The sequence below is a fragment of the Chionomys nivalis genome, chromosome 2 (genome assembly GCF_950005125.1).
Source record: "Chionomys nivalis chromosome 2, mChiNiv1.1, whole genome shotgun sequence".
NCBI classification, from domain to species: Eukaryota; Metazoa; Chordata; class Mammalia; order Rodentia; family Cricetidae; genus Chionomys; species Chionomys nivalis.
The window spans coordinates 70,311,798-70,450,578 of NC_080087.1; the positions used below are offsets into that span (position 1 = coordinate 70,311,798).

Consider the following 138,781-nt stretch of genomic DNA (forward strand, 5'->3'; position numbering starts at 1 on the left):
CTTCTGAGAGAGCCTGATGCCCCAGTGGGTAGTGAGGCACAGAGATTGCCCATATGCAAACACACAGAGCTAGGAAGCAGGTGAGAGGCGGCAAGGGGTGGGGGGAGGAGGAGAAATGTATAACTGAGTAGTGGGTTTGAGGTTTCCTTTGGAAGTGACAGGAATGCTTTAGCACTAGAGGTGAGAGTCATATTGTCACTGAACGGTATATTTATTGCTCGGTTTATTGTTTAGAGACAGAGGCTCCTGTACCCTATGTCCACTTTGGTTAGCAATGGAAAGGAAAAAGAAAATAAGAAGAAAATGACCCCACCTTCATTTTTTTGTTTTGTGTTTATTCCATGTTGTGTGTATGTGCGCGTGCAAACGCTTTTATCTGTGTATGTGTGTGAACACGCTAGGTGTGCATATGGAGGCCACATTTGTGCATATGTGCGCGTGCAAACGCTTTTATCTGTGTAATGTGTGTGAACACGCTGGGATCACGGCATGCATATGGAGACCAGAAGAACAGCTGCCTGCCTATGAATAACAGGTTTTTTTTGTTTTGTTTTTTGGTTTTTCGAGATAGGGTTTCACTGTTGCTATCAAGCCTGTCCTGGAACCAGCTCTTGTAGACCAGGCTGGTCTCGAACTCACAGGGATCTGCCTGCCTCTGCCTCCTGAGTGCTGGGATTAAAGGCGTGTGCCACCACCGCCCGGTTTAACAGTTTTCTTTTAACCTATATTTTTTCCCTTATTTCATTTTCTTTTAATTTTCAAATTTTATTTTATGTGCATTGGTGTTTTGCCTGCATGTATGTCTGTGTGAGGGTATTGGGTCCCCTAGAACTAGAGTTACAGACAGTCATGAGCTGCCATGTGGGTGTTAGGAATTGAACCTGGATCCTCTGGAAGAAAAGTTAGTGCTCTTAACCTCTGAGCCATCTCTCCAGCCCACTCCCTTGTTTCTTATGTGGTTGATATTACTTATTACTACATCCTTCAGCAAATCTCTAAAAGAAAACTTTATGCTTATTTATTTTATGTGTGTGTGTCAGACTTGGCTGCAAATGCCTTTACCTGGTGAGCCATCTTACCAGCCCCGGCAAATCTTTATCAAAGGACGATGATGGACACCTGTGATCCCAGCACTAGGGAGGAAGGGGTAAGAGGGCCACTTCAAGGACAGCTGTGTACAAATTAGAGGATAATCCCTGTGACAGGAGACACTATCTCAAACAAACAAACCAAAAAAACAAGCCAGATTCAACATTTCTCAGGGAGGTTGACCAGATTGTTACACACTGAACTGATGAGGGAATAGATATGGATGAGGTCTCAAAAATCATGGAAGACAAACAACTTCAAAGACTGGAGTGGCTGGTGGGGGTGTGTGTGCCTTGTTAGAAAGTCAGATTTTAATCTAGGAATGTATTAACTAGAGCAACATCAGACCAAGAAGTACTTAGCATAGCCCAAATTTCTGCATTTTTTTTTCTTTTTAAGACAGGGTTTCTCTGTGTAACCACTCTGGCTGTCCTAAAACTCGCTTTGTAGACCAGGCTGGCCTCGAACTCCCAGACATCTGACTGTCTCTGCCTCCTGAGAGTGCAGGGATTAAATGTGCGTGCCACCACCGCCTGGCCCACATTTTTGCATTTAAGAGGGGACTTGCTACATTGTCCTGACTTCATTGTGAGTTATTGGTGTGTGCACTGGTGTTCGGTCTGCACGAATGTCCGTAAGAGGGTGTCAGATCCCCTAGAACTAGACAATTTTGAGCTTCTTTGTGTGCTGGGAATCAAACCTCTGGAAGAGCAGTCAGTGCTCTTAATCATGGAGCCATTTTTTGCAGTCCCCGGAAAGTCTTTATTAGCCTGTCAGAGACTACACTGTGTGGCTGGGATTCCAGTATAGCACTGAGCTTTTCTCAGGATGAACTTTTAAGCACAAAAACCCTATCCTGGGTTGACATACTTCAGTTAACAATAACAGTTCCCCAGAAGCAGAACTACAGAAGCCGAAAAGCAAGGTTAGTACATTTAGAGACTTTCCCCTAACTGTGAACTTCAGTGGATTTTGGAGCTTTGTTCTCATTTTGGCAGGTGTTGTTACCTATGTGCTAGGTTCTAAAGCCTGAATGGTACTTTCTATCATGGCACAGGTTGTGCTAAGGTCTGGGGGCCTGCGACAGCCTACTTCTGCTTCTGGGGTGACAGTCAGCATGGACACGAAGGTCAGGCGCAGTGGGACAAGCCTGTAATCCCAGCACTCTGGAGTCTGAGGCAGAAGCATCTCCTGGATTTAAGGACAAACTGAGCTGTATAGTGACATCCTGGCCGGCTGGAGCTATAAGAAACCTTCTCTCGAAATCCCAAAAAGTGCCAGGGACAGGGGTGGGAAAGGAGGAGGGTAGGTGGTGCACTCATTTGATCCCAGCACTGTAGAGGCAGAGGCAGGTGGGTCTCTAATTTTGAGGCCAGCCTGGTCTACGGAGTGAGTTTCAGGACAGCCAGGGATACACAGAGAAAGCAAACAAACAAAAACGCTGAGATATAATTGGGTTGGTAGAGCTCTTCCTAACCCATATGAATCCCTGGGTTTAACCCAGCACCAAGTAAAATGGGTGCGGTGAGGGCAGTGATACCCACACTATGAAGGAGGTCGCTGGTCAGGAATTCAGGGTCGTAGAGACCAGCTTTGGACACGTGAGATCCTGTCCCAACTTCTTCTCAAGGGAGTGAACCTGGGCTCTTCCTCTCCCACTGATGGCACAAGGCCTCAGTTGTTTGCCATGCACACCAAAGATCAACCACAAGCCTCACCCTTGGTGTCTGTTCTGTAACCACAAGCTACACCCTTATCCTGGAATCTGCTTCAACAACATTCTGGAAGTGACTTTGTGCTATTTTTCCTTTTTTTTCTTAAATGTATTCTTAGCAGTTATTTGGAAAATCCCCTACAATGATTTCTTTAAATTATTTCTTTTTCTTTCTTTTTTTTTTTTTTGAGACAGAGTTTCTCTGTGTAACAGCCTTGGCTGTCCTGAAACTTCCTTTGTCCATCAAGCTGGTCTCTAACTCACTGAGTTCCACTTGCCTCTGCTCCCAAGTGCTGGGCTAAAGGTGTATGCCACCACCACCCAGCAAGTTATTTCTACTTTTATTTTAAACGTATACGTGTTTTGGCTACATGTTTGTATGAGTATCGTTTGCATACTTGGTGCCTGTATTGGTGCCTGTGGAGGCCAGAAGAAGGCATTGGAATACCTGGAGCTAGAGTTACAGACCATTGTGAACTGCCATGTGGATTCTGGGATTTGAACCTGGGTCCTGAGATCATTAGGGCTTTTGTTTGTTTGTTTTATGTTCATTGGTATTTTGCCTGCTACAGACAGTTGTGAGCTGTCATGTGGGCCCTGAAAATTGAACCCAGATCCTCTGGAAGAGCAGCCAGTGCTCTTAACTGCTGAACCATCTCTCCAGCCACTGAGTCACCGTCATTGTTGTCTTCTTCTTCTTCTTCTTCTTCTTCTTCTTCTTCTTCTTCTTCTTCTTCTTCTTCTTCTTCTTCTTCTTCTTCTTCTTCTTCTTCTTCTTCTCCTTCTTCTTCTTCTCTTCCTTCTCCTCCTTCTTCTTCTTCTTATTCTCAGAACTAGGGATTGAACCTAGGACCTTGTGTATTCTAGCTTCTAGCATTGAGCTATATCCTTAGTCTGCTATCTGATATTGTATGCGTGAGTATATTTGAGTGAGGGTCTCATGTAGCCAGGACTGGCCTTACATTTGCTATGTGACCCAAGCTGGCCTCAGACTGAAGGACCACAATCCTTCCGCTTTAGCACCCAGGGTTACTGGTTTGTTTGTTTGTTTTTTTTTTTTTTTGGTTTTTCGAGACAGGGTTTCTCTGTGGCTTTGGAGCCTGTCCTGGAACTAGCTCTGTAGACCAGGCTGGTCTCGAACTCACAGAGATCCGCCTGCCTCTGCCTCCCGAGTGCTGGGATTAAAGGCGTGCACCACCATCGCCCAGCTTCCCAGGGTTACTGTTATGAGCCACTATATGTGACTTTTTTCGACTGTTTATCTGTTTGTTTTTTCTGAGACAAAACCACGTGTAGTAGCATAGACTGGCTTCACAATCACGTAGCCCAGGCTGGCCTTGAACTGAAGGTAATTTCCTGTCTTAACACCAAGTGTTCTGGGATTCTACAAGTCACCACGCATGACCTTTCTTTTTTTAAAATACACTTTTATTACATTTATTTATTTAGGTGGGGAGGGAATAGGTGTGGAAATGACAAGACAGTTTTCAGGACTGGGTTCTCTCCTTCCATCCTGTGAGTCTGAGGGATCCAACTAGGTCCTCAGGCTTAGAAGCAAGCACCTTTACCATGAGACCATTTCTCACTCCCTGAATCTAATCCCATTCGTTTTCTTGTGTAAATCAAGTCTTTCCCAACACAATTCATTGGAGATGCTGTCTCTTCTCCAATGTAAGCTTATGTACTTTTGTCAAAAATTAGATCTCCAAGGACAGTAAAACACCTTGATCCTGCCTTGATCCGAAGAGCTGTGTCTCTAGTCCTCTCCACCTTGTTTTTTTTTTTTTTTTTTTTTTTAAATATTTATTTATTTATTATGTATACAACATTCTGTCTGTGTGTATGCCTGCAGGCCAGAAGAGGGCACCAGACCCCATTACAGATGGTTGTGAGCCACCATGTGGTTGCTGGGAATTGAACTCAGGACCTTTGGAAGAGCAGGCAATGCTCTTAACCTCTGAGCCATCTCTCCAGCCCCCTCTCCACCTTGTTTATCAAGGCAAGGTTTTCCACTTGAGCCTGGAGCTTGTGGATTTGAAGACTAGCTAGCCAGCTTGCTTGGAAATCCCGTCTTCACTTCCTGAGTCCTGGGATTTGCCCATATGGCAGGTTCTATCTGTGGTCTTCATTCTTGCAGTGTGAATGCTCAGCCTCAGAATTGTTTCATGAGTTTGGAACTGTTAGGAGCCAGCCAGGATAAGCTAAATATGAACAGATCACCCAAAGGACGTTCTTTACTTCCAAACATTGCCACCTGCCAGAGTAGGACTCAGCCGTTGATAAGTCTCAGTAGTTTACCCTGAAGTTTACCTGGTTGCAGGAAGAACCACAAACTGAGATTACCTGAGCACCACCCAAGAACAGACCATCCAAAGGAAATGCCTAACGTTCCAACCTTGTAGATAGGATCACCTGCCAGTTCATACACTCACCAGGACACCCCTAGACAAATATCAGCCAATCAGGGGTCCTGAACCTCAGAAACCCCTCACCCCCACCTTTACTATTAAAAACCCAACTCTAACTGAGATGGGGCTCTCCATTTATTCCAATATGTTGGACATGCAGAGATACCGAGTTTGCAAACTTGCATTAAATAAAAGCTCTTTGCTTTTACATATGGGACTCAGTCTCTTTGTTGGCTTTTGGGGGACTTCGTGGATTTGGGCATAACAGGAACATTTGTGAGTGGCATTGAACTACATAGATCTCAGGACAGGTTGTGCTATAGGTCTTCATTTGGATAAATGCTCCTTCACTCACCTGTTTCCACTGTCTGGTGGTGCTGTTTTGTGGGAGTGTACGACGGCCCATCTGTCTGCTCTTCAAGTGATAGACATGGGGGACAATTCAGGTTTTCAGTTGTTGTAGCAAGTATTCTCCCATTCATATCTTTGGACCACGTGACCATTTCTCTAGGGTATTGATACCGTATGTGAGAGCTGTACTTTGAAGAGCCCCACTCTTTTTGTTGTTGTTTTGTCTTTGGTTTTTCTGAGACAAGTTTTATCTGTGTAGTCCTGGTTGTCACAGAACTTATTCTGGCCAGGCAGTGGTGGTGCATGCCTTTAATCCCAGCACTCAGGAGTCAGAGGCAGGCGGATCTCTGTGAGTTTGAAGCCAGCCTGGTCTACAATATAAGAGCTAGTTCCAGGACAGGCTCTAAAGTGACAGAGAAACTCTGTCTTGAAAAACCAAAAAAAAAAAAAAAAAGAACTTATTCTGTAGATCAGGCTGGCCTCAAACTCAAAGATTCATCTGCCTCTGACTCCTGAGCACTGGGATTAAAGGTGAGCACCTCCACCTCTGGCAAGTTACACTTTTGTTGTTGTTTTGTTTTGTTTTGTTTTTCAAGACAGGGTTTCTCTGTGTAGCTTTGGAGCCTGTAGCCCACGCTGGCCTCCAACTCTGACTCTTGAGTGCTGGTCTACACAGTGAGTTCCAGGACAACCAGGGCTGCATACTGTCTCTAACAAGAAGTACTATATCTTAATTAGTTTACTTTGTGTGTATGTGCATGTGTGAGGATGCACAGGCCCCGACATGCACATGGAGGTCAGAGGACAACCTGTGGGAGTCTCTGTTTTCTTTCCATGGACCCTGGTTGTCAGGACTGGGGGCCTTTACCCGCTGAGCCATCTCACGGTCCCAGCCTCACTTCAGTCGGCTGTTCCTTCAGCCTGCATTAATGAATCGTTCTGTGCCATAGGCATTGTTCTAATCCACCAAAAAGATAACTCATGGAAAACAAAGACTGCCTGCTCCATGCATGGAACTTATTTATTTGGACGTAATTATAATACGCTAATTATATTTGCAGGATTGAAGAGGTGGGTGATCCTAATTACAGGGATTTCCCCACGGGAGCGCCCCATGAGTCAGAGCTTGTCTCCAAAATCTCAACTTCTCAGCGTCCCTTCTTTCCGATCTGTTCATAGGTAGGGCAAGAAAACTTTACAGACAGTAAAGTGCTTATATAGGTACAATTTCCAAAACGATAAGGGAGAGAGGAGAGAGAGAGAGAGGAGGAGGAGAGAGAGAGAGAGGAGAGAGAGAGAGAGAGAGAGAGAGAGAGAGAGAGAGAGAGAGAGAGAGAGAGAGAGAGAGAGAGAGAGAGAGAGAGAGAAGGCCTCTTGTCAAGCAGGGCTGGCAATGAAGTTTTGTTGCCATGGCAACCAATGATCTCCCGGGGCCGAGGGCAGTGGAGGCGCGCGCGCAGTCACCTCTTTCCTTCCTAGTTAGCTTTGAGATTTTGCCCCCCTGAAGCTGAAAGAAAGAGAATAGCGCTCGGGACTCTACGGTGATGGACGGAGGCCTTAGCTAATGGAAGCATAGGCTTTCCCAAATCAACCAATAATATACGAAGTTTGGATCTGGCAGATCCCGCCCTCCTTCTACTTGGACCTGAATAACCTGACCCAGACAGAGTTTCGCTCGGAGCGACGGCGCTTTAAGCCAATGAAAGCATTGATTTGGGGCCGTGCAGGAGGAGGGGGCGGGACATATCGCTATGGCAACAGCTGAATGACAGTGACGTGAGCCATTAGTTGTAGTCCGCTAGGTTTATTGACAGCGCGGGCGTGGCGGGGGTTTTGTCAGGGCACCGGCTGGGGCCAGAAGAGGCGGGAAAAAAGGAAGCAATGAGAGCCAGCCAATAAGAGCCACGCGGGTTTCATAGCAACGGAGGAGTGACGGCGAACTGGGCCAATAGAAGGATGGGCCGGCCGTCAACTCGGCCGAGGGGCGGCGCGGCGGCAGTGTCTGACGAGAGCCGGACCAGGCGGTGGGAGGTGGTGGCGGCGGCAGCGCGGGCGCCTGAGGAGGAGGAGGAGAAGCGGGTGAGGGGCGGCGCGGCGCCCGACCTCTGAGCCCCCTCTCGGCCCCCGCCCCGCGTCGCCCGGCCTCCCAGTCACCCCTTGACCCGGCTGTCCCCGGGCTCGTCCTCGAGCCTTGCCGCCCAAGTCTCCAGCCCCGCGGGTCCTCGCGCTCCTCACTCGTAGCCTTCCCTGCACCCTCGCAGCCCATGCAGACTCCTCTCTCACTCCCAGGTCTTTCCTTGCCCTTTAGGGGCGGCTCTCTGCACCACCAGGGCCTGTCCCTGACACCTTTTCCCTGCACCGTAACCTCCCGTGTCACTCTCAGGTCACTTCCTGACTCCTGTCTCACTGTCGTGGCCTCTGAGGCCCTCGCCTCGACTCTTACTGCTTCCCCACCCCCTTCTACAACCTTCCCAGGCTTTACTGCGCTTCCTCAGTTCCCTCCTCGAACCCTTAGTGCTTCTTATGTTCTCGTCACTTCAGATCCCCAGGACTTCCCCTCAAACCCTACTTGGGACCGCTAGGCCCTTCCTTAGACCCTAAGTCTACCTACCCTTTGGATTTCGTGGGCTCCTCCCTTGCACCCGTAGGTGCCGCCCCCCCCCCCCGCGTCCTTTTGACTTCCCTCCATGTTTGCAGCCTTCACTTCCTACCCCCTGTACCTTGCTTTATTTGTCTTTTCCCATAAGGTCCTCCCCAGCTTCCAGGCTTTTTCTTAGCACCCTCTTCATCTAACCCAGACTTATTGTTTTGTTTTGTTTTCCAGATCTTTCTCCCAGTTCTTGTAGCTTCTCTTCGTGTCTCAGCCACTCTTCCTCCTTTCTTGTTCTCACATTGCTCTTTCCCAAGGTGCAGATCTGCCAGACCCCATGATGAGGGCAGTGGGTAAACTGTCCCTCCGTTTCGCTTGATTTGGTTTTTTGAATCTATTTTTTTCCCCCTTTGCTCTCGCTTCCTTCCCTTTGTTTTGACTTGTTTCTGCTCTTCATTCCCTTCCGTTCCTTCCTTCTTACTGTATTGTTGTTGTTGTTCCCTTGAGGGCCTCCCTTTTGCTGGAATTCTCAGTCAGGGAGCAGGTACTTGATTCTCCCCCCCCCCCTTCCCCTCTAGGGTGCCTGGGTCCCACCCACAGCCATTTGACCACTCCCTGAGTAGGGTGACCTTGGAGGGAGGTGGTGAAGACAGACCCAGCCTAGCGAGGGTCAGCAAAGGCAGGCTAGAAGCTAAGAAACATTGAGTTCATTTTCACCTTCTCCCTTGATGAGGCCCAGCTATCCCAACTCCCTCCTGGCATGCCAAGGCTTTGAAGTTATCTCAGATTGCCAATGCCAATTAATCTACCGTCCCTGGGCACACGGGGACTTGTTTCCTACATGTGCGTTTGGCGAGGTGGTTTGTGTGTGTGCTGACATCCATGAAAGCGCACGTGTCCTGAGGAGGTTGTGTGTGGGACTGGGGGACCGGGGTCTGTTTTGCAGGGAGGGGAGGGAAGTGCTTAATGCACAAGAGACAGTGTTTCTCCTGGGGTTTCCTCACTGTCCGAAGTAGCTTTTGGGTGTCATTCTTGCATAGAGGCCTGTGAAGTTAGTTTTGCTCCCCACCCACCCCATGCTCTCCTACAGATAAGCAGGCTGTGGGACCCACAGACAGCTTCTGAGTGGCACAGAGCACATCCCTGTGCCCCGCTGGTGCCAGAAGCAGCATGATCTTCAGCGCACCATGGGGCCTGACAGAGTGACAGCCCGAGAACTGTGCGAGAACGATGACCTGGCCACCAGCCTTGTTCTTGACCCCTACCTCGGCTTCCGCACCCATAAGATGAATGTCAGGTGAGAGGTTTCTGGGGGTAATGGCAGGCCTGGACCTTTTCTCTTGTATTTTTATAACTCTCAGCCTGACCTCCCTGAAGCTTCAGGTGGGGGTCAGCGTTCTGGAAGTCCCTGGAACTCAGGCATATCCTTTCTCCCAGCCCTGTGCCCACTCTGCGACGACAGCACTACCTTCGCTCAGCACTGGAAGCTTTCCTAAGACAGCGGGACCTGGAGGCTGCATACCGGGCCCTGACAGTGGGAGGCTGGATGGCCCAATACTTCCAGAACCGGGCCCCTCGGCAGGAGGCTGCCCTCAAGACCCACGTGAGGGAGCCCATGCCCTGCTCTGACCTGCACTGTGCTCCCCATTTAGCCGACAGATTCTGGAGCTCTTAGGAGAGCAGCCCCCAGGTCCCAGCTGCCTTGCCCCTGAAGACACCCTGCAAGGCTCAGAATCCTAGAAGAAAATAATTGGGGGCTGGTGAGCTTTGAGGGTCCAACCTCTTCTTCCTTTAACAGATGAGGACACCTAGACCCAGAGAGGATCTAGGCCATATAGTCAATGACAAAGTAGACCTGGTCCAAGAGAAAGGGGCCCCTTGTGGTTGACCCTCCTCACTATCCCACCCTCCCCTACTCTCCTCTCAGATTTTTTGCTACCTCCGCGCCTTCTTGCCTGAGAGTGGCTTCACCATTCTGCCCTGCACCCGCTACTCCATGGAGACCAATGGGGCCAAGATCGTGTCTACCCGTGCTTGGTAAGGGAGCTGCTGGGAGCCAAGACTCAGTCCCTGTGGATGAGGTAGGACCCAGAGGAGGTGGGGCTAGTGAGACATGAGGACCTGGTGGATGTGAGAGGATGGAGAATGCAATGGCTCACCTGCCCCTTGGTGCCCCTGCTCCCTGGGGGATTCTGCATGAGAGGTCCTCAACCCCAGTAAGGATTGGGAGGCCTTGCTCAGAGCCATACAGCGTAGACTCTCGGCAGGAAGAAGAACGAGAAACTGGAGCTGCTGGTAGGCTGCATTGCAGAGCTGCGTGAAGAGGATGAGAACCTGCTTAGGGCCGGAGAGAACGACTTCAGCATCATGTACTCCACCCGGAAAAGGAGTGCCCAGTTGTGGCTAGGCCCAGCTGCCTTCATCAACCATGGTGAGGGCAAGGCTGGGGGAAGATGCTGCAGGGCAGGCATGTGGATGAGACAGGGAAAGGGGCTGCCTTCACTTGCTCACTCTCTTCTCTCTCTTCTCTCATGTCCATCCAACTGCGACAGACTGCAAACCCAACTGCAAGGTGAGCCCTGCAGAGTGTGAGAGGAGTGGGCATGTGGGGAATGAAGGTGCAAGGTGCAGGAGAGGTAGTTTTGGACTCTCCTGATAAAGCGGTGTCCATCCCTTGTAGTTGGTGGGAGCCCCTGGAGTGGGCATCATGGGGAGGCATGTGTCCCCAAGGGTGTCAGAGGGAGAAGAGGCGACAGTGTATTTGCACTGTTGTTACCAGAGCCTGGGTTACTGACTAAAATGGGGCCTAAGGTGTAATGGAGAGACAAACTAGCAGGTGGCTAATCTCACCTGGGCAGCATTGATGGCAGGGGAGGGGAGAAGCTCACCTGGGCATTGATGGCAGGGGAAGGGAGAATCTCACCTGGGCAGCATGGATGGCAGGGGAGGGGAGAATCTCACCTGGGCAGCATGGATGGCAGGGGAGGGGAGAATCTCACCTGGACATTGATGGCAGGGGAGGGGAGAATCTCACCTGGGCAGCATGGATGGCAGGGGAGGGGAGAATCTCACCTGGGCAGCATGGATGGCAGGGGAGGGGAGAAGCCGAGAAAATCCGGGAGACCAAGCACCTCTGCTAAGAAACTGGGTAGCTGGGCGGTGGTGGCGCACGCCTTTAATCCCAGCACTCGGGAGGCAGAGGCAGGCGGATCTCTGGGAGTTCGAGTCCAGCCTGGTCTACAAAAGCTAGTTCCAGGACAGGAACCAAAAGCTACGGAGAAACCCTGTCTCGAAAATCCAAAAAAAAAAAAAAAAAACAAAAACAAAAAAAAAACTGGGTAGAAGGGCGGAGTAAGGGAGGAGGAGATAACTGGCCAGAACATGTGCTGGTGTTGTCCTGTCATCCCAGTGTCTTGGGAGAGTGAGGCAGGAAATTCTAAATTCTAGGCCAATCTGGGCAACTTCAGTGAAACTATATTTCAAAAAGGTCAGGGATATAGCTCAGGGTGGCGTGCAAGACCACAGAAAGAACAAGCCGAGCTAGGGATGTAGCTCAGGGTAGAGTGATTGTGTAGCATATGAGTGCTGTCAGTTCAAACCATGGGACCAACAGGAGCAAGAGCAGAGGTTTAGTTAGACACTCTGACTTGTACCTGTGAAATCAGTGTTTGGGAGATAGAGACAGGAGGATTGCTGCAAGTCGGAAGCCAGCTTGGTCTACATAGTGAGTTTCAGGTCACTTAGGATGATATAATAATAAGATCCTGTCTTCAAAAAAAAAAACTAAAAAGAAACCAAGTAATAATAATAAGGTAAGGGGCATCCTATTGGGGCACAGACCTCTGACCCACTGTGGGAGGCTCCAAGGCATAAATAAGGGCCAAAGCTCAGCTTCCTGACTCAGAACTGGGACAAGTTATGGCTGTCCTGCCTGGCCTCAAGTTTCTCCTGTCAACACCCCTAAGACAGCTGTTCTGTGTTCCAGAGGCTCTCAGGGTAATGACACACAGCCTTCACCAGGCCAGAAAGCAAAGGGCAGCATGCACACCATCAACAGCTTGCTTAGTGATCTGGAACCAGCAGGCTTTGGAGGACCAGAGTTTTTCTAAGTGTTGAAAGAAACTAGGGGCACAAGTGGGCAAGATATTTCACATCATATGGAAGGGGCCCTGAGGCACAGATGGTGACAGCCAGTGCCCAAGGATGGTAACAGTCAGACCAGTGAGCTTAGTTGACTCTCCTGGCTGCATAGTGGGAGATTGGTTTCTAGAAGGCTATAGCGGCAGTTTGCAGGATGCTTCGTGGGAGGGAAAGAGGTGTATAGAGTGAGGGTGGCCGTGAGGAGATTGGCAGGTGATGGGCCTTGAGGTGATGAAGGACTAGCTGAAGGTAGAGGGGCAAGAGGAGAGGAGGACAAGGGTACAGGAGGTGGCACACCCAAGAGGGCACTGGCCATTTGGCCTGGAGGCCATGAGCCAAGGAGGCATCTTTGGGTGTCAGGTTTAAGTGGCTGGCTGGCTAGATAGCTAGGATGACCATGTCTGCTCGCAGATAGGGAGTACAGAGACAGATGCAGATACGGGAGGGAGACAAGAATGAGGAGCCTTTAGGGTAGGTAACCTTGGGGTGAGTGATCCCAGAGGCAGAGCTGGAAGACATGGGAATTGGGCTACAGAGTGGACAGAAGCCTTGGGAGAAGGGAGGTGGCCACAGACACAGAATGGCAAGGAGTAAGTGAATCTTGAGGGGCTGTGCGATGGGCTAGGCAGGTCTGAGGTGTGGAGCTTGGCGCTGACCCCAAGTCGGGGGAAGAACATGCTGGGAGGCTTGCAGGGAAAGGTAGATACAAGGCAGACTTTTTGTTGTTGTTTTTATTGAGCTATACATTTTTCTCTGCTTCCCTCCCTTTCTACCCTCTCCCATGACCCCCATCTTCCCATTTTACTCAGGAGATCTTGTCTTTTTCTCCTTTCTCTGTAGATCCATGTGTGTATCTCTTAGGGTCCAGAAGGCAAACTCTTAAGGGGCCATGCAGAGGACAGGCTCTAGCCAGGGCTGCTGCCAATAAATGATGTGGTGGGGCAGGAGTTTCTCAGCTGTGGCCTGCCTAACCCATTACAGAACCCTTAGACCAGGGTGCCTGCCAGGTTGAAAAGTTGGACAGCTCCCGCCCTGTGACTCAGGCGGGGGTACTGAGTGGGTATGGCTTCAGTTTGTACCCTCAGATGGGAATACTGCCTGTGTGAAGGTGCTCCGGGACATTGAGCCAGGGGACGAAGTGACATGCTTCTATGGTGAGGGCTTCTTTGGTGAGAAGAATGAGCACTGCGAATGCTACACCTGTGAGAGGTAGGCGTGCCTGAGCGTGGTGGAGTGAGCCAGCTACCCTGGGAGGTCGAGGGTCCTGGGACTGGGGAACATCCTCAGGATTCACTCGAAAATGAAGATTCCAGCCCAGCATCTCTTTTTGCCCTTTTCTGTTCCCACAGGAAAGGTGAGGGAGCTTTCAGACTTCAGCCCAGGGAACTGGAGCTGCGGTCACAACCCCTGGACAAGTATCAACTCCGAGAGACAAAGCGGCGTCTGCAGCAGGGCCTGGACAACAGCCAGCAGAGCCTTCTGGGCCTGCGGGCCTGCTCCCACCTGTCCCCACTGCGCCGTGACCCATTCTGTGGTGAGCACAACCCTGTTCTCTAGCCTTTTGGTCACTGCTTTTCTGAACTGCTCAGGCCCTGCTTACCGGTTTCCCCCTTTATTTCTCTCTTCCCTGTCTACCACAGCTGCCTGCCAGCCCCCATGCCTGCTGCCTGCTAGCCCCCACTTGGACTACTTGCCCCTCTGGCTCCAGTGGATGCCTCAGCCCCAGCCCAGAGTTCGCCCCCGGAAGCGTCGCCGTCCCAGGATCCGCCCGACCTCATTGTCCCCTGTCCTCCATGCTGCCTATGTTTCCCTACACCGATGGGGAGGCTGTGGTCCCCACTGTCAACTACGGGGTGAGGCCACAGTGGCCCTGCACCTGCTCCCCAAGACCCGCTGGACCCCACAACAGGACTGGTACTGGGCCCGGCGCTATGGGCTGCCTTCTGTGGTGCGTGTGGACCTTACCCGCCTAGCCCCAGCCCTACCAGCTGCTCCTGCTCCTACTGGGAGCCCAGCCCCTGTCCCCACCCCTGACCTTATCCCTAAACAGGCCCTTGCCTTTGCTCCTTTCTGCCCACCTAAGCGCCTCCGGCTGGTGGTCAGTCATGGTTCCATTGATCTGGACATCAACAGTGGTGAGCCATGATGGACTGCCTGCAGGGAGCCCAGACTGGAGTATAGTCTCTGTCTTGGACTGCTCCAGAAGGGAAGGAAGGAAGATGACCCTTGACCCAGGTCTGATCCTGGGAGTGTGTTTTTTAGGATATACCTAGGGAGTTGATCCTCATTGCTCTATGATTGCTGACCCCTGAGCCAACCCCACTCAAGCAAGGGAGCCCTGGCCATTTGATGTCCCCCTCCCCATCCCTGTCCCCACTGCAGACTTCAGGAGCCATCCCCCTCCCCTCAGCCTCTTCCTCCCCAGGGAGCAAAGCCATAAGGGGTGGGGGCCACTCCATGGCGACTCTCTAGAAGCTCTCAGGAGGTGCAACTGACTTGGGGGTTTGCCCTCCCAAACTGCCCCCACAGTAGGGAGTAAGTTGGCTCTCAGTTCTGCAGTTGTTGGAGGCAGGGGCAGTCAGATGGGGTGGGTGGTACCCAGGGGCACATCCTTGGCCCTGCCCCATGGGTCTCAGGGAGGCCAGGTGTGACCTCATCTTTATCACGGTGCTATCCCTGGTGCTACTGGGGTGTAGGGGAGGCTCCCTCTCTTCCCCACACCAGAATGGGGTATGATGGGGGATTGGAAGAACTTGAACTTTTTATTAAAACCTTCTAAGCCCTTAGGAGTTTTTGTGTTTTAGGGGGAGGATGAGATCTCAGCCTCACTGGGGAGATGAGGTGGCATTCTTTGACACTGATAGCTACCCTGACAAGCCTTAAGAAGGGAGGGGCAGTGGGTTCTGGGGACTGCGATACTAAGGTAAAGCCCTGTGTCCACAAAAAAAAAAAAAAAAAAAAAAAAAAAAAAAAAAAAAAAAAAAAAAAAAAAAAAACGGTGCTTAGAGGAGATGACCAAGAGTGTTCTCTGTTGGGGGAAAGTGAGGCGATAAATGGGTGACTGATTACAGGGAAGCAGAGTGACTTGCCTGAGGCCATGTGAAGACTTGTCCTTTCCCTTCTCAGGTGCCCTCACCTCTAGTGTAGGGCCTAGTGTGGTGGCATCCCTTTAATCCCAGCACTCAAGATGCAGAGGCAGGTTGATGTCTGTGAGTTCAAGGCTAAGCTGGTCTACACAGGGAGTACCAGGCCAGCCAAGGCCTTGTAGACTCTGTTTAAAGAAAAAATCTTTGAGGGCAGGGAGTTGGTGAGCCTGTGCAAAATCTGGTTCTGGGGAGATTACATAGCTCGGGCCCAGGAAGTCTCATGTAGCCCAGTTGGCCTCAAATTCCCTGTTGTACTCGAGGAGTTAAAAAAGAAGCAGAGCTTCAGGATGTAGCTCAGTGGTAGAGGGCTTGGTTGGTAAATACCAAATTTAATCCTCTGTACCAGAAAAGAAATAACCAAGAAATAAAGAGAGCCAGTGTGGAAACTGGTGCTGCCTCTGTGGAGCTATCCCTGCTTCTCCCCTTGAACCTTGGAGGTTGATCAGATGACCCCAGAAGCCATAAGATCTGGTCGGGAGAGCCAGTGTCTAGAAATGGAGGGGCCCTTGAGGAGCTGTAGAACAAAGCCTGAGAGCAGAGATGTCCTGACCTCTGACCGCAGTCCCAGGAAGGAACTACAGAGTGAGACAAAGACCTGAGTGTAGCCCTGGGATCTTGGGAATTTACCCCAGTGGATGGGGGTGGATGTAGGTGTAGAGAGAGCTAGAGGAAAGGGTGGTTTGGACCTTTAATTCCAGCACTCGGGAAGCTGAGGCAGGAGGATCTCTGTGGATTCGAGACCAGCCTGATCTACAGAGTGAGTTTCAGGGTTTTGTTTTGTTTTGTTTTTGTATAATGTATTTCCTTTTACTTTATATGCATTGGTATTTTGTCTGCATGTATCTCTGTGTGAGGGTGTCAGAGCCCCTGAAGGTAGAGTCACTGACAGTTGTGAGCTGCTATGCTGGGAATTGAACCCAGGTCCTCTGGAAAAAGCCTTCTCTGAGCCATCTCTCTGGAAGAAGCCTTCTTCTGAGCCATCTCTCCAGCCTCGTGAGTTTTAGTTTTAAAAGTGTTGGAAAGAGACAGGAGATAGTCAAGTGACCATGGCAGGGAGTATTATGGACCTGAAAAGGAGAAGAGGTGGAGGAAAGCTGGACATTGGGAGAAAACGGACTCAGGTCTCTGGGCAGGACAAAGGTGGCTGCACAGCTAATGGTCCTGTGCTCTAGCCACTTAACTCAGTGATGTCATTAAGTCCTCTGGTTATCAGCAGTATTGCCTATGGGGATGGCGAGTGACCAGAATCTTCCTGTAGCCTTGTCCTCACCCTGTACTTCCTTGTCCGTCTCTGGTTGTGGTCAGACATTGAGGCTAAGGTCTAGATGTAATCATCCTAGGCCATCTGGGGTGTGTCCTTGGTGAGTGGTAAGCAGCCTCTGGGGCAGGTGATAAACAGGTCATCCAAGGGTGGGACCAGCCAGTCCTTAGAGCTGAGCCATACCTCCTATGGGGCAGGTGGTAGACAGACTGTTCATCCAAGGGTGGGACCAGCCAGTCCACCCAGCCAGAACCCCCATCCTGCCTCTGATAACGGGACTCTGAGCCGTCTGGTTTACAACTAGGGAAACTGGGGTTGGTCATTCAGGAAGGTGACAAAGAGGTAAATGTCGCATGAGGCCTTCTAAGACAGAGTTTGACGATTACTTCAGGTCTAGCCAGGAGGCTGGTAGCTGTGGGCTGGTGCCAGCACAGCCGACCTGGAGGCCTCTGGCTCTGTTAAAGATTACTGGTGCTAGGCTTGGTGGCTGTGGGAAGTAGAGGCAGGAGGATTAAGAGTTCACGGCTATCCTTGCTACAGGAGACTTAAAACTATAATAAAGAAGCAAATGGCTGGGCGGTGGGGGCGCACGCCTTTAATCCCAGCACTCGGGAGGCAGAGGCAGGCGGATCTCTGTGAGTTCGAGACCAGCCTGGTCTACAAGAGCTAGTTCCAGGACAGGCTCCAAAACCACAGAGAAGAAAAAAAAAAAAAAAAGAAGCAAATGATGACTTATAATCTCCATCTAGGAACTACTGCTCGAGGACGTCTGATGCCATCTTCCGGCCACCTCTCACCAGCACCCACCCACCTACTCAAAAAGGGAGTCAGCCGGGCAGGGTGGTGGTGCCCTTTTTAACCCCAGTGCACAGGAGGCAGATGAGTAGATGGCTCTCCATGGGTTCAAGGCTAGCCAGGGCTACACAAACCTGTCCACAGAAAGAGGGTCTCACTCCTTATGTTTGGAAGATAGGCCAAGGAGCAACTAGAACTGGAACCAGAGTAATTTGGTTGATGACTTGAAAAGATGGGCGGATCAAAGAAAGATTAAGTGCTGTGTGCTGAAGAGATCGGTGGGAGAACTGGAGTGTCACCTGTAAAGGGGTAGATGGCCCCATATGAGCACAGGGGTAGACCTGCACTAGAAACCAAAGCGGGTAGGGTGCTGGAGATGGCACAGTGGTTAAGAACATTGGCTGCTCTAAGTTCCAGAAGATCGGAGGCCCACTTCTAGCCCCCATGTGCACTAGGCACTTAAGGGATGTATGTACATACATGTATTTTATTCATACACTTTTTCTTCTTTGAATCAGGATTCTGTTGTGCTGGACTGTAGGGCTGCTATAGGATGGAAAATGCTCTGGGCTCCTGTTGGGACAAGGGAGCTCTTGTGGTGGAGACAGGATGTTTTTGGAGGGAATGGGACCAGTGGAGGTAGGGCAGCTGATAGTGTCAGTGCAGAGTGGTTAGGGAATAGTGGATCAGCACTGGATCATGGAATAGATTCCTCAGGACCAGGGACTGGATGGTGGGTATGATAGCCAAGATGGCCCAGGTAGGAGAAGAGGAGGTTGAGATGTGGACATTTGAAGAAGGGTAGCAGGAAGGTATGGCTATTGACAGACAGGACATGCTGTAGGTGGAAGAGACTTTGTTATAGTTGTGACTTTTTTTTTGGGGGGGGGGAGTCAGGGTTTCATTGTGTATTGTAGCCTTGATTGGCCTTGAACTCACTATGTAGACCAGGCTAGCTTCAAATTCAGAGATTCACGTGCTCCTGCCTCTGAAGTGCTGGACAAAAGGCAGGGGCTACCATAAATGTTGAGATCTTGACTTCATGACCACAGACAGAACCCAATAGCCTCTAAGCTTGTTTCTCTCTACCTGCTTTTGACTGCCTTAACTATGGAGCAGCAATCCTCCTCCTTGCCCCCATGATCAAAAGGTGTTAGGGGGCTCAGCGAGTAAGCACTTGCCATGCGTGTATGACGACCTGAGTCTGGATCCCCAACGTGCACATAAAAAGCCTAGTTCAGCCGGGCAGTGGTGGCGCACGCCTTTAATCCCAGCACTCAGGAGGCAGAGGCAGGCGGATCTCTGTGAGTTCGAGACCAGCCTGGTCTACAAGAGCTAGTTCCAGTCTCGAAAAACCAAAAAAAAAAAAAAAAAAAAAAAAAGCCTAGTTCAGCGCCCATGGACTGTAGCTAGTCGAGCACATCAGTGAGTTCCAGGGCTCGTGAGAGAGGCTCTGTCTCAAAAACACAAAACCGAAAAGAAACAAGCAAACAATAGCAGCATCATAACTTTATTTGTGGCGTACAGACAGTGGAGAAGAGACAGAGTGGAGATAGGTAACCCAGGCTGGGGCTTGGTGAGGACAGTGGTTACTGGGGGATGATGCCTCAAGGGGAGCAGCGCTCAAGTGCACAGTCAGATTTTGCCCGGGAAAGTCCCCTGCTTGATCTGCTCATTCCAGCGCTGCACCTGGGAGAAGCAGAGGGGCCCCCCCAGCATCTGGCTCAGCCTGAGTCTGAGCTCACCACCCTCTCCACCAGCCTCGCTCCGCCCTCTCACCCAGCTGACGGGACACAGTGAATGGAACACGCGGAATAGTACTCGCAGGGCTGTGTGTTTTTCCCGCGACGGTTCATGGTCTTCAGGCACCGGTGATAGTCTGCAGAGTGCCTCGGGGTGGGGGTGGGAGTGTCATGAGACAAGCCACGCCCCTCTAGGCATTGGCCCCATCCTACCCATCCTAGGACTCAGTCTTACTCTCTTATTCTTCCAACCAATCGGGTTCCTCCTCCCACTGTAGACTTCCCCCTTACTCCAAATTTCCATCTAGACTGAGCTCCACCACCTGACAAGGTCCAGTCCCTTTTGGTTGTCTGCTTCACCTTGCCCCTCCAGGACCAGTTCCAGCCAGCTCCACATCAGGTGCCTCCCTTGACCTCAGACCCCGCTCCTCTTCTCTCGACCTAACCTCCTCACTCCTGGTCTTGCCTTTACTGACAAGGTTCCATCTCTCCTGGCTCAGTTCATTTCACTCTAGGGTGGCAATCTTATGGCCTCCAGACAGGCGGCCTCTTCCACTCCAGGACCCGCCCCTTCACGGCTCAGCCCCACCCACTTCGGTGCAGGCCCCGCCCCTTGAGGCCACGATCCAGCCTCCCATTTCAACGGTCTCCAGGTGGGGGCCTCCCCTCTAATCGGGCCCAACCGGTCTCACCCAGAAAAATTCTGGTAGCAGTTACGCGTCTGGTTCTGGTTAGGGAAGCGCGGGTCGAAGGGGGGCGTTTTCCATTCGCCCGAAGAGGGCATCTGGGCTTCAACATCCAACATCCACGGAAGGGTCAGCTCCTGCAGAAAGGGGTGCGGGGCTCCGTGGGTCCTAAGGGGCGCCCCTCGCTCCGACCTTTCCCAGATCCTGACCCACTCTAAACCCCACCCACCTTGGCCTCACCACACTGAGGTGGGCAAACTGAACGTAGCTGGAATAACAGGGCTGCGGGGGGGGTCCACCGGTGCCTTTAGCTCGAGAGTGAGGGCTGGTCTCAAGAGCACAGGAGCAATACGACCCTCAGGTCGGATTGGCTGGCCCCCAAGGAGTCCCAGCCAATTGGATCCTTCTGTAATGTGGAGGTGGGGTTAGTGGAGGCCCCGCCCCCTACTTCTTGCCGGATGCCCCCTTGGGGGTCCCGTGCACCCGAGCGCGCACACATTAACAGGCACCAAGGCTGGGCTTTTGGGTCTCAGACTAAGACTTTTAATCTCTGCAAAGCTGAGCTTCTCCCTGACATCTGTCCCGCCCCACCCTCCCCGGTATATAAACGTCTATCTAGCTCTGGTCTCTACTGGAGGGGGAGGCTTCCCCCACCACCACACTGGTGTTCTCAGTCGTCTGTGTCTTACAGTCGGGGTGCACAGCACCCAGCGGGCCAGTGAGGGAAGGAGGAAAGGGAAGATGATTTCTGGATCCTGAGACCCATTCCTCCAGGTCCAGATCTTCCGGGTCTCAGGGATACCTGGTCCCACTGGGCTTCTGGACAATTTGTTGATAGAGTCTCCTGAATTATGTTATCTTAAATCCTTGGGTCGCTGCTTACTGTGGGGAAAGAAAGGCAGAGAATGTTTTAGGGGACTGGCAAAGAGATAGGTTCCCAAGAGTATAGAAGTTTTACACACACACACACACACAAGGCAGAGTCAGGCAGATCTCTGAGTTGGAGGCCAGCCTGGTCTACATAAGGAGTTCCAGGACAGGCTCCAAAGCTACACAAAGAAACGCTCTCTCAAAAAACATATATATTTCACAGCTGTTATTTACACCTTAAAAGTTGGTCAATATGTTTATCACTCCTTTCTAGTTCCAAATGTTTTGATCACCCTTCACCCCACTCCCAGCACATTAGAAGTCATTCCCCATTCCTACCTCTCTAAGCACTTTTTAAAATTTATTTATTTTATTTATTTATTTATTTTTGGTTTCAGATAAAGTTTCTCTGTGTGGCCCTAGCTGTCCTGGAACTCACTCTGTAGACCAGGCTGATCTTGAACTCACAGAGATCCTCCTGCCTCTGCCTCCTGAGTACTAGGATTAAAGGCATACACCACCACTGCCTGGCTTCTAAGCATTTTTGTTTTGTTTTGTTTTTTGTTTTTTTTGAGACAGGGTTTCTCTGTAGCTTTGGGACCTGTCCTGGAACTCGCTCTGTAGACCAGACTGGCCTCAAACTCACAGAGATTCGCCTGCCTCTGCCTCCTGAGTGCTGGAATTGAAGGTGTGCGCCGGCTTTCTAAGTACTTTAAAATCACCATCTTTCTGTCTCCATGGGTAGAAATATAATCTTATTTGGTTGGCTTTTGGGGTGTTTCTTTCACTTGGTATATGATTATTTTTATTTTTACTTTTCTTTTTCTTCTTGAGACAAGGTCTCACCATGGCCTAGAAATTGGCTGGCTTGCAACTGGTTCTGTAGATCAGGATGGTCTCTAACTTACAGAGATCCACCTGATTCTGCTTTCTGAGTGCTGTGATTAAAGGGGAGGGGTGACATGTCATGGGGGCTTGCTTACATAGATCAGAGGACAGTTTGTGGAAGTTCGTTCTCAACTTCCACCCTATGGGTCCCAAGGATGGAACGTGGGTGGCTGTGTCATGCTTGCTGACAAGCCCTCTTACCCACACTGAGCCATCACAAGGGCTCCTATTTTCTTTGTTTGAGACAGGGTCACTTCATAGTACAGGCTGGTCTGGATATTGATACAGAGCCAAAGGGAAACCTGGGCTCCTCCTCCTATGCCTCTGCCTCCCAAGTGCTAGGTCTGGACTACCACACCCACTTTTATTTGGTGCCAGGGTCAAATCCAGGGGCCTCCTGCCTGAATGCTAGGCAAGCAAGCAGTCTACCCCATGTGTTATATCCCCTACTCACTTTGTCTCTGCTGGTGACCTCCCATCTCACAATCCTCACAGGCTGATAACTTCCCCCAAGTCACTTCCCCTGAATTCTAGACTTCCACACCCCATTACCTGTTTGTTTCACATCTTCCCCCATCACCTCAATCACCTCCCTGACTCCTCCATTTGCTGTCTTGCCCCCACTGCTACCTGTGGCTTTTGCATTCTGCAGCTCTCCGAAGCTACAAACATCCCAGGCATCCTCAACATCGGGAATGGTTAATATTGTCAACCTGATGCAACCGAGGATCACCCAGGAGACAAACTTCTGGGTACATCTGAGAGGGTCTGATGGAAGGAGGAAGACCCACTCGCAGGGTAGATGACGCCATTCTGCAGTCTGGAGTGTCAGACTGAATGAAGATGAGAAAATGAGACTGAGGAGGGTCTGTGGGTAAACCGCCTGTTGTAAGAGCATGAGGGCCTGACTCTGGGACCCTAGAACCTACGGAAAGTACACTCCTGTAACCCAGCAAGCATGGGTAGACACAGCTGGATGTCCAGGGCTCACTGACCAGCCATTCTAGCCCAAAATGACAAGCTCTAAATTCAGTGAGAAGCACTAAATTCAGTGTCTCAAAAAAAGAAAAGGGAAAGTCACCAAGGAAGACACCCGACATTGTCTTATACATTTGCATGCACAAGCAAGCACACACACACACACACAGAGAGAGAGAGAGAGAGAGAGAGAGAGAGAGAGAGAGAGAGAAAGAAGTAACTTCCCACCATGATTGGGGCTGGACCCTTAACTCAACCTGTGCACCAGAATAAAGCACTCCTTCATTTTGTCTGGTATTTTTTCTTAGTATGGAGAAAAGTGACGCATGGCTCCTTAAGCGTCACATGTCACCTTACCCTTGACAGCCTCTGCGGACTCCTAGGCTTCTCAACACTCTCTTGTCCTAGTCAGCATCACCTCCTGGGTGGCCTTCGACATAAACACACTCCCCATTTGTCGCCTCTACATTCCATTCTGGAGCCCACATTAATCAGTTCCAATTATTCTGACCCCAAACCTCCAACTTGCTCATAGTCAAAGCCAACATCCTTAAACTTGTCTACAGTTCTTGTAGGCTCTCAGGCATGCCCCCCCAACACCCAGTGGCTCATGCGACAGCATTTCCTATGTTAGGACTCTGTGTAGGGTACACTCAACAAAGGAACAGTGAGCATGCATCCTTCTGCCTCAAGGACTTTGTTCCTTCTACCTGGTGGTTTTCAACATGAGGGTCGTGACTGCTTTGGGGGTCTCATATTAGATAGCCTGCATATGGGATATTTACATTATGATTCTTGGCAGTAGCAAAATTGCAGTTATGAAGTAGCAATGGAAGAATTTGTTAGTTCGGGGTCACCACAACATGAGGAACTGTATTAAAGGTAAGTATTGGGAAGGTTGAGAACCACTGCTCTACGTGAACTCTCCTCCCCTTAGATGCTCTTGCTGCTTCCATTTTCCCCACAGGTCTTTTTGTTTTGTCTGGAGACTAGGTCTCACGTAGTCCAGACTGGTTTCCAACTCACTATGTATAGCCAAGGCTGGTCTTGGACTCCCGCTCCATTTGCCTTCACCTCCTGATGGCCAGGAGTACAGGCGTGTTGGGCCACTACACCTTGTTTCCTTCAGGGTCGGGTGGTTCCAACTCAGGGCTCTGTACATGCTCCGGAAGTACCCTGCCATCTGAGCTACATCTCCAGCCTCCTCTTTCATGTCTTTACACAAATGACTCCAGCCCTGAGGCTGAGCCACCTTAGGCTGTTGTGCTGTGGTAGGGTCTGTCCTCTGCATTACAAATATTTAGCAACATGCCTTATCCCTAACCACTAGGTGCGAAGTGGTATAATCTGCTTCTGCCACCCTTATCATTGGGTTCTGTATCCCCACTGCTTAGGGCAATGCCCACCACACAGTCAACACTTCATATCTACTCCCTGTCTAGTGATGGCAGTCGTGGATTGGCTCAATGGTAAAGTTTGCACTTAGCATACACAATGGAATGAATTCAATCTTGAGAACCTGCTCTCCTCCCCCCTCTTTCTTTCTCTCTCTCTCTCTCTCTCTCTCTCTCTCTCTCTCTCTCTCTCTCTCTCTCTCTCTCCCTCTTCCTCTCTGTATGCATATGTATATTAGAGTTGATAGTGGATGCCAGCTGCTAGTGTCAAATACCTGAGCATGAGGGGTGCCAAATTCCTTCACCAGAATCTCCTCTTTCATGGACATTTTTCTCTTATTCTCCATTTCCAAGACAATGGGCAAGAGAACTTCTGAGGTTGATCCCACGACAGCCAGAGGCTGCTGCTGTGTTTGTGCTTGTTTGAGCCCTTGATGTTTCACTCCAGGCTTTTGGGGCACCCTGACTGAGGACTCTGTCTTGGTGATAGGAGACATCAGGGATGTCAGGGGTGTCATTGGCCGAGAAGTGTTCTCCAAACCTGAGGCGGTCATGGTGGTGGGAAACTGAACAGTTTTACCCACCTTTGGGCTGTCAGTCTTTGGCAACTCAATTATAGGTTCCTTGGAAGTCCTCAGCGAATCCTCAGGTGGCTTCTCCTCCACCTGGTGCTGTGTGTTCTCTTTCACCTTAGTAGGGGACCTGACCACTCCCTGTGTATCTTCTGGTAAGGCCATCTGGCTGGCATTAAAGGGCAAATCAGTCAGCACAGACATGGCAGACCCCCTGGAAGTCATGGAGAACCAGGAGGGCAGAGATATGGTATCTGGCTTCAGGTGCTGCTGTTTGGATTTGGCCATGATCATCATCTTGGCCAAGGCGAGCCCCTCCACAGAGAAGGCCCTGTTGTTCTCTGTGCGGAGGCCCTCAACAGCTATCTCTTGGGTCAAGACCCATTTCTTCTGCTTCTCTATCTCCTTGGACTTCAGATCAGGCAAGTTCACAGTTGTCTCTTCCCTCATCTTGTGGGCCCTGTCCTCCGATTTGCTCCTGCACATCAAGGCCTCCAGAGTGACCTCCTGGGTTTTGCTAATCAAGATCTCCTTGGATTGCTTCTTGGTGGTGGCAGAGGGCAACTGCAGGGCTGTGGCCTGGGCCCTCATATCTACCACTTTTGTCTTCTGCCCTCTCACCAACACAACAGGTTCCTGTTTCCCTTCAGACTTTCTCTCAAACATGTCTCCTGCCGGTAACACGCTAGTATCCTCAGGGGCCTTTGCCCTTGATTCGGGAGTTTTCTGGTACCGGGCAGTTGGAGCCTTCTGAGATTGAGTATTTAGGACTAGAATTTCCTTCTTTGGGGGTGTGGCCTTTTGAGGACCTGCAGGTACTTGTAGAAGCTTTGGAATTGGGGGTAAAGTTTTCTGGGGTGGAGCAACTAGAACTGGGGCCTTCCGCGGCGGTGCAGGGATGGATGGGGGCTTCTGGGAAACAGAAGGTGGAACCTTATAGAAGAGGCTAGGTTTGGCTGGAGACTTCTGGGTTGACCATGGTGCAGCTGGGGTCTTCCGAGCTGGAGCAGGGAGGGCTGGGGCCTTCTGAACTGGAGCTGGTTCAGCTGGTACCTTAGTAGACTGGTCCAAAATGAATGGTGCTTTCCCTGGTGGGATGGGGGCAGATGTAGCCTTCTGGGAGGACAGTGGCCCCATGTACTTCACTGAGCCTATGGGCATGGCCTTGTCATTGGACTTCGGAAAGATGTATAAGGCAGGAGGGTAAGGAGACGTGTACAAGGAAGAAGACAACGAGGTGGATTCAGTGTCCATGAGCTCATCAAGGTCTTGTGTCCACAGGAAGGTATCCATGTGATCACAGGAGTCGATGATGGGTAAACCAGGGCTTTCATGAGCAACACACTGTGTGGGAGTCTCGATAAGACCGCCCCGGCCTGTGGTTCCCTCAGAATCAGATCTGTAGGTCTGTAGACGGATGGGATGAGCATGCTAAGGACCAGGGGAGACACAAAGCTTGGGAATCTTGTCTTTCAGCCTGTCTTCTTTCCACCCTTCTCCCTTGGACCCCGGACCCTGGAGTCCACATCCCAAACCTCCTCCCTTGGACCCTGGAGTCCAGGCCCAGCCCTCCTCCCTTGGACACCGGAGTCTAGACCCTAGCTCCTAATGAATAGCTGGCCTTTGAATTGGAGTGCTCCTGGTTCATCGTGCTGGAGATGATGCTAAAGATGGTTCGGATGGTGATGCTGGCCTTCTCTGTAGGGCAGAAAGAAGTGTGAGCCCTCTGGGAAAGGGATCAAATTCACAAGCAGGTTCATGCAGGTGGCAGAGGATGGGCATTGGTCATACCAGAAACGCGGATGAGAGTTTTGGATCTGTCATGGCAGGCATCTAGGTAGGATCTACAGAAGTAATGTGACAGGATATTAGCAATGTGTGAGCCAGGGTCCTAAATATAAACAGCCCAAAATGCTCATTGCCTACTTCTTTTCTGTGACTTTCATCTGATCCTCAGGAGGTTTCAGTGGTGACCAGATGAGAGGCAGAGAGTCACCCACAGCCTGAGACCTGAGTGTGTGCTTGACTGTCTGTCCGTGGGCAGAGAGGAGAGAGAGTCAGAATCAGGGGAGGGCCAGCCCCACCCCACACACACGCGCATGGCACACACACACACACAGAACCCTGGCTGCCTCACCTTGGTCTTCCTTTGTTTTTGAGAAGAGAATATCTTGTAAGGGAAGGTACGCTGAGCCACTTCAACTGGAAAGAGAGAGAGAGAGAGATAGAGAGAGAGAGAGTCAAGGACTTCAGGGGGCAGTGACACGGAGCAAGCTCCTAGGACAAGGTGAGAGGTGAGCTCAGCCAGGGTGTGCAGGAGAAACTGCCAAAGAGTTTACACTCCACCCATGCTTTGAGGGAGAGGGTTCCTAACATGCAGAGGAAGGTGGCCTAACCTTTGACAGAGATGGCTCACCTGTAAGTCTGCTTCCAGATTGATCCTGTGGACAGAAGAGGCAGTTTGTTGAGGTCTTTTACTGGTCCCCCCTTCTTATTTTTATTCTATTTTAGTTTAAGATTTGCTTATTTAGCCATTTTTTCAATTTCACATGCATTTTGTGTTTTGCCCACATGTATGTCTGTGTGAAGGTGACAGATCTCCTGAAACGGGAGTTACAGGCAGTTATGAGCTGCCATGTGGGTACTGGAAATTGAACCCAGGTCCTCTGGAAGAGTAGCCAGTGATCTTAACCCTGAGCCATCTCTCCAGCCCCTATTTATTCATTTTATGTGTATGTATGAGTGCCTACATGTATGTATACCATGTCATGTTAATGTGGGAGCCAATGTCGGGCAGAGCCATTGGCTAACACTCAAGTTGGAGTTACAGGCGGTTAGCGCCACTCTGAGTTCTCAGCACACATGGGTCCTCTACAAGAGCAGATTGTGTTTATTTGTTTGTTTCTCCAGACAGGGTTTCTCTGTGTAATCGCTGTGGCTGTCCTGGGATTTGCTTTGTAGACCAGGCTGGTCTTGAACTCCCAGAGGTCCTCCTGCCTCTTCCTCCCAAGAGTTGTAATTAAAGGCATGTGCCACCCTCCCCCCACAGTATGTGCTCTTAACCACTGAACCTCCTTTCCCTTTCCCTTTCTAGGCCCTTAATATTTGGGGTTGTTTGTTTGTTTGTTTTGGGTGTTTTGTGTTTCTCTCTCTCAATCTTTCTCTCTCTCTTTTTAGTTTTTTGAGACAGTGTTTCTGCCCGCCTCTGCCTCCCAATTCAGGGATTAAAGGCATGCCACCACTGCCCGGTTTTTTTTTGGTTTTGTTTTGTGATTTTTAAGACAGGGTTTGTCTTGTGTAACAGTACTAGCTGTTCTGGAACTTGCTTTGTAGATCAGGCTGGACTCAAACTCACAGAGATTGGCCTGCCTCAACCTCCCAAGTGCTGGGATTAAAGGTGTGCGCCACCACCACCCTTATGCTGCCCTTAGCATTTTTATTGCGTTTATTTTTATTTTGGGGCAGTGCACATGCCATGGTACCTCTTTGGAGGTCAAAGGACAGCTTTTAGGAGTTGCCTCTCTCCTCCTTCCACCATGTGGGACAGGGGATCCAACCCAGGTTGACAGACTTGGAGGCAGGTGCGCTCTTACCCACTGAGCCTTCTTACTGGCTCACACCAAGCATTTGTACATGAATTTTGGAGACAGGGTACAACTTAGATTCTTGAACTTGCAAGGTAAGCCCCTTATGGGCTCACCTGCCTCTCCAGCTCTTCCTTTGGCTTTTGTTTCTGTTTTAACACAGGGTCTCACCTATGATGACCTGAAACTCACTACGTAGCTAGACTGGCCTCAAATTCATTACAATCCTCCTGCTTCAGCCTCCCACGTCTTGGAAACTACAAGCATGAGCCACCAAACCTCTTTTTTTTTTTTCTGAAAAAAAAAAAAAAAGAATGGAAATTGGTGGGCGGTGGTGGTGTGCACCTTAGCACCTTTAATCCCAGCACTCTGGAGGTAGAGGCAGGCAGATCTCTGTGATTTGGAGTCCAGCCTGGTCTACAAAGTGAGTTCTAGGACAGCCAAGTCTACACAAAGAAAAAAAAAAACTGTGTCTCAGAAAAAAAAAAATAGAAATTGTTCCCAAGAATGGGAAGTAGGGCCAAGGACTGCTAAGAAACACAGCAGGTAAAGGCACCTGCTGCTGCGTCTGATGACCTGAGTGTTCTCCCCAGGATCCACATGGTAGACGAGAAGCCCCAGTGTGTATCCATGCTCACACACATACACGAAAAAGAGTGGAAAGAGGCTAATGAGTTGAGGGTATAAACCAGACCAGCCTCAAATTTGTATTTTGTGTGTGTGTTGTTGTTTTGTTTTGGTATTGGTTTTCTAAGACAGGGTTTCTCTGTATAACAGCCCTGGCTGTCCTGGAACTCTCTTTGTAAACCAGATTGACCTCAAATGCATAGAGATCCACCTGCCCCTGCCTCCCTCATGCTGGGCTTAAAAAGCACATGCGGTCATACCTGGCTAGAGCCTCCTGCTCCTGCCTTCATCTCTCAAACATTGGAGATTACAGGTAATGCCTGGGTGCCTGGCCACTTTTTCTGGTGTGTGTGTGTACAGGTGTGTGCATGTGGAGGTCAGAGGACACCCTCAGGTGTCATTGCTCAGAAACTGTCTACCTTTTATAGTTTCTTTCTTCCGAGACAGGTTTTCCTCACTGGCTGGAATCAAAGTAGGTTCAAAGTAGGTTCAAGCAAAGCCAGGAATCTATCTACCTCTCTCTGCCTCCCCAACACTGGGATTACAAGCATGTACCGCTACATCTAGCCTTTTTATGTAGGTTCTGAGGACTTGAACTCAGGTCCTGATACTCCGAAGGCAATTTCTTTATTAACCGCGTTATTTTCCCTGCCCTATGGTTTCTGATTGCTACCTATCCAGCCAGCAACTTCATCCCTAACTTTCCTTCCTTGGTCCCATGAGTTTAGACCCTCCTTTCAGACCCAGCATTCTAGGAACCCAGCTCCTTTTCCTGTCCACCCCACACCTCAAGCTTTGGGCAATGGGTCCTCTGTTCTCTGTGGAATCAGGACAGTGGTCTTCAATCCCATCTCATTGAATCCCACCTGAAGGCGCCAGGTGGAGGCCGGCGCTCCGTCTAGGGGCGCATCCAGGGGGGGCGTGTTCATGGTCCTGGGTGCCCAAGATATGGTAGGTTCATGAAGCAAGTTGATGAGGCGAATCCAGCGGTCAAACAGGAAGCCTAGCTCATGATCAGGGGCATCCAGTTCCAGGTAGTAGTAGCGGCCGGTGATCAGACGAAGCTTCAGGCGCCAGGAGGGCAGATCGTGGACATAGAGGTGGGCAAGGTCTAGCGGGATCATCCTGCGGGAGGTGGGAGACCTCCCGGGTAGCTAGTGCCAAGGTAATGTAGAGAGTGGAGTGAGCTTGGGGTAGAGCTCGAGGAACGAGGAGAAACATACCTGGTCAGGTTGAGATTGGAGCAATCCTTGCCCTCCGGGGGCCGAGCAAGCAAGAGAATGTCAGGCAGCACTAGACCAGGCAAGGATGCCGCTACACCCATAGTCAGCTTGTTGGTTCTGTGGTGCACGAATGCAGGAGCCCCATGATTGGTCACCTGGGGCAGCCAGGGAGCAGGGCTGGGACCAGTCCTCTCTCCAACATGCCTCCAGCATGCCCTCACCTGAGAGTCTCCTTTCTTTCCAAACCCACTTCCTACCTACAGAAGTTCAAATTCCAAATCCCCCTTTAAACCCACTCAGTCTGGGGGGGGGGGTGGTCCCCTCTCTCTTCCTGTGTTTCAACCCTCCTCCCCCATTTCCCGGGGCGCAGGGAGCCGGGGACCTGGACAAAGTTACTCTCGAACATGGGCAGCGGGCGGAGGGGCAGGTACTCGCCCTTCTGGAGGGTCTTCTGCAGCTCCCCAAGAATGGGAACCCACTTCTGGGGGTCCTGGGGAGGCTGGGTTCGCCGAATGTTCAACAGCCGTTTCATGACGGCTGTCAGAACAGCAGGGAGAGGTGTATAGATTCAGGGACCCAGGACCCACCCCAGCCCACCAGCCTTGGACCCCTGGGCTTCAAGGATGTCAAGAGCTCGGCAGTGACAGAAAGTGGAGTGTCCCCAGGGCTGAGAGACTCTGGTATGGCCATGGCCCTGCAGAGAGGTAGTCAGCTCTAGGCCGTGGGAGGAACCTTTGATAGGGGCTTTGTGACCTCACTAGACACCAAGAGGCTGCTTCCTGGGAACTGTCCAGGGACCACATCCTTCCAGAATATGGAGGCTTCAAAGTTGGGATAGGCTGACTCCATCAGTGCATCCCCTCTCTAGACCCAAATTAGTGGTGATACAGACACCATCACTGTAGGGGTCTGTGTTAGTACCTATACAGGGACCATTAGCCCAAAGACTTGAATCACAGGCCAAGCTCTGCCAGTGTCCCTCCTCCTCAGCAAGACCCAGCGCCATGCTGAGCCTCAGTTTCCCAATGATGTGTGTATGTGTGTGTATGTGTGTTTGCTTGCATGATCTCACATCAACTGAACAGTGAACTGTAAAGAAAGGGCCAACATGACTGAGAATGGTGGACTACAACTGTATTCCCAACACTAGGGATACAGAGTGAGGAAAATTATAAGTCTGAGGCCAGCCTAGGCTTTATAGCGATATCCCGCCTCAAAATAAGTGAATGAATAAAACCAAGGGCATGGGGTTGTAGTTAAGTAGTAAAATACTTGTCTGGCATGCACAAGGCCCTGGGTTCAATCCCAGCACCATAACAACATAGGTCAACTACCTATGTGATCATAACAGCAACAAGCTGGGCATGGTGACACACATCTTTAATCCCAGCATTCAGTAGGCAGAGGCAGGCAGATCTCTGCAAGGTCCAGGCCAGCCAGAACCTCATGATAAGACTCAAAAACAAACTCCCTGCAGAAACCAACTCCTCCCATTGGAGCCTCAATTTCTCTCTTTTATAAAACAAGACCTGTTTTGAGGATCTGGGACAATTGTCTAAATTCAAAAAAAAAAAAAAAAAAAAATCCAGGCTCAGCATGGCCCAGAACGTGAGCTCCAGTAACCATATTTCTTGTTCCATTCTGAGGCCCTTTTCTTCTTGTGGCACATGTACGATGGGGTGAGACAGGGAGTGATATTCTCTCATTCTAAAAATAGTGTTTATTATTGTTTTTAAATGTGTCATGCAAAATACAATCACAATAAAAACTCTGGAAAATACAAGCACAAAAAAATAAGTCACCCCACAGTCCCATCTCGTGTTTTCAACCCTGAGACAGTCATTGTCAACGTTTTGGTGTTTCCATTTTGAAAAATAAATCCATACTTATGTATAGAAAGAGTGGTTCTACCATCTGCAGCTCTTCAGCCTTTGCCTGGATGTTTTAAGACTGGCTAGTTAGTATTCCATCACGTGGATATATCTTTTCACTCGTGCATCCCCCACTCGTGAATCTCCATTGGTTCCCATTGCCCGGCATGAATGTCGCCGAAAACAACCTTGCACTTTGCATCTCTGTACCATGCAGGTGCTATTAGTTCTAAGGTGATGTTCTGGAACCTTCTGTTAAATATCCGTTGAGGAGCTTTGACGTGCTAGGCACCAGGTCAGACTCAGATCATTTTAGCTTCCCCCTGCTAATTACCTCTAAATGGATATGTATTTAAATCACCCCCTTTCTGTCTTACCAAAACTTCTCACATTTTGGTATAAAGCCCCAGGCTTCCTTCTCCCCCTTAATATAAAAAGTAATTGTTTAATAAATAATGGAGAAAGCAAGGAAGACACTGTGGATAGATTTCATAGAGACCCCAGAATCTAGGATCTCAGATCCTCCCACCCCCACCCACCCCGAACCCTTAAATAAATAAGTATAAATAAGCCACACAAGTGATCCCCCCCACCCACATCTCCTGGAAATGTATTTAGCTGGGTGTCGGCTTGTGTGGGGTGTGGCATGCCCCTGATGATCAGCCCCCCCCAGTAACAAAATAAATAAATAAATAAAATGTGGCTTTAAAAGATGATATCGGTGGTGGCTTTCAGTCTTGAGTCACAGCCGAGTCTTTAGCAACAGCAGACCTCGCACAGCCCAGTCCAAGGTCAGGTGCAAGCCTCCCAAGATGGCATGAGCCGCCCGGATGCTTCCCCAGGCTGAAGCAGGAGGGCCCAAGGGGACCGTGGGTTGGTCTGGGGTTGCCTGGGGCAAAGCCAAGCGAGATGTCTGTCAAAGAGGGAGAAACAAGGTTAGCAAAAGGCAAGGGGTTTTGGTCTAAGATCTCTTCAGGGTCTGGGGTTCAGAGAACTGAAGCCGGATTGGATGTAGTGGTTCACATCTGTAATTACAGCACTCCAGAGGTAGAGGTTCAAGGCTACATAGAAAAAGCAGTTTGGGTTCAAGAAACCCTGCTCATTAAAAAAAGAATATGAAAAAAAAGCAGAACATGATCAATTGAGGAAGATGACCATGTTGATTTCTGCCTCCAGGCTTACACACACACACCCCAAGGTTACTGTCCTAAAGGCCAAGTAGTTAGGGGCTAGGGAATGAGGGCTGTGATTCTGGTGCTTGTCAGGTGTTCTCAAGTTCTCAAGAGAGGTCAGGGCTAGAGTTTTAGAGCTTGGAGTCTAGGGACCATGTCTAAGGCCTGGGACTAGGAACAAGAATTTGAGATCTGGGACTGGAGAGATGGCTCAGAGGTTAAGAGTACTGGCTGCTCTTCCGAGGTCCTGAGTTCAAGTCTCAGCAACCACAGGGTGGCTCAAACCATCTGTAATAAGATCTGGCCTGCAGGCATACATGGAGACAGAATGTTGTCTACATAATAAATAAATAACTATTAAAAATGAAAAAAAAAGAATTTGAGATCTATGGGTCTTTGCAGTCAGGCACTAAAGTCTGAAGACTTCATGAGGTTTTAAAATTTAGAGTTTGATAGTTTTTAACCTCATAATATTTGAAATGAGACATAGGACTGGGGTATTTATTCTGCGACAAGATTTCATATAGCCCAGCTGGCCTCAACTCGCTAGCAGCTGAGGATGACCTTGAACTCTCCTTCTTCTGTGGTCACCTTGCAAATAACGGGAGTACCATCAGGTGCTGCCTCCCATACCTGGATGTGGTTTTTTTGAGACAGGGTTTTGCTATGTAGCCATAGCTAGCCTGGAATTCACTACGTAGACCAGGCTGGCCTGAAACTTGTGACAGTCCCCTATGTCTTGCCTATGAGTGCTGAGACTATAGGCAACAGCCTATACCACGCTCAGCTAGGGGCTAGACTTGAGGTTTTGGCTTCGTGGAGTGAGTCGCAAGGCTGGTTGAGTCAGGATCCTGAATCTTAGGGGCCAGGACTGGGCCCTTGAGATATGAGGCTCTCGGGGCTGGGATCTGAGACTTCAGGAATCAAAGGTTTACAGCTTCAGGCATCTTAGGGCCTACACCTCTAATTCTCATCCAAAAACTTGGATTCGAAGGACTTAGGGTAGGTTTCATGGGCCTCAGGTTCTGGGATTCAGGGTTTAGGGTCTAGACTTTCAGACAGGTTGTCAGGATTGGGGGGTTCACATTGCCATGGTCAGAGATTTGGGGGATACAGGTCATGGACTGTGACAGTTTGGAGCCTTGGGGGTCAGTTAAGAGTTGTTCTGAAGGATTCTGGGGGTCTTGGGACCTCAAAGTTTCATGCTTATGGGATCATGGGTGTCTCATTTTCACGGATCAGATGTGGGGGGAGCTGGGTTTTCAAAGTCAGTCTGGGATCCTGAAATGTTGAGAATCAAAGTCTCAGACCACTGTTTCTTGGGGGTCAGAGGTTTCAAAACGGAGGCAAAGGGTCACAGAGTTAAAGCATACCAAGAGCTGTAGACGACGGAGTAGCCGGTCCAGCCGGGCTTGCAGGGCACCCAGCTCTGGCTCCAGAATCTTCAGGGATGGACCACCTGCCCTGCGCAGCCATTGCACATGCCGGAGGTAGGACATCAAGTCTACTCGAAGCCTTGTCAGCACACCTGGCAGCTGAGGACCAGGGATGGAAATTAGGGAAGAGCTAGCACATGGTCCCCTCTGCCACCGGTCATTCAGTCCTCCCTGTCAAGCAGCTCCCACCTGCAAGGATCCCAGTGTCCCAGCGCTCATGGCCAAGGTAGGCAGGGAGTCCAGATTGTGGTCTCCGTCCGCTGGGAATTTGTCTCTCTGGTGAGAAAAAAACTGTGAGGGAAACCCCAGGCTCTCCTGGTCTTTGGGTGCCCAAGAGAGAAAGAAGTGACTCTCATTCTTAACAGCCCCAGTCCTGTCTCTCCAGTAACCTACCATCTGTGCGGCTAGTTGCCGAGTGTCTGCCAGAAGGGATCGGGTCAGGAGGACAGCGCTGTCCAGATCTGCTCGAGGGTCTGAAGAGACTCGAGGGGAGCCAGATGGTGGCCCAGGGGCAATGGCTCTATTTGGCCAGAGGCTCAGCACCACCAGGACCAGGTGACAAACACCTGGGTACAGAAAAAGGGAGAAATCAGGCCCAACTCTGGGTCTGAGGGAGTGAAGTGGAGTCTAGATTCCTTCCTCTGAGGAAGGGCTAGAATACAGAACCTGGATCTGAGTGAGGTAGGCTGGGGTCCAGAATTTTGGTTTTGAAGGAGCAAGACTGAAGTTTGGACTTTACGGTTTGTAGAAGGAAGGATGGAGGCTGGATTCTGAGTCTGAGGGAGAAAGGCTGGGATCCAGAAACTTTAAATAAGGAGGTATGGGGTCTGGACTGTTAAGGACTGAGGGAGGAAGACTGGAGCCTGAACTCCAGGTTCCGAGGGAGGAGAACTGAGGTTTGGACTCCCGGGTCTGAGGGAGGAGGGTTGGAGCCTGAACGCCTGGATCTGAGGGAGGAGGACCTGGAGGTCTTGAGTCTCAGGGTGGGGCGCCCCGGGGCAGGTCGCAAAGCCCGAGCCCAGGCGGGCTTCCCTCTCCCTCCCTGGCTCTGGCTGCCCCGCCCGTCGGAGCAGACGCGGCCCGGGGCGGGTAGACGGGCCGGGCGTCTCCCGTCCGCCCCCGGACGCCGGAATCTGGGCCCCGGGGCGGGGCATGAGGGGGGAGCACAGGCCAGAACCTGCCCCCTCCCCTGCCCAGGGAGCCTGAGCCGGCCTGGGAACAGAGGAAGGAGCCAGAGACTGGAGCTGACGTCCGAACACACCGATTCCTCTCCGGGGAGACGCCCGGGACTCCCTCCCATATGTCCACAAAGGTGGCCGCGGAAGGCTGGGCCGCTGAGTCGGGGAGGACCTGGGCGCACCTGGCCTGAGAGGCGCTCAGGGACGCAGGCAGCTGGAGACCCGGCTGACCGCGTTGGGGCTCAGGGGCTAGGGACAGCTCCTTTGCCGGCTGCCCATCCCCCCAGCTGCTCCGCCCACCTCCGAGCCAGACAGCCAATCAGAGCCCCCCGAGCCTCCAAGCTCCTGTATCACACCCCCAGCCCGCCCCCTTGGTCCCCTCTGGCTGCAGCCAGTCCTTCGCAGCCCCTCCTTGGCCGGCCGTCTGTCGGTGCACCCGTCCCCGGCCGGTGCGCATCTGTCTGGCTCTTTAAGCTCTCTGTCCACACCCCTCTCTCGTCTGCCTCCCCTGCCTGGTCCCTGTCCTCTGGGGCTTGCTGTCATCATCTGGGACTTTCTGCCTCAGTTTCCCTCCCAGAGCTTCGCAGTCGGAGTTCATGGTTGTCTCTGTCCCTCGCTTCCCGCTGTCTCCCCGGGATACCCGGACCCTTCAGTATCATCTCCCAGGATCTGACCCTGATAGTGTCTGTCTGTATCTTCTCTCTTTTACTTGCGTTTTATCTATGTCTCTCTCTGTCCATCTCTTCTCTCAAACTCCCACTTTTCTGACTATTCCTTCTCGCTTCATCTGACTCCCCATGACTCCTCTCTTCGGCCGTCTGTCCCTACTTTGCTTCCCACCCTCCCCACCCCCCTCAATCCTTTCCTCCTTCCCCCCCACCCTGTCCCCTCACCCCATGAACTGGAACCAACTTACAGTTCATGTCCCCACAGGCCAGAGGTTCCCCAGGGCAGGGGGCAGGGAGCCGGGGGGGCCTTTAACCCTTCCCTGTCCGCTGCCGGGGGATCCCAGGGGGTCAGCTGGGCCTCGGCCTGGGGAGGGGAGGTATGTGAGTGTGAGCAGCAAGGGCCAGGCAGTGAGGGAGTGTGTACGCCTGGGGGGTTATATAGGGGGCCGGGGCGGGCGGGCGGGGGGCAGGCAGCAGGGGAGGGCGGCCTGACACATCCTGACTCACCCTCCCTCCTGCCTTTTCCATTCAGACTAGCCGGCTGCCTAGCAGGGCTCACACCGCCTTGCTCGGAGGAGGGCACGGAAGGAAAAGTTGGAAAAGTTGAAAAGTGAAGGGGGGGTGGTCTGAGGGGCCGGTGAGGTCATTGGCGTCCCCTCCCTCCACCTCCACGGGCTGGGATACACACACAAGGCTCAAGAGCTCCATAGAACCTGGGTTGTGGGTGGGGGTCTGGATGGACCCGCACTAGCCCTTCTGGAGAGATGGAGAGACAGGAGGAGAGGCCAGTCAGGGGCCTGGGAAGATGGAGATGAGAGGGAAAGTCTAAGTGACAAGGAGGGGTGAGAACACTGGGACTGAGGTAGCGACTCCGAAAGAGGGCGACTGACAGATGCCCAGAGGTGGGGACCGTAGGCAGAGAGGTCCGCAGTCTCTGACATGCAGACACGGGGAAACTGAGGCGCTGAGGGGTGTGGCTCTGTTCAGAGTGCTTGTTTAGCATGCACAAAGGCCTTGCCTGGTTTTACTCCCAGCACTGGTTGTGATGGTACACACCTTGTGGTCTCAGCACTTGGGAGGTAGAGGCAGGATGTTCAGGAGTTCAAGGTCATCTGTAGCTATATAGTGAGCCTGAAGCCAGCCTGGGCTACCTGAGACCCTATTTTTAAAAAGAACCAGAGGGACATGGCCCTGGAGAGAAGAAGCCGGCTGCAGAAGAATGTACAAAGCCTATGGAGATAGCAAAGCAGGGTGACCAAAGATGGGGTCACCTGAGAGACAGAAGTCAGATGATATGCTGAGGAGACAAGATGGGAGGGCCAAAAGAAAGAGGCATGGAGGTCCTCCACAGCGCTCTGGCCGTGTTGCCACACCACCAACCACCACCCTCATCTGTAGACAGGGCTGAGGAGATGGCCAGTGGGTAAAAGTGTCTGGGGCACAAACCTGAGGACCCGAGTTGAATCCCCCACCGAGACGTGAATCTGCAGCACCGTGACTGCGCAGGTGGAGACAGCAGGCTCCCTGGGGCTTGTTGTCTTCCAGCCTAGCTCCCAGTTCAGTGGGAGATCCTCTCTCCAGGGCATAAAGTTGAGAATTGAACAGAGCACCCATTGTCCCCCCCACCCTGCCCGGCCTCTGTGCACTTGCACACAGGTACAACTACCCACCCCCACATACACACACACACACCTTCCTCTCGCTAATGCTACTGTGAGAGTGATATGCAGTGACTACCAGGGAGCCATTGCTGGTCTCAGGGTTACAGTTATCAGTCTTCCAGGGACACGGGGAGCCCCTGGGGAAGATGGCAGAAGCAAGTGGGCAGGTACTTGGAAGAAAGCTGCATCCAGAGAAGGGGGGCATGATATTTGTCTATCCAGGTAAGAGCAGAGCATGCAGACTGCAGCAATGCCCACACGAAAATGTTCAATGGATGACTGACTACCATTGGCTCAGAATTCACAGCCCTTCAAGGGACAGGGCAGAGGAACTCATGCCCATCTCCAGAAGCCTCCTCCTCAGGAGGAGAATGCCATAGCTCTGAGCACAGGTCAGTGACTTGGACTTCAAAAAATAAAAATCTCTGTGCAGACCACCCATGCCTGCCTTTGGGACTAATGCATTGACTGGAGATTGGGGGGTGGGGGGAAGCTGGCTCTGGGACTGACTGGCAGCCAAAGGTGTCCCCTCCCCACCTTCCACCACTAGAGGGGGAAGAACTGCTCAGATCCCCCAGGAGGTGAGGTCACAGCCCCCCATGGTGGGACATGACCTCATCGCCTCAGGTAAGAGCTCTTTCTCTCCCTTTCATGGTGTGTCACACCACCCCTTGAGGGGCCCCCCAGGGGCCCTCCTCAGCCCCTGCTCCTGCTGGGACCCAGGCTTCTGACCACTGGGTCTCCGCCCCTCAGGGGGCCTGTTTCCGGCTGAGTCAGCGTGGGGGGCCCAAGGCTGCGTCAGTGAGGGGAGAGCTGACGTAGCCCCCCCCTCAGACCATGTGGGCTAGCCAAGGTGACTCAGGCCACCAGCCTGGGGAATGGACTGGCCTGAGGGGATAGGGGACTGGGCTTGCAGCCAGACCTGGACCAATACCAGGGACTGCAAATGCCTGCCCCTTCCCCCAACTGAGATTCAAGAACTCATACCATCACCTCTCCATCTCCCCTATTCCTCAAACCCTGGGCACACATCCCAGCCTTTTCCCTCAGGCCCAGGGTCTCAGGGGTTTAACCCTCCTGAGAGGGTTAAGTTCAAACACAGGGTACAGACCCTGTCCCTCCCTTAGATCCAGGGCTCCAGACCCCAGCCCTCCTCCATCAGACCCAGGGTCATAGGTACCCAAGCCTCCTCCCTCAGACCCAGAGGGCAAACACTAGCTCTCTTCTCTCAGACCCAGGGCTCTAGCCCAGTCCTCCTCCATCAGACCTGGTGTACAGATCCTAACCTTCCTCCCTCAGATCCAGTGTACAGACCCCAGCCCTCCTCCATCAGACCCAGGGTCATAGGTACCCAAGCATCCTCTATCAGACCCAGTATACAGACCCTAACCTCCTCCATCATACCCAGGAGCACAGACCCCAGCCTCCTCCCTCAGATCCAGTGTATAGACCCCAGCCTCCTCCCTCAGACCCAGTGTACAGATCCCAGCCTCCTCCTTCAGATCCAGTGTACAGACCCCAGCCTCCTCCCTCAGATCCAAGGTACAGACCCCAGCCTCCTCCCTCAGATCCAGTGTACAGACCCCAGCCTCCTCCCTCAGATCCAGTGTACAGACCCCAGCCTCCTCCCTCAGATCCAGTGTACAGATCCCAGCCTCCTCCCTCAGACCCAGGGTACAGACCCCAGCCTCCTCCCTCAGATCCAGTGTACAGACCCCAGCCTCCTCCCTCAGATCCAGTGTACAGACCCCAGCCCTCCTCCATCAGACCCAGGGTACTAAATCCTCATTTTTATACAAGTGGAAGAAAACTGTAATGTGCAACAATTGGGGGACTTGCGTGTCTGAGGAAGTTCATGGGTCTGGGTCGTGGGCTGGGGCTAGTTTTTAGTCCTGCCTTACTCTTCACCCTGAGGGTTGTGGGGAAAGACTCATCGTCCCCAGGGTGACCACAAAGGACAGAGTGGACTTGGGACTCCTGGGTATTCCTTTGGTGAGGGTAGGAATAGCAAATCTCTGGAAATAAGACAAAGACAGAGACAGACGGGATGGGAGACTCTGGGAATCCCCCCAAATGACAGAAGGTAGCAGAGACAAACAAACACAAACAGAATCTCAAAGTCCTGTGACAAGAAGACAGATGCAAGGAAAGATGAGTGCTGCGGAGACCAGCTTGAGTACTCAAAAACAGAGAGAGGTGGAGAGCAGAAGGCCTTGGAGGGTCCCTAGGATGTGGGGGTCCAGCCACGGGCGCCTTGATGTTGTGCTCACCCCTGGGTGAGCTGGTGCTGGCTGGGTGTGATGTCAGCACATCCCAGGCTGTGTGTGTCCGTCTGTCTGTCCCTGGGGGGTCCTGTCTGGCCTCTGGGGGGTGACGGGGCAGGTCAGCCACAGAGGCAGCCCAAACCTGTCATTAGTGGTGAGGGCCTTGACGGTGCCCCCCCTCAATCCCAATCCGCAGTCCAGCGCCAAGCAGCCCCACCCCCACCCCCTCCTTGATCCCTGAGGAATCCAGGGAATTGGGAAGTGGGTCCAGATGGTGTTGACACAGGAAACGGTCAGCAGCTGCCCGGCCTCAGCCCCACAACCCCTCTGACCCCCACCCCCATACCCCCTGCCGAGCCCCCTCGGACCTGTGTCATCTCTGACGGAGTCAGCCTAGGGCCCACTCAGCACCCTCTAGGATGTTTACTGACGGCCCTGGGGATGAAAGGGATACAGCCTCCTCCTAGGCTTCTTGGGAAACAGGATCTGAACTCAGACCCCTCCCTCCCACAGAATGGACAACAGCCCTCTTCCCTCAGATCTGGAGTCCTGGAGGCCCTAGACTTAGAATCAAGGGTGCAGACCCCAACTCCTCCCTCAGACTTTGGGAACCCTCCTTGAAATCCTGGAGTCTAGGATCTAGCCTCCTCCCCTACTTAGACTCATGGGTTCATATCCGAGCTTTAGGGCTCCCTGCTCAGACCCACTTAGGGTCCTACACCCACTTCTCCTCCCTCAGATAAAGATCAGATAAAGGAGGACCTAGTCCTCCTTTCCTTCTTAGCCCCAGGGACCCAGACTCCAGCTTTGCTTCTTCCCTTCAATCCATGGTTCCCATCACCAGCTCTCCCGCTTCCTCAGATCCAAGGGTTCAATTCCCCAGACCTTGCCACTACCCCAGATCCAGGGATCCCATCTCCCAGCCCTCCTCCCTCCCTCATAGCAGGGGTCCAGGGCCAATTGCAGACTGTCAGTCTGTCAGGAACTGAGGTCCCCTTCTCATCCCCTTCTCACTATGCCAAGTGGATATTGACTCAGGTGAACTAGAAACCATAGAGACACTGCCTCCCATGCCAGTCTGGCTTCCTGTAAGCCTGGTCCCTCGGCAAACTTGGATAGACCAAACACAAAGAAAACAACCTGAGATGCTCTGGTTTGTGCTCCCTCATGGGGAACTGAGTCTCTGTGGGGACCTGGAACTTTTGGCATGAGACACCATCACAACCACTAACAGTGTCTACACCTCAAGCTCAGCTGGGCCAGGCATGGTTAATCCTGTCCCTGGCATGTGAGGCCTGGTGCAGCCTGGGACTCCCAGGGCCACCTCCATCAGCCAGCACTATCCCTTCCTCCTCCTGATTTGGTTGCTGGGGAAACCTTCTCTAACAATGGGCTCAATGAGACCTGAATGTCTTAGGACCATTTTTCCTGGTTGCTAAAGCGGATTCCCTAGCAATGAGGCTTTCTGAACTTGGACCACTCGAGGACAGTGGGTTAGGAAAGAAAGGAATTCTGCAGCTCAGAGATCTCTCCTGTCCCAGATCTGTACCTTGTCAGGTACCCCATGGAAAAGGAGAAACATCTCCAAACCCTGGTTTCTGGTTCCCTTGTCCTTTGCTAAGAAGGCTCTAAATCTGAAATCGCCCATGCCCACCCTAAATCTGAAATCGCCCATGCCCACCCACCTCTTCTCCATAGATGCTAAGGGAAGCTACTTCCTAGATAGAAATGATGAGTCCAGGGCACCCCTCCTTGTGAACCCCTTGCTAAGGGAACTCCCTGGCAACAGAACTAAGAATTCTGGGGCTGAGGTTTTGGGGCGGGGCCAAGTTGTTGCTAGGGTGATGTCCTTCAAGGTTTCTCTCCATAGAGGGCCCAGAGGTCTGGGGAGGTAACATGGTGGGGTCTGGGATCCCAGCTTTGGGCCTTCTCCTGCTGATGCTGGGATCAGTAGGTGAGGGTACTGATAAGGACATTAGGGGGCTGTGGACAGGGCCACCTTGGCTGCCATACAATCTCCCAACACCACCCCTTTTCTCCCACAGCTGCGAATGGAATCCAGGGATTTTTCTATCCATGGAGTAAGCAGGAGACAGAATCCTGGGGCTCCAGGGAGAGGATCCCAAATTAAGACTGCAGGGTCTGAGGGAGAAAGGCTGGGGTGTGGACTCCTGGGTCTAGGAACATAACCTCTGGGTCTCAAGGGCTGAAGCCTTGACTTTGGGGTCTGAGGGAGGAAAAGTGGAGCCTGATCCCTGGGTCTGAAAGAAAGGCTAAGGCTTAGACCCCTCAGATCAGAAGAAAGAGTTCCAAGAATTCAACCCTGGGTAGAGAGGGGTGCTAAGGCCTGGACCCCTAGATCTGAGGTAGATCAAGGGACTCAACCCCTAAGTCTGAAGGTGATGAAGAGCCTGCAAACTGCTAGAGCTTTGATTCCTGTGTCTGAAGAAGGACTGGGGCCTAGAACCCTGGGTCTGAGGTCTCAGTAAGGAGAGCTGGGCCTTGACTCCCAGGTTTGAGGGAGGAGGGCTGTGGTATGGACCCTCTCAAGGAAGGGGTCTGGGATCTGGAGTCCAGGTCTGAGGGAGGAGGAACGAAGCATGAGCCCCTAGGTCTGAGGAAGGAGGGATGAGTCTGGACTTGTGGGTCCTATATAGAATAGTGTCCAAATCACAGCACCCTAGCCCCACAGCCTGGCCTTGGCACCCTTGTGTCTGTAGCCTTCAGGGCCAGTTCTGTTACTGTCTATTGTGGTGGCCCTCAGGTTGTGAGGGAGATGTGTGGGACCGAGAGAGCTGTGGGGGTCAGGCTGCCATTGAGAACCCCAACCTCTGCCTCCGCCTGCGATGCTGCTACCGGGACGGTGTGTGCTATCATCAACGGCCAGACGGTGAGTGGCCTGGTCCAAAACTGGATGATTGAGAGAGTGAGGGGTACAACCACTGGACCCCTGGACCTTCCTCCTCCCCCTTTTCTAGAAAATATGCGCAGGAAGCACATGTGGGCGCTGGGCTGGACCTGCGGAAGCCTGCTCTTCCTGATCGCCAGTATCTGTCTCTTCTGGTGAGTGCAATAGGCGAGGCTGCAGGCTTGGCTCCCCACACAAGGTGCAGGCAGTTCTGGCTGAAATATGCTCTCCCCACCAGGTGGGCCAAGCGCCAAGACATGCTGCACCTGCCACAGTTTCTCCTGGGGAAATGTGACCTGTCACGAACAGTCTCCCTACTGTCTAAGGACCGACCATCGGTCAGTAAGAAGTCAACCACAGTTGGCACACCTGTCTCGGTGCCCACGGAGGTGCTCGAACACTCAGGAGGAGGCACCGAACCGGAAGCTACAGAAGCCGCGGAGGATACAGAGGGAGATGATGATTAGGGGCAGCCCTATAGGACCCCTCAATATAGATATGGCATATAAATGTGTGTCTTGTTTGGAGATCCGTGGGGAGCAGGTGGCTTTATGGGAACCACCATGCTCCATGTGAATTTTGAGAAAGCTTACGGGGCAAGGGACTGAGTGGGCACACTGGGTTGTTATGATTGGGGGCCATGAATTAAGTGTATGTGAGGGTCTGGTCTGAGTGAGTTCTGGGGACAGGTAGCGTGTGCCTGAATTATGGAAGGGGACCAGAGGTCGTTCTGGGTGAGGGAGCTTATGGTGAGCTACGAGGAAGTGCAGTAGGACAGCTTGGGGTATTAAGAACACACACATCCACGGGGAAGTGTCCTAGGTTGTCCTGTTTCAGGGAGCACTGCTGACAAGCCCCTGCTCTCACACTTCTCCTGCCCCGTAGCACCAATGCCTGAGTGGATACAGAACAGTATGGGCTTGGGACTGGAGACAGGCTCAATGGTTAAGAGCTCTGACGGTACTTCCAGGGGGCCTGAGTTCAATCCCCAGCAACCCACATAACAGCTCACAACTGTCTGTACGTCCAGTTCCAGGAGACTCAACACCCATGGCAAAACACCAATGCACATTTAAAAAAAGAAGAAGAAGAAGAGTATGGGCACCATCCAGCAAGGACTTCGGTTGTCCTGGAGTCCCCACTGGCCAAGTCTTTTCTTGGAAGTGTGTTGTCTGCATTCAGACTCAGCCTGCCAATTAGCTCTCTCTCCTAGTCTTGGAGGCATCCTGAATCAATGCCACCCTCAATAAGGACCACCCTCCCGCAGTAAATAGCTTGCAAGTATGCCCCTGTTTCTGTTCTTGGAAGACCCAAACTACCCTAATGGATGTCTGGGCTGGATGCATGGGTATCCTCGAGATCCTCTCACCTCCCCAGTGCCCCTAATGGAGGGCCAGTGAAAGTCTAGGGCATCCTAGATAAAAGGTGGCTTGGCCTGGCCACTCTCCTTCACCAGTTCAGGCCCTTAACCAGATAGGCAAACAGTGCTCCAAAACCGAGACATTTATCCAAGTGAGGGAACAGGCGGGTATCCTGGTGGCTGCGTGATGTCCAGGGCAGCTGCGCATCTGTAGGTCCTGGGGGATGAGGCTCTGTGGGAAGGAAAGGTGGGGTTAGTGACTAACTAGGATTGCTCCTCTTCTGAGGTTCCTTGCCATGAGCTGGGGAGCCCCTTACTCACTGATGGACACTTGCTGCAGAGCCCCAAGAGTGTGTGCACACAAATGTGTGTGCTTTTAGCTCACCAGAATCCACAGATACAGGTGAGAATGTAACAGGAAAAAAGGCAAGAGAGGCACAGGAACAGACCTGGGGAGTCACAAAGGCAGGGAGACGATCAGAGATGGAGAAAACAGGCGAAGATAAAAAGAGAAACAGCTGGGGGAATCCCAACACCTGGAAGGATGTGAAAGAGGATTTTCAAGGCCAGTGTGCAAGGCGTGGCTTGGTGGCCAGCCTGGGTCACAGACAGTGAGATTCTGACTGAAAACAAAACAAAACAACAAGTGGCTGGAGAGATAGGTAAGGTTGCTTGCTACCAAGCCTGAAAACCTGTTTGCTGCCCTGGACCTGCATGGTGAACACGCCTGCTGGTTCTCCTCCGACACCTCTGTGCACTCCAGATACACAGATACACACATACCCCCAAGACATAAATGTAATTAAAAACAAAATGAAAAGCAAACCAAAAAAGAACCAAGTCAGATGACGTGGCTCACACCTGTAACCTCAGCATTTAAGAGGCAGGAGAGTACCAGGCATTAAAATCCAGCCTCACCTATATGGAAGTTCAAGGCCACCCTATGTTAGGAAAGGGGAGCCAGGAGGACGAGGAGAAAGAAGAGGAGGAAAGGAAAGAGGAGGGGGAGGAGGAAAAGATTTGCCCAAGCTTGGCGGTGGTGGCCCATGCCTTTAATCCCAACACTCGGGAGGCAAAGACTGGCGGATCTCTGTGAGTTCAACGCCAGCCTGGTCTACAGAGTGAGTTTCAGGACAGGTTCCAAAGCTACAGAGAAACCCTGTCTCGAAAAACAAAAAACCAACCAAACAAAAAACAAAAAAAGAAGAGAATGCCCTTGTGTCAAAATTCAAGTTCTTTAAGGTCTATCCAAACGCACACTTCTGAGTAATGTCAAGGATCAACAAGAATCAGTTTAACTACAGATGGTTATTTTGGCATATGTCAAATGTTGTAATCCAACATTTCTTCATGCTTCACATATACATGACTGTTGAGTCTTTAAATATTGTCTTTAAATATTTGAGACAGAGTTCAGGGTTTCTCTGTGTAGCCCTGGCTGTCCTAGAACTTGCTCTGTAGAACAGGCTGGCCTGGAACTCACAGAAATCCACCTGTCTCTGCCTCCTTAGTGCTGGGATTAAAGGTGTGAGCCACCACAATGTATGTTTTAAGATTTATTTTTTATTTTATGTGTGTGAATGTTTTGCCTGCTTGTAAGTCTGTGTACCACATGTGTGTCTTATGCCTTTGGAGGCCAGAAGAGTGCATGAGATTACCTGGAATTGGAATTACAGACACTTGTGAGCCAACATGTGGGTGCTAGGAATGGAATTCAGGCCCTCTGCAAGAGCAGCCAGTGTTCCTAACCTCTGAGCCGTCTCTCCAGCCCCTCTTCTGGTGTTTTGAAACAGTCTCACTAGTACAGTCCTGGCTAGCCTAGAACCCACTATGTACATTAGGCTGGTCTTGAACATCCTGAGTGCTGGAACTATAGGATTACCAACTGTGTCTGGTTTTATGTGGTGCTTAGAATTGAACCCAGGGTTCATACATTCTAGGTAAGCTCTATACAGCTGAACTACACCCCCAGTTCATTTTTTTTCCCTTTGGTTTATCGAGATACGGTTTGTGTGGATCAGCTCTGGCTGTCCTGAAACTTGCTTTATAGACCAGGCTGGCCTTGAACTCACATAGATCCGCCTGCCCCTGCCTCCTGAGTGCTGGATTAAAGGTGCATGCCCTTACAGCCCAGCTTTGCTGTTCATTTATTTGAACTATAGAACATAGAATCCGATCCTTAGCTCTCACAAAGTACAGAACCGAATTCATATTACTCTGGATGCCCAGGAGAAAAGTAAGAGTGTCATAGACTGGTGTGATGACTCATGGGTAAAAGCACTTGGCATGTAATCCTGACAATCTAAACTCTATGGTGGAAGAAAAGAACCCATTCATGAAAGTTGTCCTCTGACTTTCACAGACGCACCATGGTACGAGTGTGCGTGCATGCACATGCATGCGCACACAGACACACACCCAGAAGGTTTTAGAATTTAATTCTTGTACAGAAATCCCACCGAGGAAATCATTCTTCATTCCAATCCACCCACACATCCATCCACTTAGTCACATATCTACCTGCCCAAACTATCCATCCAACCACTCACGAGCTTCTATCCATCCAATCCTATTTATTCACACACCCATTCACATATTACATCTACCTATTATCTAATCTGATGCTGAAGCAGGAAGACCCCACACTGTGAACCTGGGGTACACAGCAAGACCCTGTCTCAAAAACAAAACCATCTATTCACCATTTTACCCATCCATCAACAAATCCATTCACCAATTCTGTCTGCTCCCATGCACCCAATTCATCAATCAACTCTTCTATAAACCATTCATCAATCCACCCCATCCATCAGCCAACTCATCCATTATCCATCCACTCATCTATCAACTAAAATGCATCCATCCATTCAGCCATCTACCAACCCTCCATTCATCAATCTGTAACACATTTATCCATCCTCCATCCGCCACCTACTTCTTGATCCATCCTTCCACTTGCCTATCCATCATCAACCTTTCCTGAGATCACAGTTTTTGCTAGGTAGTGTTAGGAACAAAGACACCAAAGATCTGGCTGGAATTTACCTGTCAGCTGCGGGAACCAGCTCCCAGAGACAGACTCTATGGCTATCCGAGCAGCAACAGGAGTGGCTCAGACAATAGAAATACTCAAAGGAGGGCAAAGGAGTGAGCTGGTGCCTAAAGAACATGCAGGAAGCTTCCTGGTTGGAGTGTGGACAGCAAGGATCCTTCTAGTTAGAAGGACATCTGTCTATCTGTTTGTCTGTGGTCTGAGAGATGGAAGTGCAAATAAAGTGTGGAAGGAGCTAGCCGGGCAGTGGCCTTTAATCCCAGCACTCGAGAGGAGCTCTGAGTTTGAGAACAGCCTTGTCTACTGGGGGAGTTCCAGGATAGTCAGAGCTACACAGAGAAACTCTTGTCTTGAAAAACAAACACAAACGAGCCGGATGGTGGGGGCGCACGCCTTTAATCCCAGCACTCAGGAGGCAGAGGCAGGCGGATCTCTGTGAGTTTGAGGCCAACCTGGTCTATAGAGCTAGTTCCAGGACAGGCTCCAAAACTACAGAGAAACCCTGTTTCAAAAAGAAAGAAAGAAAGAAAGAAAGAAAGAAAGAAAGAAAGAAAGAAAGAAAGAAAGAAAGAAAGAAAGAAAAAAAGGCTATATGAAAAAAGGAAACACAAACGAACAAACAAAAGCACGTGAAAGAAGCAGAACTAAAAGGAAGCGGTTCCACACATTGGCAAGTGGCCTGGGTTTAATAAGAGGGCAAGAGATGGAGTCCTAGCTAGTTTTTGAACAGAAGCAGGAAAGCTGAAGAAGTGTGTTTAAGGCTGGAGAGATGGTTTGATGGTTAAAGGCGCTGGCTGCTCTTCCAAAGGACTTGAGTTTAATTCCCAGGGACACCAGGCAAGGCAGGTTCATTGGGTAAAGGTGCTTACCAATTAGGCCTGATGACCTGAGTTTGATGTCCAGGACCCACATGGTGGCAGGAGAGAACAGATGCCCACAAAATCATTGTGCCATAAATGTACACAAATAGATAAGCGTAATCAAAAAATAAATTTGGGCCGGGCGGTGGTGGCGCACGCCTTTAATCCCAGCACTTGGGAGGCAGAGGCAGGCGGATCTTTGTGAGTTCGAGACCAGCCTGGTCTACAAGAGCTAGTTCCAGGACAGGCTCCAAAACCACAGAGAAACCCTGTCTCGAAAAACCAAAAATTAAATAAATAAATAAATAAATAAATTTGGGGGGCTGGAGAGATAGATGCATGGTTAAGAGTTCTTTCTGAGAGAGAGAGAGAGAGAGAGAGAGAGAGAGAGAGAGAGAGAGAAGAGGGAATGGGGTAAAGGGAGAGAGAGGGAGGGAGAAAGAAACTGCCTATAACTCCAGTAGTGGTGGAGAACGCCTTTAATCCCAGCGCTAGGGAGGCAGAGGCAAGCCGACCTCTCTGAATTCAAGGGCAAGGGCAGTCTGGTCTACAAATCAAGTTCCAGGACAGCCAGTTACATCGTGAGAACTTTTCTTAAAAAAAAAAAAAAAAAAAAAAAAAAAAAAAAAAAAAACAGCAGAGGAAGGGAAGGGAATGAGGGTGATTTCCCTCACCATGTGCCCACTGTTTCTTGGCCTCTGCCTTCTCATTAGGGCAGCATGTCTGGACAAATGGCGCTCTTCCACCTGCACACTGTGTGGTCCAGACAAGAGTGGTACCTCCCTTCGGGTCTTATTGTACAGTAAAAGTAATGAACTCAGAGAACTGAGTACAGAGAGCGGATAAAATGAGGCCTGTTGCACGAGGAGCAAAGGGAGGGTGCGCTGGGATGGCTAACCTTGTCCACCCATCCTTCAGCGTCTCTGCTATCTCTGACTCACTCCTCTCCAGCCTCCCCTTTCGGCGACGTGTCAGTCTCCCCACCATCACCTCTCACTCTTTCTACGTGTCCTCACCTGGGGCTCACTCGCTACCCGCGCCCGCCGCTCCAGGCCCCGCCTCGAGCGTGGCGAGCTGCAGACGCACCCGGCGGGAGCCGGAGGCGGACGTCTGGGGCGTGCGGGCGGCTCTGCGCGCTGCGCGGAGACCCGGTGATGCCCGGGGACCGGCGGTGGCGGGCGCCGACCAGCGGCGGGACAGCTTGCGCGCAAGGCGGGCGATCGCCGAGGGCCTCAGGCCGTAGTCGCGCTCGAGCTCCTGGCGCGAGATCTCGATGTTGCCGGTGTACCAGAGGATCCAGCCCAGCAGGCTCAAGAAGACCAGCAGCGCCCCAGAGTAGATGAGCAGGTCCCCGAAGTCGCGGCCACGCACCTGCAGCTGCGCGAACACGCCGGTCAGAAGCGCCGCCATACCCGCCACGTCCAAGGCTACCGCCAGCAGCAGCGCCATGCGGCAGCGGCCCAGGCCGGTGGCCGGAGCCGGTGCGGGCGCCGGTGGGGACGAGGCGCCGATCGGTGACGCCTGTGAGCCGCACACCGGTGACACCGCCGCCATGGCGCTCGGTGGCCCACCGCCGCCTGCTCCCCGAGAGCGTCCCGGGGTGCGGCTGCCCGGGGCGGGGTCAGGGCCCTGCGCCAGGTGTGCCCAATGCCTGCTTGGTCACCTGAGCCAGACTGGAGCTCACAGCCAGGTGGCTCTAGTCTGGGAGGGAGCAGCAGCCGGCGCACGACCCTGCCCTGGCGCCTGGTGACTAGGGCCAAACTTGAAGAAGGCGAAATGGAGTTAGCTAGATGTTGTTGTTGTTGTTTTTAATAATTTTTATTAGATATATTCATTTTATCTTATGTGTGTTTCGCCTACATATGTGTGTGTATGTACACCATGTGCATGCACACTTGGTGCCTACGGAAGTCAGAAGAGGTTATTGGATCCACTGGAACTGAGGTTATGGATGATTGTGAACCACCATGTCGGTGCTAAGAATCAGCTCCTCTGTAAGAGTAACAGGTGTTCTTAAACGCTGAGCCATCTCTGCAGCCTTAGATGTTGTGATTATTTAGCGCCTGCCTCCTGCGGCCTCCACCTGTCCCATGGTGTACCCAAATGAGGATTTGAACAATCGCTGGGCAGGCTGGGAATGTAGCTCCCCTGGTAAAGCTTAATGCACTTGCCAAGCACAGCAAAAAAACATTCTCTGGGGCACAAGATCAGCAGCCAGAACCCCGAAACTCTTGCTCTTTGGGGATCTCCTGTGTTCACAGCAGGGCCGTGTGAACTCAAGGCGGGAAAATGAACCCATCAGTACACTAAGGTCAGGACTGCGGGCTGCGTCAGTCAGATGTGACCCTGACAAACCCCTACCCTCATGTAGTTCCTAGCCACACAATTCCCGAACTTCCCAGGAATGGTGTCCCAAAGGAGGTGGCATGGAAACTGTGGCTTTTTGTTTGTTTTGTTTTTTGTTTTTCAAGATAGGGTTTTTCTATGTATCTTCCCTAGAATTCGCTTTGTAGACCAGGCTGGCCTCGAACTCAGAGATCCGCCTGCTTCTGCCTCCCAAGTGCTGGGAATGAATGCTTGTGCCATTACTACCTGGCGGAAACTGTGGCTTTTTTATTGATAGATGCGTCTAGAAAACATCCTTTCCTGCTGTGGAAGCTGATCCCTGAAGATGGCTTTGACTTAGTGGATATGGCCAGGGCACTCTGAGGTGGGGGGCCATGTGGAATACTAAGGGATCCAACAGCAGTTACAGGAAACCCCTGATCACCCACACATCTGCTCCCCTGGAGTGAAGGAAACATCGGGACAGTTCTGTCTAGGTTCTCCCAAGACTGTCTAGTTTCAGAGTTGAAGAAGATTCAGGATGATGGATGGAGGAGGAAGTTAGATGTTCCTTAGTGATGTAGCCACTGTAAAGTATATTTGCTCCTGTAAACAGACTCCCACCCATGAGCCTGTAAACAATACGAAGGACACTCCCTGGGACACACACACACACACATACACCACACACATATACAAATTAACTGCCACGGGAGAAGGGGCAAGAGTGTGGGTGTGGGTATGTCTGACTATGACCAAAATACATTATATACAAATGAAAATATATAAACCCACTTTATGCATAATTAATAAATGCTAACGAAACATTAAAAAGACTGTGGAGCAGATTGCTGTGAGCTGCCAGAATTGGCCAGATATTGCTGAGGACAGACATGGAGTATTTCTGCATAGACTGAGCCAGGCATGAGATAATAAAGTTGGGGCTTTTTGTTGTTGTTGTTTTTGTTTTTTTGTTTTTTTTTTTTTGAGACAAGGTTTCTCTGTATAACAGTCCTAGCTGTCCTGGAACTATCTTTTGTAGACTAGGCTGGCCTCGAACTTACAGAGATCCACTTGCCCGGTGAGAGAAGAGGTCTGACAGTAGCCTGCTGGGCACTGGTGCTCTCCTGGGAGACAGTCCTGTGATCATGAAGAAGAGCAGAACCCTCCTGAAGTCTCTATGCCACATCAGTGCTTAAAACAGCCTATGCGTCCATTTATCATGACATCCTGTCATGAGGACGGAAGTACAGCTCAGAGCCTCAGATCACTTGCTTTTCTTGCAGAGGACCATGGTTTGGTTCCCAGCACCCACTCACGTGGCAGCTAACAACTGCCTGTAACTCTAGCTCCAGGAGATCAGATTTCTTTTGGACTGAGGGTTCTTTTTTTTTTTTTTTTTTTCCCAAGACAGGGTTTCTCTGTGGTTTTGGAGCCTGTCCTGGAACTAGCTCTTGTAGACCAGGCTGGTCTCGAACTCACAGAGATCCACCTGCCTCTGCCTCCCAAGTGCTGGGATTAAAGGCGTGCGCCACCACCGCCCGGCTAACAGAGTTTCGCTGTAGTTTTAGAGCCTGTCCTGGAACTAGCTCTTGTAGACCAGGCTGGCCTCGAACTCACAGAGATCGGCCTGCCTCTGCCTTCCAAGTGCTGGGATTAAAGGCGTGCCCCACCACCACCCTGGACTGAGGGTTCTTGCACGTCATATGTGATCACAATACCCCCATACATCATAACTAAAAATAAATAAATCTGGGGCTGGAGAGATGACTCAGTTAAGAGTACTGGCTGTCCTTCCAGAGGACCCAGCGTTTTTTTGTTTTGTTTTGTTTTTCGAGGCAGGGTTTTTCTGTAGCTTTGGAGCCTGTCCTGGAACTTGCTCTGTAGACCAGGTTGGACTCGAACTCGTGGAGATCCACCTGAAGGACCCAGATTTTATTCCCAGCACCCACGTGATGATCCACAGCTGTAACTCTTGCCTGGTTCCCTCCTCTGGCCTCTGCAGGCACCAGGCAAACAGCCCCCAAACATATATCCAGGCAAAAACAATAAAACACACACACACACATGAACCCAAATCATAAAAACTTATACACGTTACGTAAAAAGAAATAAGTAGGGGCTACAGAAATGGCTCAGTTGTCTGTAATTTTAGTTCTAGGGTATCTATCACCCTCACACAGACATACAAGCAGATAAAAAAAAAACACCAATGCACATAAAATAAAAAAGAAATAGGCTTTAAAAAATAAATAAATCTCTTTTTCTTTATAACAGGGAGGGCAACTCAGTAAATACTTAATACTGAATTCTCCCACTTTTTTTTTCATACGCTTTTATATCCCAATACAAAAGGGCAGGAGAGAAGGCAAAAGACTGCTTTAACATGACACAAAAGACAACTGGAACAGTTACTTGCTTCAGTACTTGAGACATCATGTATTTCCTGAGTAAAGAAAGCAATTGATGTTTTGGGCAGGATATGCAGGGAATACACCCTAGACTAAGTATCCTGTATCAACCCACTCCCTATGTCAAACCATTTATTTTTTAAATAAATAAATCTTAAAATCAAGTATTAAGCCTGGTGTGATGACGCACTCCTGGTATTCACAAGGGAGGATCAGCTAGACAAGAGAGCAATAGCCTTTTTCAAAATGTTTATTTAGTGACCACCATGTGCTAAGTGCTAATTGAACAGACCAGAGGGATGGTGTGAGCCTCTACTTTTTGGAACCTCTCGGAAAGCCAGTCACTGACTCCCGAAAACTTCCCAACCGCCCACGGCGGGGCAATGTTCCACCGCGAGAAAGCCTCCGGATCTCCAGCCGAAGATTTCCGAAGGTTTCCGAGCGATACGCGAAGGCGACAACCAAAGCGATTGGAAGGTGGAACCCAAGAACCGGAGGAAGCTGGATGGCCGGCTTCAGGAGCGCCGGGGAGGAAGCGGAAATGCGTTACCACTTTAAAGGCGTCGACCCGCCCCTAGCGCTCCTCTTTCCGTCTCCGTCCGCCATAGGAGAGGAGGTGAGAGTGAGTCGTCTCCGTCCCTCGTGGCCGCCATCTCGCGCCCACCGCCTCGGTCTCCAGCCTATTTTCTCTTCTTGTGTCAAGTGCTATTAGCGGCACTCATCGCCGCCGGAAGTGGAGCCTTAGTTTCCCTTCCCCCCCACCTTTCAGTCTCAGCCGCCTTAGTTCGGCTTGCCTCCTTTGGTCGCCCGTTCCGGCCTGAAGGAGCTCTTCATCGTGGTTGTTTCCCGGCGCTCCCGGTTATCTAGGCGACATAGCCTAGCTTGCTTCTTTGCTTCACATCTTTCACGTGCCCCGTTTCCCCGTAGACGCCGCCATGTCTGCGCATCTGCAATGGATGGTCGTTCGGAACTGCTCCAGTTTCCTGATCAAGAGGAATAAGCAGACGTACAGCACCGTAAGTGGGGCCGGTGTGGGAGAGGCATTCTGGGGTCCTTGGTTGTGGGCCCTTCGCGTGTCTCCCGGCCAGAATTTATCTCCTGTATCTCCAGGAACCCAATAATCTGAAAGCCCGCAACTCCTTCCGCTACAACGGGCTGATTCACCGCAAGACAGTGGGAGTGGAGCCCGCGGCCGACGGCAAAGGGGTCGTGGTGGTCATGAAACGCAGATCCGGTGAGCCTTTGCAGACAGGAGGTCTCTTTTCCAGGGCCCAGAGTATCCCTAGTGTTGCCTGGGGAATCTCCTGCCTTGGCAGCCGTGTAAGTCAGAAGTGGAGAAATTAAAGTGCTTCACAGAGGGAACTAGCTCTACGTAGAATAGTGTGGCTTTTAAGAACAGCGCTCTAGACCTCGCTGTCCTGGAACTCTGTAGGCTGGCTTCGAACTCAAGGAGCTCGACCTGCCTCCTGAGTGCTGGATTAGTAGCTTGTGCTACTATATCCCTGCTGTGTCCGATGTTTAAAGAGTTAAGACTGACCTGTGTGGTCCCCTAGTGAGTGTTCTGAATGGGCAGTCATTTGGGTAAGGGTGAGGAGGTTCTGTGTTCCTATCTGGGAGATACACAGACGGACTGACTCCTGTGCTCTCCATATCAGGTCAGCGCAAACCAGCTACTTCTTATGTAAGGACCACCATCAACAAGAATGCACGGGCCACCCTGAGCAGCATCAGGCACATGATCCGAAAGAACAAGTACCGCCCTGATCTGCGCATGGTGAGTGATGAAATTTTTTTTTTTGTTTTTGTTTTTCGAGATAGGGTTTCTCTGTAGCTTTGGTGCCTGTCCCGGCCCGGAACTAGCTCTTGTAGACCAGGCTGGCCTCGAACTCCCAGAGATCCGCCTGCCTTTGCCTCCCAAGTGCTGGGATTAAAGGCGTGCGCCACCACCGCCCGGCGAGTGATGAAATCCTTAGGGCAGGAAGGTAGCTGATACTGTGCCTGCTGGAGGGACTGGATGTAGGCCTGGCTGGCTACTTGACTATGCTTAGCGGGAACTAGCCTGAAGAATCTTGATTTTGGGGCTGGAGAGATGGCTCAGAGGTTAAGAGCACTGACTGCTCTTCCAGAGGTCCTGAGTTCAATTCCCAGCAACCACATGGTAGCTTATAACCATCTGTAATGAGATCTGATGCCCTCTTCTGGTACGCAGGCAGAATCTGCATACATGATAAATACTTTAAAAAAAATTATCTTGATTTCCCCAGCCCTTGGAAGCAGGCAGCAGTGAGTGGGGGTTGGGGGCTTTGTCTTTGAGTTAATGAGCTAAGTTTTCTATCCCGTCCTCAGGCGGCCATCCGCAGGGCCAGTGCCATCCTACGAAGCCAGAAGCCTGTGGTGGTGAAGAGGAAACGGACCCGTCCCACCAAGAGCTCCTGAGCCCTACACCTCAGAAGCAATAAAGAGTCTACTGACTTTTTTTCAACCGTCTCCATTGGGCTTCCATTTTGTGACTTATTGAGCTGTTCATCAAAAGGGCTAGCTAGACACATGGGGAATAGAGCGTTGGGTGATGGCTCTCTCTGACTTCAGGTCTAAATGTTTCCTCTGTGTTTAAAAGAGATTGTCTTCTGCCTGAAAGAATTCCAGGTTAAAGGGTGTTCGCAGGGCCGTCTGAACACCAGCAGGAGCGAAGCGTTACTGGACTGGGCTGGAGGCTGTAGAGAAGTCCAGTTCATTCCCTGAGGGAGGAGAGTCAGGGCAAATGATGCAGAAGTGTCTGGTGTCCTGAGACTGTCTAACCCACACTCCCCTGCTCTTTAGTTGACATGTGTTGTCAGAATGAAGTGGGCTAATGGAAAGGCTGAGTGTGGGGCCTATAAACTTCCGTCGGTGTGTTCCGTCCATCTGACCTGTGAGATGGTGATAGCCTCTACCGCGTTGGCATTCTAGCTGTCAGCTGGGCGTCCTGCTGCTGTATCAAGTTTTTATTTTTTATTTTTTTTTAAAGATTTATTAAGTATACAACATTCCTTCCCATGTATGCTTATATGCCAGAAGAGGGCACCAGATCTCATTATAGATGGCTGTGAGCCACCATGTGGTTGCTGGGAATTGAACTCAGGACCTCTGGAAGAGCAGTCAGTGCTCTTAACCTCTGAGCCATCTCTCCAGCCCCCCAGTATCAAGTTTTGAGTGAGCATTGCTGACTCAGGAAAAGATGGACAATGTGTTTACCAAATACATGTCATTTATATGTGTAATCTCAGCATTCTGGCAGGCTGAGGCAGGAGAATCGATATTAATGCCATCCTATCTAAGGAAATAAAAAAGCACATTTCTTTAACCCCAGGACTGGTTTGGGTCGGGGGCAGAAGCAGATGGATATTTAAGACCAGCGTGGTCCCTATGGCATCTCTGCAGACAACCAGGGTTATATGGACCCTGTTTGAAAAATAAACTGAGCAAGTACAGCGCGCCAAGGCACTTGAGTGGCCGTTTCTCATCTAACTGCTGTGAATCCAATGTTCACATGGAGAGCTTGAGGCTCACATGGAAGAACTACTTATGTGCTGTCCCTGCTATGCAATTGTCTGTGCTTTGACTTCTGGGACTGATTGAGCTTCTGTTCTAGTCTTTTCCCAGTGCAATGGGAGAATTGCTGACGCTGGTCTCATCTAGTTCATCCCCAGTCCTACTTAATCCAGGTCCTGTGGGATCTTTTGAAGTTAACTCATGGTTCCCCTTATTTCCCACTAATAGGGAGGCCTGCCTCAGTTTGCCTTAGTGAATTTAGTACCTCAGTCCTTAAGCTACAAGTCAGACTGTTGGTAAGTATGGGGTTCTTTTATCCCACTGCAAAGAGGCCAGCAGGGCCATTCAGATGACTTATCCATGGGAAAGGTAGTATGTTTTTGAGAATTCTCTTGGCTGTTCTTGAACTTGCTCTGTAGGCCAGGCCGGCATCAAACTCAAATTTTTTTTTCCAGACAGGGTTGGACTATCTAGAGCTCATTCTGTAGCAACTGAAGTCAGTCTGTTTGCCCCTCCCCCGAGACAGCGTTTCTCTGAAACAGTCCTGGCTATCTATCCAGGAATTCACTCAGTAGACCAAGCTGGCCTTGAATTTACAGAGATCTGCTGGCCTCTGCCTCGTAAGTGCTGGGATTAAAGGCCTGCCCCCACCACCACTCTACCACAATTGATGGTTTTGGATTTTTGAGATAGTGTTTCTCTGTGAAACAGTCCTATCTGTCCTGGAATGCTGTAGATCAGGCTGTTTTCAAACTCACAGCGATCCACTTGCCTCTACCTCCCAAGTGCTGGGATTAAAAGCATCTGCCACCACTGCACAGCTCACAATTGATGTTTATAAGATAGCTGCTCCTCGTGACTTAATGGGGTATAAACATGAAATTTGCCCTCTTTGTAAAGACTGTGGTTGGTACAGAGAAGTCCTATGTCTTAATTTAGTTTTTTGTTGTTTGTTTCGTTGTTTTTAGAAACGGTTTTCCTGTATAACAATCCTAACTGTCCTGGAACCATCTCTTATAGACCAGCCTAGCCTCGAACTCACAGGGATTTACCTGCCTCTGTTTTCTGAGTGCTGGGATTAAAGGTGTGCACCCTCACTGCCCGGCTGTATCCTATATTTCTTTTAAAATAGGACTACATTGAACCTGGAGTTAATTCTGAAAGATAGCAAGCCCCTAATTCTTGTCTCTGCCTGCCTCAGTGCTGGGGGTTACAGTTTGTCCATGAGTGCACGCTACAGCACATGAAGTAAGAAGACAATTTAGTAGTTTTATCCTAACACCTTTAGGTGGATTCTGGGGATCAAACTCCGGTTCCTAGGCTTGCAAGGCAAGCTGCTATTTGTTAAGCCATCTTGTTGGCCCATGACTAGGTTTTTAATTTAATTTTTTGGCTTTTGAGACAGGGTTTCTTTATGGAGCCCTCTTTGGCTGTAGAGTGGATTGACCCTGAACTCATGGAAATCTGCCCACCTCTGGCTCCCAAGTGCTGGGATTAAAAGCGTGTGGCACCACCATCCAGCTTGTTTTGTTTTTTGAGACATGGCATCTCATGTAGGCCTGGCTGTCCTAGAACTAGTTCTAGTGCTGGATTAAAGGCATAAGGCAACACCACCACCTGGCTTAATTTTTTATTTTATTTTAATGAGTCAGTTTCTCTGTAGTCTTGGCTGTCTTGGAACTCACTCTAGACTAGCCTTGAATTTAGAGATCCTCCAGTCTCCTGGGATCAGAGGCATGTGCCACCACACCCAGCTTTTACTGGCTTTTTAATGTGGGTACTGGGGATCTGAACTCAGGTCTTCATGCTGTCTGCCTCAGTGTTAGGAACACGGCTACGCACCATAAAAAAAGAAAATGCAGTTTTTCAATTGTGCATAATGTCCTGTAGGACAACCACACGGCATCCCTACCTGTGTTTCCTTACATGGCCGAATGGCGGGGCAGGGCTCAGCCCTCAGCTGTAAGTCTTCAGGTGTTGAGGTGGGTTGTGTAGCCTGAATTAGTGAATAGGCTCACCCGTACCTCCTTGCTGATCTACAGTTTGTTCAGAATCAGCCTGCACACATGAGGGTACTCATGAGCACTTGGAGGGATGCCTGAGTAAAAGACCCATTTCCATTCCCAGAATGCTCCACAGTTGACTGCCAACAGCTGCCTGTATAGCTTCATCTCCAGGAAGAACCATTGCCATTGGGCTTCATGGGCACCTCTGTTCACATATACAAACCCACACAAATACATAAAACACGAGAGCCAGCATTGCAACTTCTGCACAGCATCCAGGATCTATTATAGTTCTTGCTGTGTAACAAGTAAATACTTGTCACTGAATAAGCACAGAGGCCAGGTCCATTTCACCAGCGTTCCCAACAGTTTTAACTACTCACCACAGACCCCCACTGGGACCACACACAAAACAATTCCCAGCATCTGTGTATATATAACACATCAGCGTGCCAGGCCTTGGAGTTTCAGATTGGGAGCCAATCAGTAGGCAGAGAAAACCCACACAAGGGAGTCTTCTCCCCCAGCCAGAAGTCAAAGTGGTGCAGTGATTATGCTCATTAATCAGACAGACAGAGGCGTTTACAGAAGACATTCCAAGGCCTCAGTTATCTTAAGTTGGCCAAGGGCCAGAGATTATACAAGTCTTTCTTTGGCAGGAACAGCATCTGAATGACCAGGTCAGTGGAGCTAATGTTGTGTACCGTACACCCACCCTTGTCTTAAATACAAACATCCAACTGAAAGACTCTAAATGCATTTGTAAGCCCCCTCAACCCTAAGAAAATATAAAACTTTAAGAAAAATCTAAAGCCATTTCTGATGACTCTCAGTACTTCCCCACCTCCCCTGGGAACCAAGAACATAACAGCTATGTATGCACGTACTGAGATGTTGGCAACTTTCCATCTCCCTGAATAGGGGCATGATAACCCTTAGGTGTTGACTCAGTTACTGATGTTTTGACTTAGTCCCTGGGAAGGGGCAAAGTGACCTTCAAAAGTTTCCCTTTACCTCATCTGATCTGGCAATCACTCTCCAGCTAATTATTGGTAATAGCCTTTTTGAATAAGCCAATCCAATAAGTTGGAAAACAACTTACAGGTCCCCCCCCCCCGTCTCTGTGGCTTTTTGCTTTAAAAGATGGGCTGTAACAGCTGTGGATGTCCTTCATATCCTGAACCTGAAGGACCCTGTCATGACAGAATAAAAATCCTCTTGCTTTTGCATCAATTTGTGGTTATGTGAGTGGTGTCTGGAGCAACTCTTCCCTGATGTTTGGGCATCTAGTTCAACACAACTATAGAGGTGCTGTCTATAGATACACTTTTTTTTTTTTTCAAGACAGGGTTTCTTAGGTATGAAGCCAGTTCTGGAACTCGCTCTGTACCAGGCTGGTCTCAAACTCACAGAGATCCACCTGCCTCTGCCTCCCGAGTGCTGGGATTAAAGGTGTTACTTTTTTTAGTTGGGCCTCAGACCAGTTTAGGCTCAGGCATGAGCTACTCAACAACTTTCACAATTTTTCTGTGTACCCCAAACTGTTATAAAGGCGGGGTGGTGGGAGTGCACAGGCCTTTAATCCCAGCACTTGGGGGCAGAGGCAGAGACAGGCAGATCTCTGTGAGTTTGAGGCCAACCTGGTTTATAGAGTGAGTTCCAGGACAGGCTCCAAAACCACAGAGAAACCCTGTCTTGAAAAACCAAAAAAAAAAAAACAAAAAAAAAAACCCTCAAAATAAAAAAGAAACAAAACTTAAAGTATTTATTGTGTGTGATACAATTTGTGGGTACAGCAAACATGTGGCAGCTTCTTTCCAGGAGAAGAAGGTGGGTTTGGGGCATCAAATTCAAGGCCTTAGGTCTTGGCATTAAGTGCTTTACCAACTGAACCATCTTAGCAGTTTAGTTTTTGCCTTTTGTTTTTGTTTTTTTCAAGATAAGTTTTCTCTGTGTAGCTTTAGAGCCTGTCCTGGAACTCATTCTGTATATGAGGCTGGTCTCCAACTCACAGAGATCCACCTGTCTCTGCCTCCTGCATCAGGACTGGGATCTGGTGCAGAGAGCCATTCCTCTTGGAGGGAGGGATGGGTGCAGCTGGAAAGGGGGGCCATCCTGAGTGCTGGGATTAAAGGTGTGTGCCACCACCGCCCAGAAGTTTTTGCATTTTTTAAATATTTATTTATTAATTATGTATACGATATTCTGTCTGCATGCATGTCTGCAGGCCAGAAGAGGGCACCAGACCTCTTTACAGATGGTTGTGAGCCACCATGTGGTTGCCGGGAACTGAACTCAGGACCTTTGGAAGAACAGTGCTCTTAACCACTGAGCCATCTCTCCAGCCCCAAGTTTTTGCATTTTTGAGTGGGTCGTATTCATGTGGTGTTTCCACCTTTGTTTTGTGTTGTAGGAGGCCGCTTGTTTGTTTCTGGCTGCTCAACCCTGAAATAATGCCACAGAAACCATATTATTTGCAATACTGTTTGGCCAATAGCTTAAGTATATTTCTGGCTAACTCATATCTTAAATTAACCCATCTCCATTAATCTGTGTATCGCCACAAGGCCGTGGCTTACCGGGTAAAGTTCTGGCATCTGTTTCCTGCGGTGGCTCCATGGCTTCTCCCTGACTCTGCCTCCTTTCTTCCAGCAGTCAGTTTAGTTTTCGCCACCTAGCTCTACTCTACCCTATCACAGGCCTAAGACAGTTTCTTTATTAATCAATGGTATTCATAGCATACAGAGGGGAATCCCACATCAGTTTGGGGGCATCTAAAGCTGGTAGAAACAGCAGATGGCATGTATAATGCTTGTTGCTTTTCATTTTTCTTTTCTTTCTTTTGTTTGACTTAATCTGGATATTGGAAAAAAACTTTAAACATAAGAAGTATGTAGAGGGGCCAGGCGGTGGTGGCGCACACCTTTAATCCCAGCACTCGGGAGGCAGAGGTAGACGGATCCCTGTGAGTTTGAGGCCAGCCTGGTCTACAAGAGCTAGTTCCAGGACAGGCTTGATAGCTACAGCAAAACGCTGTCTCAAAAAAAGAAAAAAGTATGTAAGTATGTAGAGGGCTGGAGAGGTGGCTCAGAGGTTAAGAGCACTGGTTGCTCTTTCAGAGGTCCTGAGTTCAATTCCCAGCAACCACATGGTGGCTCATAACCATTCTTTTTTTTTTTAAATATCTATTTATTTATTATTTATACAGTTATCCAGAAGAGGGTACCAGACCTCATTACAGATAGTTGTGGGCCACCATGTGGTTGCTGGGAATTGAACTCAAGACCTTTGGAAGATCAGGCAATGCTCTTAACCACTGAGCCATCTCTCCAGCCCCCTACAACCATTCATAATGAGATCTGGTACCATCTTCTGGTATACAGGTAGAACAACCCATACATAATAAAATGAATGAATAAACAAACAAACAACATTTAAAAAAATAAACCAGCAAACCCATTCAACCAAAGGAAAAGAAAGAGGAATGTGACTACTCCAATAGTCACAATGGGGTCTATCTATAAAGAGTACCATGAGTTAAATGGGAACAGTTTCCTTGTGTTCTTTTGTGGATTGTTTTTATTTATAATCTTATTTGTTTCATGTATATGTATGTGTGTTTTACATGTATGTCTGTGCAAAATGGAGATCAAGGCCTGCCTGGTCTACAGAGTTCTAGGGCAGGCTCCAAATCTACAGAGAAACCCTGTCTTGAAAAAACAAACAAACAAAAAAAAAAAGCCGGGCGGTGGTGGCGCACGCCTTTAATCCCAGCACTTGGGAGGCAGAGGCAGGCGGATCTCTGTGAGTTCGAGACCAGCCTGGTCTACAAGAGCTAGTTCCAGGACAGGCTCCAAAACCACAGAGAAACCCTGTCTCGAAAAACCAAAAAAAAAAAAAAAGAAAAGAAAAGAAAAAAGAAAAAATTATTGCACATGTTGGGTGGTTGTGGTGCAGCCTTTAATGCCAGCACTTAGGAGGCAGAAGCAAGCTATTTGTTTATTTTGAGGACTTTAGTTTTAGTCTACAGAATTTCAGGACAGGGGCTGGAGAGACGGCTCAGAGGTTAAGAGCACGGATTGCTCTTCCGTAGGTCCTGAGTTCAATTCCCAGCAACCACATGGTGGCTCTCAACCATCTATAATGAGATCTGGTGCCCTCTTCTGGCACCTGCATGGAGGCTGAACACTGTGTACATAATAAATAAATCTTTAAAAAAAAAAAAAAAGAATTTCAGGACAGGCAGGGCTGCATAGATAAACCCTGTCTTGAACTGTCTTGAAAAGCCAAAAAAATACTACATTTATTTATTTGTATATGATTGCTTGTGTGAATGCCATGATACACGTGTGGAAGATAGAGAACAACTTACTGGAGTAAGTTTTCTCCATCGTATGGGTCCCAGGGATACGACTCACATGGTGACAAGTGCTTGTGCTAGCGTAACCAACAACTGCTTGGCCCAAGATATGTACAGTTTGCTTATTTATATCTTGAATTTCTTTTTTTAAAAACATTGCTAAATACTCTTTATTTGGTATATTATATATAGACCACAGTAAGTGCCTTTCAATGGTAAAAGGCAGCATCCTTTGACTTAGGGAATTCTAATTAAAATAACACCATTGAGTCAAGAATAGTAGAGAGTTGATTCCTGACCTTTAGCCGTTGCCTGTACAAACTTTACCACAGGCAAGTCTTCTCGTTTCTAAGATGGTGACAGAATTCCCCCAGTGTTTAAACATATTCATATGTCCGATTATATAAATTTAATTATAAGACCATTTAGTAGGTTTGAGGTGACAGCCCATCTTTGTGGAAAGTTGAACTTTAATAATTAAGTCCAATCTTATCTTGAGAAAGGGAGAGCAGTGACGGTGTTTATACAACTGGAATCGTTGCTTTAAAAAGATCACATCCACTTTTCTACAGGTCAGTAGGGTTTCTCTGTAGCTTTGGTGCCTGTCCTGGAACTAGCTCTTGTAGACCAGGCTGGCCTCGAATTCCCAGAGATCCGCCTGCCTCTGTCTCCCGAGTGCTGGGATTAAAGGCGTGCACCACCACTGCCCAGCGCCAAGTCAGCTTTCCTTAATCAGGACTGTCCAACAAAGCATTGTTAGCCGTTCATGATCTGAATTTTGGGTATGAATTAAATTACCATACACATTAAAAGTCATGAGACATTTGTTTTGTAATAAATAAGGCAGTGGAGTTACTCCTTAGCAGCATTTTTAAGATAAGCTATTAGGTTCGCCCTCTCTCCCTTCTTCTTAATTCCAGTGAAGATCATTTTTGTTCCAGGGATGTACTTTTTGGGATTCTCCAAACACTCCATCAGGGCATCCTCTCTCCAGGTGATGCCTTTGTTCTTGTTGGCATCTGTGTACAAGAATCCAACTGCCTGCCGGGCGATGGTGGCGCACGCCTTTAATCCCAGCACTCGGGAGGCAGAGGCAGGCGGATCTCTGTGAGTTCGAGACCAGCCTGGTCTACAGAGCTAGTTCCAGGACAGGCTCCAAAGCCACAGAGAAACCCTGTCTCGAAAAACCAAAAAAAAAAAAAAAAAAAAAAAAAAAAAAAAAAAAGAATCCAACTGCCTGACCTGTCTTCCTCCCAAACAGACCGTGGAGATTTGGTCCAGTCTTATGCTTGCCTCCCTCTTCCACAGTGTGGCACTGGGCACACTTCTAAACAAAACTCTTCTTGCCTTTCTCAACGTCACCCATTTTTAATTCGCTCCTGGGTGATCAACACCACCAACGCTGCTGCGACCCAAAGATGGACGTCCCGCTCTCTTATCTTGAATTTCTGATCCTACTGCTTCTACCTTCCTGAGTGCTGGGATTACAGGCCTGTAGGGGACTGAACCTAGGTTCTTTCTAACACTGAACAGGCACTCTATCATCTTTACATCTCCAGTCCTTCTCCGTCATTTATTTCCATGGATACTATCTATAAATACTGATGTTTCTTGTGCTGGTTGGGGATTGAACCCGGGGCCTTGAGAATGCTAGGCAAACTAGCATAGCATGCCTAACTAAACTACACGCCAATGGCTATTTTCTTTTTTTCTTTTTGGCCACAGAGTCTCATCACATAGTCCCTGCAGGCCTGGAACTTGAGCATCTTTCTGTCCTAGCCTCTCGAGTAGCAAGGATCACTAGCCTGGTCTACAAGGTCTAGCCTTTTATCCAGCTATCTGTCTCTTTCTTTCTTTGTTATTTTTTAAGGCAAGTTTTCTTTATGTAGCCCTTGTGGTCCCTTGGATTCACAGAGATCCTCTTGCTTCTGCTTCCTGAGTGCTGGGATTAAAGGTGTGCACCATCACACCTGTTGAAACTTTTAGGCTTTTGTTTAGTTTTGTTTTTGTATTTTTAGATAGGGTTTCTTTGTGTAGTCCTAGCTGTCCTGGAACTCACTCTGTAGTTAATGTTAGCCTCGAATTCAGAGATCTGCCTGCCTCTGTCTCCCAAGTGTTGGGAGTAAATGCATGTGCCACCACAACCCAGAAAGCCTGTTAATTTTTTTTTTTTTTTTTTTGGTTTTTCGAGACAGGGTTTCTCTGTGGTTTTGGAGCCTGTCCTGGAACTAGCTCTTGTAGACCAGGCTGGTCTCGAACTCACAGAGATCCGCCTGCCTCTGCCTCCCGAGTGCTGGGATTAAAGGCGTGCGCCACCACCGCCCGGCTAAGCCTGTTAATTTTTAAAATAGTATTTGCCTGGTGGTGGTGGCGCATGCCTTTAATCCCAGCACTTGGGAGGCAGAGGCAGGCGGATATCTGTGAGTTCGAGGTCAACCTGGTCTACAAGAGCTAGTTCCAGGACAGGCTCCAAAGCTACAGAGAAACTTTGTCTCAAAAAATCAAAAGCTAAAATAGTATTCTATGTGTGTAGAGTCTATAACTCCAGTTCTAGAGGCTCTGATGGTCTCATCTGACCTTTTTCGACATCATGAATGTATGTGTTGTACAAGCATAAATACAGGAACAACATTTACAAATACATAAAATAAAAATAAATCTGGGGCTGGGGAGATGCCTCTGGTCAAGAGCACTGGCTGTCCTTCCAGAGGACCTAGGTTGAATTCTGAGCATCTACGCGGCAGCTCACAACTGTTAACTCCAGTCCCAAGGGATCCAACACTGTCATCTTCTGGCAACAGAAATAATCCACACCCATAAAAATGAAATCTAAAAGTTTTTCTAAGTAAAAAAAAAATGTATGTAGAGCTGAGCAGTGGTGGCGCACACCTTTAATCCCAGCACTCGGGAGGCAGAGGTAGGCGGATCTCTGTGAGTTCGAGGCCAGCCTGCTCTATACTAGCTAGTTCCAGGACAGGCTCCAAAGCTCCATTTACATTTGGCAAATTAAGGAAAATACTCTATCCTATTTTTGTGAGCCTAAAGTTTTATATTTAAATTATCTTTTATAATTATAACTATCTTTCTTTAACTTCATCAAAGACTCTAGAAGGATACAACATTACCTAAATTAACTGGAAGTGCATTGTAAACAACTTCCAAAACTCTAGAATTGACAGAGACTTCTTGCTGCCTGGTCACCCAAAGTTCTTCTGTAACATTGGGGCAGTTTAGCAGTCATTTTTTTTTTTTTTTTTTGTGGGATCTGCATGTCCAGTTTATACAGCATACCATCAAGCAGTTCAAGCAGGAGGAGTTTTTTGCCCAAATGGCTAACAAACTCCTTAATGAGCCTCTTCAATATCCATCATCCCCTGGAAGTTGATTGGTGCTGCCAGAAGCAGATGTGTCTCATTGTCATGAAAAGTCCTACATTCTTAAAACATTTTAAATACCGTATTCTGTAAGTCTTTGAAAGGTTTGAAGAATACCTAACCATCTGAAATATATCTTTGTACATCTAGAAAACCTAACTACAATGACTACAAGCTTGACTATTATAGATGACTATTTATTAACCTGTATTTTTTTTAAAAAATTATTTATTAACTATGTAATGTATACAGCATTCTGTTTGCATGTGTCCCTACAGTCCAGAAGAGGACACCAGATCTTATTGCCATCTCTCCAGCCCCTTAACCTGTATTTTTTAATTATACATTACATTTTTAAATGAGCTGCACAAACACAATACTTTAATCAAGAGCAGAAAACAAAATTAACCTTAAATTTTTATCAATAAACCAATGCAAAGGATCAATACTAAAGTTCCAGGACAGGCATCAAAGCTACTCAGAGAAATCCTGTCTTGAAAAACCAAAAAAACAAATAAATAAAAAGTTAAGTGGAGCAATAAATAGGACTATAAGGTTGTTGGTCATGTGGTCTAAGGAGCCTAGAGGCCTCTTCTCCAGGGAACAGTGGTGAGTTTTTGAGATGGAGTCTTTTTTTTATTATGCATGTCTGGCTGTCCTGGAACTCACTATGTAGACCAGTCTGGCCTGAAAGTCAGAGACCAAACTGCCTCTGCCAACATCTGTGAGGGATTAGAGGTGTGTGCCACCACACTCTGTACTCACCTCTTTTATTGCATTTATTGTTTGTATATATGTAGAGGTCAGAGAACAACTTGTGGGAGTTGGTTATCTGGGATTAACTGGGTCAAACTGACTCATATTCAGGCTGTCCAGATGGGCAACAATTTGTCTTCTTTACCCACTAAGCCACCTTGCCAGCCCTGGTAGGTTTGAACTCAGGCTTCCTTGTGCTCCTTGTTGTGCTAATGTACTGTGCCAGCTTCTGGCTTTTTTTCTTTTTTAAAAGACAGCCTCATGAGCCGGGCGGTGGTGGCGCACGCCTTTAATCCCAGCACTTGGGAGGCAGAGGCAGGTGGATCTCTGTGAGTTCGAGACCAGCCTGGTCTACAGAGCTAGTTCCAGGACAGGCTCCAAAGCCACAGAGAAACCCTGTCTCGAAAAACCAAAAAAAAAAAAAAAAAAAAATACAGCCTCATTAAGTCACTCAAGCTGGCCTAGAACTCACACTGTAGCCCAGAAGTCCTCCAACTGCCTCCGTTGTAGCTGGGAGCACAAGTCTGTGTTTCTATAGGCCCAGCTGCAGTATGGTCCTTGACCTTCACCAGAGATAGGATGAGCAAGTTGGGCTGGAGCTGGAGGTGCAGCTAAGATGGTAGAGCACCTGCCTAGCCTGTCCCGCATAACCATGAGTTGGTCACTGTGGCACACTCCTATAATTCCAGCACTGAGAAGACTAAGACTATCAAAAGTTCAAGGCCAACCTTTTCAATATCAAAAGTTGAAGGCTCACAACTTGGGTTACAAGAGGCTTAAAGTAGCTACTGATTATTCTAGACTACTAGTTTTGCTGGTCAGTTTCAGTTCATTCTTGCACAGGATTTAATTTTACACGTATTCCTACTGACCTCTTCCACACAGGTACTAAGGATTGAACAAAGACTCACACTGTGTTACACACACACACACACATATAATTACCAACATTTTGACACCTAATATATTGATTTCCCTTCCACTTAATGCCCAATTTTCTGATTTTCAGTATCAATTGGTATCTTATAATTCAATTCTGAAACTATCCAGTTAGCACAGGCCTTAGGTTAAGGACTGAATTTCACAAGACCATCTGACTTCAGAGAACAGTCCTGAAGTTCAGTGATTTGTTGTCTTAGCTCACAGAACTCAGTAAGACCTGTACTCCCAGAAAGGAGGCCTGACATTCCAATGGATTGGGAGAGATTACATTTTTATCCATCACAGCAAGTTTTATCTTTATTAAACTGAATGTTTCCTTTCAGGAGGCCCGCTTTGCTTATGTAGACACTTTACACTAAATATGAGTCTTGAAATTTCTTGGATCAGTTATATTAATTCAGATTGTATATATGTTTTTCTTCTACAGATGTTTGATGTGCTGTTATTGATGTCCCTGCACCTCCGTAGGGTTAGAGGGTGTAGACTTAGTTCTGGTGGTCTTCTCCCCAGGGTCACTACTGTGGTAAGGAGACTCCGTGCGATCTCAGTAGGAAGCTTACTTAGGTTCTTTTTCCAAGTTGAAACTCTTAGTTTTCACTGTTTCCCTTACAATACAGACAAGACCTCAGACAGTAAAACTAGAGGGCAAAAAAGCAAGTTTCCCGCTTAAGAGTCAGATTTTTCATTCTTTTGGAGACAGGGTCTTACTATGGAATCCAGGCTGGCCTCACATTCTCCTGCCTCATCCTCCTGAGAGTTGGGAATACAGGCTTATAGACTACCATACCCAGCACTTAGTTTTGACCTGGATATTAATTAACTACCCTCTCCACAATATAATGTATTCCTTCCCCTGAAACAATTTTAAGTATGTGTATACAATATGGCATGCATGTGGTTGGAGCACAACCTGTGTACATTGGTCTCTCCTCCAAACATGTGGGTTCAGTCGAGTAGGTCTTCAGGTTTCATAGCCTTTACCCATGAGCCATCTCTCCACCCCCCCCAATCATTTATTTAAGAATGCGAGTGCTCTATCTACATGTACTTTATGCCAGAAGAGAGCATCAGATGCCACTAGAGATCATGAGCCTCCATGTGGTTGCTGGGAACTGAACTCAGGACCTCTGGAAGAGTAGTCAGTGCGTTTAACCACTGAGCCATCTCTACAACCTCCCCATAGAAACCCCCCCTCCCCCGCCAAAATTGAAGCTCTTACTTAGTGTCAAATCTTCTGGAGCTGAAGTTTTAGGCAGTTGTGACCAGAAACCTAACTCTTTTGAAAGAACACCACATAGTCTAAACATTTGAGCTACTGCTTCAGCCTTTTCCAGCCTTTAATGAAGCTGGCTCAAATAATATAAAAGCAAATTAACAGAAAGCATATACTGCTTTCTGGTGCACAAACCCAGACATTTCCACTTAGGTTACAACAGAACCTGAGACTCTGGACAAGTATCACTCCTGTCAGTGGCCCTAGATTTGAAATTACAGTTGTTTTTGTTTTTTTTTTTTAAGATTTGATGTTGCCGGGCGGTGGTGGCGCACGCCTTTAATCCCAGCACTTGGGAGGCAGAGGCAGGCGGATCTCTGTGAGTTCGAGACCAGCCTGGTCTACAAGAGCTAGTTCCAGGACAGGCTCCAAAACCACAGAGAAACCCTGTCTCAAAAAACCGAAAAAAAAAAAAAAAAAAAAAAAAAAAACCCCAAACAAAAAAAGATTTGATGTTTATGTATGTCTTCCTGTGTGCTGTGCACCACATATGGGCCTGCTGGTGGTGATCAGAAGAGGTGGCTGGAGTTCCTGGAACTGAAGTTGTAGCTGTACACAGTACATGACTGTGAATCTGCAAGAGCAATAACCTCTAATTTCTGAGCATTCTTACCAGCCTCACTACCTGGAATTTCCACCTCATCTGAGCCAAGAGCCTTAGTCCTGATAGGCCATGTGGTGAAGCAGCTCCTAAAAGAATCCTAGGTGCGACCACAAGAATTTCAATTAAGTGGGCAAAGTGACTCCCAGCATTCCTAAGGCAAAAAGCCAGGTGGGTCTCTGTACAGAGCCGTGTGGAGTCACCTGATTGGCAATGTAGAGAGCTGTGTGGAGTCACACCTGATGGTGCTGGCTCCCGCCCTCCGCAATCCCGAAAGCGAGTGCTCTCTGATAATCAACTTCTAATATTAACTAGGCCTGACTTATGCTATTATCACGCAATGATTGTCAGCTGCTTGCATATGCGTGGACCTATGAGCAGTGCCCACCTGGCAATCTGAGGTTGGCAGCCTAGGCCTACTTAAGGGCTGGGAGAGGTTTGCCCAGAGAGAGAGAGAGGAAGAGAGTGAGTGAATGAGAGAGAGAAAGGGAGAGAGATAATTGTAAAAAGGTCCTGAATAAACTGCTTAGCAAGAAGAGCTCCAGGGTGTCGTACGTCCTCCTTGCTGGCCGAGGGGGACCGTGACAGGTCTCTATGAGGTCAAAGCCAATCTTTTCTACGTAGCCAAGCTCTAGGCGAGTTAGAGCTACACAGTAAGGGAAAATCAAAAGCAAAATAAATCTAACACTGCAACTAGCTAAGCTCCTGAGAAGGAGCATGGCCAGCAAGCACTTCATTTTGGCCTGTGAAACCCTAAGGAGAGTAAACTTAAACATGTCTTTAAGGCATGTCCTGTTTTTGACAGCTAAGCAAAAATTCACATTAATACACAGAAAGAAAAAAAGCTCAGACCAGGGATGTGATACAGGAAATAAACTCTGCCCCAATTCAGGACCAGATGGACTGTCTAGAGCAGTGATTCTCAACCAGTGGGTCACAATTCACCTTTTTCTTCAAAACTATTTACATTGCGATTTGTAACAGTAAAAAAAATTTTAGGGTTGGGCAAGGGTTGTAGCATTAGGAAGGTTGATAACCACTGCTGTAGAGGGAACAGATGGATTCTTGCTCCAGTTTAGATCTAAATCCCATTCCACAGGGTAAAGGTGATTCCAATTTTAATTTGGGGCTACAGCTTTGGTGGCTTTGCATGACTGGCGTCAAAATAAAAATGTGAGCTGCTCTATGCCACAATATAGGCAGAGGGCTAGACATCTTCAGGCACAGAAACTCTTTTCCAATTTTTATTTAGAAAACCAAATGCAGGTTCTGGTGCCCCCCCACTCCCTCCCCCACCCCAGCCATAATTTAAATAACTTAGATTCAGAGTGGGAGGGGATAGAACAGAAGGAAGAAAGGAGAAGAGCCCACTACAGTCGTCTTAGTGCCCGCTTCTTATCCAATTTTTTCTTTGCTGCCAACTTATCTCGCTCGCCTGCGTGTTTCTTGGCCATGGGACCCTCAGCTCCTCCCAGGACTCCTGGGGTCATAGGGTCAGTGGAGGCTATAGCCCCACTTCCCAAGCCCCGGGTAGCCTCAGCCCTCCCACTGCTGGAGCCACCTGCACCCCCATGGATCTCTGTGAGCAGTCGAGCCCGAGCAGCATACTCTTCATAGTTCTCCAAGAGCAGGCGGCCAGCCTCCTCGTTGAGTGCAGACTCTGGGTTAGGGTGGATCAGCAGGCACTTGATGGTCTGTGGGAAAAGGGTCAAGAGTCAGGGAACTTGTCCAGATTCATGGCCTACACAACGGCTCTTACTTTCAATACCAAATCATCTCCCTGAGACCAGAACCAGTCTATTAGCATCTTTAGTTATGTATGTCACCATCAAAGGCTGCTTTCCTATTACTAACAAACACTTCAAGCATTGGCAAGTGCTGCCTGATGTGGCCAGAGGCCTGTCCTTCAAGAAGCCCATTATCAGCCCCAGCCATTTTGTAGCTAATGTAGCCTTGGCGTTTCCTCTACAGGTGAGTCTGAGTTCAGAGGTAGTAATCAGGGGACCAAGGCACTTAGGAGAACTCATATTTGGTTTTCCTATATCTTACATACTACTTACTATGTAGGGTACAGAAACCTAAAGTGGTCAGTCAGTGGCTTTACCAGAACTCCAAATTGCCAAATTCACAGCCATAGGAATGATTACGTCCAAGAGACTAGACTGACCACAGACAGGACTTAAGAATTTTGTATAGCCAGGTAGCAGCGGCACAAGCCTTTAATCCCAGAATTTGGGAGGCAGAGGCAGGTGGGTCTCCTTGAGTTCAAGGCCAGCCTGGTCTACAGGACAGCCAGGGCAGTTACACAGAGAAACCATCTCAAAAAACCAAAAATTGTATTAGTAGTAAAGGTTTTAGGGTTGTTTACCTTGGAACTTAATCCTTTCCAGATGCCCTGAAGGAAACCCCAATTCTCTATCTTCACTACCATCAGCCCTAGAGGCTCATTAAAAATAATAATAATAAAAAACTCCTAAGTCTATTATGGGAGGGGCAAGGGAAGCACCAGGTGAACTACTTTAAGTGGCCTCTAGAGACCTTAGAGCACTGGCCTAGACCAGGTATCTCCCTCACCTCAACTAACTCGGGAGAACTGTGGTGCAGCCTTCTACAAAGCAGATGCCTAACGTGTCCCCTGCCTCCACTCGCAACATGCCAGCAGCAGTACTGACAACCAAGCATATTTCCTGACATTAGAAAATGTCGCAGGCAGTGTAATGACCACAGCTAGAAAAAGAAGAAGAAAAAACCACTAGTACAGGAAAATGATTTTGAATTATGGACAGTGGTGATTGTTGCACTGTCACTGTTAAACACCCTGGAAAAAAATCACCACCACAACACCCACACTACTGAGTTGGGTAGCACAATCTTGCAAACTCAGCTTCTAGGGGAGTTTGTCTTTATAACCATATCTCCTAGGGTCAAAATATGTAATAACCATGGCAGGATGATCACAAGTCCAAGGGCAGCTTGGGCCAGCAAGCTAACAAATTGGGGAAAATTATGGCACATAAATATCATAGCCTCTCATCCACACACTGCTCTCCTCCTTCCATGAAACTACCCCATCATACAAACCCAATTGTTGAATGTGGTGAAGTGCAACCCCTTGACACAGCAGAACAGTACCTGATGCCATATGGCAGGTAACCCTTGCATTCTTTTTTTTACAACAGCTGGGAACTTGATTTTTACTGGACTCCTTCCCCTACTACTCCACAGTTGATTTTTAGAATCCTAACAAAGCACTAGGCTGAAACTCACCAGCAACACATGTCGGATGCCCAACTCAGCCGTCCAGTCCCTCTTGAGCACATTGACACAGATCTCACCATTGGCCCCCACATTTGGGTGGAAGATCTTGGTCAGGAAGTAGCCCTTGGGTGGAGAGGCAGGGAAATCCTTGCCCAGTAGGAGCTTCATACGGAACAAACCTCCAGCATAGGGGGTGCCCTCTGCAAGAGGAAGGGAACTAGGTTAGGATAATTCTAGCATCCTTCAACATCTCAACCTCGGGTCTGGCTAAGGGAGATAGCCTGTCAATCGCTTCTGAGGCTGGGGGAAGTTTCCTAGGTACTATAGGCACCTTTACACCTTGACTATATTATATACCCTGCACTACAGCCCACACTCCTGGATATCCACGTGTCTCAGGCACACACTAACTCTTCAAGACAAAGGGATCCAACCCACCAACTTTTCTTGCAAACCATTTCCCAGGCCTTTCCCGATCCTCATGAGACATGTTTTCATTTACCTACTTGCTTGGGTTGAAAATGATAATCACAGATGTTCTATCCACTTACTAAACTAGCTAACAGTAGCCAAGGGAGATAGATGCGCTCCACACCTTCAACACTATAGACCAGACACTTCATATATCTTGAAACATCCTGACTTTGTAGAAATTCAGATGACAAAACTAAATTTTCCCATACTTAATACAGTCAGTTATTACTACTTGGTCCCTCGCAATTCTGAGTCTTCTTTGCCCTGTAATTCCTCCAGAGTCCAACACTTTGACAACTGAGCAGGGTTTCTGGACTAGCTGGGGCATTTCCTATTTAATTTCTACCCATCCCCACGTCACTGGAAAGTTACACTTGACAGCCGTAGGCCAAGTCTGGGCAAGAACTCTATTACATGCTCAGTGACCAGGAGCTTGACATATTATTGCATTTGTGGGGTCTCAGATAAGAATACTCACAGGCACAACGCTGTGCCCGACCTACCCACACTGTGTCACCAGCACCTGAGAGATTGCCTTGAATCCTGTCTGTTCCACAGAGAAAAAAAGCGGCCCCTCCCTTTCGTGCCTGTGCCCATACTCACCAGGGCCCTCGATGGTAACCTGCAGGTCCGTGAGATCCTCCTCATTGGGGAAGACTTTAATGCCATCAGGTGGGTCGGCCGTCAGTGTTGTCACCTCCTTGTACACTAGGCGGATGATGTGCGGAGGCAGATTCTCGACGTTGGAGTTCTGGGCAAGGATGGAAAAGAAGGATGAGCAACCCGAAATATCTGGGATTAAAAATTCGGACAACAGAATCGTGACCTTGCTGGTTCCGGGCTGTCAATCCTTGCCAGTCAACTACACCCTCACCCGGGATGCTTCTGGCCGTTGCGCCAAGGCTGGCCGGCCCATAGATATGAGAGGTTGTCTCAGAAAGGGTTTGCAGAAGGCTTCCCGTACTCAAAACCTCCCAAAGACCGTTCGTTAAGACGCGCATGGGTCCATTAGCAGTTAGTTCCAGGTGGGCTTGAGGCCTAGACTGTGCCTTTTACCTACTTAGCCTTGAGCTCCCCCGCCCCCCGAAAAAAAACAAAAAAGCCCTGGGCGAAATGGCGGCGAATGTCTTGCTCCTGAGCACATCCACAGGCGGGCCGCAAGGGGCCCAAAGCGCTCCCCAAAGCGCCGAGGCCCGCCGAGGCCCGCCGAGGCCCCTGCAACACCAGGCAGAACGGTCCAAGGGCCGATTCCTGGCTCCGGACGTCCAGGGGAGCGATCAAAGCACTCAGAAGCTGGCAAGGAACACTTGGGACGCAGCCGCCTTCTCTGCCAAAGTCCCCAACCGCCCCTCAGGCCGCCCGCGTCGCTCACCATGACTTCGGCCGTCCGGGGGCGGGTCCCCCCGGCCCCCTTCCTGCACTCCTTGGACCGCCGGCCGGGGCGGGGGGCCCAACTGCCGGCCGCTGTGGCCCTAGCGAGGCCCCCCGAGGCCCGCTCCGCTACTCGCTGACTACGACAACCGCTAGAAAAACGCTCACAACGTCACGGCTGCCCGGCCGCACTAAGCCGGCCGCGCGCCCATCGCACTTTTATAGGCGCTTGCAGGCCCCGCCCCCCCCGCGGCGCGCTCCGACCGCGGACGTCAACGCGCACGTTGATTGGCAGTCGACGCACTCTTCTCCGCTGTCCCCCGAACGGGGCCGAAGTTCCTGCCGAGTCTGTGGCGCAGTCCCTCCAATCAGGGCTCACGTCGGCTGAGGGGGGCACCGCGGAACCGAGAGGCTGCAAAGCCAGAGCAGAGAGTCCGGGGGCGCCCCCCCCGCAGGCGACGCGGCCGCTGATTGGGCCGTTTGAATGAGACGCCCGTGCGGCCCGGCGAACACGCGCGCGCGCTCCCGCCCCGAGGAAGTCGCGCACGCGACTAACGGTCGGCCAGCGGCGGGGCGGGGCGAGGGAAGGCGGGACTTAGGGGGGTTTTAAACAAGTGACGGAAGGGTCACTGACCAATAGAGAGGGGGGGTCGTGAAATGGGCTTGTGGGGCGGGTAGGACTGGAAAGCTACTACTAATGGGAAGCCGGTTTAGCGTGATGGACGTCAGCTCTAGCCAATGAAGTTCCTCCGTTTCTTTGTGTATGCAAATAAGTACGCGTAGGCTGGCGTCTTGGCCTGGCTGCCGTGGAGGGGCGGAAATCCGTCTGTATTTGTCTATGCGGCGCCATTTTGTGCTGTGACCCATGTTATGTGGTAGGAAGACCTGAAAATCAGGTTGAATGAAGGCTTACCCTTCCCGCTCCTCTAGTGTATGGCTTGTGACTTTTGCAACTTCTAGTTTCTTTGGTGGCTCGTAAATTCCGGGATTCCTTGGGGTGCCAGGGAAGCCCCATGGTCTTCTTCAGGGTGTGGCTTTGTGACTGGCCCCTAGCCAGGTGCATCTAGTCTAGGAATACGATTTTTGGTCAGTCCAATGCGTAGCGAGGAGAACTGGAAATTGAACCTGGTTTCCATATGCTCCTCTGTTCAGGGAACAGGGTGCTGAAAATGAGGACATGATGGCTGCTAGGTATGGTAGAGGAGGTTTTATGGTAGATATGTGGGAGAGAACAGCGAGAGAGGGAAAGAAGAGAGAGGGAAAGAAGAGAGAAGGTGAAGAGATTGATATGTGACACAACACACCGCAAGACCAAGGGAATAACAGACAAAAACAGGAGATAGAGGATGAGGGAGAAGGGGAAGGGAACAAGGGAGAGGGGGAAAGGGGGGGATGTAGCGAGCTGCGTGAAGCCACACCTGATGGCAATGTAGAGAGCTGCGTGGAGTCGCACATGATGGTGCTGGCTCCCGCCCTCCGCGATCCCGAAAGCGAGTGCTCTCTGTGATAATCAACTCCTATGGCTAAGGCCTGACTTATGCTATTATCACGCAATGATTGTCAGCTGCTTGCATATGCATGGACCTATGGGCAATCCGGGGTTGGTTGCCCATGCCTTCTTAAGGGCTGGGAGAGGTTTGCCCGGAGAGAGAGAGATTTTACAATTGTCAAAAGATCCTGAATAAAACTGCAGTGAGAAGAGCTCCGGTGTGTCGTTCGTCCTCCTTGCTGGCCGAGGGGGACCGTGACAGGGGGAAGGGTGTTTGTCCCGGAGGAACAAAGGACCGCCTCTGGATAGAGAGGAGACAGACGTGGCCCATAGTCAAATGACAGTTTATAAAGGTAAAAGGGGAACCCCGTATTAAGATGAGGTGTTTGGCTTTAATTAGGCATGTTAATTAGGTGAGCCAAAGACTTAGTGCTTCCACAGCTGGACCTTGGTAGTCAGCCTCAGGAGGATGTTTCCAAATAAGAGTATAGATCTTGGTGGCTTGCTTTAGGAGTGTAATCTAATGGGGAAGAAGGGCAAAGCCGCCAGAGCCATATTTGCCACTATCAGGCTGGCTGGAGTCACTTTTATAAAGGACAAGTAGACCAAGAGAAGAACCATGTATCAAGGGCCAAGAGAGTGCGTGAACCAAGAGCAGAGCCAAAGGGGCAGGTAGCCAAAATGATGGAGTTGTATAAGGAATTTGAAGGAAAGAAAGCAAAACCCAGCCTTTGGTGGTGGGGCGGGGTCAGAAGTGCTGGGAGGAACCAAATATTTGATAAAAATATTTTCGCCACAGAGGTGTTCGCCTTTAATCCCAGCGCTTGGGAAGGCAGAGTCAGGTGGATCTCTGAGTTTGAGGCCAGTCTGGTCTGCAGAGTGAGTTCTAGGACAGCCAGGGCTACACAGAGAAACCCTGTCTTGAAAACCAAAACAAAACAGAAAGAGAAGAGTATTTTAGCCCATGGTTTCTGAGGTTTCAGTCCATCATGATGAGGGTATTACGGAGTAAAGAAGCCAAAAATCATGACAACCAGGAAGCATACAGAGCTACACCTTCCTCACTCTTACACGCTTCTGTCAAGGTTTTTGAGAGAGAGGATTTTACAAGGTAGCCATGGCTGGCCTTGAACTCACAGAGATCACCCACCTCTACTTCCTGGAATGCTGAGGTTGAAGGTGTGTGCTAGCACACTCTGGCCTCATTCCTTTCATCCATCCATTGGCCTGTGGGATGCTACTGCCCTCATTAGGTCGTGTCTTCTTCCCTCACTCTTAATGAGCCCAGAGGTGGCTCGGTCCACTTGCGACAGCCATAAAACAAGCTCCAGGAACCCCATTGCTGGGTGAGAACAGGCTGAATTTGACCGTGGAGGAGCAGGGACTCACTCGTCTCCCAGGCAGATTCCACAGCACTGACAACCTGTGCCGCAGCTAACCCTGCCTGAGTCTCATTGTCTCTGTAAGATTGTAGCTCTGCTAGAGGACAGCTGGGAGAAGACCTGTGCTTCTGCAGTAGCTTTGGCCCTGATTGCTAGGAAGTCTCTCCTTCACCAGTTCCTTTTCAGAATTTCTTATGCTTGTGGGTGCTTTGTGTGAATGTATGTACACTGCACGCATCCCCCCTCCCAGGAGTTTAGAAATGTCAGATCCCCTGGAACTGGAGTCAGGGATGGTTGCTGGGAGCTGAACTCACGTCCAAGCCACTTGTCTGTCCAGTGGTGGAATACAGTCCAAGAATATACTGGTGCGTGAGGAAAATTCTGAGAACACTCCAAGAAAACAAGAGTCTTGTGACCTCGGTTTCTTTAAAACATGGAATTGTTCTTGGAATATGTTTTCGTGCTCCTCCAGGTGCAGCAGATAGGAAGTTTACTTCGATTGCTCCTTATTGCTTGCTGGTGTTATTCAAGCAAATGTTTAGACTATCTTTTCTATGCCTCTACGGAAAAATGTGTTTTTGCCACGTGTGGTGTGTCCTTGTGGTTGTATACAGGCTGAACTCATCAGAACTTTACTCAAGTGACCTTTCTTAACACTTAGAGTATAAAGCAGTGGTTTTCAACCTATGGATCGCGACCCCTTGGAGATAGTGAGGTTGCCTAATGACCCTTTCACAGGGTCACCATAACATGAGCTGTATTAAAGGGTCGGAGCATTAGGAAGGTTGAGAAGCATGGGCATGAATTGTCTGAGGCTCTGAATAAAGTTGGCTATTACATGAGATTTCAGTCTGCCTCATTTATCGGTTCCATTCTCCCAGATCTCATTGCCTCTAGAGTGGTCACAGCCCAGCCCCCTTATTTTGCACATTTTTGTCTTAAGGTTCTCTGCTGGTATGAAGATGAGTTACAGGCATCAAGTTGACCTGGTTAGCTATCACATCTAGCTTGCACAAGGCTCTAGGTTTGACCCTAATATTACCAATAGGCAAACAAAACACGAATACATGGGGCAACTCTCATGACATTTGATCAGACATTGGTTTCTTACACATGACACCAAAAACATAGCAAAAGAAAAAATGTCATGTTCAAAGGATCATCCAAAGTGAAAAGATATGGTCTTGGTGTGACTCATTAGTAGAGCACCTACGTAGACTCTGCCAGTGAGGGGATGGAGGGAGGTCAGTGGTAGATGGCCTGCCTGCAGTCTAGTCTACAGCCTGGACTACATGAGACTCTGTCTCAAAAAAACCAAATTGAGCCAGGTGGTGGTGGCTCACACTTTGAATCCCATCACTTGGGAGGCAGAGGCAGGTGGATCTCACTGTGGGAACTCCTTTAGCCAATGACCTTTGAGATGCTGAACCACTTTGGGTGCGGTCTTGGGTACTATAAAAACATGTAGAAACAGCACATCCTCTCTTGGCTGCCAGATTCTTTCTGTTCCTGTTTCCCGCTCATGCAGAGGACTGTTGATCTTGATCTGTGAGTCTACCCATAAATAAAGAGCCCTTATTATACTCTATTCTCAGCTAGTGTGGGATTACCTTATGGATATCCTGTACAAATCTCTGTGAGTTCAAGGCCAGCCTGGTCTACAGAGTGAGTTCCAGGACAGCCAGAGTGGTTCATAGAGGAACCCTGTCTCAAAAAACTAAACCCCAAACCAACAACAAAAAGCACACAGAGGGAGGTTGGTTTTTTTTTTTTTTCTGTTTCTTTTTTCTTTTCTTTTTTTACCAGGCTGGGCTCAAATTCAGGGATTCGCTTGACTCTGCCTCCCGGGTGCTGGGATTAAAGGTGTGTGCCACCACCACCAGGCTAGAGGAAGAGACTTTAATGGTAGAGGGAACAGCTGGTATCAGAGGAGTGGGCTTGGATCTTAGCAGTCTTTAAAGTATGAAGCAATCCTGGACAAGTAACACTGTGTCCTCTTCTATTTCCTAGCTCTCTGGGAGGCTGACCATCATTTTGTGCTGTGTGTGTATTCTCTGCACTGTGGCAGCCTGAATCTGCAGAAGTTTGTCATCTTGGGTAAGGACCCTACGGATTTGTAAATGTCTGTCAGTGGACCAGGTGCTCCCTCTAGTGGCAGACTCAGAGAAAAAGGTGGAGGCTCCGTAATTGGTAACTTTTTTTCCCCTTGGAACTTGTTCTGTAGACCAGGCTGGCCTCAAACCCAGAGATCCTCCTGCCCCTGCTTCCCGAGTACTGGGATTAAAGGAGAGGACCACCACCACAAGCTGAGGCTGTCTTTCACGGTTGTTGTTAAATTAATGCCTCTGGTGCATGTCAAAATTAACCGCAGGTACTGGAGATATAGCTCACTCAGTAAAATGCTTATCATGCAAGTATGAGAAACAGAGCTCGATTCCCTAGCATGTGAAAAGCCAAAAAAGGTGGCACTAATTTTTTTTTCTCCTTGAGTCAGGGTTTCTCCGTGTAGCCTTGACTGTCCTGTTGCTGTGCAGAACATGCTGGCCTTGATCTCACAGAGATCTGCCTGTCTAAGGTGCACCACGGCTGACCAGCTAGCACTCACTTTTGATGCCGGTACTGGAGAGAAAAGACAGGCAGATTCTGTGTGCTCACTGGTCCGACAGCCTTGTATAATTGGTGAGCTCCAGGTTCCATGAAGAAAGATGCCTGAAGCTGACTTCTGGCCTCCACACACATGCATACACACACAGGATTCACAATGGGATACCTACTGTCAACAGGGTGGGAGGAAACCCTTTTTCACACATGGACTTGTTACAGGCCTTCTGGGTTAAAGTTGGCTCTATTCAACAAAGCTCTTTAAAACCCAAGCTGGGCATGTAGCTCAGTGGGTTGAGCACTTGTCAATCATTTGTGTAGTTCTGGGTTCAGTCTTCAGCACCACATAAAACCAGTTGTGAAGCTGGGTGAAGTGGTACACACGTTTCATCCCAGCACTTGGGAGACAGAGGCAGGTGGATCCCTGTGTTTGAGGACAGTTTAGTCTGTAGAGAAAGTCCCAGGCTACACAGAGAAACCCTGTCCAGAAAGAAAAAAAATTACTTGAATGCTGGACTTGTTCGAATGCTGGGATTACAAAGCATACACCACCACATTTACTTTTCCATGGTGTTGAGATTAATTTGGCCATGGTGAACAAGCACTCTGTCAGCCATGGAAGTGTGCACACATGCACATGTCTTTAAAAGAAAAAGACTGTGGGCTGGAGCGATGACCCAGTAGTTCATTTATGGGAGCTTTAAAGCTCTAACCTTGGGCTGGAGAGATGGCTCGGTGGTTAAGAGCTCTGCCTGCTCTTCCAAAGGTCCTGAGTTCAACTCCTGGCAACCACATGGTGGCTCACAACCATCTGTAATGAGATTTGGTGCCCTCTTCTGGCCTGCAGGGATACATGCACACAGAGCACTGTATACATAATAAATAAGTAAAATTTATAAATAAAAAATAAAAAAAATAAAGCTCTAGCCTTTAAAGCTTCCATTCAAGGGTCAGTTAAACACACCAGGATGAGCTAAAGGGGGCTAAAAATCTGAGGGTAAAGATCTGAGGGGATGCTGGGCAGTGGTGGCACACGCCTTTAATCGCAGCACTCAGGAGGCAGAGGCAGGCGGATCTCTGTGAGTTCGAGACCAGCCTGGTCTACAAGAGCTAGTTCCAGGACAGGCTCCAAAGCTACAGAGAAACCTGTCTCTAAAAACAAAAACAAAACAAAACAAAATCTGAGGGGTAAGAAATCTACTCACAATAGGTTCTGTTAGGTTCTGTCTATCCATGTTTCCTTATTCTTCTCTCTTTAATCCATCATTTCTCATGTACCTTCTTGTTCTCCCTTGTTCTCTGCTCTACCTGTTACAAATATTCCTAGTCATATATATCCTTAAAACCAGCAATTCCTCAGCCCTAGATGGTGTGGGAGGCCCTTCTGTCTATGTGTTGCTTTTATTGGTTAATGAATAAAAAACTGCCTTGAGCCTATGGCAGGGAAGAACAGAACCAGGCGGGAAAAGCTAGGCTGAATGCTGGGAGAAAGAGGGCGGAGTCAGAGAGACGCCATGGAGCCACCAGAGACAGACACTGGGAACTTTACCCAGTAAGCCACAGCCATGTGGTGGTGATATACAGATTAATAGAAATGGGTTAAATTAACATAAGAGTTAGCCAATAAGAAGCTAGAGCTAATGGGCCAAGCAGTGATTTAATTAATACAGTTTCTGTGTGATTATTTCGGGTCTAAGCTAGCCGGGCTGCAGGGAAACAAGTGCCCTTCTCCAACACTAGCAGATTCCAGGGCCTGAATTTTTTTTTTTTTTTTTTTTGGTTTTTCGAGACAGGGTTTCTCTGTGGTTTTGGAGCCTGTCCTGGAACTAGCTCTTGTAAACCAGGCTGGTCTCGAACTCACAGAGATCCACCTGCCTCTGCCTCCCGAGTGCTGGGATTAAAGGCGTGCGCCACCACCGCCAGGCTCAGATAAGGGTTTTTGTTGCAGGGAGCTGCTTGCTCATTCCCAATTTGTAGGAGGAGGGCTCACTTATTCGTTCCCAGCTGCCCAGCTAGTTTAGAACCAAAATAGTCACACAGAAACTGTATTAATTAAAACACTGCTTGGCCCACTAGCTCTAACTTCTTATTGGCTAATTTTAACATCTTAATTTAACCCATTTCTAGTCATCTGTATATCATCACGAGGTCGTGGCCTACCAGCAAAGTTCCAGCACGTCTATCTCCAGCAGTGGCTCCATAGTGTCCCCTGACTCCGCCCTTCTTTCTCCCAGCATTCAGTTCAGTCCTCCTGCTACCTGAGTTCTGCCCTATCAACAGGCCAAGGCAGTTTCTTTATTCATTAATGATAATCACAGCCCACAGAGGGGACTATCACATCAGGTTTTCACACACACACACACACACACACACACACACACACACACACAGATCCATGGGAGTGGCTAGTACATGTCCAATGAAATCCTTAATGGGGAAAGTTAGTTAAAGGAATTAATCATCAGGGAATTCTAGAGGGGAAGGTTAGTGTGCTACACTTCATTTTTAGGTGGTTAGAAAGGTTTATTTTCAGCAAAATTATGAATAGGGCATGGATTGTATTTTAAATCAGTGTGCCACATTTTTCCTCTCCCAGTATGCCTAGAATCTGGTAACCAAGCAACCTACATAAACAGTCAGGGAGAAGCTCTTATCAGATAGCGTGTACACTGGCTGCTGGAGTTTCTACAGTCCTAAATCTGGAGTTTTGCTCTAGGCAGTGGAAATAAGGAAGGGACCCAGGCCTCTGAATTGTCAATTCTGGGGTGTGTTGTTATCAGATGTTCTGATAGTGGGCAATCTGAGTCTGTGGCCAAGGTCTCTTCTGCTGTCCTTGAGAGTAAAACACAAGCAGTAAATTTCCTGAACTAAAATCATCAGTAAATTGAGGAGAAAGTGAGCATAAGGAGTTAAGAATCCTTTAAGTGGCCGGGTGGTGGTGGCACACGCCTTTAATCCCAGCACTTGGGAGGCAGAGGCAGGCGGGTCTCTGTGAGTTGAAGGACTACCTGATCTACAAGAGCTAGTTCCGGGACAGGAACCAAAGCTACAGAGAAACCCTGTCTCGAAAAACCAAAAAAAGAAAAAAAAAAAAGAATCCTTTAAGTGGGGTAAAACCAGAGCAGGTAGTAATTCTATGTCCTTGGATATCTGGAATATCTTGGATGGGATGTTCTATGCCTGGACCCTAAGCACTGACTAAATGCCTACTGATAAAGATAGTTGCAGGAAGGCAGATCTCTGCATTTACATAGAAGAGAGGAACAAGCCCTGGCACTGGGAAACAGCTTTCATGCAGCTGAGGGCAAATAATACAGAACTGTGGAAATTATTCCCCCCCCAAAAAACCCTGTCTCAAAAAACAAAAAGACTCTCTCTCAAATCTCAAAACAAAGCAAACAAGCAATAAGAATCAAATTTACCATGTAATAAGGTAAGGCAAAAGAATGTCCCTGGCTCACTGTTGTGCACATATGGCTCTTCAAGAGAGCCTGAATCTTATACCTAGCATTCACAACTTCTGTTAACTATACTCTGTGGGACCTTACACCCTCTTCTGGCCTATGCAAGTAATGTACTCATGTTGCACAACTCACACCCAAGACACTTATATATTACACATAGTAATTAAAAAGGAAAATCTTAGCCAGGTGGTTGTAATGATTCAGCCACACAACATGGCTGACACTTCCCGGTTCCAGGACCACACATGTGCAGATAAGCCCTCAGGCAGAAGTGCCTAATGGCCCCAGGAATCTTAAAGGACCCCCGCGTGACCCATGTGCAGCATGGTTGCATCATCTTGCACGCATGAGTAAGCTCCATCATCTGTGTATGACATATCCGTGCCATCCCCTTGTGCACATGCACTAGGTGACCCTTAAAAGCTGGAGGCACCATCTTCAGCCTTCTCTCTCTCTCTCTCTCTCTCTCTCTGCACACCGACCTTCACCAGGCCTGTACACCCCCCTCAATAAACTCCTAAGTGGGTTTGTTGCATGTTCCATGTTTCCTTCTCACTTGTGCCAGGTAATTTCATTGGTGCCGTGAGACTCGGGAGGCTCTCCCACCCCAGTTCCTCTCCTGGGGTCGAGATCTAGAACGGAGTATTTTTTCCACAACAACCACAGGTTCCATCTGCCTGAGCGTGACCTCTACACATACCACCAGCTTCAACTGGTGAGTTTCCCCATTCTGGTCAGCTTAAGTGTTTCTCTGAAGCTGAGGAATTGACTGTTGAGCTCCTGGGAATTTTCTGGTGGTCCTAGAAACGGGGGAGGGGAGGGGACAGCCCCCAATCATGGCTTCATGGCTACAGTTGAGCCCTTTGCTGACATTCATCTCTGCATTGCTTCTCTTAGCTGAAATCATGTTTGGACAACCCGCGGTCAGTCCTCCCATGACTAGGGGCCTAGGGTCCCTTGGATTTTTCTTTTTATTTTTGTCTTTTCTTTTTTTTTTTTCTTTTGGACCACTTGTCAGTCCCTGCTGTGAGAGACTGTTCAGTCTCTAGCCTCTCTGGTTTCCCAGTCACTCAGACTGGAGCCAGTCAGGCTTTAACACCCTGCCTGTAGACAGAGGATGCTCATCTACAAGCCCTGCTGTGTTCACCACCATTACACCCACCTATAGAAGGGAGACGTCACCCTATAAGCCTTGTAGTGTCTTTGTTTTCATGGGTTTTCAGTTTCAGCTATGGGGAGCAAGCCATCCAAGACCATCAATCCAGCCTCCCCCCTGGGATGCCTTTTATAGAGGCCCTGAACCCCCAGGCCTTAATGCCCTACTTACAGATTCACACACTTGTCCAACTTTGTAAAAAAAAAAAAAAGACCTCATTACAATTTAGATAACAATCTAAAGTGACCACCTAATGGCGCCCAATATATTACAGGAACTTTCTTTTTTTTTGGTTTTTCGAGACAGGGTTTCTCTGTAGCTTTGGTGCCCGTCCCGGAACTAGCTCTTGTAGACCAGGCTGGTCTCGAACTCCCAGAGATCCGCCTGCCTCTGCCTCCCGAGTGCTGGGATTAAAGGCGTGCGCACAGGAGCTCTCTAACTACTGTCAGCGCACAGGCAAATGGAAGGAGTTTCCTTATATCCAAGCCTTTTACTATCTAAGCTCTAAGTCCCCGTTTTATAATCTCACTTTTCATGATATCTATATGATCCTATCTAATAACCTACTTCCTGAAGAGCACAGGTGAGTTTGGGAGCAGGCCAGACGACGTGCATACAAGGTTCACCAAACACATGCAACATCCCCCCCGCCCCCGGAGGGCAGAGAATCACTGGGATTATAACACCCCCGGTGGAATTTTAGCTAGGGATCAGTTTTTGACTTGCCTCCTGGCAGGTTTCTCTGCAAGGCTGCCCTCAAACCAGTAAACTATAATAAGCTCTCAGAGGTCATTCAAGATACAAAGGAAAATTCTTCTGCATTTTTGGAATGCTTCACTACAGCTCTGTTACAATATACTAACTTAGATCCATAAACCACAGAAGGCAGACAGTTACTGATGACTCATTTTTTTTCTCAATGCTACCTCAACATTAAGGCTAAATTTAGGCATTTGGAGAAAGGCCCCTTGCCCCACAGCAGAAGTCTTAGAGTTGGCTTTTAAGGCATACTATGCAAGGAATGACAAAGTCCGCAACCATCACTGTCACAAGCTAGTCACAGCCCTCTGACCAGCTGAGGTGACAGGGCCCGATTCCTGCTGTCTGTGCTGCTCCCTTGCCCCCCAGAGCTCAAGAACCAACAGGCCTGAGTTTCAAATATGTTAGAGCTGGTCATGGGCCCGAGCATGCCCTAATCCTCATCTTGGTCCCATGAGACCTTGTCCAAGATGCCATAGGAAAGGACATTGGGCAGTCGATTGTCCACGTGCACATTGTGGCATGGGGACATCAAACCCAGAAAATTCCCAAGTTGACCTTCTAGGTCTGGCCATGGACAAGTGAGGCTGCCTGGACTCCTTTAACCCAACCACAACCATCATTCTGTAACAGGGAGCCACAGGTAAACATGGTATCAGGACAGCCCATCTCCTTTCTTTTGGACACCAGAGCCACATACTTGGTACTGAGGGAATTCTGGGGGCTACCTCTCCTTCTAGTTTCGCTTTTGTCAGGGTAGGGGGACAGCCTTATCTACCTCAGCAGACACCACCCTTAATTGTGTTTTTAGGGGTATTTGTCTCATTCATTTTTAGTCATGCCAACCTGCCTGGTACCTCTTATGGGAAGAGATTTTTTTTTAGCAAAAGTAGGAGCTTCCATTTCATTTGTTCCTTCTATTTACCTTACCCCAGACTCTCCAACAGCTCCCTCCTCCTCCTTCTAGACTCCCAACTTCCCAGCTCCAATGTGTCTTTTCCTCTACCAGCTTCTCAAATGGACCCCCAAGTCTGGGACACCCAAACCCCTCTGTTGCTAAACACCATTCCCCCATCATTGTCCAAATACAAGACCCTACTAAGTCCATTACCCAAGCTCAGTAACCCCTCTCTCCAGAGCCTTAGGGGACTTAAGCCTATTATCTCTGACCTTCTAAGAAAAAAGCTACTTTGCCTCACTTCTTCTCTCTTTAACACCCCTATACTTGCTGTTAAAAAATCCTAACGGAGCCGGGCGGTGATGGCGCACGCCTTTAATCCCAGCACTTGGGAGGCAGAGGCAGGCGGATCTCTGTGAGTTCGAGACCAGCCTGGTCTATAAGAGCTAGTTCCAGGACAGGCTCCAAAACCACAGAGAAACCCTGTCTCGAAAAAAAAAATCCTAATGGAAGCTATCACCTGGTTCAAGACCTCTGGCTCATTAGCTCTGCAGTAGTCCCTCTTCATCCTGTAGTGCCTAATCCTTACACACTTATTTCCACCAAACCCCCAGGAACCTCCCACTTCTCAGTTTTAGATCTTAAGGATGCTTTTTTCTCTATCCTCTCAGCTCTCAATCTCAAAATATCTTTGCCTTCACCAGGCTGACCAAGCAGCTAGAACAGCAGCATTCCAGAGCCCAAACCTACCTCAGTCACCTCAGGGGGTTCATATAGTACAGCCCACATTCTCACAGACAACCCCAACAACTGGAAAATTCTGTCCTATCTACATCATATCTTATAGTACAGCCCACATTCTCACAGACAACCTCCAACACCTGGAAAATTATGTCGTACCTACATCAGATCTTTCATCCTAGTAGCAAAGCTCTGTTTCATTTTGTCAAGGCTCACCTCCAACCCACCCCTGAGGACTTAGAGTTCTTAAAGGCTATCACTGCCTCTTGTAAAATCTGTCAAAAGTCAGATCCCAAGACCAAATATCATAGCTTCCCTTTTCCTACCCACCAGGCCAGGGGCTCCCTTCTGGGAACTGACATGCAGCTTCGTTTTACTCATATGCTTACAGTCAGACAAGTTAAATATCTCCTGGTTTTGGTGGACACCATGTCTGGGTGGACTGAAGCATTTCCCACAAGTAAAAAGAGGGCCCAGACAGTTTCTGGTGTTTCTCTCCAAGAAATCATCCTCTGGTTTGGAATCCCAACCTCTTTTCAGTTGGATAATGGCCCAGAGTTTACCTCCCAGATCTCTCAAACTTTATCTGTAGAAGGAGCAGCGGGCTGCATTTCTGCCGTCCGGTTTCCAGCCGCCTGGCTAGCTTATGCCCCGAAATAACAACACACAAATTGTATTCATTTAAACACTGCTTGGCCCATTAGCTCTAGCCTCTTACTGGATAACTCTCACATCTTGATTAACCCATTTCTAATAATCTGTGTAGCACCACAAGGTGGTGGCTTACCGGGAAGATTTTAACCTGCGTCCATCTTGGAGAGGAGAGCTATGGTGTCTACCTGAATCTGCTTCTTTTTCCCAGCATTCTGTTCTGTCTACTCCACCTATCTAAGCTGCTGTCCTATCAAAGGGCCAAGGCAGTTTTTTTTTATTAACCAATGAAAGTAACACATAGAAGATCCTCCCACATCATTTAAGGCTCTTAACATTCCCTAGCATTTTCATATTCCATACTACCCTTAGTCTTCAGGGAAGGTAGAACGAACTAGTTCTACATTTAAAAAATGTTCTTGTTAGTCAGGCAGTGGTGGTGCACGCCTTTAATCCCAGCACTTGGAGGCAGAGGCAGGTGGATCTCTGTGAATTTGAGGCTAGCCTGGTCTATAATAGCTAATTCCAGGATAGGCACTAAAACTACGGAAAAATCTTGTCTTGAAAAAAAAAATGTACTTGTTAAAATGTCACAGGAACTTCACCTTGACTGGGTAAAACTTTTGCCTCTGACCCTTCTTAGGCTTAGGACTCTCCCTAAACGTCCCCTTTTCATCTCGCCCTTTGAACTCATGTATGGGCAGCCAGTTTTAACCCCTAGCCTCTCTCCCCTTCCTGATCACCTGCTTACTCCGCTGTGATCCCATTTTTGCTCCCTATTATGGGATTTTATCGACTACTCATTACCTCAATTTGTATGCCAATTCATGCCCACTGCTGATTAAAATGGGAGATCAGGTACAATTCTTTTCCCCAGACCAACACCTCTCACCACTTTCCCCTAAACGGCAGGGCCCCTTTAAAATAAAGCAATTCTTGTAACTCCCACAGCTGCCAAGCTTGAGGGACTCTGTCATTGGATCCACCTGTTTCACCTTAAACCTTTTACTCTTCCAGCTCAAGATACCCCCTCGTATAAGGTAACTCAAACAGGATCTTGTTCTCTTAAGTTCCAGAGGACACCAAGATCAGTCACTTTTTCTCCAGTTCCAGAAAAATAAGTTTCATCACTGTAATCAACACTTCTGTGCCAAAAACTCCATATACTGTTCCTTTTCCTCTTTTTCCCATCTGCTTTACCAACTTCTCTATATCTCCAGCGTCATACTTAAATTTCCAGTTACCCACTCAGCTGTTACTACCATTATTAAACATAGAGCCAGAAGTATAAGGATGCCAAAAGCCCAGGTGGTAAGAAACAGTAATGAGTTTGGATACATTCACAGCCCCAGACTCCAAAAACTCACAAAACAAACTTTAACATAACAGGTTTATTACTGACTGAATCAGTGTTTGCTGGATGTTAAGGTAATACCATGATGCTAAAGAGAACAAGTACCTTAAGATTTGCTTCAGGTAAAACATTGATGAGTCTAATAATTCCCCTTCTGTTGAAGGAGCTGCTGGCTGCATTCCTGCCACCTGGCTCCCGCCCCCCTGGCTAGCTTATGCCCCAAAATAATTACACGGAAACTGTATTTTTTTAAATACTGCTTGGCCCATTAGCTCTAGCCCTTACTGGCTAATTCTCATATCCCGATCAACCCATCTCTAATAATCTGTCTTACCAGGAAAGATTCAGCATGTCTGACCTGGCGGCTTGCTTCATCACGTCTGCCCAGAGAGCAGAGAAGGCATCTGCCTGCTTCCTCTTCCTACCAGCATTCTGTTCTGTTTACTCCACCCACCTATGTTCTAACCTATCAGGCCAAGCAGTTTCTTTATTGATTAACCAATGAAATCAACAGATTGATATATGACACTTCCACATCACACTTCTTTTCCTCCCTCCTCCCCACTGTCTTCCATTCTAACACTATATCATCATAATCATAAGCTTTTAATGTGTCTAAAATTTATTTCTTTTCAAACATTTTTTTTTCATAAGCTCCAGGGAGCCAATTGGACCTATCTAAACGGACCAGACTTGCCCAGAATAAGTATCATTTAATTCTTCCCTTATTCCTGGTCTTGGGAACCCTTGGAAAATTCCCTCCTCCACCTTCCCCAAAACCCTCTATCTACCATCTTGGGACTCTCCTCCCTTAATCACCAGGATATAAAATTTTTCCTGACCTAATTTTCTGCCTTTCCAGCATCTTACAAGATCCAAGCTGCCAGTCAGCCAGTTCCACAGAGCCGGTAAAGAACACAAAGGTAATCAGCTACCCCAGGACGTGGTCAGGCATCTCAACTCTCCAATGCCCACAAAATCAGCAGGAAGCAGTCACAAGAGACCTTCTGATGCCCTATTCCCACCCATTAAAATCCCCAACTCCCCAAATTTTTGCCCCATTCCCACCCATTTAAGACCCCAAGCTCCCAAATTTTTATAATAAAAAGGGTGGAATGTAATGATTCAGCCACACAACATGACTGACACTTCCAGGTTCCAGGGCCACGCATGTGCAGATAAGCCCTCAGGCAGAAGTGCCTAATGGCCCTGGGAATCTTTTTTTTTTTTTTTTTTTTTAAATTATGTATACAATATTCTGTCTGTGTGTCTGCCTGCAGGCCAGAAGAGGGCATCAGATCTCATTTCAGATGGTTGTGAGCCACCATGTGGTTGCTGGGAATTGAACTCAGGACCTTTGGAAGAGCAGGCAATGCTCTTAACCACTGAGCCATCTCTCCAGCCCCGGCCCCAGGAATCTTAAAGGACCCCGCATGACCCATGTGCAGCATGGTTGCATCATCTGCATATGATGCAGCTGTGTGACACCTTGCACGCATGTGTGAGCTCCATCTGTGTATGACATAACCATGCTATCCCCTTGTGCACATGTGCTAGGTGGCCCTTAAAAGCTGGAGGCACCATCTTCAGCCTTCTTTCTCTCTCTGCACACCGACCTTCACCAGGCCTGTACACCCCCCCACCCAATAAACTCCTAAGTGGGTTTGTTGTGTGCTCCGTGTTTCCTGCTCACTTGCACCAGGTAATTTCAATGGTGGTGCACACTGTTAGTCCCAGCACTCAGGAGGCAGAGGTAGGTGGATCTCTGAGTTCAAGGCCAGCCTAATCTACATGGAGAGTTCCAAGACAGACAGGGCTACACAGAGAAACCTTGCTACATGCTGCATACACACACACTCCACAAATGTTAAGGAAAAAGGTATTTGGGCAAGACACTCATAAATGGAGGCTCAAGGAGTAGGTGGAAGTCTGCAGAAAACCAAAATAGCAAATAATGTTAAAGTGTCTCCAGGTAAGACATCTTCTTTAAAAAATGGGGGGGAGGGAAGGATTCTTTTTTTCTTTTTTTCTCCCCCCCCCCCACGAGACAGAGTTTCTCTGTAGCTTTTAGAGCCTGTCCCGGAACTAGCTCTTGTAGACCAGGCTGGTCTCGAACTCACAGAGATCCTCCTGCCTCTGCCTCCTGAGTGCTGGGATTAAAGGCCTGCGTCACCACCACCTGGCTTTTTTTTTTCCTTTTTGGCATTTTTAGACAGGGTTTCACTGTGTGTCCCTGCTTGTCCTGAAACTCACAGAGATCTGCCTGCCTCTGCCTCCCAAGTGATGGGATTAAAGGTATATGCCACTACTGCTCAGCTTAGGTTGATTTTAATAACCAGAAATAAACAAGTCTAGGCTGGAACTCACTGAAAAGAAGATTGCTCTGAACTCCAGTCTTTGGGAATTGGTTTAACTTGTACGTGGGCTTGAAATAAAAAAAGAAATGCTTATTTTTATTTTCTGCGTATGGACGTTTTGCCTGCATATGTTCAGTGTGTGCATGCAGAGCCAGAGGAGACCAAAAGAGGGCGTTGTATCCTCCTGATTTGGCATTACAGACAGTTTTGAGATGCCATATGGTTTCTGGGACCAGAACCCAGGTCCTCTGTGAGAGCACCCAGTGTTCTTTGTCACCAAGTTAGGAGCAGTGGGACACGGGAGAATCGAATGGATAAATGGGGCAGACTAAAGTCTCATGCAATAGCCAACTTTATTCAGAGCCCCAGACAATTCATATCCTGAGGGTTCAGAACGGCCATTTGAGTAATGTTCTCATGGATTCAGGCTGTATACAACCACAAGGACAAGCTGCACATGGCAAAAACGGTTTTCCGTGGAGGCATAGAAAGGATAGCCTAACATTTGCTTGAAGAACACCAGCAAGCAATAAGGAGCAATCGGAAGTAAACTTCCTATCTGCTGCACCTGGAGGAGCACAAAAACATATTCCAAGAACAATTCTGTGTTTTAAAGAAACCGAGGTCACAAGACTCTTGTCCTGTTTTCTTGGAGTGTTCTCACAAGCACTCAGAATTCTCACCTGACTCCATTCCTGGACCATATTCTGTTTTTTGTTTGTTTATTTGTTTTTTTTTAATGTACATTGGTGTTTTGCCATGGGTGTCGGGTCCCCTGCAACTGGAAATCCAGACAGTTGTGAGGTTGTGAGCTGCCGTGTGGTTGTAGGAATTGAACCTGGGTCCTCTGGAAGAACATTCAGTGCTCTTAACCACTGAGTCATCCCTCCAGGCCCTTGGACATAGATTTTTTTTTTTTTTTTTTTTTTGGTTTTTTCGAGACAGGGTTTCTCTGTAGCTTTGGAGCCTGTCCTGGCACTAGCTCTTGTAGACCAGGCTGGTCTCGAACTCACAGAGATCCACCTTCCTCTGCCTCCCGAGTGCTGGGATTAAAGGCGTGCGCCACCACCGCCCGGCTGGACATAGATTTTTATCAATGTTAAACTGTCTTGTTCTTCAGAACTATCCCCTAGGGCCTCAGTGGGCTTCCAAGGGAATCTCTGCATGGACGAAACCCCTGAAGGGACTTGGCAGAGCATGAACAGGTGACCACATGGACACAGGAGATCTTGGATTTATTCTTGGAACATCTTTAAGTTTGAGGTTCTCTGCAAGGGCAAAGCTAAAGAGAGGTGGAATAAAAATCACACTCTGGTGTAGATTTTAGAGGTTCACAGGACACATTAAGAATAGCTGCTCAGAGACCGTGTTATTGACACTATGGAGTTGGGAACCTGGGAAGGATGGGTGTTAGGTTATGAAGGCAGGAACTCAAGGCTGTACCCAGACTTCTTGACCCACCCTTTCTGAGTGCAGGAGGAAAGATGGCTCTTTCCCCTCTCTCCTTCCCACTTTTTTTCTTCTGTATAATTTTTATTCCATGTATGCATGTATGTATGTGGTTTCATACATCACAGCACACATGTGGAGGTTAGAGGACAACTTTCAGGACTGGGATTTCTTTTACTATGTGGGTACTGGGGATCCAGCTCAGGTCATCAGGCTTGGTGGCCATCATCTTTACCAGCTGAGCACCTCCTTTTCTTCCTTTCTCTTCCTCTCCTTCCTTCCACCCCTTCCTTCCCTCCACTTCCTCCTCATGCCTATTTATTTATTTATTTATTTATTTAATGTGTCTGGGTGTTTCCCCTGCCTGTTATCTGTGCAGCACACGCAGTGCCCCCAGAGGCTGGAAGAGGATGTTGGCATCCCTGGAACTGGAGTTACAGATGGCTGTGAGCCACCATGTAGGTGCTGGGAACTGAACTTGGGTCCTCTGGATAAGCAGCCTGTGCTGTTAACCACTGAGCTGTTTCTCCAGTGCCATCCTGCCCCCGCCCCCATTTCTTGAGACAAAGTCTCACTATGGAGCCCTGACTGACCTGGGAGTAGTGTGCAATCTTTGTGCCTCTGCCTCCAGAGTTCGGGTTTTACAGGCACATGCCACTAAGCTCGTTCTCTCTCCCTCCTCCTCACTTCTCCTCCTCCTCCCTCTCTCCCCCTCCTTTCCCTTTAAAATAAATGATTTCTTTTATTTCTAATTGTTTGCATGCTTTTGTGTGTGCATCTGTGTGTGTGTGTGTGTGTGTGTGTACACATGTGCGTACAGGTCCCCTGAAGAGCCAGAAGGGGGTGTCAGATTCTAAGCTTCATTATAGAGTTTTGGGAGCTGCTGGACTGGATTTTGGGAGCCAAGGTAGGGATCTTCTGAAGAGCAGCAATCATCCCTTCTGAACCTTCTCTCTGTCCCACCCCACAGTTTTCTCTTGGCTTGAATTCCAGGTAGCCAAGGATGACCTTGAACTTTTTGCATCGTTTTGTTTTCAAAACAGGGTTTTATTAAGTAGTCTTGACTTGCCTGCTACTGCTGTGTAGACCAGGTTGGCTTGAAGTTTACCTTCCTCTGCCTGAGTGCTGGCATAGGCCTTGTCTTGTGCTGACCTTGAACTTCTGAACTTTTGATCCTCTGGCATTTACCTCCCAAGTATCAGGTTGATAGGAGCTTGTGCCCATGTTTTCTTTCTTTTTCTAAACTTAATTGCATCTATCTATCTATCTATCTGTCTGTCTGTCTGTCTGTTAACAGCTGAGCCATCTCTCCAGCCCATGTATGTTTGTATGTATGTATGTATGTATGTATGTATGTATGTATCTATCTATCTATCTATCTATCTATCTATCTATCTATCTATCTATCTATCTATCTATCTATCATCTATTTATGGTGTGTGTGATGTATGTGTAGACGTGTGCCATTGCATGTGTGGAGGTCCAGCTACAACCTTTGGGCATTGGTTCTCTTATTTCACCATGTCGGTTCCTGGGACAAACTCAGCTCATCAGGGTTGGCAGCATAAGCCTCTACCCACAGAACCATCTCCCTGGCCTGCCTGCTGCTTCTTAACAAAACAACAACAACAACAACAACAACAACAACAACAACAACAACATCTTGAAGTATCCCTTTCAGGCATGCGGGTCACAAAAAAGCTCTCTTCATCATTTTCCTTCTGATGACTTTCAATGTTTGCCTCTTGTTTTTCTTCCTCTCACTCTGTACCAAGGACATACAGTTGGGTGCCCATAAGTTAAATATATGTATGCCACAACACTCTCGTATTATTAGATGAGGAAAAGCAGGTTACAGAGCAGCCTATATATAGGAAGACTGCTTTGTGGGGGAAAATGTATTTGCATGAGGAAAATTCTGGAAGGAAGCATAAAAATGCAAATGGAACTTGACTAGCTGATGCTCACTTGGCCCTCCCCTCGCTTCCCTGGCTCTCATCTGCTCTTCTCACAATCACCATCATTGTCAGGGCACATTTGGCTGCCAGGAACGGGAGCCCAATCAAGAGAGGCTTGTGGGAGAATTCAGGAACTTCCGAGGGCCATTTACTCCTCAAGAACAGGGACTTATTTGTGCTGCTCACTCCATTTTGTTGAATAAATCTTCGGGTTGGCACAACAAAAATATGAATCCAAGCTGGCTCCTTTGAGTCCCCAGGGAGGGCTAGGTGACTGTTGCCTTTCCTTCATACCATCCCTGCCCCTTCCGTACTTTTCCCTAACAGTCCAGTCCATATTCCTTCTCTTCCTCCTTCCCCCCTTTCCTCTCCTGTCATTTCTGGTTTTTTGGAAGGAGGCAGTTAATACAGGGTCTTGCTCTGTAGCCATGGCTGGACTGGTATTCACTATGCATGTGTACATACATTTATGTGTGTGTAGATCATGCACATGTGTTCATGTGTGTGTGGAAACCAGATCTCAACCCCACAGTGTCCTTCCTCAGGAGCTGTCCACTGGAGCTTGGCGATTAAGCTAGTCCCCACCTTTCCAGTGTCCCCGTCCCTGGCTCTGTGTATACATGTAGGAGATTCAGCTCATGATCCAAGCTTGGGAGTGGAACACTTTACTGATGGTGCTGTGTTCTCAGTCAACTTTATTATATGTTTGTTTATTTATTTATCTATTTGTTTATTTTTTGTTTTGTTTTTGTCTTTTTGAGACAGGATTTGTCTTTGTAGTTCTGGCACCACCACCTTCTAGCTTTATTACATTTTAATTAAAATCGGGTCTCATGTAGCATAGGCTAGTGTTGAATCCCTGATCTATCCATCTCTGCTTCATAAATACTGAAGTCACCGGGAAGTGGTGGCGCATGCCTTTAATCCCAGCAGAGGCAGGCGGATCTCTGTGAGTTCGAGGCTATCCTGGTCTATAAGAGCTAGTTCCAGGACAGGCTCCAAAGTCACAGAAAAACTCTATCTCGAAAAACCAACACTGAAGTTAAAGGCACATGCCACATTTGTCGTGGCTTTGCCCTTTTGATTCCAAGTGCTGGGATTACAGGCATATATTTGCCCCAGCCCATCTCTACTCCTCCCTCCCTCCATCTCGGCTTGCAGGAGGATTTGCACATTTAAACTTTGAGGTGAAAGCTTCCATTGCAGAGACAGACACTTAGTGATGCCAAAGAGAGCATCCTTAAAATTTTTACATCTATTTATTTACTACTATTTCTTTATTTACTGAGTTTTATGTGGTGTATTCCTTTCATGTATGTGTGTGAAGGTACCAGATGCCCTGGAACTGAAGTTACAAACAAGTGTGAGCTGCTATGTGGGTGCTGGGAATTGAACCCAGGTACTCTGGAAGAGCAGCCCGTGCTCTTAACTGCTGAGCCATCTCTCCATCTCCCTATCTATCTCCCTATCTATCTATCTGAAAGACCCCAGCTTAGCTGCTGTAATGCCATTTTGCAAAGCTTTCACACAAATAGATGTAAGTTCAAGGTAAAGTCAGCACTCCTAGGCGGTCAAACAGGATATCTGTGGTCAGACACCAGGCCTAGGAGGGGAACGAACAGTCCTGGGAAAAACTACATGTGCCCTAGATAGGGCCAAGTCAGCTATTATTATCAGATCTACATGTCCCCGAGGAACTTGTCCCCAAATTGACCCATCTCCTCATTCGAATTGACCAATAGGGTTCCTGTATCCATGCCTTTGCTTCTATATGCCTGCTCCGCCTGCCCGTTTCCATATAAAAGACCCCCTGCCCAGCCTGGGCGCAAGTCTTCCAAAGAGACTCTGATGCACGCAGGTACCTGTGCACTGCTCAATAAAACCTCTTGCCATCGCAGCCAGTGGTCTCGGACTGTTACTGGGTTCAGGGGTCTCCTCCTGAGGGAAGGCCCTCCCTGAGGGTCTTTCATATCTATCTATCTATCTATCTATCTATCTATCTATCTATCTATCTATCTATCTATCTATCTATCTATCTATCTATCTATCGTGTATGTGTGTGTGTGCGCGCGCGCGTGTGTGCATGTGTAATACAATCACTCATGCAGGTGAATAATGGACACCCAAGGACCATTTGCAAATGTTGGTTCTCTCCTTCCACCATGTGGCTCTCAGGGATTGAACTCAGGTCGGCGGCTTGACTGCAAGTGTTTTTACTTGCCCAGCTACCTCACAGGCCCCAAAGCTTTCTCAGAGTTCACAAGTAGATTCACGAAGGCACCTCCCCCCAGCAGAGAAATAATTGTGCCCATTGCCACACACTGCTTTGTCCTGGTTAGCTTCAGCTGTCATCTTGACATCCTTGGAAAAGCAAATCCTCAGCTGAGGAATTGCCTCCGTGGGACTGGCCTGGGGCCATGTCTGTGAGGCATTCTTTTTAATTTACTATTTTTTTATTAATTTTTTTTCATTTATTTTACATACCAACCACAGTTTCCCCTTCCTCCTTTCCTCCCATTCCCTCCCCCATTTCCCGTCTACCTGCACTGCATCCCCTCCTCCTTCATTCCGGAAGGGGCGGGCCTCTTGTAGCTGGATAACAAGGAGCACCCTGGGAAGGGAAAGTAGATGAGATCTCCAGGGTCAACTGGGGCCAGGGCGGGGGTGGGGTGGGGAATGGGAACATGAGGCATTTTCTGTGGTGATATTTTGTTTGTGTTTTAACAAATGAAACTTGCCTGAAGATCAGAGTGCGGAGCTAAGCCACTAGAGGCCAGGCAGTGGTAGCACACACCTTTAGTCCCAGGACTCGGGAGACAGAGGTTGGTGGATCTCTGTTAGTTCAAGGCCACCCTGGGCTATGCGAAATTGGTCCAGTCTAAAAGAGAAACAGAGCACACAAAAGTGATCCCAGCACTTGGATCACATGCCTTTAATCCCAGCACTAGGGAGGTGGAGACAGGAGTCCTATGGCTGTGTGGAGAGAGGAAGATAAAGCAGGACGAGACAGGAGCTCAGTACAATCGGAAGAGGCAGTCTGAGGACAAGGTCACCCCTTTTGTCTGAGCATTGGTAGAGGTAAGAACTCTAGTGACTGGCTGCTCTGTTTCTCTGAGCCTTCAGCTTTTACCCCCTGATAGCTGACTCTGGGTTTTTATTAAGACCAAAAAGAATTCCTGATGTATATATTAAGGTTTATTACTTATTATGTCTACAGTGTTCTGTCTGTATGTGTGTCTGCTTGCCAGAAGAGGGCACCAGATCTCATTACAGATCTCATTACCTCTGGGTCATCTTTCCAGCCTCTTATTTGTTTTTTTGAGACAGGGTTTCTCTACAGCTTTAGAGCCTGTCCTGGAACTCACTCTGTAGACCAGACTGACCTTGAACTCACAGAGATCTGCCTGTCTCTGCCTTCCGAGTGCTGGGATTAAAGGTGTCTGCCACCACTGCATGGCCAAAAAAAAAAAAAAAAAAAAAAAAAGACTATTAAAAAGAAAAGAAAAATGTGGAAATACAGCTCACTGGTACAACACCTGTTTAGTACGCATGAGGCCCTACATTCAGCCCTTGCTATTACACACACATACACGCGGTAGATAAATATAGTATTAAAAACTAAAGAAGAGAGGTGAAGTAGTTGTTAAGAGCACTAGTTGATCTTGCAGAGGACCAAGTTTGATACCAAGCACCCACATGGTGGCTCATGCCTATCTGTAACTCCAGTTCCAGGGGACCTGACACCCTCTTCTGAACTCTGAGGGCACCAAGTGCATACATGCTACACAAACATGCATGCAGGCAAAATAACCATATATGTATATATAGATGGTGGTGTATATGTAATTATATACCTTTATATTTCACATATATTTTTATTATATGTATATTATATATCATATATAATAAAAAATTAATAGAAGAAACAAAGCAAAACCATGAGTAAAAAGCACATTAAAATGCCCCTTCCAGCTGGGCAATGGTGATGCACACCTTTAATCCCAGCACTCAGGAGGCAGAGGCAGGCTGATCTATGAGTTCAGGTTCAGCCTGCTCTACAAAGTGAGTTCCAAGACAGCAGAAACCCTGTCTCAAAAAAAAAAAAAAAAAAAAAGAAAAAAAGAAAAGAAAAGAAACAACAGCAACATCAACAACAAAAATAACTCCCCTTCTCTCTCTGACTCCTCAGCTTCATGGGACACAAGGCAACGGGGCATCTCTGAGCTTTCGGGAAACACCTTTAGAAGGTGCCTTTAGAAGTTTCTCCCCTGACAAATATCATTTTGCCTTTGGCCAAGCCTGTATCTACTACAAAGTGGGAGGAGGTCCCCAATTTCCCAGTGAAAACCTGGAGACTGGAGATCAGGAAAAACAGCTGTTTATTCCAAAACAAAAACCACCCCCCACTGAGCGCCAGCTCTTCTCGCTGTCCTCATCAGGAAGTCGAAGGTGGGTTCAGCACAGGAAGGAAGAGTAGGGGAGGGGAGAGAGGCTGGGATTCAGAGGTGTGGAGGGTCCTTCGGTGGAGCATTTCAATCTGACATCCCCTCTGCAAGCCCCAGCCAGAAGGGGAGCTGCTTCCCTGCACGGGCAGTGCACACCCCATTCATGTGTGTTTGTGTGTTTACTGGGGAACAGTGGGGAAGACTCAGAAGGCCAGGTCCCAGCTCTGGAAGCATCGTGGTGCTAGTGGGGGGGGGGGGTGAGACCTCTCCCTACTATGGCTTTATTGAGATAAGAGGTCAAGGCTCCTGGGTCAGGCGGGTGAATGGAGGGTTAGAGGCTGGGGGGCGGGGAGGGCAGATCCCAGGAAGGAATCCAAGTTAGGAAGGGGGGAGGGAGAGACTGAGAGAAGGGGCAAACAAAAGCCGAAAGCTCCCGCACCCCTGCGATGCTGGGGGCTGAAGAAAGTTGTGTGTTCCGTGGGAGTGTTAAGCGCGCTTGAAGGGAGGCCCTAGAATGGAAGGGGAGCCCACGGAACTTCTATTAGCCGGGAGACTGAAAACCTGGCGCTGGATTTTAGGAGGATTGGTGGTGACATCCTACCTTCCTCGATGGTGAGACCCTGGCACCATCTATCCCATCCAGGCTCTTGGCGAGAAGGGATGAGCACAGAGGCCAATATTTGGTGGGGTAAGAGGGTATAAGAGGGAGAGGGCGGCCCAGAGGAGGGAGAAGAGCCCCCTCCTCGCCTTGGGGGCTGGGAGGGGGACATGTAGCCCTTTAAGAGTGGGGAATGGCCGCCCCCCTGAAACATGGCTATATGTACAGAGAACTGTGTGGAGGGTCAAATTGTGCACTGGGTGTTAGGGACTCCCTGGTGTGTTACGGGAAGGGGTGAAGGAGCACCCTTCTTGGCCTTTGCAGGTGAAGGTAGCAGTGGCCAATGCTCTCAGGTATCCCCACCCCAGGAACTGGCCAGCAGGTGGTTTGCCAGCTGTGGCATCTTCCCACAGGCCAAGATTCTAAAGAGAGTTTGGCCCTAGCTAGTGAGTTCTGATCTGGTGGTGGGGTCCAATTAACAGGGTTTGAGTGGGGTAGGGCAGTGATGCCGCCCAAGGGATGGGAAGCCCCACCTCTGCTACTGCTGTGAAGTCACTGGGTTGACCCTGTCACCGATCTGATGGCTGGGTGAGGGACAGTGGTGACACAAGGAAGAGTTTGGATGCACTCACCAGTGGGCGAAGGAGGCTGGCCAAGGCCACGTCTGGACCCAGGTATGTATTCAGATCAGGAGCGAGGCAGTGACATAATCAAGAAGGGCCAGAGTGGGGGAGGGGGACACTATCCGAGGGAGACAGCTGGCTCCACCCTAGTCCTGTGGAGGGAATGGGAAATGGCCTGTTGTGCTGGTTCCCCTGAAGGGAGGAACTGTAAATGCCTTGAGACCCCAGAGAACCCTAAGATGGTGGATCCTGGGTGACGAGGACAGTTTTAACGTGGATTCTGGGAGGCAGCGACGCCATGACTGAAGTGAACTCTGGAAATGATGGCATTTTTTGTTGTCATGGATCCAGGAGGTGATGACACCGTGGTTATGGGAGACCCCAAGGATAATGATATCACTGGGTCTCAGGGACCCTAGGTCACGGAGACACTGGGGTTCGAGTGGGTCCTGGGAGATGAAGACACCATTGGCTATTATGGCTGATTGGAGGTGATGCACCGTGGTTACAGTGACTCCTGATGAGTCATGACAGGACATGACTGGAGTGGGGCCTGGAGATGGTGACAGCATGGCTCTCGTGGATTCCTGTGGATTATGACTGTGACACTTAGATGGATCCGGGATGTGGCGATGCATGGCTGCATGAATCCAAGGACACCACAGTTGCAGTGGATCTTATGAAGTGGTGACATCATAGCTCTAGTGGCTGAGACATGAGACGTGGCAGAAGTAGATCGTGGGAGATGGCAGCACTGTGATGATGGAAACATCGGCACTATCCGTCCTAACAAGTCCTCTTGGAGAGTGCCACCACGAGGCATAATGGATTGTGGAAGGTAAGGACATCATCAGTCATGACACAACTAGGGAGACAAGAACATCATGGTTGTAGTGGCTCCTGAGAGATGAGGACAGCATGGTTCTGATGGCTCCTGGGAGATGATGGGGACCTATGGCTGTAGTGAATGCTGGGAAATGATGGGGACCTATGGCTGTAGTGAATGCTGGGAAATGATGGGGACCTATGGCTGTAGTGAATGCTGGGAGATGATGGGGACCTATGGCTGTAGTGAATGCTGGGGAATGATGAAGACAACATGGTTCTGATGGCTCCTGGGAGATGATGAGGTGAGCATATTGTGATGATTCTGGGAGGTGATGAGAACATGCTGTGGCGGCTCATAGGAGATGGTGATGATGGCATGTTATGTGGATCCTGGGAGGTGGTGACATCATGGTTGGGAGGAATGTTGGGAGACAATGGTGATATCATTAGTGGTGACAATTCCTGGTAGATGATGATGTGCTAGTTGAGGTCAGTCTTATGGAATCCTGGGAAATGACATGATTAACACTGGACCCCAACTGCTATGCCATCATGAAAGGAGTACACTGGGTAGCATTGATGATGTCATTGGCAAGGTCAGCGGCACATACACTCCAACCCTCTCCCTCCAATAGGAGATGGGGGCTCTGTTGACAGAGCTGATGTCTTTAGATATGGCAGAAAGAAGTAATGCCAGCCTTTGGCCCACCTATGAGTCCCAGGATTTAGAAGCCTCATGGATCAAAGTGGCCTCCTTGGAGCTGAAGCTCATCCGTGGGTACCATCCCCAAGGACTCACTGCACAAGCCCAACCTCCCTTTAGAGGTGCTGGTAGACATCCTGTTGGCCATGTCCCTGGGGTCATGGGAAGAAGCCATGGAGCTAAGTTATAGGGAAGCAAGACAAGGACTCTGATGACAATCACTACTGGTGGCCATCGAGAGTGGGGACCGCCTCAGAAGGGAAATCCTTTATGATGATGTCCAGGCGATGGAGGGCATCATCGCCAGCCTCCTACAGACAGGTCACTGTCTTGGCATCCCCAGTGCTGACACCCTCATAGTACATCTCAGGAAAAGCCGCTTTCTCTGGCATCTTTCCAAAATGGTCTTGGGCTGGACACGCCCAACTTTATCACAACCCAGCACAACAGAGGTGTCCCCTGGTGTCATTTCCAAGCAGGTGGTAACTGGTGGTCACACCACAGCAGGGCCTCCTCCTGGAGAGGTCCCTGGGACAGGTGGTCATTACTGGTAATGACATCGCTTGAAGAGGCACAGTCCCTGTGATGGCGCCATCGGGCAAGGCACCTATTCTGGTGATGGCATCACAGGAGGGAGGCAAAATCCTGTGACAGCACTGTGGGAAGGAGGCCTAATCTTTAGTGAGGACACACGGCAGGGCACGGTCCCCTGCAGTGTGTTCCAGGAAAATGGCTTAGTCTGTAGTCATGGCATCGTGGGGCAGAGGCATCTTCTCCACAGCAGAGAAACATCTGGACAGTTTCAAGAGGCCTTGGAGCTCAGGATGATATCAAGAAGTCTCAAGAAGTGGGAGACTTGTCTCTGCAGTGACATCACAGAAGAAATCTTTGTTTCTAGGGATGATGGGATGGGACAAGGCATTGTCTGTGGTGACATCACAGGGAAGGAGTCTCTGGTGATGTCATGCAAAATGGACACAGCCTCTAGTGATGACCTCACGGGCAGGCCTCTTCCTCTGTGGTGACCTCATAGGAAGGAGGTTTAGTTCCTGCAATGACATCATAGAACACAGACATATTTGCTAGCGATGACCTCATGTACAGGCCTCTTCCTCTGCGATGACATCATGGGAAGGAGGCCTTGGTTCAAACAGTGACAAAGTAGGAGGAGAGATCTCATCTACTGTGACATCCCAAAAGGAGGCGTGGTCTCCGATCCAAGGGCCCATCTGGTCTCAGACCCTTGGTGTGTATGATAAGCCTGTGATGGAGATCTGGGCTGGGAGGAGGGGGCCTCAGAAGCCGCAGCCCCCAGCGCTCTACCCTGGCCTCAGACAGTCACTTCATTCTTGCTGGCAGTGCGCAGGTGCTGTGGCAGGTGGTGCCCAGGAATGAACTGAAGCTGCTCCAGGGTTCCCTGGCGCTGGAAGGGTGGCCGGCGGGCCAGTGTGCCCCCACCCCCCCCTGCATCGGACATCCAGGCTGGCTGAGGAGAGCCATGAAGGGCGTGGTGATGGTGGGCATGCAGGCCTGATGGAGGCAACCCATGCAGTGGTGTGGGGGGGCCCCCCAGGCCCCAGCAGCAGGTTGGAGTGTGAGGCAGCCAGGCTGGCCCTGGTGGTGGGGTCTGGAGGCAGTGCAGGACTTCGTGGTGGTGACAGCAGGTGCTCTCGACTCTGGCGGAGGGCCTCCGGTGAGGACAGCAGCAGGTGTTCCTGAGACACCAGCCGCGCTCGAGGCAATGTGAACTCATAGCGGGAAGCTCTGCCATCACCCAGCAGATGCTCCTGAGACATAACCCGCCGGGGGTTGGGTGCCGGTGCCAGGCCCAGCTCTTCGGGACCACCCCAGCCATCCATGCGGTAGCCACCTCCAGTACCAGGCCGCCGCAGTGCATGCAAAGGCAGGGTTCCACGGGGCATCTCTAGATGTCTGCGCTTCAGGTAGGCTTCGTCTAGATCTTTCTCAGCTGGAGGAGAAGAAAAGACAGATCCCATGACAACCCAGAGCATCCTCAACCGTATCACACTCCACCTAGGAGGTTTTTTTTTCTTTAAAGATTTATTTATTTATTACACATACAGGTTGTGCCTGCATGTATGCCTGCAGGCCAGAAGAGGGCACCAGATCTCATTAGAGATGGCTGTGATGGTTGCTGGAAATTGAACTCAGGACCTCTGGAAGAGTAGCCAATGCTCTTAACCTCTGAGCCATCTCTCCAGTCACCGCACCCAGGAGGTCTTAATGTTTGAGCAACAAGAGTCAGCAAGCTAAGCAGGGCATGGTGGTTCACACCTGCAATCCCAACTCTAGGGAAGCTGGGTTTGAGGTCAGCCTGTGCTACACAGTGTGTTCGAAGACTCATTCTCAGAACAATAAAAAAAAACAAAAAACCCAACCCAAAATATTTCAGGTAATACTAGGAAAAAACTCGGTAGGAAGATTGGAAGCTTTTGAGCTCCCCACCACCCCACTGCTGTCCTTGGAACTCAACACACCTTCCCACCCCAGCCCCGCCATTGGCTAAGTTCCCTTTCCCCAAGCTCACCCAATCTCTTGAGAGAGGAGTAGCGATTCAGTTCTGATTTCACAGCAGCCTCATAGGATGGGGGAAGATGCGAGAGGTTGTGGAAGGATCGAGAGCAGGACAGCGTGGAGTAGTGCAGGGAGGGGCTGGGTGGTGGCATGGCTCGCCAGTCTGTGGCGGGGGAAGACCAGGTTAGTGCAGCCTTTCTTCCTCAGAGCAGGTTCCAGAGCCTCGCCCTCCTCCCTCAGACCCAGGGATCCAGCGCCCAGCCCTCCTCCCTCAGACCCAGGGACCCAGCGCCCAGCCCTCCTCCCTCAGACCCAGGGACCCAGCGCCCAGCCCTCCTCCCTCAGACCCAGGGACCCAGCGCCCAGCCCTCCTCCCTCAGACCCAGGGACCCAGCGCCTAGCCCTCCTCCCTCAGACACAGGTTCCCAAAGCCAAACCCTCCCTCAGACCCAAGAATCCAGAGACCAACCCTCCTCCCCTAGGCCCGGAAGTCCAGACCCCAGTCCTCCTCCCTCAAGCCCAAAGGCCAGATTCCATCCCTCCCCCTGATATAGGAATCCAGGTCTTACCCCTCCTCCCTGAGACCCAGGGTCCAGTAGCTCTTTGCCCTTCTCCTTTAGACCCAGGAGATCCTGCCATCCCCGCCCCGCGCAGACTCAAGAGTCTGAGGAAGAGTCCAACCCTTCTCCCTTAGACCTAGGATTTCAGACCCCAGCCCGCCTTTCTCAGACCCAGGGGTCCACGCTGTAACCATTCTCCCTCGGACCCGAGATTTCAGGCTCCAGCCTTCCTCCTTCAGAGGTCTGGGGCTTGGGAGGTGAGAGATCTGGGGTTCTAGCCTGCGAGAGCTCCAACCTTTAGGAGCCCCTCGTTTCCCACCACAGTGGACAGGGTTGTGGTTGAGGATGAAATCACATTCCAGGTTGGGGACCGCTGGCATTTGTCAGCACCCACTGAATCCTGGCCCCAGCTGGGGATGCATTCCACGCATCTTCCCAAAACTTGACGGAAGGAGATCACCACTTCCGGTGTCCTCTCGAGGACACTGCAGCTGCCTTGGTGGCCAGCCCCACGTGAGCATCGGCTCACGGGGGTCTTACTGGGGCTCCACCCAGCACCAGGCTGGGGCTGCCCACAGTGAGGGCCTGAAGGACCCCGACTCCCAGGGCGCCTCGGCCCTCTGCGTACCCAGTGTGGCAGCGCGGTGCTTGGGACTGTTGACGTTGTAGTGCAGGTTATCTGAGGGACCGAGAAGGGAGGTGACGTCACTGTCATCGCCATCCCAATTGACACTTGCCTGGAAGTGTGTCACTTCTGGCTCCCAGTTTCGTGCCGCTCCCACCCCCTCATTAGAGCCCCACAGGTTGACTTATTCTATCGGTCCCATCGAGGAAACAGAGAATGGGGGCTCAGGATTATGGCTGAGAATGAGATGTCCCTCTTATTCACCCCGATACCCAGGCCAGAACTCTGTTGGTCTCCGTATCACCTCTTGGTCTCTCACCACTCAGACCTGGTGGCCGCTCCTGACTCCACTTCTGTGCCTTGACAGACACCCTCTCTCTGAATCATCAGATGTGCCAGTTTGAGGTGGGAAGCCCTGTAGCGGCTGTCCCTCGGGCACTCAGATGCCTTCTGTGGGTCACCATCCCCAACAGGAAAAGTGGACCATGTGGGCGGTGCCCGAGGCTTGCCACAGGGCTGTTGCACATTCTGTAATACTGGTCTCAATGCCTCAAATCTCTTCCTTCACCTCTTTGCCTGAAGAATGAAACCTCCCTCAAGATCTAGCTCGAGCCTTCACAAAGTGGCTCATGACTGCAGCCCCAGTACAGAGGAGGCTGAGACGGAAGAACTGCCATGAATTTAGGGTCGGCCCAGGCTACAGAAGCTCCCGGCAGCCTGCGGCACAGTGTGATACCTTATATTAGGAAAAAAAAATTAAACCTGATGCTGTAATCCTAACATTTGAAAGATGTAGGAAGGAGGATTAGAAGTTCAAGTTCAGCCGGGTGGTGGTAGCACACGCCTTTAATCCCATTTAATTCCAGCACTCCAGAGGCAGAGGCAGGCAAATTTTTGTGAGTTTGAAGCCAGCTTGGTCTACAGAGTGAGTTTCAGGACAGCCAAGACTACCCAGAGAAACCCTGTCTCGAAAAACCTGTCTCCTCCCTGCAGCCCTGAATGGGCCCAGACCCTCTTCTATCGCTGCATGGGCTGTAACCCCGCCTCCAGAGCCTCGTTCATCTCATCTCTTTCCTCAACATAGGTTGCAGATTCCAGAACATAGTTCTTTTACCTCATCTTTATGTTCTTTTTCTTTATTTCTTTTTTCTTTTCCTCTTTTCAAGACAAGGTTTCTCTGTAATTTCGGAGCCTGTCCTGGAACTCACTCTGTTGACTACACTGGCCTCAACCTCACAGAGATCTGCCTGCCTCTGCCTCCCAAGCACTGGGATTAAAGGTGTGTGCCACCACCACCACCTGGTATCATCATTTTTTTTAAAGGTTTCACTGTGTAACCCTGACTGGTCTTGACCTCACAGAGATTCACCTTCTTCTGACACCTGAGTGCTGAGATCAAAAGCATGAACCACCAAACCTGACTTCCATTTTATGTTTTTTCAGGCTGGAGAGGGGAGCCAGAGCTCTATGCGTGATAAGTAAACATGCTATCACTGAACTACATCCCCAAATCCCTTCCTTTTGGGTGCTAGGCAAGTGGTCTACCCATGGGTCCCACTTCCAGCTCCTCACTGGTCCATTCTACCCCTGAGCTGCATTCCTACCCCTTGGTTTTCTGGGCTAGGTTCCTGCTATTTAACCCAGGCTGCTCTCCACCTTCTGACCCTTCTGTCTCAGCCCTCACTGAGTTCTGAGATCACAACTGAGTGCTTCGACATCTCACTGCTTTGCTCCCTGCTTGAAACACCTCAGTGGTTCCCCACTGATTTCAGAGCGGGGACCTGAGCTCAGCCTGGCACCAGAGAAGCCATGATGTCTGCGATCTCAGGCGTAAGAGCCCCGTAAGTTCCGCTGCAGCCAGGCAGAGTTCCTGCAGCTAAAGCTACTCTTCTCTCTGGGAAAGGCCCGCCCACCTCCCTCTCACCGCCCTCCCCATTTCCTGTCTCAAACAAGACCGGAATTTTTCTTGTCCACTATGGCCCCTGGGATTTCTCTCAGGATGAGTAGAATGGGCGGTGAAGGGAGAGGGTCAAGGCTGATGGATGGAGACCAGAGTGGGGCCAAGGAACCAAGTGGGAGAGGGGCGGCACATGAGGAAGAAGGGCAGAACCACAGGGTTGAGGGCATGACCAGAGATGAGATTGCATCTGTCACTTGCACTCACCGAGGTTGGAGGGCTTCATGGTGTTGTAAAGGTTCTTGGGTGTCCTGGGAGGCATGCTTTCTGGGCCTCCTAGCCCTGGGGTCAGAGAGCTGCTTCGGGCCCGGTCTGGGCGGGTTGTAGGTCCTGCTTGATGCCTCAGAATGTCCACCAGAGCTCTGAAAATGGTGGATGGATGGATGGATGGGTAGTCAGGGACTGGGATGGGAGGGACATGGAGAGGCCCAGGCTTCTTTCCCCCTCCCTATTCTCTTCTGTAGGGAGTCTGCAGGGCAGAGAGATGTAGTCCATCTTTGACTAGGCACTTTTTTTCTCTTTTGGTTTTTCGAGACAAGGTTTCTCTGTAGCTTTGGAGCCTGTCCTGGAACTAGCTCTTGTAGACTAGGCTGGTCTCGAACTCACAGAGACCTGCATGCCTCTGCCTCCTGAGTGCTGGGATTAAAGGCGTGAGCCACCACCATCTGGCTAGGCCTTCTAAGGTCCACCTTTCTCAGCCACACTTCCTGACTGACATATTCCTCCAAGAACTCTTTCTGTGGTCCATCCACATACGTGTTCCTGTGTTGTCTTGCCCCACCATGAACCTTATTACTGTTTCTTGGGTGGCCTTCCTCGTTGCAATGAAAGATGCCCTACTCGTTCACTTAGGCGAACCTCAAACCTTTTGGAACTTTTCCCCTTTCCAGTCCTCCCAAGTAGACCTCCACAATACATCACCATCATTTCACTGCTCCGCGCCTCTCCCACCCGGAAATCACGGTCGGCCCCCATACAGGATGTCTAGGTATTGCAATGGCCTCTGTCCACCTCTAGTGGCTCTTCATAGCACAGAGAAGAAAAGCAGCCCCTTTCTGCTCCGCCTCAGACACCACGTGCACACCGGACACCTCTGGAATGTGTCTGTGCCCTCTGCCTGGAACGACCTCACACAGTAGCTGCTTGACTTTTATCTCTAATTCCTTCAGGGTCCTGCTCAGACTCTTTCCGATCTTCAACTAAACAAACCTCTCCCTGAAACCAACACTCCTTCTCTTAACACTGTACATTGGTCCCCCCCCCCCCAGCAGTTGTCAACGTCTAGAGTTACGTGGCATATAGGCTTTCTGGTCTACCACAAATATTTTATGAACATTTACTCAGCTAGGACTCTATATGAATCAGCTCAGTTATTCTTTAGAATCCGAACAAACGGAGGTCTGTTTTTAGCCCTACTGTCTATGCGAGGAACCCTAGGCACAGAGACCCCACATCACATAGATCACAAGCAGAATGCTTGGGCTTGGGACACAGGTTTATTCAGGATGGTAGGGCTTTTGTCCCATTCTGTATCCCCAGCTACTGTCCCACAGAAAGTTTTTTTTTTTTTTTTTTAAGAAATATTGGTTTAATGAATGAACTCTCCCATCCCAATTCTTCTCTATAGCCAGGCCCCAGTTAATTCCCACCACTAACTTGGACCCCACCCATCCATGAAGCCACACCTTAAAGCTTCCACCTCCCACAGCGCAGGCCCCGCCCCCAAGAGCCACCCCTATCGCCCAAGCCACACCCCCAGTCAGGTTGCTGGGCCTCTCAATGCCCAGCTTCACCTCCCAGCAGTAAGGCACCGCCTCCATCAGATTGCTTGGCCTCCCAGTGCCCCGGCTGCTGCTGCGTGCTCCCTCCTGTCCCTCCAGCCCCTCCGCATGCCTACCTGGGCACGTTGATCTCCCGGTGCGCTCTGGGCGCACGCGACGCCTTGCTGAAGGCCACTTTGGCACCGACGCCCACCGCCAGGGCGAAGCTGATGACTCCGCACACTACGTAGGCCGTGCTGCCCCCGGGGCCCTCGCCCCCACGACCCCCAGCGCCCCCGGCCCGACCCCCTTCCAGCCACCCTGCCTGGCCCGGTCCCGGGCCCCCGCCCGCACCCCCAGCGCCCCCGGCGCCTCCGGCTAGAGGCGGAGGCGTGGTGGCCCAGCGTGGCGTGTCGTAGTTGGAGCAAGAGGCCTGCGCCAGGCGCATGTGGCGGTGCTCGCAGCAAAAGCGGTAGTGGCAGGTGCCGCAGCAGAAGCGGTAGGAGCCAGTGCTGCAGTTGAAGGTGGCGTCGTACTGGCCCATGACATCGTAGTAGCCGTGGCAGAGCTCGGCCGGAGGGGGCGCCCGTGCCGCTGCACCCGCGCCACCCGCGGGGCTGGTCTTGGTGGCGTTAGCGCCGGTGCCCGCCGGGCTCCCGCCGCCCGACAGAGCCCCGGTTAGGCGCCGCAGGTGCGCGAGGAGCGCAGGTAGCGGGCCCGGTGCCACTGCGCTCGTATCGTTGGATGGGCGCGCCCTGGCTGGACCCGCGGCGGAGGCCAGCAGCGCGATGCTCCCGAGAAGCAGCAGGGCCCGCATGGTGCGCGCCGGGACGCCAGGCTGCGGATCCCGGAGCTGAACTGCAGGGGTGGAAGGGGAGGGCAAAGGGAGCAACGAGAGGGGAGTGAAACGGGAGAAAAGAAAGGTCGGCGGGGATGGAGGAGGGGCTTGTAGAAGTTATAACGAAGGGAAGACTTGACAGAGAAGGAAGGTGTGAAGGCAGAAGGCGGAGGGGGAGTTGAGGAAGATGTGTGGGAGGGGGTGGTGAGCGGCAGCCGGGGACCGCGGAGTCCAGGAAGGAGGGAAAGAAGAGAGGGAAAGAAAGAGAAGGGAGGGCAGAAAGAGGTATAGGGAAGAGATGATGTGGGGCAGCAAGGCAATAGAGGAAGCAGATGTGAGGAGGGGAGGAGGGAGGGAGAAAGAGAGAGAGGGAATGAGAATATGAAAATTAGTTCAGAGCCAAGCCACGAGCTAAGCCTTGTTCTCAACATGGGTGCAGGAACACATAGTGAAGTGGGCAGTCATCATACTGTCTTGTCCTATGAACCTGTAGAACAGCTGACAGGCATGCAGGTGATGTCCCTGTGTGACAACCTGAGATGCCTCCTGGTACTGGGGAAGAAAAAAAAAAGAGCCTGGTATGATGACACATGCCTGTAACCTCAGCACTCTGAAGGCGGAGGCAGGAGGATTATCTGAAGTTTGAGGCCAACCTGAGCTATAGAGTTAAGTTTCAGGCCAACCAAAGATACATACGGAGACAAACAAACAAGCCTACAAAGGAAAGTTGTCTTGGTAATGGGGACACAGTATAGTTGGGAACTACTGGCTTACAGCTATTTGGTTCTCAATTCTCCAAACATTCCCTAACTCTTTCACACACGCGCACACGCACGTGTATGCGCACGATTTCATATACAAAAGTGTCACTGCTGTTCACAGTTTGGGAAAAAACATGTTCGATGTGGGAGTGATAAGAAGAGAAATGTAACTGGGGAGGTGGGTCAGAAGGGCAGGTCGGTTAGCTGTCTCCATGGCAACGGTCCAGGCAGGTCAGGAACAGACCAGAGTGGGCAGGAGAAGTTACAGGGGTGTAAAGACAGTCTGGCAGGGAGCCGGGAGAGCAGAGCTCCACCACAAGGCAGGATAAGCAGCTCAGAGCCGGGGCTGCAGGCAGAGGCAGGCTCTGGGTGGCTCCCCTCAGAATCTACCCCTCTTCTCGAATGGCATCTTGACAAACCCCAGAGAGACCAGCTGCCCAGGAGCTTCCTTCCACAGACTCAGCACGAAGGCTGTGCCTAGTGCGTGGGACAGGGACTCCTGGAAACAACCCTTGGATCCATGCCTGAGGATCCTGACCACCCTCCCCAAGCTGTCAGGAGCATCAAGGCTGGAACCTCGAATAAAGCAAGTGCACAGTTTCCTGGGGGTTTAGGGTTGACCTTCCAGAGAGATGAGGGAGCGGCTAGACAGAATTGTCACGTGTGCTCAGACAACTGAGGAGAAACATTGAGAAGTGACAGACCCATAGGGAACTAAAACAGCAGATGGGGGGAAATGTATTAAAGAAAAAAATCATTAGGTGATTTTATGTTTTGTTCTGTCCACTGTGCATGCCTGCATGCCTCTCTCTCTTTCTCTCTCTCCTCTGTGTGTGTGTAACTACTGTCAACCAAAGTGCTAGACAGTTAGTACGGGAAATGGTTTTGGAGTACTGGGGTTTCCTAAGATTTGGCTCCAACTCTTCTATCACATGGAGTCTCAACTTTTTTCTTTTAAACCACTGAGTCTCACTCTAATCCAGGCTGACCTGTAACTCACTATGTAGCCCAGGCTAACTGGAAACCAGTGAATCATTCTGCCTTAGCTTCCCAAGAATTGAGATTACAGGTGAATGAATGCTCTCTCTCTCTCTCTCTCTCTCTCTCTCTCTCTCTCTCTCTCTCTCTCTCTCTCTCTCTCTCTCTCTCTCTCCATCCCTTCCTCCTTTTTCCTTCCATCTCTTCCACTCCTTCCAGCCACTCTTCTGCCTTCCTGTCCTTCCTTCTCCTTACTTTTTGCTTGATATTATTGTAATAAAGTCTATGGAGCCCTTGCTGGCTTGAAACTCACTATGTAACTAAGGCTAACATTGAACTCCAATCCTGCCTCTACCTCCGGAGTGAGTGCATGCCTGGCCTTCAACTTAGCTTTAGGTTAGACCTCTTCCCCTAAACTCTAGCCTAGAATATTTCACGGCTTACTGGGTGCTCTCACATGGGTGTTTATAGGTACTTTAGAAGTGCCTTGGTTCACTTGGTTGAAGAGTTTGGTGACACATAAAAAAATTAAACAGATCTGGTGGCCATCCAGTCTGCTTGAGATGCTGAGGCAGAAAGTTTGCAAACTCAAGACCTGCCCGAGTACATAGTGAGTTCAAGGCCAGCCCAGTTTAGCAAGACCCTGACTCAAAAAGCGAGCTGGGCGGATAGCTCAGTGATAGAGCACTTGCGTAGCATGCTGGAGGCTGGGGGTTTAATCCTAAATACCACACACATATTAATTGTAAGTTACCATAGAAACCAGCAATTCCACTTTTTTGTGTTCACCCCCAAAGAACTAAATACATATGAGTATACAAAATGCACGCACCAAAGTCCATAGTATCTCTATGCATTATAAAGAGAAAGCAGAACTGACTCAGGGAAACAGACAGCTGGATAAACTGATATGATCCATCCATATAGTAGACTATTACTCAGCCTTGAAGAGGAGTTACACCCAGAACTACGGATGCTACAACACAGATGCATCTCCAAGCTGTGTGCTAAGGAAAAGTAGCCAGAAATGAAACGTTACATAGTTTATAAGCTCACTGACATGAAATGCCAACAATAGTCAAGCCCATGTAGACAGAAATCCTATTACTTATATATTATAGCTGGAAGGGAGGGCTTCATACACAGAGGGCTTCCTTTTGCAGTGGTGAGAATGTTCTGGAACTAGAGCAGGCAAAGTGACTCAGTGGGTAAAATTGCTTACTGTTAAGCTGGCAACCTCGATTGGATCCCCTGGGTTTCAGATGGAAGAAAGGGAAAAGGGGATTCCTAAAAGTTGTTCTCTGACCTCTGTATGTGAACCATGGCGCACATGCATGTGTGTACATGAGCACACACACACAATTAAAATAAAGTTGATCATCACACAACATAGGGAATGACAGATATCACTGAGTTGTACATTTTAAGGTGCTAAATCTAAATTTAATTTTTTCCCAATTTTTAATTAACAATTTTTGCCCACTCCAATCAGTTTCCCGTGCCTCCCCCCTTCTCCCCGTCCCTCTTGCCATCCTCTCTTTTTCCCCTCACCCTCTCCTCCTCTGTTTATCTTCAGGAAAGGGCAGGCCTCCCGTGCATATATCAGCCAGCCATGGCATTATCAAGTTGCAGTGAGACTACGCACCTCCTCTCCTATTAAGACTGGACAAGGTGGCCCAAGAGCAGGAAAGGGTCCCAAAAGCAAGTAACAGAGTCAAAAACAGCTCAGGCTGTCACTGCGAGGAGCCCCACAAGAAGTCCAAGTTACACAACTGTAACGTGCAGAGGGCCTAGGTCAGCAAACTCTCTGGATGGCGGCTCAGACTCTGTGAGCCCCTATGAACCCAGGTTAGTCGATTCTGTGGGTTTTCTTGTGGTGTCCCCTCCTCTCTGGCTTCCTCCCCCTCTCCGGCAGGATTCCTGGAGGACTGTTTGGTTATGGGTCTCCGCATCTGTTGCCATCACTTTTCTGAGCATTTTTGTTGTTTTGTCTTTTGAAACAGTGCTTGGAACTCACTATATAGACCAGATTGGCTTGAACTCATAGAGATCCACCTGCCTCTGCCTTCAAGTGCTGGCATTAAAGGTGTGTGCCTCTACATCCAACCACATTTTACCCAAAATCTTTAAAAATGGAGGCAGGCACGATAGCGCCAGCTATCATGGGAGGTAGAGGCAGGAGGGTCAGAGTTCAAAGCACAGTGAGTTCAAGCTTAATCATGACTACATGAGACCCTGTCTTTAAAAACAAACAGCAGGTGGCACACACTTTAATCCGACACTTGGGAGGTACAGACAAGCAGATTTGTGAGTTTGAGGGGCAGCCTGATCTACAGAGTGAGTTCCAGGACAGCCAGGACTGTTTCACAGAGAAAACCTGTCTCAAAAAAGCAAAAACAAAAAACCAAAATGGGTAGATGACATCAACAACTTCCCTGTTGAGACTGTCTTGACTTCTTGCCTCAGTCTACCCAAAGTACCCGAAGTATTCGCCCTTTCATTTTCCTCTAGGCCAGCACTTCTCAGCCTTCCTAACACCGCGACCCTTTAATATAGCCCCTCCTGTTGTGGTGACCCCCAACCATAAAATTATTTTCATAATTCATAAGTTCATAACTGTAATTTCGCTACTGTTATTAATTATATATAAATATCTGTTTTCCAACAATCTTAGGCGACCCCGAGAGCCCAAAGGGGTTGAGAATCATTTCTCTAGGCCATTCTAGGGTCATGCCCAAGAACTCTCTACTTTCTCGCCCTTAGCTCTTGCTGCTGCCTGTGTGGCAGATCTCTGCCTGCCAGCCACCCCCCCACCCCGTTCAGCACCTCTCACCGAGCATCCCAGCCAGTCCCCAAGCAGCCCCAGACCTGCTGGGGTTCCCGGTCCTGCTGGGTGTCTTCTAGAGTTCTTGTGCATTTGTCACGGGATGCACACCTTGTCTTGCTATGCATCTTTCACGCCTAGACTAGAACGTCCATGAAGGTGGATGGTTGGATCTACATCTCTGCTTTTCTACAGCACTCAGAATCAGTGTCTGGTACATGTAAATGCTTGGGAGAACATTTATATCTCGGGAAATGTTGAAGCAGGTATGAGAGGCGGATATTCATATCCCACCCACCCTCCAGATTAGAAAAAAATTTAAGAGCTTCTATCGGTTTCCTATGCCCCACAGTGCTCAGACTTGGGGCTAGTCTGTAAACCTGGGTCTCCAGGTACTAGTCTAGATGGCTTTATCCCACACACAGAGAAGGGAGGGGAGACACCTAGAGAGTCAGTCTTTCTGAGAGTGGCAGACACAGCCCTATAGATCCCTTCATTCTTTGAGCACTGACATGTACAATGAGAATTTGGCTGAAAGAATGAAAGCCATCTGGACTGATGGGGCGGAAGGCAGCTGTCTCCCTTGCTCAAAGGCTGGGAGTTGACAGAGGACAACCATCTGCAGATGCAGCAGCCAGTGCAGACACTGGAGACGGGGGAACTGGTTCTCTGTTTCCCTCACACAACACCGCTCAGACTCATAACAGGATCGATACATAACAGACCACAGGACACCTAAGCAGTGGCCCCAAAGCAAGGACACTCAGTGTCATCCTGGCGATGCACCGATACCTCCTTCCAGAGCACGTGTGTGACGGTGTGCACACACACATCACTCTACACGGACATACAAACATGTGCATGTATTTTAGCCTTCAGTACCCAAGACTCAGATGTCAAGGCACACCAGAGACATTACACCCGAGGCCAGCTCCCTGCGCTGGCGCAGGCAGGCAGGCATCCACGCTCATCCTATCTCTGTCATGCAGCCTTCTAGGTGCAAGCACACTCCGGGTCAGCTGTGCAGAATCTGCAACTGGCTTGTGAGAACTCCTGTGGAGCCTACATACCCGCCCCATTCCCTACTCCGCCCCCAGCCCTAGACCGCCCCCAACCTCTAGTTCTCACTCACAAGTCAATGTCCTCCTCCACTACCAGAGGGGGCGGGTGGAAAGGGAGGCCCAAACCCCCGGTTCTTCCAGCTGCTGCACCTTGCTTGGTTCTCAAATCCAGCCCAGGACTTGAGAGATGCAAGGAACAGAGAAAGAAAGCCAGATTTGAGAGAGGAAGCCCCCAACAAGTCCTATCCCATCCCTGCTAGCTGGGGGTGGAGAATCTTGGCTAGGATGGCGGAAGTGGGTTGGGCTGGGAAGAGTGGAGTGCCTCCTGAGGGTCCTGGAAGAGAACAGCAGCAGGTGGGGGAGGCTGGTGAAGGGACAGAGGAACAGGATCCAGGAAGAGGGGAACATAGAAACAAAGAAGAAGACAGAGAAAGAAAGAGAGTGGGAGACCCAGAGAGGGAGGAACAGAGATGCCGGGGAGTTGGGGTGGGGGGGGGGGCAAGAGAGTGAGAGAAGTGAGACCCAGAGAGGGAGGGCATAACCAACAAGGACCAAAGCCTCTAAAATGGCCTGAGTGGGGTCTGCAGGTGGCAGTGGTGGAGGCGGAAGCGGGAGAGCAGATCAGGGCAGGGGTTGGAGAGCAATTGGAGGGGGTTCCTAGGAATCTCGGGGATTGGGAAGGCAGTTTGAGGTAGGAATGCGGAAATCAGGCAAAACTGAAGACCTGTGGAAGAAGGGAGGGAAGCGGAGCCGGTCCTGGCTACCGGGAAAGATCCCCCAAATCCTCGCCAGAGGAAAGAGTGGGTCTCCCCCACCCCCCCGCATTACATGCAGCTCTACTCTATCTGGGCTGTCTGAGGTCCCTGCCTAGACAGACACTCAGTACATCCTCTTGTCAGGACCCCTGCCTCCATCCAACCGGCTGTTTTCTCTCTCCTTTTAACCCGACTCTGCCATCGGGTCCTTGATTCGGTCCCTCTGCATCTCTGCGTCTGTCTGGGGCTCTGTCCCGGATCTCTGTCTGGGGCCTCCATCTCCAGCCTCCCCCGCCTGGAGCTGTATCCTCCCTGTAGTCTCCACACCCAGTACTTCTGTCAGGGGCTCTCAATCTCTGCACGCCTGTCCCAGGCTTCTGTCTGATTCCCATCACGGCATTGCCTCCCCATCCCAGCCCTTTGAGACCCCTACTCTTAAGCAGGGTGGGTGGGGGGCGTTGCGGAGGGAGCTGTGTGTTCCCGGCGCAAAATAGACTCCCGTTGCCATGGCGACGCGAGCGCGGCCTCGAGACGCAGGCTTCGGGCTGGGTGTGCGGAGGGGACACCTGGATCCGGAAGGCGGGGGCCGGGGCTACGACGCCCGTGTCCCAAAGGGCTCCGGAGGATTGGTACTCCTAGGTCCCCGGGGAGGGTATGCTGGACTAGGGGTGACAGGCCTTTTGGGAGGGGGCTGGGCTGCCAGGATCCGCGGTGGTGGTGGGGTGAGTCTGATTGTCAATGGGATCGGACTGGTTCGTGCATCCTTGGCGGACACAGGATGCCTTCTAAGGGCTTCCAAGACTGGGGAAGGAATCTGTAAATCTTGGGTGAGGGTTTGACGCGGTGGAGGTTGAGGGGGGCGTCTGTAGAGTTTCAACACTCTGATCTCCTTAGGGGCTGCAGAATTCTGCGTCTTGGGCGAGTACGAACCACTGAGCAGCAGCTGTCCATCCCATCTATCCATCCATTCATACACTTGTCCTTTCCTCTCTATTCCCCTCTTTCCCCCGTGCCTCAGTTTCCCCCTTATCACCAGGTACGGATGCGCTCACCTCACTTTCCGGATGCGGGACCCTCGGGGAATCGGGGGTGGTAGCGTGGGGGCAAGCCAAGGGAGGCAGCGCGAGCGCGTGTCTGCCAGCCAGCGGGGCTGGGCGCGCGCGCGCGCCGATGGGGGTGGGGGCGGCAGGCAGCGTGGCGGGGACCCTGGCCGGCAGCTCTTTCTCGTGCAGATGCGCACCGGCCCCCCCAGTGCAGATGTGGCCGCCGCCAGCCCTTGCCTGTGTCTCGCCGGCTTGGAGCTCAGAAGAGGCGCCTCCCCCACCCCACTTGCAGGAGACCCCACTTTCTTCCTCCCACAGACCCCTGTAGCCCCTCTGATGCCCCCCAAACCCAATAATGGTTCGGTCCTCAGCCACATCAATGTTTATTCTCTGAGACCGGGTCCCAGTTGTGACATTCCTTCCCCCTCCTTTTCCCGCTCCGTGAAGTGGCCCGGGGCCCAGCCCCGCCTCCACCTTTTCCTTAGCCAATTCCCACCCAGCAACAGGAGTCTCATTTGCATTTCCGGGACCAACTGTCCAATAAGAAGGCAAAACCACGCCTTCTCCCCCACGGGGGCAGTTCTCCTGGCGGACTGCACCACTCTTGGGATCCATGGATGAAGAAAAAGGCATCCATCAACGTCTGGGTGACAAGGAGGGTGGGTCCTTCCTTCAAGTCAGGGCCTGGAGTTTAGCAACAGGGGGTTGTTCTTGCCTTGGAAGAAGCTTGGAAGTCCGATGTCTGGGACTGGCTCCTTAATGATCTTCTGAATCTGCAGGCAGAGGAGGTCAAGAAGTCAAGAACCGTCCTCCCCATTTTCATGATATCGAATCCAAGGAGCACCTCTTCATCTTCATCCCCTTATTATTCCGACAGCATCACTTCTCCAGTCAACCACTTAGAAGTTTTCTTGGTGGCCTCTTCCTCACACTCGCCAGATTGAGCTACACCCCACCCCCATGTTGGTCTGCTCTGTTGCCTTGGACCACTAAGGGTGGAGGAATGTTCTTTGGGCTCTCTTGCCAACACTGCCCTCTTCTTCACCAATCTCAACCTTCCCATCATTCCTTTAAGCCCTCACTTCCCACACAGACCCACACTGTGAGCATGGACTCTCAATTCACTCACACAAGTGTCTCTTGGTTGAACAGGAGGAACCAATCCCATTACCGTCAACCAGCCAGTTCAGTCAAGTGTATCTCCAGAATACTAAACAAAATCCGCAAATCCCGCATTTCCACTGCCTCTTCCCAGTTAAGTCCCACTACTGACCAGAGGAGGCATGAAAGCTGGCCTCTCCTCCTTTTGTTTTTTATGGAGGTGGGTCTTGTGTTAATCTGTTGCTTTCATTGGTTAATTAATAAAGAAACTGCCTAGGCCCATTTGATAGGCCAACCCTTAGGTGGGTGGAGTAAACAGAACGCTGGGAGAAAGAAGCTGAGTCAGGGAGTCGCCATGATTCTCCCACTCCAGACAGACGCAGGTTAAGATCTTCCCTGGTAAGCCAACTAGTTGTGCTACACAGAATATTAGAAATGGGTTAGATCAATATGTAAGAGCTAGCCAATAAGAGGTTAGAACTAATGGGCCAGGAAGTGTTCAAAAGAATACAGTTTCCGTGTAATTATTTTGGGGCATAAGCCATGCGGGTGGCCGGGTGCCGGGGACGCAGCCCCGCCGCTCTTATTACAACATGTTTTTTTTTTGTTTTGTTTGTCAAGACAGGGTTTCTCTGTAGCTTTCGAGCCTGTCCTGGAACTAGCTCTTGTAGGCCAGTCTGGCCTCGAACTCATAGAGATCCACCTGCCTCTGCGTGCGCCACCACTGCCTGGCCAGCTCCTATTCTTTTCTTTTTTTCTTTTAAATGAAGCATAGTTGAAGTTTATTAAGATATTTTAAAACAGATTTTAGGAACAAAGAGAGTTGTTTTTTCTCTTCCTGCAGCCCCAGTAGCCTCTGGGATTCTCTAGTAGGAAGAAGACAAACCCCAAAGCATGCATGCAGTCTTACCAAGAGGGAGCTGACTCCTACCCTATCCACTCTGGGGCTCTGTGGACAAGGCAAACACTCCTCACACAGGCTTTCTTTACTTCTTGTAAAGAAATAAATGCTGGTGTTGCTGGGATACAGCGTAGGGCCTTGCCAAGGCTAGACAGCTGCCTGACAGCAGCAACATCCATGAACTGCTCTGGGGCACCCCATTAGCTGGGCTATTGTGCAACCCCAAATCTTTCCTAAGAGTTTCCCTCTCCTCCCCAACCTGCCAGTGTTGGCCACACTCAGCCACACACAATTCTTGGAAGAAGGCAAATTCAGCCCTAGCTCTTGACCTTGGCTCCAGATACCTCCTGGAACAGTCTCCCGGTCTCCGGCTCAAGGCTTCCCATTCTTTCACTCCTCTTCACAGTCCCGCTCCAGGTTATATTGTTACTGAACATGAGGCGACCTTTTTCTTTTGGGGTGGGGAACAGGGTCCAACATAGCACCACTCAAATTTACCAAGTAGCCAAGGATGACCCTGCTTGCCTGCACCTCAAGAGTGCCACAACGGGGTGGTAGTGGAGCACACCTCTAACCCCAGACCTCGGGAGGCAGAGGCAGGCGGATCCCCATCAGGATAGCCTGGTCTCCACATTAAGTTCCAAAGGACAGTCTACATAAGTGAGACTCTATCTCAAAAGCAAAGCAACAGCAGGGCGGTGGTGGCGCACACCTTTAATCCCAGCGCTTAGGAGGCAGAGGCAGGCGGATTTCTGCCAGTTCGAAGCCAGCCTGGTCTACAGAGAAGTTCCAGGACTGCCAGGGTTATACAGAGAAACCCTGTCTCGAGAAATCAAATACCAAACTAAAACAAACAAAAGACAGAGGACCAGCCAGATGCCTCAACAAGCAGAAGTGCTTGCGATGCTAGCAGAACCTGAGTCCAATCCCCCAGAGCCCAGGAGGTAGGAAAAAACTGACCCCTAAAAGTTGTTCTCTGACTGCACACACCACCAGCATGCAGTGTGTGCCGCACACGCCCGTACTATCAGAAGAAAGAAACAGCCAGTTGTAGTGGCACAGCCAGTACGATTTGCTGAAGGAGGCAGAGGCAGGAGGATCACAAGTTTGAGGCTAGCCTGGGCTGGACAGCCTGGAGAGATGGCTCAGAGGTTAAGAGCACTGGCTGCTCCTTCAAAGGGCCTGAGTTCAATTCCCAGCAACCACATGGTGGCTCACAACCATCTATAATGAGATCTGGTACACTCTTCTGGTGTGCAGGTACACATGCAGGCAGAACACTATATAATAAATAAATAAATCTTTAAAAAAAATAAAACAAACAAATAGGGCTGTAGATACAGCTCAATCAGTAGGGTATTTCCCTAGCAGGCTTAAAGCCCTAGGTTCCATCACCACCACATTAAAAATAAAAAAAAGAGCAGCTGGGTGGTGATGGCTCACTCCTTACGCCTTTATTCCTAGCACTTAGGAGGCAGAGGTAGGAGGATCTCAGTGAGTTTGAGTCCAGCCTAGTCTACAGTGCAAGCTCCAGGACAGCCAGGGCTACACAGAGAATCCCCCTATCCAAACAAACGAACAGAAACAAACAAACAAAAAAAGCGGGCTGATTTCTTGGCTCAGCAGTTAAGAGTAGTGGCTGCTCATCCAGAGGTCCCGGATTTGATTTCCAGCACTCACATGATGGCTCACAGTCGTCTTTAACTCTAGTTCAGGGAATCCAATGAGGGCACCAAGCGCCAGGCACACAAGTAGGACACAGGCAAAACGTGCAGTAAGACAAAATAAAAGTGAAAAAGAAATGGAGAACGGGAACTATTTCTCTGCGCCCGGGGGACTGAGAAGGGCCTTTACCTCCTTGAACCGTGGGTGGGTAGAGTCCTTTACCAGCTGTAGAATCAGCGCTTCGCTGGTGGACAGGAAGACACCGCTCTGTCGCATCCGATCCAGGCTCACCAGCCGGTTCATCTCGCTGCAGAGGACAGAGCAGGAGGAGAGGGCAGGTTTTAGTTTTCACGCTGTGCCATGCCACATCTGTGTTGTGGGACAGTTTCCTCTCAACAGAAACATCCCATCTAGACAGGAGGGGGAGGCCACATGTGGAGCTGAAGGGATGGCTTAGCAGTTAAGAACACTGGCTGCTCTTGCAGAGGACCTGGGTTCAATTCCCAGCACCCACATGGCAGCTCACAATCATCTGAACTCCAGTTCCAGCAGATCTGACACCCTCATACTAACACACATAAAATAAAATTAAATAAATTATAAAAAAATCAAGAAAGTCACTGTTTGACTTTGGTGCAATGGTTACAGTTAGGTCCCCTCTAGGGAGAGTAGATGTCTGAGTGCTGGGGTTCCTCAGGAAACATCTGTGTCCCAGATGTCCCCAACATCCACTCACCACACAGTGACCGTCTCACCTTTGAGAAGAGCAGGCATCCACCGCCACATGGACCTGTAGCCCTCGGTCCAGGAGGTCCAGGGCCGTGTTCTAAGGGCAGAGAAATGTCAGTGAGCCTCACAGCAGTGGGCTGGTAGCAGCGAGGGCGCAAGAACCCTAGAGCAGAACAGAGGACTAAAATAGCTGAGAGAGGCTCACAGCAAAGCTGGGACCCAGGGTAGGAGAGAGGATAAGAGAGGGCTAGCGGGAAGGTTAGGGACCCTGAGGACAAGGAGTCTCACCAAGATGCAGGCTTGGGTCTCAATGCCACAGAGCAGTACTGACTGCAGGTGAGGCCGTCTGTCCAGCTCCTGCCGCAGTGGAGGCACCATGCTGAAGCACGTTTTGCTCACGGCCTGTATGCCCTGAGTGCCCAGCTCAGGAACTGTGGGACCCAGGCCTTGTGGGTACTGCTCCGTCAACAAGACAGGGACATCCAACAGCTGAGCCACCTGTATGGGAGGGAAAGCATTGTGCTGGGACCCACGGATGAGGGCTGAGGACAAGACTCCTGGGTCTGAGGGATGAAGACAGGCCTGGACTCCTGGGTCTGAGGGAGGAAGACAGGCCTGGACTCCTGGGTCTGAGGGAGGAAGACAGGCCTGGACTCCTGGGTCTGAGGGAGGAAGACAGGCCTGGACTCCTGGGTCTGAGGGAGGAAGACAGGCCTGGACTCCTGGGTCTGAGGGAGGAAGACAGGCCTGGACTCCTGGGTCTGAGGGAGGAAGACAGGCCTGGACTCCTGGGTCTGAGGGAGGAAGACAGGCCTGGACTCCTGGGTCTGAGGGATGAAGACAGGCCTGGACTCCTGGGTCTGAGGGAGGAAGATAGATGACAGGCCTGGACTCCTGGGTCTGAGGGTTTTGGTCTCCACTCTTAGGAAAAAAGTTGGCATGTACCTTAAGCATCCGAGCGGCCACTGACACGATCTGTGGGAAGTAGAGGATTCTGTCTCGAAGTTTCTCCTGCAGGTCACACAGGAACAGGATGGAGGACTCAGGGAGGATCCGGCCCAGGCCAGCCCTGGCTGCTGCCATTGCCTGAGGGTGGAGAGAGGGACAGTAGGCAGGGTGAGGTGGGGATGAAGGTTCAGGGATTCATCCACGACTGCACCTTCCTTTTCTCCTCAAAGACTACAATGTTCGCAAGTCATGCTGTGACCTCTTCCTTTTTCTTTCTTTCTATTTTGGTTTTTCAAGACAGGGTTTCTCTGTGTAGCTTTGAAGCCTATCCTGGAACTCACTCTGTAGACCAGGCTGGCCTCAAATTCACAAACATCTGCCTACCTCTGCCTCCCAAGTGCTGGGATTAAAGGCGTATGCTACCACCGCCCAGCTTCTGTGACCTCTTTCTACCTGTCCCCGCTCACTCAGGCGTCCACCCCCTGGGAATACTGATGCTTAAGCAATAAGGTAACCCACTCAGGGACATACATATCTTGGATATTGTCTTTGAGATAAAAAGTGCCACAGGGGATGGCTCAGAAGTTAAGAGCACTGGCTGCTCTTCCAGAGGTCCTGAGTTCAATTTCTATCACCCGTATGGTGGCTCACAAGCACCTATAATTTGATTAGGTTCCCTCTTCTGGCATGCAGACAGAATATACATGATAAATAGATAAATTTTTTAAAAAGTGCCACAGGGGGCTGGAGAGATAGCTCAGTCATTAACAACTAGGCTCACGACCAAAAATTATAAAAAAAAAAAAGTGCCACAAGGCCTTGCTATGTAGCCCAGGCTGGCCTTAAACTTACAATCTTCCTGCTTTAGCCTCCTGAGGTCTAGGAGAACATACATATGCCACCATCCCAGATTCTTTGAGATCCTTTTAAAGCCTACCTTCCCTGCTTGCCCAATACTTCTTTTTAGCCTCAGTTTACCCATGAGCAAAACACCGTGGCTGAACTTTCTGGGTCTGGTAAAGAAAGGGTGGTGTACCCACAGAACGGGTGTTAATAAGCCACAGGAAGTAACAAAAGCCTAACAAGTGCTATGGCATAGAACCCCCAAAATGTTATGGTTAGTTAAAGAGAGTATGACCCATCCATTCCTACGAAAAGGCCAGAACGAGCCATGTGTGGTGGCTCACACAGTGATCCTAGTGCCCAGAACAGCAAGACTTGCTGAGCTTTCAAGGGTGGCTTGAGCTACCTGAGTTCTAAGGTAGCCTGGGCTGTAGAGTTTCAAAAAGCCAAAAGCAGAGCCAACAAGATGGCTCAGTGGGTAAAAGGGCCCACCACTGAACCCAAGGACCCACCGTTGACTGGCTCTGGTGGAAAAAAAATAACCAACACCCCATAGTTGTCCTCTGACCTCCATATGTCTCTCTTTCATACACCCCCACATGTTGTGAAATATTATTTTAAATAGTCAAAGACGTGTTACATTTGTTTATGCTGCGGAATATTACATAAACTGTGTAAAGGTGTGTTATATTTGTTTAACGATGAAAGGATGTTTATTTATGTAAAGATGTGTTGCATCTGTTTCACCTTGCCTGCCTAAGGCACCTGATTGATCTAATAAAGAGCTGAACAGACAATAGCTAGTCAGGAGAGGGATAAGTGGGGCTGGCAGGCAGAGAGAGGAGAAATCTAGAGACAAGAGAAGAGAGAGAGACACCCAGGGCCAGAAGCCAGGCAGCCGCCAGCTAGACATGAGAAGCAAGAAAGTAAGCAATAAAAAATGCGGTACAGACCTAAACAGAGAACTCTCTTAACAGTCTTAAATGGCTGAAAGACACTTAAGGAAATGATCAACATCCTTAGCCATCAGAGAAATGCAAATCAAAACAACGCTAAGATTCCATCTTACGCCAGAATGACCAAGATAAAAACACTGATGACAACTTATGTGGAGAGGTTGTGGAGTAAAGGGAACACTCCTCTCCTCTGTTGTTGGTGGGAATGCAAACTGATACAGCCCCTTTGGAAATCAGTATGGTGATTTCTCATAAAATTAAAAAACAACCTTCCTCAAGACCTAGCAATAGGCTGTTGAGGTTATACCCAAAGGATGCTCAATCATACCACAAGGACATGTGCTCAACTATGTTTGTAACAGTCAGAACCTGGAAACAACCTAGATGTCCCTCAACTGAATAATGGACAAAGAAAATGTGGTACATTTACACAATGGAGTACTACTCAGAGGTAAAAAATAATGACATCTTGAAATTTACAGGCAAATGGATGAAGCTAGAAAAAACCATACTGAGTGAAGTAACCCAGACCCAGAAAGACAACTACAAAATGTATTCACTCATAAGTGGCTTCTAGACATAAAGCAAAAAAACCACAAACAAACAAACAAACAAAAACCCCTACAGTTCACAACCCCAGAAAACAAAGAGGACCCTAAGAGAGACATACATAGATCTACATAGGAAGGAGAAAAAGATAAGATCTCCTGAGTAAATTGGGAGCATGGGGGGGGGGAGCATGGGAACGGGTAGAAGTGGGGGGGGAGTAAAGGAAGGGAGGGGAGAACAATGTATAGCCCAATAAAAACAATAAAGTTATGTAAAAAAAGAAAGTAAGACATACAGAAAGAAAGAAAGGTAAAATGACCAAGGCAAAACATAGATGAAGAGAAACAGATTAAGTTATAAGAGCTAGCAAGAACCAAGCATAAGCTAAGGCTGAGCATCCATAACTAAAAGTGAAGGGGAATCTCTGTCAGCCAATGATCTGTAAGGTTGGACCGGGTTAGCGTCAAGTCTCCGTGTCATGATTTGGGAGCTGGCTGGTGACCCAAAAAAAGAAAGCCTGGTGTACACACACACACACACACACACTGATAAAATAAGCACACAGGTCTGGAGAGATGGCTAAGTGGTTATGAGCACTTGTTGCTCTTGCAGAGGACCAGGATTTGATTCCCAGAACCCATATGGTGACTCACAACTGTCTTTAACCCTAGTTCCAGGGGATCCAATGACCCAGGTTTGTCGCAGGCACCACACACACACACACACACACACACACACTGAAGAGTCCTGAGGTAGGAACGTGGCTTGTCTGAGATTGTACGACTTGCACCTCAGGCCTGGAAGAACTCATGGGGGAGAAGTCTCCCACTTATTTTCGGGGGCTGGGGATGTAGCGCAGTTGGTAGAGTGCTTGCTTAGCATGCACAAAAGTCTGGGTTCCATGCCTCATACCACAAAAACTGTGTGGTGGCACAGGCTTGGAACCCCAGAACTCTGGAGGTGGAGGCAGGAGGCTCAGAAGTTCAAAGTCATACTCCATTACTAGTGGATTCTAAGCAGCCTGGGCTACATATGACCTTCTCAGGGAGAGGTCTGTAGACCTGCTAACACAAGGCCAGGCTTTGTGAGCTGTCTCCCAGTATTTGTCAGAGTGCAATTAACCAGCTCACTGGGGTCTTAAGAAAGGCTTTTTTTTTTTTTTTTTTTTTTTTTGAGACAGCTTTTCTCTGTGTAGCCCTGGGTCCTGGAACTCACTCTGTAGACCAGGCTGGCCTTGAACTCAGAGATCCACCTGCCTCTGCCTCCCAGGATTAAAGGCCTGTGCCACCACTGCTCAGCCTTCACTTTTGATTTTTAAGACATTTCTTTTTATTTTATGTGTATGCGTGTTTCATGTATGTCTGTGGGCCATGTGAATGCAGTACCCACAGAGGCCAGAAGAGGGTATCAAGTCCCCTGGAGCTGGAGTTACAACTATTACCCACCCCATGGGGGCTGGATCCAGCTTCCCTCTTTTTTTTTTTTTTTTTTTTAAATTGAAATAGAGTGCTATAAAACGAGAATAAATGTGTGAGGCACAGCACTTGGAAGACTGAGCTGTGTAGCTGTGTCAAGAGCTGGAGGCCCGCCAGGGCTGCGTAGTGACCTTGCCCCCAAAAAGCTAAGCAGTAAGAAATTTAAGATTGCACAATGTATAACAGGTTGTCCAGTGAAGAATGAACACAAACTTTGCGATAAAGTCAACAGCCAGTAAAAAAAGCCGTGGGATGAGGTCCAAAAGTGACAGCCACTTCTCTCTGACCCCAGCCGTCTCCCAGTCCTGAGAACAGAGATGCAAGCCCTGCCCACACGGCAATCCCCAGCCATAGCCCACTCGACAGCCCCTGCGCCCCGTTTCCTGGAGGACCGGTGAGTGTCTGTGTGTGAGCATGTGTAAAAGAGCCCACATGTGCCGATCAGCCGATCAGAGCACAACCTCAAGTGTTCCACCCTGAGGCAAGTCTCCTGCTGACTGCTACTGCACGGGCCAAGCCAGTTAGCTGGCCGGGGAACTTCCGGGGTGCCTCCCATCTCTACTTCCCACCCCCCAGCATGATTTTTGGGATTATAGTTATGTCTGGCTTTACATGGGTGCTGAGGATCCTGAACTCAACTCCACATTTTTTCATGGCAAACACTTGACCCACTGAGCATGCTACCCAGTCCCTGGAGGACCCTTCTCACCCCCAGGGCTGTCTCCTGGTCCCAAGAACAAGGGACACACCAGCAGCAAGAAGCCCCAGAGGGTCAAAACTGGAGGTTCAGAATGTCTCATAGCTTGACAGGTGTCAGAACCTGAAGAGTATGGTCAGTGCCCTCAAAACAACAGGGACACAAATCTCCTATCCAGAGATCTGTCCCTAAGTATTATCTGACAGGGACCAGGTTATTAATCACAGGACTCTTTGACAGGCCTCCAGTGACAAAGGGTCAAGCATAAATACAGACATGCCGAGACTATGGACCCTTGCAGCCTGGCCCACACGGTGATCCACGATGTCTTACACAAACATTTAGGGACCGACTCCTAATGAGCCATGGTATTTTATCCATTCTCATCCACATGGCTGTACAGCAGACAGCCTCTCATGTGGTCAAGGTGGCCTCAGACTCCTGACAATCCTCCTGTTTTAGCTGTTTAAAGCCTGGGATTACAGGTACAGAGAGAGTCACCGTGCTGTGATAATCGTTTTCTTTTGCTTTTCCACTTCGTGGCTAAGGATGACCCTGAACTTCGGGTCCTCCAGCCTCCACCCCCAGAGTGTTAGAATTATCAGACGGCATCAACAAACAGTTTCTGCATGTGGTGCTATGTATCAGGTTCAGCACTGTTGACTTTGAGACAGAACCTTGCTAAATTGCCCAGGGGGGTCCTGGAATTCAATCTGCAATTTTCCTGCTGAGGCTGCAGAGCAGCTGGGATCACGAGCCTGCACAGGACCCAGTTCTCACGGTGAATTCTCTGTAGCGGGAAATGACAGCAAGGAAGGTCTTCAACACCTCGAAAAGCGCTCAAGAGACGTGAAAAGAGAAAGCATGGTATGGAATACTCCAGTCTGTGCCCCTGCCTCCCACGAAATTGCAAATGTAGGTTTTTACTTTTCTTAAAAATTTCCGGGGCTTGAGAGATGGCTCAGTGGTTAAGAGCACTGTCTGCTCTTCCAGAGGTCCTGAGTTCAATTCCCAGCAACCACATGGTGGCTCCAAACCATCTGTAAAGAGATCTGGCACCTTCCTCTGGCGTGTGGGTATAAATGGAGGCAGAAAGTTGTATACATAATAAATCTTTAAAAAAAAAATTTCCCGCCTTTAATCCCAGCACTCGGGAGGCAGAGGCAGGCGGATCTCTGTGAGTTCGAGGCCAGCCTGGTCTACAGAGCTAGTTCCAGGACAGGCTCCAAAGCCACAGAGAAACCCTGTCTCGAAAAACCAAAAAAAAAAAAAAAAAAAAAAAAAAAAATTTCCATTTATGCCAGGCGGTGGTGGCGCACACCTTTAATTCCAGCAGTCGGGAGGCAGAGGCAGATGGATCTCTGTGAGTTTGAGGCCAGCCTGGTCTACAAGAGCGAGTTCCAGGACAGGCTCTAAGGCTACACAGAGAAACCTTATCTCAAAAAACAAAGCAAAACAACAAAACAATCCATTTGTTTGTTTAACTTATTTATGGGAGAGGGCACACCATGGTGCTCATAAGGGGGTCAGAGGACAACCTGAGGAAGTCAGTTCTCTCCTTCCAGCATGTGGGTCCCCAGGGAACACAAATGTATGTGTTTATTAGGTCTATTTTGTATGACTGTTTGGCACGACATTGATGCATGCATTGTCTGTGGAGGCCAGAAAAGGACATTAGATCCCTTGGACCCGGAGTTACAGGTGGTTGTGAGCCACCATGTGGGTTCTGGGAACTGAACCCAGGTCCTCTGCACGAGCAACAAGAGCTCTTAACCACTGAATTAAGTCTACACACACGCACATGTACACACACACACACACACTATCTAGGCTTGGGAACCATTTCTGGTAGGCACAGTGTGAAGGAAATTTGACCTTGGCTGTGTCCTCTCTTTTAATTAAAGGATGGCAGGGTATCCTGTATCCTAGGTTGACCAGAACTTGCTATCCAGCTGAGTCTGGTTTGAACCCCTGATCCTCCTGCCTTTATCCCCATATGCTAACTGACCCTGACTGTGTTCTCTTTCATTCATTCATTTATTTTAATCAGGGTGTCGTGCATCCTGGGTTGACAGAGACTTTACAATGTAGCTGAGCCTGCCTTTGAATACCTGACCCTTCCGCCTCTACTCCCTGTGTCCTAGGAGCTCCAGGTATGTAACTTCACTCTCAGTTTGACGCTCCACTTCCTCATTAGGACAACTGGGAGTTCACTCGGTAACAATTCACCTGACTTCCGTCCTAGTGTGGCGTGCTACTTGTGGCATATGCCTTGAACAGGGGAGAAGGGGCCGGGGCTGTAGTTCAGGGATAACTTGCATTCTTGACGCCCTAGGCTCAGTTCTCCAGTACTGCCAGACGTGATGGAGATGGACTGGGGACAAAAGTTGGGAGAAGTCGGGAGTGCTTTGTGTGCCCCTGGGTGAGCTTCGCTTCCTCTCGGGGCCTCTTTTCCCTCCTGGGTTAGCCCACTCGCGGAGCTGATGCAAAAGTTGGCTCTGGAGAGGCTTAGAGTCCCTTCCCGCGGGTCTATCTCCAACTGGAATGCCATCCCAAATCCCGGCCCACGCCTCTCAAGACTTCCATTTCTCGGTGAGACAGTGGCTTTACAAGCAGAGTGCGCTCAGCGAATCGGGCTTACCCTGAATGTCCCAGGTTCGAATCCGGTCGTTTTCCACCTGTGACTTTTCTCCTCTGGATTCCCACGGACTCCGGACTGGGTCTCCTTTTTGCCCTATAGGGAGACTTGAGGTCCTCGGGTCACTGTCCTGCCCTCCCCGTGCCGTGCCACCCAATCGGTGCCGCACTCTGTCCCACTCTCGAGGCCAATGCATAGACGCCTCTAGTACGCTTTCATTTCTGTTAATATGATTGGTCTGTAGAAGCTCAAGAAGGCGGAGATACAGTAAAGATGACCAATGGGAATGCACGGAGGGCGTGCTCCTGACTGAGAGCTCAGCGTCTAACCCGGAATCTGGGTGGATGCTGCCAGGAGCTGCAGGCTCTGCCGAGGCTAGTGTAAAGAGTTGGGGTCTCCTCACTCCCTCAGGGCGTGCAGCGATAATGCTCTCCTGTAAACCTGGCTGTAGGCAGGCTGAAGCAAGAGGACTGCTAGTTCAAGACCAGGCAGGATTACCCAGTGAGAACCTGTCATCAAGAACCAGAACAACAAAAGAACATTTTGCCCCCGTTAGCCAATTTGTTTTTTCCTTTCTCCTAGTATTCAACACTTGCCTCTTTGGGTGCTCTAATAAACTGACGCTAGGCTTAGAAATGGGGGTTAAAAGAGACAGTTTTCCGTCCAAATGCAAAGCCTGGTGTGGAGGCTCCTTTCTGTAATCCCAGCTGGACGACTGTCTTAAATTCAAGGAATGGGGGCGGGGCTGAGTACGGTGCTTCCTGTTCGTGATCCCAAGTGCTCAGAAACGAAGGCAGGAGGATTTCTTTGATTTCAAGATCTGAAAAGAAGGTAGGCATGGTGGGTAACTGTAAACTCAGCACTTGGGAGGCTGAGGTAGGGGATCATTTTTGGGGAGAGCTTGAGGCCAGTCAGAGTTATATATACATAGAGTCCCCGGTTAGCTTGGGCTACAGTGAGTGACTCTGTCCTGCAAACAGAAGAAACAAGGCTGGTGTAGCAGGACTAATAAAAACCCAGAGACAGACATTGGGGCCCAAGAAGAAGATCAGAAAAGCAAAGCAGCCAAGCCACTAGAGAGTTCTTACTCTACCAAGGTTAGGACAGGCAAAGGGGCGATCCTGTCCTCATCGTGACTGCAGACTGAGATGCTCCCCACCAAACCTCAGGCTCCTTGAGCTCTAGTCTTCTCCTGCCCTATACACCTCTCTTGCCTCAGCGTCTCCCCCTCCCCAGTGCTGGGATCAAAGGTGTGTGTCACCACTCCCTGGCCTCTAGTGGCTTAGCTCTGAACTCTGATCCACAAGCAAGCTTTATTTATTAAAACACAAATAAAATATCACTATATTTTCCTTTTCGTCTAAAATAAAAAGAGAACTCAAGGCACCCTGGGCTACACGAGATTGACTCTGTCTAAAAAGATGAACTAGAACTTACACAAAGGTGGTCCCAGCACTCGGGGTCCCACGCAGTTGCAGTCTGGGGTTTGGTGGGGAGCATTGCAGTCTGCAGTCACACTGAGGGCAGGATGCCCTCTTTGTTTGTCTGAGCCTTCGTAGAGGTAAGAACTCTCTAGTGGCTTGGCTGCTTTGCTTTTCTGATCTTCAGCTTGGCCCCAATGTCTGTCTCTGGGTTTTTATTATTGTCTGTGCTACAGGCTGGGATGTAGTTCAGTGGTAGAGCGCTTGCCTGGCACCTGTGAAGCCTTGGCTTCAGTATCCAGCACTGTATAAATATGGGGAAGTGGAACCCAACGGGATGGGACTGTAATCCCAGTACCTGGAAAGTGGGAGGGAATCGTAGCAGAAGTTCAAGGTTAGACTCTCTAATAAAGTGAACTCGCGTGCATCCAAACCCCAACAAACCAACTAGTCAACCAAACAAGACAAAATAGCAAGAAAAACACAGTCCAAATTCTTTCCATCCTGTCTGGTCTGCGCTCCAGCCACACTGGCCTCCCAGGGTCTGTGTGCTGTTCCTGCCTCTTGGACACCATGCTTCCCCAGAGCCTGCTTCTGCTTGGCCTTCCAGGTCTTCTCTGACCATGCGATGTAGTAGGTCAGCAGCACACTTTATTTACAGACCAGCACACATCCCCATCAGAAATTGAAATTTTCATCTTGCTATCCAAAGCTCTCTGTAGATTCTTGTGTATTAGTGTGTGTGTGTGTGTGTGCATATGCACGTGTGATCTCACACGCACCTACTTGAGCTCCAAGAGGTGGGGTTCTTGTCTACTTTGCTTCAAAGTCCTAACACCTAGTGTAGCATGAATTCTAAATGGTCTTAATAATTAAAACTCAGAGTCAGGTATTAGGGGATGGAATCTGAAGGGTCAGAGAAGCAGAGCAGCCGGCCACTAGAGTTCTTACCTCTACCAATGCCAAAGGGGCGACCCTGTCCCTAGGAACCCTCAGACTGCATCTCAGACTGAATCCTCAGACTGCATCCGAGCTCCTGTCTCCTGGGCCAGGTTCATAGCAGTGCTCAGTGGAACTGGGGCACTGTTGAGAGAGAGCAGACACCAGGCAGAGAAGAGTGAGGTGGGGAGGGGAGCAGTGTGTGCTGGGATAGCCCTGGGCCCTGAGTCGAGAAGGCTCTGGGGCTGTGGTCCAGTACCGGAGTCTGGGTTGGGCTCATTTTCCCAGGTTTATTTTTGTACAGATTTCTGTGGTGCTGAGGTTGAACTCAGGGCTTCAGGTGTCCTGGGCAAGTGTTCACTAACAGAGTTATACCACAGCTCTACCAGGGAGGGAGTACGTGGGTAGGGCCTCCTAATTGTCCATTTCACCCCAGGCAAGAGCCACGGGCCGGTGCTGCGGCTACAGGCTTGCCTTACTGCACCTAGCATGAACAGCTATCAAGGGAGGTAAGCCAGCATGGATCAATTGACTTTGTAGACTTTTTAACACTGTAGTGATATTTGTCTTGTCTTTTCTGCTCCTGCTTCTCCCTCTAGGCTGGGCTCAATGTGTAGCCCTAGCTGTCCTGGAACTCACTCCGTAGACCAGAGTGACCAGGCTAACTCAAAGAAACCCACCTGCCTCTGCTTCCCAAGTGCTGGGGTTAAAGGCGTGCGCCGCCACATCCTGACTAAGTGTTATTTCTTTTTCTGGTGTTTTGTCTGCATGTTTGTGTGAGGGTGTCGAAACCTCTGGAGGTGGAGTCAGCAGATAGCTTTGAGATACCATGGGGGTGCTGGAAATTGAACCAGGGTCCTCTGGAAGAGCAGCCAGTAGCTCTTAACCCCTGAGCCAGCTCTCCAGCCCCAGACCCTCTTTTCTTAAACAAGTAAACAAACAAACAATCTCTTTTGCATGTGTGTGTGTGTGACCACCATGGTGCTGGTGCCCATGTGGGCGTTAGCGGATAATGCTAGAGATGCTTCTCTCTCTACCATGCAGGCCCTTGATATCACTTAGGTCATCAGTCTTGGCAGTAAACCCCTTTACCCACAGAGCCCTAGCGCTCTGGTAATTTTTATGTTGTTATTTAATTAGCATAGACATTAATTCGCACAGAAATATGAAAATTATGGCATTTCCACGCACACCGACTCTAGGTTGATTTCCTATTCCGCTTGTTCCTCTCCGCCCTGTCTTCCTGCCACTTCCCCGCCTGTGCCCTTCACACCCACAGTCCTCCCCTTTCCACCTCCACACTGCAGGTGTCCCGCTACCTCCCCATTCCCTTCCTCACAGCGTCTTCTCCTCCCGGGTCCCTCTCTAGTTTCCTGGCCTCTGCCCACACTCATTCCCACACAATACACATATATTAAAGATTGAAAGCCAGAATCCACGTCTGAGAAAGAACATGCAGTGTTTGCTTTCCCGAGCCAGAGTTACTCTGTTTGATATATTTTCCCAATTCCATCTACTTTCCCATCATCCTGAAAGAGCAGTTACTGCCGTCTCTCTAGCTGTTCCTCCCCGCTTTGAAATAAGAATGACTTTCATTTTATTTGTGTGTCTAAGTGAGTGTATGTGCTCACACACGTATGTTCTCTCTTTCTCTTTCTCCCCACCCCAAACAGGGCCATATGTATCATGTGTACCCTAGGCTGGCCTCAAACTCACTACGTAGCTGACCCTGACCTTGAGCTCCCAATCTTCCTGCTTCCACCTTGTGAAGGTAGGATTATAGGTGTGTGATACACCAGGCTTCAAAGCTTTTTCTTCCCCCGCCTGGGAATTTCAGTTAACGGGGGAGAAGGATTACAAGTTCGAAGTCAGCCTGGGGGGACTTATTAACAAGTAGGAGCCTAGCTGGGCAGTGTTTGTGCACACCTTTAATCCCAGCACTGGGGAGGCAGAGACAGGCGGATCTCTGTGAGTTTGAGACCAGCTTGGTCTACAGCGTTCCAGGACAGTCTCCAAAGCTACAGAGAAACCCTGTCTTGAAAACAAACAAACAAAGTAGTAGCCAAAAGCTTGGCGAAGTGTTGTAAACCTTTAATCCTGGCACTTGGGAGGCAGAGGCAGGCGGTTCTCTGTGAGTTCAAGGCCAGCCTGGTCTACAAAGAGAGTTCCAGGACAGGACAACCAGGGCTGTTACACAAAGAAACCCCATGTCACCAAACCAAAAAAACAAAAACAAAACCAAACCACCGAAATAAAGCAAAAAAGTAGGGGCCAAGGGTGTAGCTCAGTGGGTAGAATGCTTGCCTAGAATGTACAAAAAGCCTGTATGCTGGCTACTTTCCTGTTATGGAGATTAAGCACCCCAACTAAGACAATTTATAGAAGAAAGGTGACTCTGGCTTCCAGGATAACAGTCCATGATGGTGGAGCGGAGGCAGCAAGCAGCAGACATGGCGGCCGTGACGGGAGCTGAGCGCTTACATCCTTCACAATAAGTGTGAAGGTAGAGCGAGTGAGCTGGAAATTTGAGTGTCTTTAAATAACTCTCAAAGCGTGCCTCCAGTGATATGCTTCCTCTAAAAAGGCCATGCCTCCTAACTTCCCACACAGCACCATCGGCTGGAGAACAAGTGTTCAAAAGCCCAACAGCTCATTTAATCCACCACCACTGGGCTGGACTCCCCAGCTCTGTATAGCACCCAGCATGATGGGCCCTGCCTGTCATCCCAGAACTCTGCAGGTAAAAGCAGGAGGATTAGGAGTTCAAAGACTTCCAGGACAGCCTTGTCTTTAAAGAAAGGTAGTGGGAGTCTAGAGGGGTGGACCCGTAATTAGATCAAGTACTGTTCTCGCAGAAGACCCAAGTTCAGTTCCCAGCACTCACGTGACGGCTCACAGTCACTTGTGACTCAACTTCCAGGCGTCCATGTAAACGGATGCAGGCACACACGTATGCACATATGATATGGTGGTGGCACACAACTTTAATCCCAGCATCGGGAGGCAGAGACCGGTGGATCTCTGTGAGTTCAAGGACAGCCTGGTCTATAGAGTGAGTTCTAGGACAGACTCCAAAGCAGCAGAGAAACCCTTTCTCAAAAAACCAAGAAAAAAAATATGTATTTTACAAATAGAGGAGAAGAGGCAGTCAAGCTGGCTCAGCAAGTACAGGCATTTGCAGCCAAACCTGGTCACCTGAGTTCAGTCCCCAGGGCATACAAATACCCCCAAATCATCCTCTGATCCCCACAGACAGCCTGTGGCATGTCCAAAAATGCTCAAGCACACTTGGGTGCACACACATGCATGCACAAATAAATAAATGTAATTTTAAAAGCCCTTTGAACAGTTCTGGGAAGTAGCTCCTGGCACAGTGCTTACCAGGCATTCAGGAAGGCCTGGAACCCACCCTTATGACATTACAAGATGTGGGGGCACATATTGTAATTCCAGCACTTGAGAGTGAAGGCAGAAGGATCAGGAGTTCTAGGTCATCCCCAGTCATATCCTGGGTTTGAGGCTAGTCTAGAGTATGTGAGATCCTGTCTCAAAAGCACCAGAATCGTGAAACTATCTCACAAAATAGAAGGGAAGTAAGGGAGAGAGGGAGGGAGGGAAAGGGAAGAAAGGAAGGAAGACACTTAGGTCCACGCCCACACTGGGATGAGGACTGTCCTTTCCAAAAGCTCCTCCTTCTATGAACATCTATGCCTAAATCTCTGCTAAAAATCTCTTCTCAACAAACTCCAACTTTGTTTCCTACTGACTCTTCCTGAAATTTGTTCTGTTGCAAAGTCAAGCATCCCAGCTTACCTGAGTGGAATTCTCAGAGAAGAACTCAGATTTCAGTAGGAAGCAACGTGGAGCTGCGTTCCCAGCATCTGCCACTGACAAGGGCACACATGGGAAGACAGAGGGTCCTGGCTGGGCCTCTCTCTCTCTCTCTCTCTCTCTCTCTCTCTCTCTCTCTCTCTCACACACACACACACACACACACACACACACACACACACACACACACAGGATCTCATGTAGCTCAAGCTGGTCTGGAACTCAATATGCAGCCAAGGATGACCTTGAACTGGCTCTGCCCCCCCCCCTTTTCTTTTTTTGAGATCCATTCCATCAGACTATGGTCTGAACTTTTCTGCAAGTTTGAAATGTTTCATAATAAGATGACAAAAATTTATAGCAGAGATGCAGGGTAATCCCTAGGGAAGCAGGGCCTGAGGGGAACCTGCAGCTAGGATGCAGCATTGTGTGGGAAAATGCTGAGGATATTCTGACCTAGATAGTTTAGGTTGACAGAGCCCATGGGAAAGTGCTTTTTGCTACCTGGGCTGCCCTAAAGGCTTATATGTGGGAGGTCTGGAACCCTGGGGAGCAGAGGCAGAGCCCACCCAGCATAGGGTGGATATGCTCGGAATTCTGGGACAGAGAGCTCTTCCTTTTGGAAAAATTAGTATTACTGTGTGTACGGGTGGGTATGAGCGCCCCCTGCTGTGCATATGTGGAGGTCAGTGGTCAACTCTTTGAAGTTGCTGCTCTCCTTCCTTCTTTTCATAGGTCACGGGAATTGAACTCAGGTCACCAGAGTTTGTGGCAATTAACTTTTTATATAACACGCAGTGGGTGGGCCCTGGATTCCATGGTGGCACACGCCTGCAATCCTGGAACTTGGGAGGCAGGAGCAAAGCAGGAAGCTCAAGAGTTCAAGGTTATCCTTAAATATAGGGAATGGGAGACCACCCTGGGATACCTGAGACCTTTTTCAAACAAACAAACAAACAAACAAACAAAAAACAAACCTCAGAATAATCCTCTTGATTAAATAAGTACTCATATGCCCCAAGAATAGACACACCGCCATGTACTCATACAGCTCATGCTCAGCCTTCCTGCCCATTGCATTTCTCCTTTTCCAACTGTTTTTTCTCAGATCGCCAATATAGTTTTCAAGTGCCTCTCTGATTCTGCTTTAATTTAATTGTTGAGGCCAAGAACCGGCAAAAGGTACCGGTGTCCCTGGAACAGGAGTGGGGTGAGGAGGACCCTGAAGCGTCTGAGAGGTTGTGGGGGGTGTCTGGGGCTATTCAGGAAACCAGTAGGAGAGGATGATGACATAGGCAGGGCTGGGCGTCCTGGGAGAAGCAGGGCTTGGGGTATTGGACTGCCATTTACTTGAACTTGGGTCAAAAACTTCCTGAGGGAAGATTTTGGGCTTGCTGGGATAGACACCTGTTTACGGAAAAGTAGGTTCTGAGTCAAGCCCTTTACTTCTCTGTGCCTCAATTTCCTCATCTGAAGTGAGGATGAATTAGCAGCTGCCTTCCAGGGTTAGTGGGGAGCTTATGGAGCTGGTACCCATCGCGAGGGAGTGCTAACTCTTTATAAACCAATGTTAAAGTGCTTAGTCCTATGTCAGACTCACGGTAAGTGTCACACTACTGTAGGTACCACTATATCACCACCATCACCACCAGTGCTATAGTGATCAACATAATCACCTCCATCACTATCACCATCAGCACTGCCATCACCATGATCATCATCATCATCACTAATATCAACATCAGCACCATCACCATCACTGTAA

At 49.5% G+C, this 138,781-nt stretch overlaps 10 protein-coding genes and 1 pseudogene across 12 annotated transcripts; 3 read left to right on the plus strand and 8 right to left on the minus strand.

The window, feature by feature from the left end:
* Window positions 1-7,572: 7,572 nt before the first annotated feature.
* Kmt5c (lysine methyltransferase 5C) lies at window positions 7,573-15,165 on the plus strand. Of its 3 annotated transcripts, none has more exons than XM_057763300.1 (9): window positions 7,573-7,641; window positions 9,243-9,449; window positions 9,590-9,755; window positions 10,080-10,189; window positions 10,420-10,583; window positions 10,705-10,724; window positions 13,365-13,501; window positions 13,642-13,826; window positions 13,933-15,165. In XM_057763300.1, exons 2-9 carry the CDS (start codon window positions 9,340-9,342, stop codon window positions 14,436-14,438), a joined length of 1,398 nt encoding a protein of 465 aa, XP_057619283.1. In that variant the 5' UTR covers window positions 7,573-7,641; window positions 9,243-9,339; the 3' UTR covers window positions 14,439-15,165. The 3 variants fall into 3 exon arrangements, with proteins under 3 accessions (XP_057619283.1, XP_057619282.1, XP_057619284.1); XM_057763299.1 differs by lacking the exon at window positions 7,573-7,641 and adding an exon at window positions 8,681-8,696; XM_057763301.1 differs by lacking the exons at window positions 7,573-7,641; window positions 9,590-9,755 and having other exon boundaries at window positions 9,349-9,449.
* Window positions 15,166-19,129: 3,964 nt separating this feature from the next.
* LOC130870434 (cytochrome c oxidase subunit 6B2) lies at window positions 19,130-20,041 on the minus strand. The gene is given in 4 exon segments (XM_057763160.1): window positions 19,130-19,183; window positions 19,274-19,308; window positions 19,311-19,384; window positions 19,929-20,041. Coding segments are annotated over 4 exon segments (276 nt in total).
* Window positions 20,042-20,253: 212 nt separating this feature from the next.
* On the minus strand, window positions 20,254-30,590 carry Garin5b (golgi associated RAB2 interactor family member 5B). Its single transcript, XM_057760439.1, has 10 exons — window positions 30,441-30,590; window positions 30,059-30,213; window positions 29,702-29,960; window positions 27,041-27,065; window positions 26,762-26,826; window positions 26,551-26,654; window positions 26,416-26,468; window positions 26,260-26,322; window positions 24,328-26,027; window positions 20,254-20,328 (listed from the first exon to the last, which is right to left on the minus strand). Exons 1-10 carry the CDS (start codon window positions 30,588-30,590, stop codon window positions 20,254-20,256), a joined length of 2,649 nt encoding a protein of 882 aa, XP_057616422.1.
* A 2,081-nt stretch (window positions 30,591-32,671) lies between these two features.
* Window positions 32,672-36,638, minus strand: Il11 (interleukin 11). The gene is made up of 5 exons (XM_057763043.1): window positions 36,632-36,638; window positions 34,931-35,103; window positions 34,727-34,813; window positions 34,475-34,636; window positions 32,672-32,842 (listed from the first exon to the last, which is right to left on the minus strand). The coding sequence occupies exons 1-5, from the start codon at window positions 36,636-36,638 to the stop codon at window positions 32,672-32,674; spliced, it is 600 nt and encodes a 199-aa protein (XP_057619026.1).
* A 5,566-nt stretch (window positions 36,639-42,204) lies between these two features.
* On the plus strand, window positions 42,205-43,683 carry Tmem190 (transmembrane protein 190). The gene is made up of 5 exons (XM_057760449.1): window positions 42,205-42,262; window positions 42,354-42,389; window positions 43,073-43,198; window positions 43,287-43,371; window positions 43,455-43,683. The coding sequence occupies exons 1-5, from the start codon at window positions 42,205-42,207 to the stop codon at window positions 43,681-43,683; spliced, it is 534 nt and encodes a 177-aa protein (XP_057616432.1).
* Window positions 43,684-44,026: 343 nt separating this feature from the next.
* On the minus strand, window positions 44,027-50,095 carry Tmem238 (transmembrane protein 238). The gene is made up of 2 exons (XM_057762484.1): window positions 49,505-50,095; window positions 44,027-44,808 (listed from the first exon to the last, which is right to left on the minus strand). Exon 1 carries the CDS (start codon window positions 50,040-50,042, stop codon window positions 49,512-49,514), a length of 531 nt encoding a protein of 176 aa, XP_057618467.1. The 5' UTR covers window positions 50,043-50,095; the 3' UTR covers window positions 44,027-44,808; window positions 49,505-49,511.
* Window positions 50,096-53,761: 3,666 nt separating this feature from the next.
* Window positions 53,762-55,711, plus strand: Rpl28 (ribosomal protein L28). Its single transcript, XM_057761957.1, has 5 exons — window positions 53,762-53,840; window positions 54,152-54,240; window positions 54,335-54,458; window positions 54,880-54,998; window positions 55,571-55,711. The coding sequence occupies exons 2-5, from the start codon at window positions 54,160-54,162 to the stop codon at window positions 55,658-55,660; spliced, it is 414 nt and encodes a 137-aa protein (XP_057617940.1). The 5' UTR covers window positions 53,762-53,840; window positions 54,152-54,159; the 3' UTR covers window positions 55,661-55,711.
* Window positions 55,712-63,973: 8,262 nt separating this feature from the next.
* LOC130869477 (cytochrome c-like) lies at window positions 63,974-64,487 on the minus strand (annotated as a pseudogene).
* A 6,882-nt stretch (window positions 64,488-71,369) lies between these two features.
* On the minus strand, window positions 71,370-75,569 carry Ube2s (ubiquitin conjugating enzyme E2 S). Its single transcript, XM_057762101.1, has 4 exons — window positions 75,172-75,569; window positions 74,403-74,550; window positions 73,335-73,525; window positions 71,370-71,761 (listed from the first exon to the last, which is right to left on the minus strand). The coding sequence occupies exons 1-4, from the start codon at window positions 75,172-75,174 to the stop codon at window positions 71,438-71,440; spliced, it is 666 nt and encodes a 221-aa protein (XP_057618084.1). The 5' UTR covers window positions 75,175-75,569; the 3' UTR covers window positions 71,370-71,437.
* A 24,087-nt stretch (window positions 75,570-99,656) lies between these two features.
* On the minus strand, window positions 99,657-118,956 carry Shisa7 (shisa family member 7). The gene is given in 7 exon segments (XM_057758283.1): window positions 99,657-104,196; window positions 104,198-104,595; window positions 105,175-105,324; window positions 106,350-106,400; window positions 108,511-108,665; window positions 110,201-110,921; window positions 118,338-118,956. Coding segments are annotated over 7 exon segments (2,334 nt in total). The 3' UTR covers window positions 99,657-103,956.
* A 2-nt stretch (window positions 118,957-118,958) lies between these two features.
* On the minus strand, window positions 118,959-130,996 carry Isoc2 (isochorismatase domain containing 2). The gene is made up of 6 exons (XM_057758294.1): window positions 130,829-130,996; window positions 123,665-123,805; window positions 123,008-123,217; window positions 122,746-122,816; window positions 122,180-122,297; window positions 118,959-119,096 (listed from the first exon to the last, which is right to left on the minus strand). The coding sequence occupies exons 2-6, from the start codon at window positions 123,800-123,802 to the stop codon at window positions 119,001-119,003; spliced, it is 633 nt and encodes a 210-aa protein (XP_057614277.1). The 5' UTR covers window positions 123,803-123,805; window positions 130,829-130,996; the 3' UTR covers window positions 118,959-119,000.
* Window positions 130,997-138,781: the final 7,785 nt, after the last annotated feature.

Bases quoted from the DNA above. Each gene is read 5' to 3' on its own strand.
- Kmt5c (XM_057763300.1), top strand. From the start codon at position 9,340: ATGGGGCCTGACAGAGTGACAGCCCGAGAACTGTGCGAGAACGATGAC. The intron at 9,450-9,589 runs GTGAGAGGTTTC...CCTTTCTCCCAG, and splicing joins ACCCATAAGATGAATGTCAG to CCCTGTGCCCACTCTGCGAC. The intron at 13,827-13,932 runs GTGAGCACAACC...TGTCTACCACAG, and splicing joins GCGCCGTGACCCATTCTGTG to CTGCCTGCCAGCCCCCATGC.
- Tmem238 (XM_057762484.1), bottom strand. From the start codon at position 50,042: ATGGCGGCGGTGTCACCGGTGTGCGGCTCACAGGCGTCACCGATCGGC.
- Isoc2 (XM_057758294.1), bottom strand. From the start codon at position 123,802: ATGGCAGCAGCCAGGGCTGGCCTGGGCCGGATCCTCCCTGAGTCCTCC. The intron at 122,298-122,745 runs GTGAGACGGTCA...TGTCCTCTGCAG, and splicing joins GATGCCTGCTCTTCTCAAAG to CGAGATGAACCGGCTGGTGA. The intron at 119,097-122,179 runs GTAAAGGCCCTT...CTCTGCCTGCAG, and splicing joins CCCACCCACGGTTCAAGGAG to ATTCAGAAGATCATTAAGGA.
- Ube2s (XM_057762101.1), bottom strand. The intron at 73,526-74,402 runs GTGAGTATGGGC...TTCCTCTTGCAG, and splicing joins GGTTACCATCGAGGGCCCTG to AGGGCACCCCCTATGCTGGA. The intron at 71,762-73,334 runs GTGAGTTTCAGC...CTTTTCCCACAG, and splicing joins GCATCCGACATGTGTTGCTG to ACCATCAAGTGCCTGCTGAT.
- Garin5b (XM_057760439.1), bottom strand. From the start codon at position 30,590: ATGAAACGGCTGTTGAACATTCGGCGAACCCAGCCTCCCCAGGACCCC. The intron at 30,214-30,440 runs GTCCCCGGCTCC...TGGCTGCCCCAG, and splicing joins TCGAGAGTAACTTTGTCCAG to GTGACCAATCATGGGGCTCC. The intron at 29,961-30,058 runs GTATGTTTCTCC...CACCTCCCGCAG, and splicing joins TCCAATCTCAACCTGACCAG to GATGATCCCGCTAGACCTTG.
- Rpl28 (XM_057761957.1), top strand. From the start codon at position 54,160: ATGTCTGCGCATCTGCAATGGATGGTCGTTCGGAACTGCTCCAGTTTC. The intron at 54,241-54,334 runs GTAAGTGGGGCC...CTGTATCTCCAG, and splicing joins ATAAGCAGACGTACAGCACC to GAACCCAATAATCTGAAAGC. The intron at 54,999-55,570 runs GTGAGTGATGAA...TCCCGTCCTCAG, and splicing joins ACCGCCCTGATCTGCGCATG to GCGGCCATCCGCAGGGCCAG.
- Il11 (XM_057763043.1), bottom strand. The intron at 34,814-34,930 runs GTAGGTTACTGG...TTTTCTCACCAG, and splicing joins GGCAACTAGCCGCACAGATG to AGAGACAAATTCCCAGCGGA. The intron at 32,843-34,474 runs GTATGCTTTAAC...CCTCTTTGACAG, and splicing joins TCCGTCGTCTACAGCTCTTG to ACATCTCGCTTGGCTTTGCC.
- Tmem190 (XM_057760449.1), top strand. From the start codon at position 42,205: ATGGTGGGGTCTGGGATCCCAGCTTTGGGCCTTCTCCTGCTGATGCTG. The intron at 42,390-43,072 runs GTAAGCAGGAGA...GGTGGCCCTCAG, and splicing joins GGGATTTTTCTATCCATGGA to GTTGTGAGGGAGATGTGTGG. The intron at 43,372-43,454 runs GTGAGTGCAATA...TCTCCCCACCAG, and splicing joins GCCAGTATCTGTCTCTTCTG to GTGGGCCAAGCGCCAAGACA.